At 40.7% G+C, this 144,179-nt stretch overlaps 1 protein-coding gene, 1 long non-coding RNA gene and 1 pseudogene across 4 annotated transcripts; 1 reads left to right on the top strand and 2 right to left on the bottom strand.

The window, feature by feature from the left end:
- Positions 1-1,957: 1,957 nt before the first annotated feature.
- IPO5 (importin 5) lies at positions 1,958-43,617 on the bottom strand. Of its 2 annotated transcripts, none has more exons than XM_045869624.3 (26): positions 43,451-43,615; positions 37,295-37,375; positions 34,647-34,839; positions 31,563-31,665; positions 30,348-30,444; positions 29,995-30,099; positions 27,335-27,457; positions 27,124-27,244; positions 25,469-25,556; positions 23,334-23,440; positions 19,495-19,619; positions 19,314-19,403; positions 19,023-19,196; positions 16,527-16,745; positions 15,367-15,450; positions 13,884-14,016; positions 13,675-13,796; positions 10,663-10,759; positions 9,312-9,484; positions 8,005-8,116; positions 7,863-7,918; positions 6,721-6,843; positions 5,639-5,858; positions 4,633-4,861; positions 2,954-3,095; positions 1,958-2,103 (listed from the first exon to the last, which is right to left on the bottom strand). In XM_045869624.3, exons 1-26 carry the CDS (start codon positions 43,538-43,540, stop codon positions 2,017-2,019), a joined length of 3,294 nt encoding a protein of 1,097 aa, XP_045725580.1. In that variant the 5' UTR covers positions 43,541-43,615; the 3' UTR covers positions 1,958-2,016. The 2 variants fall into 2 exon arrangements, with proteins under 2 accessions (XP_045725580.1, XP_064442012.1); XM_064585942.1 differs by lacking the exon at positions 1,958-2,103 and adding an exon at positions 2,520-2,787 and having other exon boundaries at positions 43,451-43,617.
- Positions 43,618-43,753: 136 nt separating this feature from the next.
- On the top strand, positions 43,754-81,329 carry LOC123838768 (uncharacterized). 2 transcript variants are annotated; one of them, XR_010409938.1, is made up of 5 exons: positions 43,754-46,755; positions 59,450-59,545; positions 62,043-62,150; positions 62,243-62,395; positions 73,366-81,329. It is a non-coding gene; the product is annotated as an uncharacterized LOC123838768 (long non-coding RNA). The 2 variants fall into 2 exon arrangements; XR_006789503.3 differs by lacking the exon at positions 59,450-59,545 and having other exon boundaries at positions 43,758-46,755.
- Positions 50,751-51,779, bottom strand: LOC123838769 (NAD(P)H pyrophosphatase NUDT13, mitochondrial-like; annotated as a pseudogene).
- Positions 81,330-144,179: the final 62,850 nt, after the last annotated feature.

Below are 144,179 nucleotides of genomic sequence, written 5' to 3' on the forward strand. Positions count from 1 at the left end.
AATGAGCTATGAGTCCTGGACTTCAGGATCACGTCACATTAACAGCCTTTAATACCAACATTCCCCGATGAATTTGATTCAATTTCAATGACATGTCTCTTTCTCTACGTCTATCCGGAGGATGGATTTGCACCCCTTTACTTCCTTCAGGGATCTTACCGACTCTTCACTTGTCCATTAATGTTTAAACCAGAAGCTACGAAGAGTCGTACCTGAAAGTGCTTAGAACAAAGCTCCGCAGACACTAGATTCTCCAAAAACATGCAGCCATCCTCCGACCACACGTCCATCTCATTTGTAACATGTTTTCTTTCAAGTGTAAGTGATAATTTAAATTAAAAACAAAAGCGAAATCTGCAGTTGGCATCAGTACAGAAACTGGCTTTTCAAACTCTATTCTACGTAAGAAAGCACAAAGGAGTTGTCTTGACACGTTTTACTCCAACAGGAACACAGGCTTATTTATCAAGGAGCTCCAAACACTGCCCCCCTCACATCACAAAACAGTCCCCATGTCGGTACCCACTGAAAGCAATTGCCTTGTGCTGGTGAAGGCATTCAGTGCTGTTCTGCCAGAGACTGAATGAAGCTGCTGGGCTAACAATGTTGTGCTGAAAGCGGAAACTATATTTGAAGGCTATCTGCTACCAACGGAACCATCTTAAGATAATTCATTCTTTCTATTCCATTTCAGATTTAATTTTAATAAAGTAATGCAAATCACTTAAAGAAAAAATCTTTAATTTTAAATTCTGATCTATGCATAAAATTCATTTTTTTATCACGGTTCAATTTAGTACAAACTATAAAAATGTTAACACTGAAGCTTCAACAGAAATCTATTAAGATCCCTTAGAAAAATTATGTAAAGAAACAACAGCAAGTCATTTACTGGTATGAGGTTAACACACAAAGGAAAAAAATTCACACATTTTACTGAATTTACCAGTAAATAATTTTAGGCAGAATATTTATCATAAAATTAAAAGTTTGAAAGTTGTGTGTGGCTCCGTGTCAATTACAATTTGCAGTGAAAATTCTAAGCCAAATCTTTTTTAATCTACCAGAACAATCTTAATTTAAAAAAACTATTGGTTGAAATTTGCAAACCTTAAAAGGATACCAGTTGTGAAGGACTAGGTATATAACTTAGCTTAAATTAAAGTGGAAGATGGTAAAAACTAGATGCTTTTAATGTTCAAACTGCACAAGGAAAATATTAGGGGAAAAAGAAAACATTCAAAGCCACAATTACTAACGCTAAAAAAATATTAGCTTATTCTTATATTAAAAACATTAAATGAATCAAAGCCAGACGGTACTGAATTTTTACACGAACTTCTTTTGTATTTCAATGTTGTTTATTGAGGAGTGAATGAGAGACTACTGCCGGACATGCCAACGACACTTCACATTCAAGGGCTGGAAGCTGAGCAGCTTTCCAGATTGAGTCACTGCATAAGCCTTCTGGGAAAAAACCGAAAGTGACATCAAATATGACATCTTCATGCTTGTTTTTGTCTTCAGCTTTTTTTTTTCTTTTTTCAAATTTTGGATCTACTAGTTTGTTGGGTAGAAGGTTTCTTTCTACCCTACAAAAAGACTCACACTCCAATTAATAAAATTAACACTAGGTGTATAGCAAATTGTTTTCACACACATCTACGCTGAATAACTGATCTTAAAGCTGTTTTGTCTTAGATTTCCTTATGTCTAATGAGGAAACTTAATTTCACTTCCCTTTCACTTTCACGTGGGTGGCTTATACCAATAGAAAAATACTCTTCAGTGCTAGCGCAGGGCTTACGGGGAACCTCTTCTGTGGTGCGAGGGAATCCTTTCAAACACCACTCTGAAACCCAGTGCTTCTCTTCTCGCCGCTGTGGCTTTGCAGGAGAACGGCCTACACGACACAACTCTACCGCTTTCTTGTGCTCAAAAACAAAACAGAGAAACCTAAACAAAAGGGTAAACGTTTATTTGGAGTTAGCTTTCTGGTGGAGATATTAAGGCCCTTCAAGCAGAGTTCAGGAGCTCCTGCATGGCCGCCTGCTGCTCGGGACTCAGCTGTGCCACGCACTCGGCCCACAGTCCTCCAGAAGTCTAGGAAGAAACAGTTTCAGGCATTTAGATTCAGTGCAGCGGTCATTTAGACGCACCGTGCTACTCAGCCTTCGGTAGACTCTAAGAACGCCCAATTCTTTCTTTTGAGGTAGTTTCATGAGTATCATTATAAAAGCAAGAAATCTGTTCATATCTTTAAAGTTCATTTCATTTACACTAAGTTTTCTTCATTCAGTCTGACTTGATAAAACTGTACCAGGTAGAGGACACAGTCAAGGAAACAACATGTGAAGAATTCAGGGAGCATAAGTCACTTAAAAAACTTCGGCAGCTGACAGCTTATTTACTATTAAAATCTCATCTTTATTTTTCTTTAGACAATGAAAAAAAAAAAAAACCTACACGAGTATATGTTATGCACCAAGTGGAAGGTTCAAAATGTGTCAAGTTTAGGACAAATGTTTTAGCGCTAAAAAAAAAAAAAGACCATATGGACAGATTATATGTTAAGTAATTTGAGCCTTGGAGACGAGAGAATATAAAAATGAAATTGGGTATCTATTTCTTTTTTCTATGGGGTGCCTGGGTGGCTCAGTTTGTTAAGCGTCTGCCTTCGGCTCAGGTCATGATCCTGGGGTCCTCAGATCGAGTCCTGCATCAGGCTCTCTGCTCAGTGGGGAGCCTGCTTCTCCCTCTGCCACTCCCCCTGCTTGGGTTCTCTCTCTGACAAATAAATAAATAAAAATCTTAAAAAAAAAAAAAAGTGTGGCTTTCTTTCTTCTAATGTAGAAAAAAAGAAAAAAAAAAAAAACCCAAAAAACAAAACCAAAACACCTCCCAAAAAACTTATTTTTATTTCCCCTGCCCCAATTTAGGCAGAACAGCTTACCTGTACTTGACGAACTACATTAGCCAGACGTTTGGCACAAGGATCTTCATGTTTAATTGCCTCATGCATTTCTCCTTCTGCAATTATACTGAATATTTTGGGCAGATTGGTATTGTTTGGGCCAAGAACGATGGGGTGATTACTGACCAAAAAGAAGAAAGCCATTATAAATGAAAATTATAAGGAGAAATTACTCAAGCACTCATACTTTCCTACATCCTTCCTCCAACATAGAATTTTGTTACAGAATTTTATGATTATGCATTCACTAAAATAAAATTCAGTGGAAGGAAAACAAGCTAATTGTATTAATTAGCTCTTCAGGGTCTTCCCATGTAAATGAGGAAAAATACTTGGCTCATCTCTCATGTTTAAGGGCCAAGGAAAGAATGTTCTAAGTGCTTTATAATTTATGACTTATTTAAAGAAAAAAAAGAGCTATTACTAAGAATTTATATATGGCAAAATGGTTTCCAAATAAATTTGAAGTTCAAAAGGATTTAGGGGCATTTCAAGAGTAAGCTGGGAAATAAACTTTAGGCAAGTTTCATGGAAAGAAACGTAACAGTGAATTTAACTAGAATTCTAGTCTTTCATTAAGAGACTTTCGGAATACTCATTTTCAAGGGAGATGATCAAATAGCATGATGGAGAAGTCGTGGCTTCAGAGGCAGGAGAAGATAAGGAGTGTATAGTCTCCAAGACGGCCATCACATCCCTAAATGATAGTTCTCTGTGGGAACACTCGAACACAACATTTGTGTGAACCTGAACTTAAACAGGCATGAAGGAATATGCCCACTGGCCTATTTCTACAAATTCCAGGAAAGGAGTGGTGGTAGCCCTTAGAGTTATTCATGAATAAAAGCAATAATTAAGAGCGACAGAGCCTAGATCTGATTAATATTTAGGAGAACTTGGATTTAGAAAAACAGACACCAAAGAACACGCCTTGGGATTTGATAGCTTCTATAGCCTCCAGTTGTTGCAATTCTTAGATACACTCATGGACACAAAATAGCATTAATAATGCCAGGGCCCAGGGCCAGATCTTGATTATCTGTCTGGAATACTTTCCTTATACCACTGATTCCTGAATCCAAAGAAAAACACCAGAATTCTAGAGGGTCAAATAATGGCACTACCAACATTCTTCAATCTCATTCTACTAGTAAGTGATACATGTCAATTACATGTCAGTAAAGCTGAAATTAAAAAAAAAAAAAAAAATCTAAAGTGGGGCGCCTCGGTGGCATCTGCTTCCAGCTCAGGTCATGATCCCAGGGTCCTGGGATCGAGCCCCGCATCGGGCTCCTTGCTCAGCGGGGAGCCTGCTTCTCCCTCTGCTTGTGCTCTCTCTGTCAAATAAATATCTTAAAAAAAAAAAAAAAATCTAAAGCCAAATAAACAAAAAACAGATAAATGGGGTGGGTGACAATATTAAAAGGGAACCTTCTTAAAACATTATGTTCTACAATCCCTCAACTGTTGAATCTAATTCCATAAAGGATAAGTCAAATTTAGATCTAATTGTAAGGCAGCATTAACTGTGATATGGTTTAGCATGATTTATAAAGACAACATTATTAGAAACCTACACTGTATCTGAGGGCTGTGCACAGGAAACGCTGTTTTACAGAAAGAGGAAGAAATAAGGTCTATTTGTCCTTTTTTCTTACCTTTCAATCAAGTCACACAGATAATTGAAGGTCTGAACAGCTTCTTCTTTATCTTCATGTAGTGGAAGCCAAGACAACCAGTGTGGCAGGACTTCTTCAACGTTCACACAGTCGGGCTTGAACTTCATAATTTTCCCTACTGCTGAGATGCAGTTCTCTGTAGCATTGACATTTTCTTTGGTCTTAGAATCGGCTGACTGAATAACTCTTACCAGCAGTGGAAGTGCTTCTAAAATAGGCAATTGCAAGAAGGTCAGTTAAAACCTCACATTTTCATGGCAATATTCCTTTTTTTATCTTTGGCCCAGTTATCAATTACAGTGAAGAATTAGTAAGGTCTAAGGCATGTTTTGTCTTCTTGGCTGCAGAACCAGAAGTAAGAAAGGCAGGCTGCCCCAACGTGGCCAGGAGCACCAGCACTCACTCTACCGAGACCCCATGATGTCAAGGTCAGGAGCCTCCAGATTTATACTCCTGACCACCTCAGGGTATTTCAGCTTATTTTAAAAGCCCCCAGCTGCATTCCTGTGCTAACCCTACAGGGACCCCAGTATGTTTGAAAAGTTCTATGCTAGGGGCGCCTGGGTGGCTCGGTCAGTTAACTGTCTGACTTTGGCTCAGATCATGATCTCAGGGTCCTGGGATTGAGCCCCCTCATTGGGCTCTGCGCTCAGTGGGGTGTCTGCTTCTCCCTCTCCCTCTGCCCCTCCCCCTGCTCGTGTGTGCTCTCACTCTCTCAAAAGAATCTTAAAAAAAAAAAAAAAAAAAAAAAAAGGTCCTTTGCTACAGCCAGGGTGTAACTCCCAAACCCAAAAGAACTGTACTCTGGAGGACGGGGTGGGGAGGCTATGCGCTCCCCTACAGGTATGCGCTATAGGCGAGATGTTTAAGAAGGGGAAGGTGAATACAGCAGAAATAGCTATATAATGTTTGGGGGCTTGGGGGTGTGGAAAAGATAACAAGGAAGCGATAAAAGGAATGCCTGGAACCAAACAAACGGAAGTACCTGTACAAAAAGGACGATAGTTATCTCCACCATACTGTGCCATGACTCCCAAGCCATATGCAGCTGCTTGCCTGACTTCTGGGCTGTTGTCACATACATATTGGAGCATTGGCCTTAAGAAATATTCTGCATATTTAAATGAGGCTGGACTACAGTGTTCTATGACATCATCAAAGATGCACAATCCCCATTGTCTGTCTGGCCATGGTCTATGTGGACACTATAAAAGAAGAGAATCTTTTAAGCTTTGAATACTGGAGTACATTAAGAATGTAAAAAAAAAAACAAACTTCACAATAGACTATCAGCTTACATGGATATTCCTGAAACAAGCAATGAAAAACAACACAGTAATAATTACTTCTTATGAATAACAATCTTCAACTTACAACAGAGATTTAATAAACTACAAGTTTAAAAGACTTTGCATGATTTTCTATAGAATCCCACAATCTGACATTACCATATACCAGGAAGAACCAGCTGCAGCAGCAACATATGTACATTTGCTTCAAAAAAAGATAATAATGCTGTCTTTAAGAAACAACAAGAAAAGCTGTGAACAGGTTTTAGCTTTATATATCCACTCAACAGGCTAAGTCACATGGGCCTAAACGTTTTAAAAAATGTGCTGTGCAAAATTAAAAGACAAAGCAAGACAAACTTCTATTGATTGCTTTTCATGCATATTTTAAAAACTGAATACATAAGGCCATCATCCACAATGTATGACTGCTGGTTGTACGTAACAAGGATTTTAACTGAATCCTCTAGGGTCCACCAAAAAAAGTAATCATTTTGTTAATTTAGCAGGGCACACATAACCTCAAATAATGAAAAGTCATTTGTAGGTCTCTGGAACGCATTGTAATTTAATTGAACTATGGAAAACCTAATTAGCAAACCTTAAATGAGAAAATATCAAGGGCAATGCAATAAACTTGATAAAATTAAAGATGTACTCTGGAAGGTCTTTATGATTTCTAAGATCCATTTTAACCTGAAAGTGTGTTTTCAAGTGCTGCACTGAAACCATTCTAGGCAACTATCTAAAATAACTGTCAAAGAGAGGCAACACTTACAATTAGGTTGACAATTAACGGAAGCAGCTGTTCAAACCATGGTAACACCTTTTCCTTGTAGCTACTGAATATTGAGTGTAAAATGTCTGACACTTTGGTCAGAATATAAACATCATTATCATCCTAAAAACAAAAACAAAAAAACACACACAACACCCTTATGTATTAAAAAGTATCTCCACTATGACGAACAGTTACATTTACTTAAAAAAATCTCAAGAAATATAGAAAATTAAATTTCTCATCATTTTCTTAGGGGCATAGCAAGCATCTGGAGACTGTGGTTACCTCGATGATTGGGGGTGGCATCTCCTACCTGCCTATAGACAGATAAAGGTGTGGGCAAGTATTGTACTTATTCCAAAGAGTTTTCTTGAAAGTTTCGAAATTCTGAGACAGAAGTGTTTTTACTTTAGTACCATTTTTTGTTTTCTGCAAGAATGTTTCTAATCTTGGAGCAGACTGGTGGAGACGTGGGGTCAGTTACTCATAATCCGCGCCTGTCAGCATGTGAGCAACCCGCACAGAAATGGGCTGACCTGGGTCCACCAGGATGGCTACATGCCACACTTTGGACCCTGAACACACAGCGGAAATAGAATTGATGGCGTCAAGTGATTCGATGAGGAGAAAACTGAGTAACAAGGTAAAGAAGACTTACATCAGCCACTCTATGTGTATTATTTATAAGGAAATCTGTATTATATTCTGTGGTCCGGGAGAAAAACAGCTGATGTTGCAAAAAGATCTGGCCTTAAGCCCCAGATTGTCAACAGTGTGTGGCATTAGACAGTCATTCAACATCTGAATTAGAGTTCACTTATCTTTAAAATGCTGAAAGCACCACCAAATAAAAAGTTGTTCAGAGCACTATGTAAAAGAAATACTAGGTGAACTTACAAGCGCTGTTATACGTGAGGTACTGCAACAAGAACTCACACACAGCATTCAAACCACAAATCAGCTAATTTCAGTTACTTATTCTCTAAATTTGTAAATGCAACACATGTCAGATTCTTCTGCTAAAACTTACTGATCATTACCATCAGAATGACAAGTCAGATGAATTAGAAACTTAAGCATTTAAAAATCTTCCAAATGCAAATGATCATATAAATTAAGTTCTGAAGGGAATAATTTACCTCATCTTGTAGTGACTCTTCCACCTGCTCATCATAGTCTTCATCTTGTCTTTTAACTAAAACACACCCAAATAAATGTCTTTTTAAATGTCGCCAAAATGGTCAAGGATTACTTTCAGAAAGAAAAGCGTGGAAAACTTACCTTGCCGCAATTCTTGATTTTTAAAATGTTCTTCGAGTTTAGCTTTCAATATTCCTCCCAATTCTTCAAAATGTTCATTATTAAGACATCCATCTCCCATAACTTCAATGCACTGCAATGAAATTGAGGAAAGAAAGCAAGCCATGGGATTTAAGGGTTTTAGAGTCCAAAAGTTAAATTCCATTAAGAATCACATGGAAGCATGAGAAAAATTCACTAAGCCGGTACCCTGGAAGACTAATGATTGAATGAGTAGATAATGCTTGCTGTGTGTTACAATGACAGTACTTCAAAGAAAAAAATTTAAGCAACATTTTTATATGAAACAGATCCTGAGCCTATCTTAAATGCCAGGCATTACTGCTAGGTGCTGAGGTCTCAAAGATGGAGCAGAGCACCCAGCCTCTAGGGAGCTCAATCACCACACACAGACTTCTACACGAACCCAGCTGGAGAAAGGGCAAGCGTGTGCTGGGAGGGCACTTGCAGCTGGGGGAGATGGTATGTGCAAAGGCCCAGCAGCAGGCATTCTTTGGAAAAACAGAAGAAAATTCAAACTGCAGGGGTGTAAATAGGGACAAATAAAGGTGATGAAGAACTTTTAAAACGAACTAGGGGCACGCCACGGAGCTGAACAAGAATACGGGAAGAGGAGTGACAAGTAACAAGCAAATTCACGCCTCAGAAAAGGAGAATGAACTGAGAGGGAGAGTAAGGACAGAGACTTCTGGAACAGACCAAGAAAGGCTAGCTCAGCACAAAGAAGACAAAGGCAATGTGAAGAGCAGAGGGATATAGGAGAGAATAGGACAAACTAGGTGTGGGCTGGAAATGAGCCAAGATTCTGAAGCTGGATTGTTAGGGAAATGATGGTGGAAACTAATCAAGACTGGACTATAAGAGCAGCGACTCTGGAAAAAAACAAACACAAAACAAAAAGAATGACAACACCAAAACATTAAACTAAAAAAGAATTAAACAATTACAGTAAATAAGAAAATCATCTGGGGCGCCTGGGTGGCTCAGTCGGTTAAGCGACTGCCTTCGGCTCAGGTCATGATCCTGGAGTCCCAGGATCGAGTCCCGCATCGGGCTCCCTGCTCGGCAGGGAGTCTGCTTCTCCCTCTGACCCTCCTCCCTCTCGTGCTCTCTGTCTCTCATTCTCTCTCACAAATAAATAAATAAAATCTTTAAAAAAAAAAAAAAAAGAAAATCATCTGTTATAGCACAAAAAGATTCAATTTATTTAGCAAGACTAATAAATGAACACATAACCTTATACATATTTTTAAGAGAAAAATATTTACCTTCGCAAAAGAATGCATTATTTCTGAGAGGACATCTGAATCTGGTTCTGTGCCAATGGCCTTGATTAGAGCATCACACATAAAATGCCACATCTGTGTAAGATACTCAGGACCACGAACTCTCGCACATTCCAGGAGGAGAGGCATGGATTCTGCTGCTGCCACTCGAACACGTTTTATTGTTAAGGAAACATAATCACTATTCTTAGATACACTTAGTGTAATCACTATCCTCAGATACACTTAGTGTACTCACTATCCTCAAAAGATCATACTATCACTTTCTTTGCTTATGTAAACATTAAAGTGCTCACTGAGCACCAGGAACGTCTGTTTATCCGAGATTGCTACCCAGGAGCTTGCAGTAAGTAGAATATGGGTACAAAAACAGACATCTCCCTACCCATGTGACTTATCTCCTGTCTTTTCTGTCACCTATAATACAGCAGCAATGAGTCTGAAATGTGAAAGGATCTGGGATCCTTAGAGCATATCTCAAGATGTTCCTATCCCAAAACTTTAGGCAATATAGGTTTCTAATAAATGCAACCAAAGCTATGATTCTCCTGGGAAAACTAATGAGGATCTTCTCCTGTCAGAGCCTTTCCGGTTTTCACTGAAGATCAAGTTGCCCCTCCCTATCTAATATCATTTGTAAAATAAGGTCCTGAGACTAGCTCGTCCTCTGGCATCATGGTAAGTTTCTGTTGGGCAAAAGCTGTCTTTTGTTAAGGATGCCACTACAGAATACTGCATGAAGAACTACAACAAAGGGGCTGTGGAGTCAGGAAGATCTCGGTTTGGGTCTGGACTCCAACACTGTTGGGCTGTCCTTTTTTCAAAATCCATCTATGAAATTGCGTGCTTGTGTGTGTGTGTGTGTAAAGGCATAAAAATGTTTCTGTATGTATTAACTACTATTATCATGTTGAGAAGAAAACCTTTAACATGCAGATTTATCAAGAAATATTTCTCCCCAATGTAGAACCACAGAAAATTATCGGTGGGTCTCTAACCTATTAAGAAAGATCTTAGTTTCTTAACATTACCAAAAAATACTTGAGAAAAATAGCAATTATATATAACTGCAAACGTACGCTAATAAAATATCAATCCTTAAAATCCTTCAGAGGTTCACAGAAAAAGCTGTCAACTAGTAGTTCGGTAACATTTTCATTTTCATGTTTTTGGCACAAGCAAAAACCTATGAAACTAAAGCACATGCAAAAAATGAAGCTTCGTGCAAACAGTAACGGTGATGTAGGCTTCAGTTAACACAAAGTCTAATACTTGAACAAGCTATAATTTAACTAATTCTAGAAACGTCTTGCGTTCAAAAGTTGTAGGATATCATCGTGGAAGTAAAATTTCAGTAGAGGGACCATCAGTTTGACAACTTGCTCGGTATATTCTACAAAGCCTTCCTTCAACTCTTTAGCATAGCAAACCTGAAAACAAAATATTGGAAAAGACATCAAGATCCACGTTAGTTTTAAGATATTAATATCTGTTAACAAATAGCAGAATCATAAGGACCACATAATGCTGCATCCTGACTAGAAATACATTTAAAGCTGCATACAGGGGGGTGCGTGGGTGGCTCAGTTCATTAAGCATCCCACCCATGATTTCTGCTCAGGTCATGATCTCAGGGTTGTGAGATCAGGCCCTGTGTTGGGCTCTGTGTTCAGCACGGAGTCTCCTTGAGAGTCCCTCTGCCCCTCCCCGGGCTTGCACACACTCTGTCTCTCAAATTAAGGGGAAAAAAAGCTGCATGCAGTACTGTGAAAGGTGTTTGGGAAACACAAATATAAACGTAAAAAGAACTGTAAAATGGGAAAGGGCCATGGCGTGACTGCAGTATACACTGTTGTTTAAAGGCTCACACACGAAACATTTTAATTCTTCTGCATGGGAGAATTTTGCAAGTTTTGGCACTCTGAGAAACCTTAAACAAAATGTACCAATTAAGGAAAATAATTTAAAAAGATAAGGGGCACCTGGGTGGCTCAGTTGGTTAAACAGCTGCTTTCAGCTTAGGTCATGATCTCAGGGGCCTAGAATCGAGCCCCACATTGGGCAACCTGCTTGGTGGGGAGTCTGCTTCTCCCTCTCTCACTGCCCCTCCCCCTGCTTGTGCACACACACACTCTCTCAAATAAATAAATAAAATCTTCAATAAATAAAAAAAAGATATAGGGGCTCCTGGGTGGCTCAGTTGGTTAAGCGTCTAACTCTTGATTTTGGCTCATGTCGTGATCTCAGGGTCGTGAGATCGATCCCTGTGTCAGGCTATGCTCTGAGCAAGGAGCCTCTCCCTCCACGCTCATCCTCTCGCTTTCAAAAAAAAAAAAAAAAATCTAAATATGTAATTGTAGCGTATCACTTCCTCTGTAAAACTGCAAATAGGCTTACGTTATCTTGTATTTTTTTTTTTTTTAAATCATTTCTGGGGTGACTGGGTGACTCATTCAGTTGAGCTTCCAGCTCTTGGTTTCAGCTCAGGTCATAATCTCAGGATCTTGGGATCTAGCCCCACTTCGGGCTCCGTGCTCAGTGGGGAGTCTGCTTGAGTATTCTCTCTCCCCCTCAAATAAATAAATTTTTTTTTTTTTAAAGATTTTATTTATTTATTTGACAGGGAGAGACACAGCAAGAGAGGGAACACAAGCAGGGGGAGTGGGAGAGGGAGAAGCAGGCTTCCTGCTGAGCAGGGAGCCCGATGTGGGGCTCGATCCCAGGACCCTGGGACCATGACTTGAGCCGAAGGCAGACGCTTAACGACTGAGCCACCCAGGTGCCCCTCAAACAAATCTTAAAAAAGAAATAATTTTGGCAATGAAACAGAGAAAACAGTGCTATTTGTTTACTTATTTATTTTGAGAGAGAGAGCCCCTGTGAACAGGGGTTGCAGGCTCCATGCTCAGTGCAGAGTCTGATGCAGCTCAATCTCACGACCCCCAGACCATGACCTGAGCTGAAACCAAGAGTTGGATGCCCAAATGACCAAGCCACCCAGGTGCTCCAAACAGTGCGGTTTTAAAAATAATTGTTTCTTTACTTTCTTCCACTACATTAAAAGATTTGATAGTTTTGTTAAGAGATGTGACATTTATAATTGCTCTCTAGTTGAGATACCACAAAAATCCAAAATGTTTATAAATTAAAGATAAATATTTATAAAATATAGCAAGTACTGATGATAAGCATAAGTTTAAGAAATAAAGTTTAAATGAATTCGAGAACATAACAGTGCTTTATTAATACAAGATAATATGTAAGCAATTAACTTTTACTTAGGCTTACTTAACTGCTAAATTTGTAACCCAAAGCCGTAATTTTTAAATTCTTTTTTTTTTAATATTTTATTTATTTATTTGACAGAGAGGGACACAGCGAGAGAGGGAACACAAGCAGGGGGAGTGGGAGAGGGAGAAGCAGGCTTCCCACTGAGTAGGGAGCCCGATGTGGGGCTCGATCCCAGGACCCTGGGATCATGACCTGAGCCGAAGGCAGACGCCTGACGACTGAGCCACCCAGGCGCCCCTTAAATTCTTTTAAAAAATATATTGTCCCTGTCTGTAACAATATGCTCATAAAGGGGAAAAAAACAACTCAAAGAGAACTTACACGCAAGACCCCATAATACTGTAAGAGATAATCATTGCAAACATTTTGCTGTCCCTACCATGTTTATGTATTTTTTTTTTTTTTAACAAGTGAAACCATACAGTTTTATTTTCAGTATCATGAGCACATTTCTGTTCGTTCATTCAAAAACGTACTTCTTGGTCATCTTGTCTACTATACACTAAGCACAAAACAGACAAAAGTCCTTGCCCGCACGGAGCTTTGTATCAGCTGTGCCACAGTCCAGGGCACATTATTATCATCTTCCTAGTAACAGGCATTCAAGCTGCTTGTTTTTTGTTGTTCTTGTTAGAAACAGCACTGACAATGAAGCTTACCTACATGATTCCCTTTTTTAAAAAGATTTCTTTATTTTAGAAAGAGAGAGAGGGCGAACAGGAGAGGGGCAGAGGGAGAGAATCCTCAAGCAGACTCCCTGCCGAGCATGGCGGAGCCCGATGTGGGGCTTGATCCCAGGGCCCTGAGATCATGACCCGAGCCGAAATCAAGAGGAGGCTGTTTAGCTGACTGAGCCACCCAGATGCTCCACCTACAAGATTTCTTTATCCAGAAGTAGAAATGTTGGGTCAGAAGGTTTCTACATTTTAAAGAATATATTCCTGCTCTTTAAAATAATTTCTTTAGCATCTACGAAAAGAACTCCTCTGGAATGTGTACGTATGTGTTACAGGAGGTTGTCAACTGATGTTTGGTAAACATTGTACACACTCACCAGCATCTGACAAGCAGTAGACTTTTCCTCCAGTCCTGCAGTTTTAATACCAAAACTTTGCTGATCCCCAAGGTTCACAAACTCCCAACCATCATCATCACTCATATTCTCCATGTCTTGGGCTATTAACAGGAAAGAAAACAAATTTATGTTAAAAATAATTACAGAGAAGAACTTTACAACTGCTATATCTTTATGAAGATACCTACTATCTAAAAGGGCTACTTCAGGCTTAATCGAAGCAGTCTTCATTAAAGGCCCCATAACCACTGGAAGGTACTGCTGAAATTCTTTTCCAAGAATTTTGCACATTCTGGCCCATGCTGAGATCATGTAAGAGATCTGGGGGGGGAAATTAAAATTGATTTTAAAACAATGGATAAAAAGAGATCACAAAGAAAGCCATTTCCCTATTTCATAAAAACAATGTTTTATTTTACATTCACTCTCTTTAAGAGGTAAGTACAGTTTCTAAGGTCATATACTTAAAACATTCAGAAACAACAAAATCATTGTGAACCTTTACCTTCTGATACAGACAGCAGGTGAGACAAAAGAGAAAGACCAGGACTATGTCTTATTGTTTCTTACTTTCAAGAAGCAATACATAGTTTTTCTCTAATAGCATCTGGACCACATAAATAAAACCCAGTTAACCATAGCAACTCCTAGGCACTAATTTTTTGAAGATAGGAACCTATTTCATCTGACCGTATCCCTACTGCCTTGCATTCCATTCGTTAAACATTTATTAACACCCAAGAAACAAAACATCCCTTTCTCGTAGCTGTTTTAATTTTCTAAGCGGCTGGGTATGCTGAAGACACCTCTTCTACTGTGGTCACGTACTTAGTCACCTGCAAATTCCTACAGAAAATCTAGTTTGTAATTCATCATCCCGGTAACCCAGAAAGTGGTTTTTTACTACTCCCCAACATATCTATGTCGCATATATTGACGCAAATGACCCACTCCTACTCTAAAACCAAACCAAACCAATTTTAAGTTTACGGGAAACAATTACAGCGTGGCTGTATGAAGTCAAAATGTGACTCAACACTTAGAGTGCCTGTTACACGTCAGGCACAGTGACTACAACTGGGATTACGACACACACGTACAATTTACAACACGGTGCCATAAGGACCCACTTTCGAGACTTACACCAGACGTGAAATATGAGCAGGAAAGAGGCCGAATGGGGGGCAGGTTCTAAGTGAAACGAATGTTTGTTCGCAGGCAGAAAGAGAAAAGCAGAGCATGTTCTAAGATTGTTAGGTTTCTGTATTTCTTTGACAGGGGAAGGAAGTCATGTGGCACTGAGAAGGCTGGGAGACATCCAAATGGAGATGTCTAGTAAGTTGTTGGATAAATGAACCTTTAATTCAGAGAAAGACCTGGAAGTCACAGCATACAGAGGGAAACTGAAGCCACGGTGTAGATGACACTGCTCAGGAGATAAGAGGGCCCAGGACAGAACCCTAAGAGCACCAAAAATAAATTGAGAGTCAGGGCAGAGGGGGCAGACTGAGAAAAAGGTGGGAGGAGAAGTGAAGGAAAACCAGTGAAGACGGTCTCTGACACCAGGGGTTATCTTAAGAAGCCTATTACTGTTTCTTTTTTGAGTACATTAACCCTGCACTAGCTACAACTCCCAAATGGATCAAGGTGAATGTGTGCAAGCTGCTTTACCTGAGGATCATCATCTTCCATATCGCTGAAGTCTGTCTGGGTCTTCAATAAGAGCTGCATCACATCTGATGCATCCTGCATGAACTAGAAGAAAATATTTGGGAAAATCAACACTTGTGGTACTTGTGGCTACCAGATCAGAGAGGTGCTTCTTGCTACCCAATTTTGTTTCTTGTATAGTAACAAAACTTTCCAAAAGAAAATCTATTACATTTCCCACATGGGTCATAACCCCTGACAAAAATTACACTGACAAATTTTCATCTATATATTGCACAGACTTAGTGCTCTTTCTAGAAAAATATATTCTCCAGTAAAAGTCAGGGTGAACTGCGGAATAGAGGTATTTCTAATAACATCAAGTTTTGGTCTATGGTTTATGCATTTCCAGCAGTAAAAAGATAATCCGAATCCAGAAATAAAATTTTGGATTGCTCCCTAGAACCATATGATTTTCATTTAACTCTGTAGTTCTGGCAATCTCCACTGTGTAAACAGGCAGTGTTTCAAAGACAGTTTGAAGGCCAGATACAGAGAATATGGGACATAAATTATTGGTTAGGTTCTCAGTATCCCACAGAAAGCAATTTATAGGGTAAGTTAATACTGATGCTGGTTTCGGAGAAACCCACCAGAGAGGTTCTAATGTTGATAGTTCTGAGAATTGGAACCTGAGGGGTCAGTGACAGAGGAACTTCTTTGGATCAGCTTTGACAACTCTGAGATGCTGGCGGGGGAAGAAAAATACATTGGCGAATGGTCCTTACTAATTATTTTCTGAAGAGCTACATGCGTGTAGGTTTCTCTCTTGGGACACCTGATGCTTTTGGATTAACAAGAAAGCAAGTGGAATGTACATGTTAAAATGGATGAAACTAAACATATGGTATGGATCTTGAACTCCACATGCCTCCCAGGAGATAGATTGTACATGGGGTAGGAAAAGGAGGAAGTTTCAAGACCATAATTAAGAAAAAGCCTTAATGTTAACACTGATAAAATGAATTTATATACAAAGTAGGAGTGAAAGGAGAGTAAGATGATGGGAAAAAATCAAGCATCCAGAAAACCGTTTATCCGAAGAAAAAGCCCTCTAGTACCCTCAGTGCCTCCACAGCCAAATTACTTACAGTAAATTCAACCTTCGAAAAATCACTTACTTTTTCCTTCCCAACGGCCAGACCAATGAGGCTGATGCACTCAATAGTTTTTCCTCTGAGAAGTCTGAGTTCCTTTTGAACTGCATTCTCGACAATGTGCTTTAGTGATGGCATAAATAAATCATAGTAGGGGACAAATTTTTCCTCTGCAGTATCTGCAACTGATGCGATAGATGTCACAACTTGTTCCAATACTAACTTGGTGCCTTTCTGAATCAACTAGGAGAAAGAAGACACACAAATTAAGTCGTGGAAATGAGGAACTGGAAGAAACACCCCCTGCGCGTTCTCAAACGCTTCTCTGCAACAGCAAGCTGAGACCACCATCCAGCAGCCAGAGTGCAGAGCGCAGGTTCCAGAGCAGATGAAAGGACCCCTGTGGAACTACTGAGGGTCTCCTCGCTCCCCTGTTGACGCAGCGCTCCTTTCTCATGTCTGCTTCATCTCCGAGCAGCTCGTGCTCAAGCACGAATCTGATTCCTCTTCCAATTTTTGTATCCACAGCTTAGTGCCTGTGTGTCTTAGTCCTCCCACTACTTACTGTACACTTGGTGCTGTGCGGGCACATGTGGGGAGAATTCCCTTTGTCTTCTAACCTGCCTCTCCCCGGAAGGTCCCACCAGCAGTACCATCGGTGCCAAAGCCCTCTCACAAATGGTCCCACTGTCTGGTGAGACTGATGAGCTCACACTGTTCCTACACCAAAGACCGGTGGTGTTCTCTGACCTGGCCGGTAACAAGCAGTGGGTATTTGCAGCTGGGCTGACGCTGTCACCTGGTAATACTATTTTATAATCCCTGTGGCTTCATATGAATACTTGGCCCAGCGAGTACTCCAGATTTTTTTCATTCCGCTCATCAACTCCTGCCACTCTCCACAGAGCTCTTCAACTTGGACTACCACTTCCTCCGCCCCTCTCAGAGGGTACCCTACTACCTTCTGCATCTGCTCCACATTTCAGGTCTTGAGCCTACCTCTGATCTCAGAGGAATGCCGTTCTTCCTCGGCTCCCCTCTCTTTGTACAGCTCTTGACCACATACCTTATCCTCTTCCCCATCCCATCTTAGCAATTCCTTCTTTTAGTCTTTAAAAATCTGACATGTTGCCCATCTGGGGTTAGGGGATGCAACAGAAACTTTCTTTACACTTCAACCCTCTACCCAAACCTACTTGTAAAGTCACGTTTGATCCATCTATTCCTGAATAACCAACTCATCTGCCTTCAACTTGGGTCTACTTCTTTTGTCTTCAGATTAACTCAAGTTCCTTTTTCATGTTCTTAGTCTGCTGTCATTGACACTGAACACCCATCCTGTTTCAAACCCCTTTCTTTGCCTTCTGAGACACTGTATCTGTCTTCCACCCTGTTCTCCTTTAGAACAGGGCTAGGCAAACTGTCACTGGTTCACAATGAATTAATGTACAAGAATTGAGATTCTAGGGGTGCCTGGGTGGCTCAGTTGATTGAGTGTCTGACTCCTGGTTTTGGCTCAAGTCACGATCTCAGGGTCCTGGGATGGAGCCCAGCGTTGGGCTCCGCACTCAGTGGAGAGTCTGCTTGAGATTTTCTCTCTCCTTCTGCCCCTCCCCCATCTCAAATAAATCTTAAAAAAAAAAAAAAGAAAAGAAAAAGAACCGAGTTTCTAATATCAGGCTTCACTTTTACAGCAACTTGACAGTGACTTTATGACTGTTAAATATAACAGCTAAAAAAAGGCTTTTATTTGTCCTTTTTATTCCTGTCATTTTTATAGCATTTTCATTGTATTTGACAACAAACTAAGCCTAAATCTTTACCTTTCTCACCTGCAACCTCTTTCTCACACACTGCTGTACTAAACATCATTCAGCCAATAGTTTTTAGGCTGCACCTCTTATTTAAGCTATAACTATAAACTTTCTTCTATCTGGATAGCCAGGCCTTGTTTGAAATCCAAAATATTTAAAGCAAAAAAGGTATTTTTTCTCATCTCTATACTTCGGTCATCCAGGTGAGAAGAATAGTCAACATTTTTTACTACTTATTTTTAAATTCAAACCAGCAGAAAGGAGAAATGACTTTTAGAATCCTCTTCCCCAATTTCCACCTAAGCTCTCTGAACAATAATCTTCTGAGTCTTGACTTAAACCTTCTCCCTTTTTGTTTACGCCTCACAATGCTACCATGCTAATTTCCTGCCATCACATTATCATGATTTCTTGCAGCAGTTAAGAACAAAATGGTTCTTCCAATTTACATAAATCAGAATTCAAAATAATTGCCTTGATTTCAAGGCACTTCAAATACTGATTTTACCTAACCTTTAGGCTCTATCATCTTCCCCAATTCCAATATTGGCCTATTCTCTCATCAAGACTGAATTACTTCAAATAGCTGAACCTAACTTTCTATTCTTTATGGCCATGCCAAAAAGTTTCTCTTTCTCCAGGTCTTACCCAACAAATTAACCTACGTTAATCTCTAGACAAGGAGCTGGAAGACCTAGAAACTTACCTCTTGAAGCTTAAGTACCATGATGGAATGCAGATGTTTCACCAGATTGTCTAAATATGGGATAAGTAGTGATTTGGGACAGTCCTCAGTGAAGTTAATAAGAGCGGCAGCGGCGTGGGCCTGCACTCGCTGATTGCCTTGGTCTTCCATTGTCTGCAGCAGGGCTGCAATCACCTGTGAAATGAAACAGATAAGCACACATTTTGAAATGCCACATTTCAAAGGATACACACAAAATGCCACCCCTCTTCTTAAAAGTCTGATTTGAGTGTTTGGGGCCTTGTTACTTACCTTCTCATGAAATTTCTTTTGGAAACCAGGTGCAAAATCTGTAGCCATCTGTCCCACGGCATTACAGGCTGCATACCTTACTCTTGGATGCTGGAATAGGTTACTTTGTATAAGTAAAGGCAATGGGTTCCCATGTGAAACTATGGTAATAACTATGAGTCAGATATTTACTGGTACTTACAGGATCCTGAAGAAAAAGCAAAACAAAATTTACTATCTCATTTAAAATTCCTTCCATTTGCTGGTGGCATCCTTCACCAATGGCAGATAAGGCCATTAATCCTGCATGCCGGTATTTCCAGTCAGCTACAGAAAATAATTACACATGAACAATTACACAAGAGCAATTAACCAGTACAAACATGCACTCTGGTAGTCAGAAGCATAAAACAAAGTTTTCTTTATTTGGAAAAGACTATCAAAATATTTTTATACACTAATTAGAAAAATGAACAGAAAAAAGTGCCTGACAGGGACTATTTCATTAAAGTGACGACGGTTACATTACATGAGCATTTCTATTCTAAAAGTAGTTAAAAGGCAATATGGAAGCAAAGAGCTTATTAGTATTTATACCAACTACTGGAAATAAGGCCTTCCCCCTAAGATTCACCGTAAGCAACAAATATCTGGATTTTGTGTCACACGCTGCTATTTACTGAATAAAGATTCACTGATCTCCATCCACAGTCACATTTTATTATTTTATTTACTTAAAGCAATTTCCACACCCAACATGGGGCTTGAACTCATAACCCCAAGATCAAGAGTTGCATGCTCTACTGGCTGAGCCAGCCAGGTGCCCCAGTCACATTTCTTTAAAGAGAAAAAAAAAAAAGCCATGGAGGAAAGATGCTTTTAAAGAATTTTTATTTAACAATATGGTAAATGACGACAGTTGAACTTTATTTGTATTCTATTACTAAAGGCTATGTGATTTTAGACTAACAGAATATTAGCTAAGCAATATTTATTTTACTGAACCTTCCCATCATATTCTAACATATAATTCCCTCTCATTTCTAAATATTTATATTTACTACATTATTGTTCCCTCTAAGGTGTTTCACCTAACTTGTGGCATGAAACAAGAGATATATAAATATAGAAAGCTAGTATCTGTGTAAAGCAATAGTTCTCAAAGTGGGGCCCAAGAACCCTGGGATTCTCTGAATCAAAATTATTCGCCTGATAATATTCTTTCACTCTCATTCTGAGGCTCCAGTGGAGTACTCCAAGGATTACAACACGTGTAAAATCCCACGAGACTGAATGAAGAAGCAGAAATAGGAGCTCAGCTAAGATATCTAAAAAAATGCGTAAGACATTCTTCTCACTAAACATGTTTTTGTTTTGGAGGAGTCATTCTTCATGAAAAATGTTATTTTTGTTAATGTGTAATGGGTTTATTATTGTTATCTTTAAGTGCATATTTTAAATGTTTGTTTTCATTTCTAATGGTATAAACATTAATATAACCCACATAAACAAAAGCACTCTGGGGTCTTCAGTAGTTTTAAGAGTGTAAAGGGGTCTTGAGAACAGAATGTTTGAGAACCGCTGGCATAAGGGTTAAGTTGTAGGAAAGGCTGAACTTAATTGTTCACTTTGGGGAGTCCAAAACCCACATAAAGATGAACTCTGTTGTGACTAATTCTACTTGAAAGAATTTCTGAAAAATTCCTAAATTTGCTGTTAATTATTAAAACCTTACTAAAATATTTACTTCTAATGTGTTTCAATTACTCAACAGACCAGTAAGCCAAAAATTTTCAACTGAGGAATAATCATCCTAGGAAACCGGTAAATAAGATGCTCATCTCGGGCGCCTGGGTGGCTCAGTCGTTACGCATCTACTTCGGCTCAGGTCATGGTCCCAGGGTCCTGGGATCGAGTCCCACATCGGGCTCCCTGCTCGGTGGGAATCCTGCTTCTCCCTCTCCCACTCCCCTTGCTTCTGTTCCTGCTCTCACTATCTCTCTCTCTGTCAAATAAATAAATAAAATCTTAAAAAAAAAAAAAAAAATGCTCATCTCTGCACACTGAATTTACTAATTTAAAGAAGAGATGCAATAAATACTAAAGATGTTCATATTTGGTTCAGGGAATAAAAAAAAGATATGCCTACATAACTCCCAACAGGCAGAGTTCCTGAAAGTATGTTCAGCAGAATGTGATGCTTTGGTATGGGGATTTGGAAATGGTTTTTCTCCTTTAAAATTTGCTTTTTATTATTTAAAGCAAAACCAGTAAAACTATCTTCAAAAATAAAGTGGGGCGCACGTTAAGTTACTAGGAGATACATAGTGTTTGCTGTTGCTGAAGCACTTTTTGCACACATGAAATACATCTCTGCATCATTTTTTCCTCTTTTACAGACGAGGAAATTAAGGTGCAAAAGGCTTGCTCAAAGCCATACAGTTAACAGTAACAAATCTTATTAAGAGTTCATTGCCATATATATAAAGCCTTAGGCATCCAGCTAGTAAGCTGTAGCAGAAATTTAAAAGCCAAATTCTTGAACTACAAATCATAATCACATCCACACTGATTTGAAGAATAGCGTGAGCCAAGGGTGAAACAGCAGCAGCTGGGTGACCTTGTGCAATCTTTTATGGTCTCTGGGCCACTTTCTTCATTTTAAAAATGGAAAAGCTAAATACGTTCTAGCAGCTCTTATAACTTAAGCAATCTTTGATGCTGTCTCCATCCCTTTGAGGGGGGAAAAAAAAAAGTCAAGAAATTTAGGAGGGAAAAAAAGGGGAAGACAATTATTCAAGACCCAGATATACAATCACATCATTAAAAAGGGATAGTGGTTTTGGGCCATGCCTCTTCAGGAGAAGAATCTTATATAGAGTAAGAAAGAATTAGGTAAATTGCATAAGGCCTGTAGTTCTCAACGGTTCACTTCATTTGAAGCTGGTATTTTGTTACAACTCCGTTTTACTACTTAAAGATGCTGAATCAATGGTCTGACCCTCAAGTGTGTCTCTTGTATGTAATGTACCCTTATAGATATAAATTATCTATACAAATAGGCCAGGATTTCTGTAGGAGAGTGTATGCCTTAGCATTATTTGTAATCAACAAAAACTATTAACATTTAATGGGGTATTGTAGAAGGCTCCGTGGTTGTTAAAAAAAATGAGGGGGAGCTATTATATGGTGATACGATACATCCTGGGGTAAAAGCTTAAAGTAAGTATGGTGTGTCCATATGGTATGTTCACGTTTTTTTTTTTAAAAACTGCATGTATGCACAAAGGAGGTCAGAGAACAGTCTCAGAGACCTATGAACGGTGGCCATCTCTAAATCTTAAGTTAGAGGACTTTTAGTTTTTACATTTCTGTATTTGAATTTTTTAAAAAAAAAGACGAAAATAAGGGGCTCCACTCAGTTGGTGGAGCATGTGACTCTTGATCTTGAGATTGCGAGCTGGCACTCCACACTGGGTGTAGAGATTACTTAAAAATAACATCTTAAAAAAAAAGGCAAAAATATAACATCTATACAACAATTTTCGATATTGATATAAATTACAGGTACAGAGACTGACAAATGACCAAATATTTGCTATGGAAACAATAGCAGAAATAGAGAAGTGGCTTTTCTTCTGATTATACATTTTTAAAAACAAAAGGTAGTAGATAAAGGAAGACGATATGACTCAAATATGCTAATATTTTATAAACATTAAATAAAGATGTCTTATTTAAAAATTAAAACCTAGATATTTCTGGCTAGGGAGAAAATCTATAGTTTTTCCTTGGAATTACAATTTTTTCCTATGCATCAAAGCCCATTCCAAAGAGGGAATCGAACATTTGCAGGAGTGAGGAAAAACATTCTTTAGCCTAAGACTGAATGGTTCCAAAAGAGGACTAAATAGGATTTTATCAGTAGAATATAAAAATTGGGCTCAACACAGGACACAAAAGGCGAAGAAAGATTAAGTCTAAGCGCCTGTCAGAGTTTGGGATTTAGAAAGCCACGCATTTGAGGGAGATCCGGCTTACGATTTTGGAGCATCTGCATGATGTGTTCCTTGATCATTGGCAGCACCAGCTTCCCACCAAGTCCACATGCCATTCGGTCCAGGGCGCTCTCCCCAGCAACCGCATTGCTGCACACAGACCAGAGAATGCATTCACCTCGGTCAACAGACGCAAGAACGGTGCACTGTACACATGTACATCTAAACACAGTATCACATTAAACTAAGGCTGAGAAAGACCAACTCAAGCAGTCTTCCGAATGTATGAAGTTATGGGTTAAAAGTCCAGAGTTAAAGGGGGAAGGCACGTAACATTTTCATGACTCATTCACCCCGGTGTAAGAAGTCCTATGTCTCAATCTTAATTTTCAAGACTTTGTTCTTTCTCTTCCTCTCCCTGCACACACCCCTCACTGGCTAACACTCAAGCTTTGATGCTTTCAAGACTCAGAGATACGAGCAGAGTGTTTGGGAGAGCCGTGTTATCTAATTTCCTGGACATACACCCTTCAAACTCAATGGACAAAACACAGAAAATTGAAAGCCATGCTGAGACCCTGGAGGATGTCTTCCTTGCTGTGGGCTTATTTACTTTTAAAGGGGTGCAAACTGCGTTGCCACAAATTATGTACAGGTGAAACTCGATTCCAGTGTTTTCACTGAAAACGGAAGAGACCTGGCCATAAGAGCCTTTTGCACTGTCTTGGAACCGCAACATTAGTAGCGAGTGTCTCACGTGCATGTGCATCATCTCAAACTGCCAGGAGGAGACTATAAAGAGGAAGCTGTAAATGATCTTTAGAATATATTCAAACGCATCTTGAAAATATACTTAAGACCTATTTACTCACAGATAAGAAAATTTTATTCATCTAGCCCAGAGAAAAATAGCTTCCTAAGTCATAAAAATTAAGTGCCTTGTACAGGGAAAATTGAAAGCCAGGGAGCAGCACATTATAGTAAGTGAACCAGGGAAAGGAAACCCAATCTGTGCGTGGTCTTCCCTTCAGCCCCATCAAGTAACTTCCAGTGAAGGATTACTTTCATATACTTCAAAATGGCATTTAAGCCAGAGTAGTCATTTTTAATAATGGGACTAAGCTGCAAAACACACTGTATATTCTGTAAGTCAAATGTCTTTAATTTTACCTAATACCTGTTATAGTAGCTTATACTGACTACCAGTCTTTCAGGGGAATACTTTTGGTTCTTTAAGAAAGGCAGTAGTATAATGCACTGGGAAGAGTAAGAGAAATGGCATTAAACCTCAGTCTATAAAACCTGGACAAATCACTCAAACCCCCTCTCCACTCCTGAATCTACCTAAGAATATACCTTCAGGACCACTGAAAGAATCCACGAAGATAAAAGAGCTCTGAAGTGCTGCGTCTCATACGCATGTAAGATAGAGGCCATCAACACCACTGGACAGTGATTTAGATTCTGGTGGAGTCTGCAATAGGAATCTCTGTACATGAGGGCCTCCCGAGTCTAAGTTAAAAAGTAGCTCCAGTGTCACCCTACCCTAGAGTACAAAGCTTGCCACCACTGTCTCCTCTCTAGTCTAAGGTTAACTTTTGCGAAATTGGGAATACAGGGCATTTTGCAGGGAACTGTGTGGAAACAACTATTATAAGTGAGGTCTATGCATATAAAGAAATTTTTCACAATAAAGCTTTTTTATACATATTTTAAGATACTCATACTAAAAAAATCTTGAAAATTTAGAGTAAAATGGAGTAGAAAAGGTATCTATTTTATTAAAAATAAATTATTTACAAAATTTGACACAGAAAGCCAAAGTGTCAGGTGTCTGGGTGGCTCAGTCAGTTAAGCGTCTGCTTTCAGCTCAGGTCGTGATCCCGGAGTCCCAGGATAGAGTCCTGCATTGGGCTCCCTGCTCATTGGAGAGTTTGCTTCTCCCTCTGACCCTCCCCTCTCTTGTGCTCTCTCTCTCAAATAAATAAAATCTTAAAAAACAAAAAAACAATGAAAGAAAGCTAAGGTGTCCCAGTTTCCAAACTTAGAAGTCTAACTTTAGATTACAGAATACAGTGGTGAGAGACAGGCCCTAGAATCCCAAACTCTCGCTGCCACCCGAGCTCATGTCATTCCGCCAAGGGAGCCTCCAACAAAGTGTCTGGCATGCGCGATTACCTGTCAAAGTCATCATCTTCCAGCTCATCTGCATTTGCCCAGTCCTCATCCTCTTCAAGGTCAACCATCATTGCTAACATCTGAGGAACTAAAGCAAATCATCACTTCATACCTGCATACTGTGGCTTTTTAATTTTTATCAATATCACCATTTATTAACAAGAATTTTAAGAAGTAAAAAACAAAGGATTTACTTTGCCTCTAAGACAAAAATTATTTGCCTGTTCCCCCAACATCTGGTTTGTTAAATTTTAACCTTTTTGCCATATTTGCTTTAGATCTTGTTCTGTTTAAGAAGTAACATTAAAGATAAAAGTCAAACTCCCCAGATCCTATTATATGCTCTCCTTTACTCACCAGAGGTGAGCACTGCATAAAATCGATGCTTTTTATTCCCAAGTGTTTTTACACTTGAACTATAGATTTCTCTGTATACAAAACATAGTAATATATTAAGATTTTAATTTTTACACAATAAATGGTACCATACTACACATGTATCCTTTGGCAATTTGCTTTCTTCTCCACACACATGGATTTCAACTTAATTACTCCACAGCATTCTATTACATAAACACACTACCCTACGGATGGGACATTTTAGTTGTTTCTAATTTTCTCCCTATTACAAAATTTCCTTTGATGAGATTCCTAACCACATATCCTTGACAAGTTTGAGTTCAGGGCATGAAATTGTTATAGGTATCTTCAATATTACTAAGAAAGACTAACTGTTCTGCACAGTGGATGCATAAACGTGCACTGCTCCAGGAAGTTTGAAGACAGACCTGTCTTACTTCTCGACCATGTGTGAAATGCCCTGAAGCTATAGGAGGCCTCTGCTTCACACCTTCCACCAACACTTGATAACTGTTGAACTTTATGGCAACTCGATTCCACAACTGCACTGGTGTTTACTGACGCTGAGCAGCCCTCATTAGCTCCTTCTGATTCCTCCCTTGTGAATTCACTTTTAAAAATGAGGTGTTTAATCAACCCCAAATTGGTTTTTATAGGGTATCTGAGGTTGGGATATATTTTTGCCATGGAAATGACCTTTGGTCAATCATCTATCTTTTAAAGTCAGCTTTGTTTCCGTGTGAGTGGATCTGCTCATAGATCCCTCTGTTTCCTACGATCCATTTGTCTACACCTTTACCACCAACAATTTCTAAATCTTCATAGCTGAGAAGGCAAGATCTCCACTTTGCTTGTTAAAATTGTCTTCGCTACTTTGGGCCCTATGTTATTTTACATGAATTTTAGGATCAACATTATGACCAACTCTTTTGGGATTTTGACTGAAATTGTTTTTAGTTTATAGATTAATTTGAGGAGAACTGATATTTAGTTCTTCTATCAGTCTTTCAACATGTTACCCGATTTTCCCCATAAAAGTCTTCTACATCTTTTGATTTATTCCCATGTATCACAAGTCATGCCTACAACTGTGGGATTTCAGAATATCTGTGGCATAGCCACTGTGTTGGGTCCATGCACATAAATACGTAAAGAGATACATTTCTCCACATTCATCTGCCTGTAAAAGGACATTCATTATATTCTCAACAAATCTGAGCTTACACAATTCTCAGCAAGTTCATCCAACAATTTTTCCACTTTTAACACAAATTATTTAAAGACCTTTGACTTACTAGTCTGTGCAACGATGTTGGTATGTTTTCGTAACATGGCAGCTGCAGTCTCAGAGAGGGTCACAATGACTTCAAGGGCAAGCTGGCGCTGCATATTGTTGAGGCTGGTGTCTCCACACAACTACAGAGAAGATGTATTTGTATATAGTTAGTAGTGTAGATTATTCACTGAAAAGAATAAACAGAACATTTACCGAAATGCCGAATTTACCTTTAAACTTAGCTGTAAAGTAGCTTCTAAGTGAGGACGCAAATACTTTGGAACGGTATCCGCAATCTCAACAAGGGATTTTAGGACTGAATCGTCATTCTGGTAGCATGAGTCATTCACAGCCTGGAAAAAATCAAAGAGAAAAGAAAAAAGGTCTACGTTCAAGAGTCACTTTATGGATGTGATGCCTCACTGTCAAAACATTAAGAGGCAGACAACAGAATATTATTATTGAAGAGTATTTTTCACTAAATAACTTATCAATCTACAGAACGCAAAATCTCATAGCCACATGTATACCTTCCTTTTGACTAATATTCACTAGAAACATACAAAGATTTAAATCTAAGTCAGAATTATAGTAACCAGCACAACAAACTTAAGGCTATCAAGGAATTCTTTTCATAACCAGAAGGAATCCCTTTCCTCTGTCCCTCCAATATCCGTATCTTTGTCTTTTTCAGACATGCAGTAAATACTAGACCCTATGATACATTTAAAGTGTCCAGGGACACCTGGGCCGCTCAATCAGTTAAGTCTCTGCCTTTGGCTCAGGTCATGATCCCAGGGTCCTGGGATTGAGCCGCACATCAGGCTCCTTGCTCAGCGGGGAGCCTGCTTCTCCCTCTGCCTGCCGCTCACCCTGCTTGTGCTCTGACAAATAAATTAAAAAAAAAAAGTGTCCATTATTACTCAATTTATTTCTCTTTGACATCAAGTTAGCTCACTGTGGTATTTAAGTGTACATTTTGCATCTACCATTGCCTATTTCAGAGTGACAACTCCTAGAAGTTTTGGCTAACATTTTAACTTACTTTAAATTCAGGGGAAGAAAAATCTGAGATTAGACTTAAGCAGTGAGTACCTCACAAAATTTTTAGGTAATAATCTACTAAAATGATATAATGGAAAAGTTCGTGTTTGTCACTGACCTAAACCATCTTTTCAGCTTGACAGCATAGGGAGAAAAGTTTCTACTAAATCCTGCAAAATTAACCTGAAACATGCAGAATTCACACAGGACTTTTCAGTCAAATCCTCTCTAACCCAGTGGTTCTCAACGGGGACACTATTTCTCCCAGAATTTTTGGTTGTCACAATGACCGAGGAAGGGCAAAAGTCAGGGTTCCTAGATGTCCCACATCTGTGATGCAAATGCTTCTGACGAACTCATATGACCTTACCATGCATCTCATATGATCGTAAAAGTCAGATACTTCTAAAAATGAAAAACTCATTTATAATGATCTGAACCTAAAACCCAACTCACAAATTATTTTTTGTCTGGTTTTAATGTACCAGGACTCCCCCCACCCCCAAATGTATATACTGTATATGTTAAAAAAAAAAAAAAGAAGAAGATAGTAGGAAGAGAAAAATGAAGGGGGGATTCAGAGGGGGAGACGAACCATGAGAGACTATGGACTCTGAGAAACTGAGGGTTCTAGAGGGAAGGAGGGTGGGGGGATGGGTTAGCCTGGTGATGGGTATTAAAGAGGGCACGTTTTAAATGGAGCTCTGGGTGTTATACGCAAACAATGAATCATGGAACAATACATCAAAACCAATGATGTAATGTATGGTGGTTAACATAATAAAATAAAATTAAAAAAAAACAAACAAACTGCACAAAGCACGCACACATGCACACGTGCACACACACACACTCATTGGGGGTGGGGGGGGGAGGGGAGAATGAACACACACTTTGTTTTGTCCAGATCTTTACCATTTCTGGAAATCAAATCATCAATACTAACAGCATTCCTGGTGTTTGCCTTGCCAATGATATCTATCAGTCCACATGTTTAGCTACCGTGTTTGTATAAGTCACTTAAAAATCACCTAGTCTATGTCTTTCGTTGTAGTCATGCCCTACCATTTATAAATTGAAAAGCATGCCATTTTACGGTTTAGTTCTTTCTTTTTATTTCTTCTTTGTGTTAACTTAGGGCAATATATTTTTATTTTTAAAACTTGTATGTGTACATAAGCATGTTACCCACGCACTTCAAAATAGAATATGCAGTTATTACAAAATAGGGGTCTAACAAGTTGCTCTAACTTACCCAATCTTATTTTACTTTCTGAATGAGGCAGAAGGTAACCTTAAAATAATAACACCCTTTGGATTCAATAGTGACAATTAACCAAAAACTAGTCACTTCATAGTATAAACCATTACAAGACCTGGGTTTAAGAGTAAGGACTGCTGTCCAATTTGGGTTTGAATCATGTATCCATCACTTACCAACACTGTGATCTTGGGCAAGTTTCTTATCCCACCCTCTTTAGTTTCTCCTTATGTAAAATGGGCATTACATTTTATAGGTTATTTGGTTGATTCTAAGGCAACAACCTATGTGATTACATATTCAATAATAGCCATAAATTGCTTTCATCATTTATGTTATAGAAAAATTTTGAAACCCTAAATATTTTAAGAGACTAAGAGTCTATGAAGGGCAAGAGATCTAAGTTCAATGGGGACAGAGATTTGCATGTTTTGGGCACTGCTGAATCCCTGGCATCCAATGCCAGCACACAGTAAGCAACAGATATACTGAATAAATGAATGCACTGGAAAACTCTGATGAGCCTTTAAACTATAGAAAACCAATAAACATATAATTATCACTTATTTTATACTGTTTCCTTACCTGTAAGAATCCGGGTAACAAGTCTGCAAAATGTTTGAATAGAGCAACGTTATGCTCATTTGCAAGTATAAATGCAGCTGTTGCTCTAGCAGATAATGTCCTGATCTAAAATGAAGACAGTAAAATAAGTCAAATATGAGAAATTTCTCCCATCCAAGTACTAATCAGGCCCAATTTCTGATGGATGCAGGTTCAAGATTTCTTAAGATGAAAATTTTCTTCATCAGTAAAACTAGTATTTATATTTTAAAGTATTAAAACTAAAGACAATCTCCAAAATACATATACTTCTTTCACAAGTTAAATGTTATATTAAATTAGGTGTTAATATTAATGGCATTAAAATTATTTACCGATGGATGTTCCTGATCTTGCATACACTGAACTAACATCCGTTTGATAACGTCTAAATAGTGCTGCTGTTGGTTCCCAAAAATTCCAGGAAAATTCCTAAAAAAGATCCAAAATGACATCATATTTTAGTAAAGCGTCAGCTAGAACATCTAATGCTCTAATCTAACCTTAAACATCAGCCTGACCCAAGTGTGCATTAACCTTGAAGGCTGAACATCATCTACCCATCCTCCAAGCAATCCTCTTTTGGGGTTGGGCAAATGCAACAAACAGAGCAGAGAGGATTAGGCTGGGAGCAGGGGCAATCCAGGTGCGCGCACACATTACTCAGCAGCCAATCCCAGCCCCATGCTTTATCCTTATCACTCTGTCTCCTTAGGAAGGTGACCTGGAGTGCAAGATGGGACAAAAGCAAGTACAAGGTTTCAGATGGTAGCTGCAGTAACCGTACTGCCTGACAATCTGCTCCTAGGCTCGGTCAGTGATCCAGATCGTCCAAATTCTGCTTTACTTTAAATGTGGTTAACAATTACACTGAATACTTTCAATTAATTCATTCTCTACTCTGGATTACCAATATAGGTATGATACATCTGACAACTGAAGTAGAAAATGGTGTAATATCTACCCTTATCCTCTTTTGATGCTCAAGGTAGATCTCATTTTTAAAAGTATACAATCTTGAAAAGTTATAAATCCAATTATATTTTTACTGTAGAACTGTATAACATGGACAAAATTTTTCTTAGTGCAGATAATTGTAATTCTAAACTTAGACCATTTGCTTATAAATATACAGGAGTTTATTAAAATACTGTATTTTTATAAAGTTTAGTTATAAAAGACCCAGAAAACAATGGGGATTCACCAGCCTTTTCTCTCTTCAAAATTTCATCATTCAAGTGGCTTTTTAAAAGATATATTTATATTTACTACTGTGTCAATCTCCAAATAAAGGAGAAGAAACTGTCTTTCATGGAATCATAAAAGACCAAGGAAAGAAAAAAATTGCAGAGGACCCTTGTATACAAAAAAGGATTATAAAATAAAATTAAAAGCTTTGTGTTTTTTCAATTTTACTTCCAACACAAATACAAAGCTCATCTAAAGGCCTTATTTAAGTCTAAAAAGTCAGACTAAAACAAATCAATTAAAATGTGCTTTGCACATTCATGACATTCAATTTTTCAGGAAAATAAGATCAATGAATGTACCAGAAAATGTGAAGGGCAGCTTCCCGCAGTCCCATATTTTGAGAGCTCACTGAATCAAAAAGGAACTTCAAACCTTCAGGCCACTGGTTGTTGCCATCCTCATCTAAAAGTAAAGAAATCCAGGCACAAAGTGTGTAAATCAAAACTTCAAAAAAATGAAGGGCGAATCTTTTCATTTCATAAGCCTCAAAGTAGGTAGTAGTAGGAAATGTCACATGCTCTATATTTTTAAAAAATCCTAATAAAATTAGATTCTTTACCCATAAACATGGCAATCTAATCTTGTAAAAAGGAACTGTGCTTTTGGATTACATAAGCACAGATTATTGGCAGTGGTTATTTCTAAGGAATAGCATTTGGAGAAAAGGCAGCACTATGACTATTTGATTGGTTAAATCTTTTATTTATACTATTGCTATTAAAGAGTTTTTTAAGATTTTATTTATTTTTGCGAGAGAGTGGGGGGGGGGGCAGAGGGAGAAGCAGACACCCTGCTGAGCAGGGAGCCCAATGTGGGACTTGATCCCAGAATCCTGGGATCATGACCTGAGCCGCAGGCAGACGCTTAACCAACTGAGCCACCCAGGCGCCCTTGTGGGTTTTTTTGTTTTAAGATTTTATTTATTTATATATACTATTGCTATTAAAGAGTTTAAAAAGTAGGCAAAGTTAATGTTTGGTATCAAGGTCTTGAAGCCAAAACACTGTAAATATGCCTTCAAACTGGAGAAGACCCAGGAGTGGGAATCCTAGGACCCAGAGCAGTACTCATGCTACTAAGGTGTTTATTTTTAAACAAGATTTTAAAATAAAGAATTTTTGTGGTACTTTGTAATAAAAATGAGCGACCACACAAATTTGTACCAGTTAAAAGACTCAACAATCATATTGGCACAATTTTAAGAGTTGTAGAAATTACAGATGAGTTATGTATGCACTTTTTCTTTTAAAAAAATTTCCCTCCATATTTGCTGAACTTTTCTGAAATGACAAATGTGCTACTCAGCTGACATTAAAAAAAAAATACCCTAATCAGTCCCTTTAAACATAAAGATCGTGCTTGGGGGGTCAAGGGGAATGAAAGCTCTATTAAAAAAAAAAAAAAATCTATGGAGAGAGCACTTTGAAACATTTTGGAAACCTTTCCATTATTATGATTTTGAACTAGATGTCACCTATAAAAACCTTATCTGCACACTTAAAAAAACGTGAAAAGAGATTTTCTAGGCTACCTAAAAATTCAAATTTAAAGGCTTCAGTGGGTTTTGAACTTAAAGTAAAAAATTTAACGTACAGGAATATTTTTAAGAATTGGTGGATATCAGTCAACTGACTTGAACAAGAATTTTGGCATTATTGGTAGTGGAGATTAAAAAATTAGGGTCATACCCTAATACCCAACAATTGCACTACTAGGTATTTATCCAAAGGATACAAAAAAGTGGATTCAAAGGGGCATGTGCACCCCAACATTTATAGCAGCACTATCAACAGTAGCCAAATTATGGAAAGAGCCCAAATATCCACTGACTGATGAATGGATAAAGATGTGGTACACACACACACTGTAGTATTACTCAGCCATCAAAAAGAACAAAATCTTGCCACTTGCAATGAAATGGATGGAGCTACAGTGTATTATGCTAAGTGAAGTAAGTCAGAGAGAGAAATACCGTATGATTTCACTCATATGTGGAATTTAAGAAATAAAACAGATGAACACAAGAGAAAGGAAGGAAAAATTAGATAAAAACAGAGAAGGAGGCAAACCATAGAGACTCTTAGCTATAGAGAACAAACCGAGGGTTGCTGGAGGGGAGGTGGGCTGGGTATAGGCTAGATGGGTGATGGGTATTAAGGAGAGCACTTGTTGTGATGAGCACTAGGTGTTGTATTTAAGTGATGAATCACTAAATTTACTCCTGAAACCAATACTACATTATATGTTAACTAAGTATTAAATTAAAAAAAAAATTAGTGTCATGATTAACTAATAAGCACACCAACAATATTCTCCCATTTAGCCCTTATCTTAGTGAGCCATCCTTTTCAACCTTTAAAAATGCTGCCTAATATGAACTCAGTTAAAAATCATATCTATGAATGGGGTGGCTGGGTGGTGCAGTCGGTTAAGCATCTCTTGGTTTCAGCTCAGGTTGTGAAATTGAGCCCTGTGCTGGGCATGTCCATGCTCAGCGCGGAGTCTGCTTAAGATTCTCTCTCCCCTCTCCCTTTGCCCCCCCCTCCCCAACTCTCTAATAAATAAATCTTTTTTTTTTTTTTTAAGATTTTATTTATTTATTTGAGAGAGAGAGATACAGCAAGAAGGAACACAAGCAGGGGGAGTGGGAGAGGGAGAAGCAGGCTTCCTGCGGAGCGGGGAGCCTGATGCGGGGCTCGATCCCAGGACTCTGGGATCATGACCTGAGCCGAAGGCAGACGCTTAACGGCTGAGCCCCCAGGTGCCCCTAAATAAATCTTTTTTTAAAAAAAAAAAATCATATCTGAATCTGTCAAAAAAAATAACAAAGCATATTCAATTACTTAGTATTTTTTAGTGTGACCAAAAAGGGTTTTGATGGTTGGTAAAATGCATTTTTAGTAATTTTCCTTTTATTTCATTGTTTAAAAATATTTTGGGGGTATTTCATAAAGTATATCGTATAGTGGTATAATAGCCTATGTGCATAATTTACTAATACACAAATGTAACAGCAAGAGCTCCTGGAGTCCACTGATTTTTACTTCTGTTGGCAAGTTTAATCTACAAGGTAGGTTGTAAATTACACTGGGCCTTCAAAACTTTACAGATTAAGGAGGAAATAACACTGGCAATTTTTAAGCAAACTACAAAATTATTTCTCCATACAGATGTTCTGAAGACCAACAGGTAGGTGTTATGACTATACTCCACAAACATCTGTCATTTTTGGCTCTAAATGCAGAATCCATAATCACTCTCAATTCGAACAGAATAAATGGTACTCAGGTACTTGCGAATCTTCCTTTGAGAAGACTCCACTTAAAAAAAGGATATACTCATTTTCTTCTATAACATAATAATGAACGTATCTGCATACACACCTATTAAATTCCTGGCCAGCTCTGCAGCAATATCACAAATTTTTTTCCTCATGCTAGACTGGGTTTCCATTTGAATAATCATCAGTAGTTCACTCTTGATGGCCGTCTGAACATCAGAAGGAAGAGTTGGATAGACTTCATCAAATGCAGAGGACAAAAGACGTCTTAGGAGAACAGCAGCCATTTGTCTAGCCTATAAATGGATAACGTGGTTAATAACTTGGTGTCTTACAAGAGAAAAAAATTTCCAACAAACTACATTCACTCTACCATTGATGTATTTTACTATTCTATTTTTACAATTCATTTCAAAAGCACTTAGATTTTTTTTTAAATAGGTAAAATACAGAAAACTCTACCACATTAGCCTACTGTATAGAAAATGCTACCCCAAAGCTATTTTTTGTTCACAGCTAAGGAAAAACCTCTGAACACATCAGATTACAAATAGGAAACATCTTAGCAATGATGAAACTGTCTTTAATTTCTATTTTTAATACATTCTTTAAAGAAAAAGAAATTAATATAAACTGCAACCCTTAGAATGCTCTTTTCCTACTCCTCCATCTGGCTCTCATTCTAGTGTACCTAATCTTACTCCCAGCCTGGCCTATCTCGCTGTATCACAGCCCTTTCATTAGCCTCTTAGATAACATGCTATCAAATCCATTTATCTTTATGCTTCATTCGAGCAAACAAATATTACAAGTTTCTAATGCCTAAAAGTGCTAATCAATCTCAATGTGTATACTTATCCCATTTAAAAATCTGTACAATATATTTAAGTTTGGCATTTTCTGTATAATATTCCCTTAGATTACCCAAAGACAAATACCGTTCTAAAATTTTATCATATTAAATCAATAGGCCATTGAAACTATTAAACCCAATTTTTCATGTTTTCTTTCATTTCCGGGCTGCAGCAACTCATTATCACTATAATCAGTATGGGACTGTGACCAAAAAAAAGGAGTTAAGCTACACAAATAAAACGTGCCAATTTTTTCTCAAGTCACTTTTCAATGAATCTTTTTATTTGAATTACTTTTGGCAAAGAGCAAACTTTTAAAGAAATCTTTAATGCTCTAGAAAGGATTCAAAATGGTTAAAATCCCTGTAAAAGTAGTTCAAGTTTATGCAGTTCTCACACTTACATTGACAACTATGAAGCCACAATCAAGATCCTGAGGCTAGTTCACAATCATCTAATTCCTAAATCAAATCAAGATTTAAAAAGGGTTCAATATAGGTTTTTTAAAATAAAATTCGATAGTTTTTAGTAGTATTTATTCTTGGCTTTAAAATTTGTTTCATAGTGGGTGTGCCTGGGTGGCTAAGTTGGTTAAGTGTCTGCCTTCGGCTCAGGTGTGATCCCAGGGTCCTGGGATCGAACCCCATATTGGGCTCAGTGGGGAGTCTGCTTCTTCCTCTCCCTCTGCCCCTTTCCCCTGCTCATTCCCTCTCTCTCGTGAGTTCTCTCTCTCTCTCAAATAAATAATACCTTAAAAAAAAATCTGTGTCATAACTAACTTGATTCAATCTTCCATAATTAAAATAGCCAACTGTTTTTAGAGATTTAACTTATGTTTGTTCTTCATATTTGACTCATTTTGAATTAAAGAATACAAAGGTGAAGAAGCGCCTTCTGTCATCTATTTTTAAAAACTGGGGCACTTTTATACTGTTTTTTAAGCATTACCAAAGAATTTCAAATTGCCAATTTAAACTAATTGACCACAAGAAGTCAAGCGTAATACTATGTGGAAGTTTAGTGTGACTCCATTTCCATCATGTTTTAATATTAGTAAAGAAGTCTCACTATACAAATCCCCCCCCCTTTTAAATTATCCTTATGCCCAATGTGGGGCTTGAACTCATGATCCCAAGAACAATAGTTGTATGCTCTATCAACTGAGCCGGCCAGGCTTCCCTCACTTTACAAATTCTCAATTCCATGTTTCGGAGGTGGGATTGGTTTTCTAGACTTGGGATATTTTGACAAATTTTCCAAAATAAAGAAAACATTCACTTAACATTTAATATATATAAGGATATTACTTTTGGGAAGAAATAAAATCCACTAAATGCATAGAAAAGCGATAAGAAACAATAAATGTGAATTTGGCATAGTAACAAGGTCATTTGCTAAAAACCATGATTTATAAAGGATTCAACAAAGGATTCTCTTTGTTCCTAAACATCTTTAGCATATATTCTTCACTACTTAGAGACGACTATAAAGCATAAAAATTTTAAAGACAGAATACATATTTTCTCAGAAACATTTGGCAACACATTACAACACGGAATGAATTAATTTCCTCCCTTAGAATGAATTGTTTCAAGGAAGAAAATTTTTTTTATAGCTACAGAAATCACTTAAATTTAATAAAATTTTATGTAATTATTTGAAAACCATTAACTTAAATATCCTGGACACATCACCTGACACAGAAAAAAGAAATTTCATTCTTAATACAGGGTACTCAAAAAAACTGCAACTGCAAAATAGCTTTTAGCAAATACTAAGTTCAAAGTTCTGGTAACGTCTATGCAGTAAATAACAGTTCTCATTACCCACACGGACCACCATCTAATACCCAACTTGTTTTGTAATAATGTCATATTCTCAAATACTAAATTAGTACCTCCTCAGCAGCTGTTGTATTTCTGATGGCTTGTAAGAGAAATGTGATCTTTGACTGGCCTGGGATATTCTCATAGGTTTCCTATAGGAGAAAGAAAAACGTTTAAGGTTAGAATATATTAAAAAAACGTCATGAGCACATGAGTGAAAAGAAATGAAACGAAGACTGGGCAAGGTCCATGCATGAGAAATCATGTAATCTAGGTCTGTTGGTAAAATTTCCCCCTGTGACACAAAATACACTTCAGCTGGTTAGGAAAGTATGTCCAGAGAGTGACTTTCAAGCTCCCTTCCACCTTTAGCTCTCATGTTTTTCTAATGTATGTGCACATTTTCCCAACTTTTGCTTCTTTTATGAACAAAACTCAAGGTGAAAGAGGGCCAAAAAATTCTTAAATGTGACCTGAGCTACCATGCTGTAAAGTAAGTGCTCACCTAATATCCCTTTACATCATGGAAAACTACTTATCTTGTCAACATTTTCTAGATCAGATGATGTAGAATTGGTTCAAGTTACCACTACTTACAACCACCACAGACATATCTCAGATGAAGTAAATCCAAGAAAGGGAAAGAAAGTATTCAAATTCTTTATGCTACTTTTTCTTTCAAGCACGGATTATACTAAAACTTATATACATAAATAAATGAATATGGCCAGGAGACTTAAATCTAGGTTTTGTGAGTCAGGGCACTTCTTTCCTTCTCCATGAATAATGTAAAATGAGAACAAATTGGTTAACAATAAAAAGTTGACACTAATCCAAATATGGATTGTCAGGTGCACTTATACCAATTCTAACAAGAGTAGTCTTTTACTGTGGAAAATACATCATTCTTTGAAATACACTTGGAATTGTTTTCCCCAAGAAGACATTTACCTTGTCTGCTAAGAGCTACCACCCCTGTAACTACTTGGTTTCTCTGGACAGGAGCGACAAGGACAAGGGAGGGAACAAAGGGTCTCCCTGAATCCACATCTACCTTATTATAACTTTTATTAAGTGCTCTGTGGCATCCCTGAAATATTGACAGATAAGGAAATAAAGGCTCAGAAGTGAAATGACCTGCCCAAGGTCACATACAATAAGCAGTAGAAAGAACTCTGGTTTTCTGAGGCCAGCTGTACTCAAAATCTCCTTAGCACTGAACGCTCTTTCTGGGTTTCACTCCTGGGATCTGTCTGACTCCACCAACCAACCAGTTCTATTTATACAGTGCTACACAGTTCTCAAACTTCTCAAACATATCTCAATCCGAATACATGTGGGGGAAAGGAGAATTCAAAATCTTCCGACAACCTCAAGTTCTTCTCAAGTACATAAGCACACAGGAACACAATGATGCAGAAAACTGTGACAAGCATTTACAGCTGAGGAGAGAAGATGGTCTGGATTCATGTAGACAGAAATGAGGTAATTTATGTAGAGAGATTCATAAGATGATTGCAAAAATGGATATGTACCTTGAGGTTTCTCACTTAATCTTTATGAATGCGACTGAAAGATGGGTTATGGCCTTTTCATTTAAACAGTCTCTCACAGGACATAAAAATGCCTTTTTATTCTTTGTACCTATCTTAGATGCTATAAATGTTTAACACTTTCATTTCCAGTGGTCTAAATCAAGTTTCAGAAAAAAAATTCCTTACTAGGATATCACTCTCAGAAAACCTTGCCCAGCTGGGACTGTAAGTTTGACAGTTCTACTATGCTAATTCTAGTAGACACTTACAAACATTAAGTCAAATACTGAACTCTATTCCATAAAGAATTAAAAGTCAATGGAGAAAGAGTTTAGTTATGAGTGACATCTGATTCCTGAGAGAGGGTTCTCCCCATTTGTTATGTTCCACTGTGGCAATCCAGATATTGTATTACATTTACACCGTAACACTGGTCAAGGATAATAGTTTGGCAAAAAGAACAGCCTTAAAATCAAGTTATTAGCCTAAATAGACTGAGTTCCACCAAAACAGGGATGGTATCTCTTTCTCCTCGTATTCCCAGCACATTGGAGTGCAGCAAATACAAAGAACACATATATAAAGACTATATAAAAATATAAAGACTCTTTCTAAGAATATTCCTAGCACCAGGCCAGGCAGGTTCAGTGAATGTTGCCAGTGTCAAGGCAAATAGAATTTCAACTCCATTTGATTTCACCATGCACAATCACACAATGTAAAGCAGATTTCACCTCCCCCTTTCCTGCCCACAAAGAAGAAATGCTAATAAGTACTTACTTCACTCATTTCATAAATATTTATCATGAGCCTACCTTGCATATGAAGAGGGGACAAGTTTTACCTAGTAAACACCCTGGTTCCTCAAAAATCAAGTACATTTTTCAATGTTACCTTCCTCCAATTAAAATCTCATTAATGAAGTTCTGTATTAGAATCAATGAAAAACAAAGTCAATGGAAAAAATAAGAATGTAAAATCCATGCATATGATTAATAAAATACTTAAGCTTATATCATAAAAATGTCTAGTCATGAATGCCATGGACATTCAACTTTGTATTACCTGTCAACTACTTACTCAATTGTTTATTCATGTTATTGTATTTTGAGACTTAGGGAATTGAAATCATTTCTTCAAGCATCAGAAACATTTTTTGTAAAGTTAAAGAGAAAAAATCCTTGAAGATTTAACAGAAATAAAATATAAAGCCCACCACATTGTTTATACAATGGAAGTTTTAAAAACTTTTAAAAGTTTTGAAGAACTTTAATGTTTTCAATATATTACAATAAAAGTCTTCTACTGTACTTGATTTCACATGTGAATATAAAAGAAGTCACCTTACTCGACAGTTTGGTATCTGTGTCAATTAAGTATTTTTTAAATTTTTTTTTTTAAGATTTTTTTTTTTTATTTATCTGACAGAGAGAGACACAGCGAGAGAGGGAACACAAGCAGGGGGAGCGGGAGAGGGAGAAGCAGGCTCCCCGCAGAGCAGGGAGCGGGATGTGGGGCTCTATCCCAGGACCCTGGGATCATGCCCTGAGCCGAAGGCAGATGCTTAACGCCTGAGCCAGGCGCCCTCAATTAAGTATTTTTATTTTGACGGAGTAAATTACAAAGATATTTACTGACCTTTTGCCAATTCTTTAGTTAAAAAAAATTTATTTGCTATTTCAGACAGTAATACTCCATTTAATTTAGTTTGATTACTTATAAACAGCTCATTTCATAAGGCAAAAAAAGGGGTATTAAAATATCATTATATGCAGCTATTTATTTTTCAAATAATATTTTGCTTTCTTAAGCAGCTCTATTTACAGTCCAGCTTTGTGTTATATGAGACCAGGAAACTTCCCCTCTAACATTTACCTTTTTTGGTGTCAAATTAAGAATATTCTGGGGCACCTGGGTGGCTCAGTCATTAAGGTCTGCCTTTGGCTCAGGTCATGTTCCCAGGGTCCTGGAATCGAGCCCCGCATCGGGCTCCCTGCTCAGCGGGAAGCCTGCTTCTCCCTCTCCCACTCCCCCGCTTGTGTTCCCTCTCTCGCTGTGTCTCTCTCTGTCAAATACATAAATAAAATCTTAAAAAAAAAAGAATATTCTATTTTATAATACCTAATTTACATATTAATATGTTTCCGATATATACAAAGAAAGTAAAAATGTACTACCTGAATGATAGGAATAGAGACTAACAGCAAAGTTGATCCTTGAGCAACATGGGTTTGAACTGTGCGGGTCCACTTATATATGGATTTTTTATGAATACAGTACAGTACTGGAATGTCTCTTCTCTGCTTTTGATTTTCTTAACATTTTTTCTCTAGCTTAGTTTGCTGTAAAAATATAGTATATAATATGCATAACATACAATATATGTGTTAATTGGCTGTTTATGTTATTGGTAAGACTTCCAGTCAACAGGAGGCTATTAGTTAAGTTTTCGGGGAGTCGGGGGTGTGGGGGCTGGTGTCCCTGACCTCTGAGTTGTTCAATGGTCAACTGTACTTTTCAATTGTTCTTTATGAGAAAATGTGCTGAATGCTCCTAACTATCCCCAAAGTGATGGAAGTGATAAAAGATTTACAACAGGCACCAATTGGAATTCAAGCTGAACCAGACACTGGTATTTAGTTCAATAGAAAAGAGATTCCCCACTAGGCTTGACAATAGAGACTTAAGCAACTGGAGGGAAGAGGGAGAATTAAACTCGCTTACTAATTACAATGCTGTTCTGCTTTGTAATACATGGCAATTTCTATTATGGGTTGGGATTAAGAACTTATTTTGGTGAAAAATTACCTCCAGAGTTAGCAAAATGCATTAAAGTGTTTTTATAGGCATCATCACATCCCTCTGACAGGAGTGCAAACTGATGCAACTAATCAATGCACATTACTTCCAAGGACAAATGCTACTTTTAAGTATTCCACAAGTAAACCCGGCAAAGTCTGAAAAGATAGGTATGCATGTATTCCCATTTTTAAGAGGACAATGGAAACCTAATGTCCATTCATAGGAAGGTTGACTGAATAAATAAAACATCCATATGATGGAATACTACATAGCTGCTTTAACAAAATCTCTTATGCGGCAATGTGAAATATGTTGAGTGAAAAATCCAAGTTGCACAACAGTATGCGTATGAAAGGCCCATTCATGTAAAAATGAATGTATACATTTGCACTAGTAAAGATATTTTCAGGGACTACTCACAAGACACTTAAAAGTAGTTGTCTTTGGGGAATGGGGAAAAAACGATTTGCGCTGTTTAAATTTTTACCCTGAACACGTATCACATGTATAATACATGAATCAAAAATCATTAGACTAAAGTTAGTAATTGTTTAAAGTGCTTTTTCATACAGAACTGAACTTCCATTGTATTTACTTTACATATTATAAAACCACTAAGCGTAGCCAGCATATCTTAATCTAGTCAAAGTAAATATTAACAACATTGTGGTTCTAAAGACATGTATAAAATTCATGACAAGAGGACTTGTCCCCCAATTTCATCAGCCACATGTAAAATAAATTTCTGCTCTGTAAAAATATCTGGCTGAACATCCTTCACTGAATCTTATAAAAATCTTTAATCTCGTGGTGGCAGAGAACTCTACATATAATCAAGTTTGAAGACAGGTTCTTATAATGCACTTAAAAAATCTAGAAAGTTTCTGCCCTTCCCTTTTAGCGTCTCCCGTATATATCGTGGTCTCGACACTGACAGCATTAACATTAGTCTTATACTGAACTACGTGTGTCTTGATGCTACTTGGTAAAGAACTTGCAGATACATCTGAAATACTGTCTCTTGAAAATATATCCACAGCTCCACAATTTGGAGGCCAGAAGCCAGAGGTGGCTTAAAAAAAAAAAGAGAGAGAGATTCAGGTTAGATTTAATGAAATTAAAGACTTAAACATATGGTGGCACTGGCCCACTTAAACAACGAAGTCCCAGGACATCGCAGTTATGTTATGAGACCACAAATCTCTAGAGATCAAAGAAAATTTGTCCGAAGGAAGAATAAAGGTGGAAGGTGCTTGGAAAGAAACCCTAAAGGCAACTCACAAAACCGTGAGCGGGTGGAGGGGAGAGGGAAATCCAGCTTCCGATGCTGGGGACTAGACAAGAAAAAGAGGACTAAATGGAAGTAAGTGGAAAAGCAAGAGAAGACACGCATTTCAAAAGGAGGGGATGGGGGAGGGAGGGAAAGACGAGGACAGGAGAGAAGCAGAGGTGATGGGTCAGGGAGCAGCCGGGGTTTGGGGCACCAGGAGGGCTGGGCTGGGTGGAGACCGAGGTTGGAAGGGCGGGGGAGGATCCCACCGGGAGAAAGCGGGAAAGGGGCGAGGGGAACCCCGGGCCCGCCCCACACCCCACATCCCTCCCCGCCGCCCGGCTTCCCCATCTGGGCGGGGGCAGCGTGTCAGGAGTGGCCGCACGTGTGTGCGAGGGGTGGCGGGGTGGTAACTGGCGCCGGGCGCCGCGGGGACAAGGGCCGGAAGGGCCCGGGGGCACGGCCAGGAGCCGCGGGCCGCCTCACACGTGGGCTGCGCGGCCGCCGCCCGGCCCGGCCTGCGCGGCCACGGCTGAGCAGCCGAGGCCCGGCGGGGCGGCGTCGGGGGAAGGGCTGCGCGCCGGCCCCGGCGCGGAGTCGGGGGTGGAGAGCTCGGTTACCTCTGCCTGTTTCCGGACCACATTGTCGGGGCTGAGCAGGTTTCCCAGGAGCAGGTAGAACTGTTGCTGCTCCGCCGCGGCCGCCGCCATTGCGCTAGGCGTGTGAGAGAGAAGGAGGGAGGGGAGACAGGAGCCGTGAGGCGCGCTGGCGGGCCGGCGGGAGGGGTGGGGGCGGGCCCAGCGCGGGGACCTGCACCAGCGGCGGCGCGGGGCTGGGGAGGGGCGGGGGGGGCCGGGCGGGAAAGGGCGGGGCAAAGGGGAAAGGGGAGGATGGGGCGGGGCCTCGCGACCCCTCACCCCGCCGCGGCCCCCTGTGCCAGCTTCTCATTGGCTCTGGGCGCGGGAGGCGGGGCCGAGGCCGCCGCCTCCGGGGCCGCGCCGATTGGCCACGCACCCTGCAGTGCCGTCACTGGCGACTCGCGGCGGGCAGCCCGGCTAGTCGCGGGCGAGGTGGGGCGGGGACTTTGCCGGCCAGCTGGGGCCTGGGGTGACGTCGGGAAGGTGGCGGGAGGGGCTGGCTGGCGGGCCGCGCCGCGCCGCGCCGCGCCGAGGGGCGTGTGAGGTCCGGCTGGGGAGGTGGGGCTAGCTTCAGAGCGCGGGAGATTTCGGCGCCGCGGGCTGTCCGGCCTCCTCCTCTGCCGCCTGCTAGCCCCTCCCCGCGGCCCGCGGAGTGCCCCCCAGCGCCAGCCCCCTAGGTCTCTGGAACCCTAAACCCCCACTCCCCTGGGAGGAGCTCCTGTGAAGCCCACTTCCCACTTAAATTCCACTCCCGGGTTCACAGGCTTCTTCATCTGTCAGACCCTCCGACCTCCCCCAGGACTATGACTCAAGCCGCCCCTTCCTCCCGCGGTGCTCACCAGTGACTCACACCTTCGGCTTGTCCGGCAGAGGTGTTGCTCAGCCCTGGGCTCTCCCGCCAGGCCTCCCCTCCCCTCCCCTCCCCAGCCCAGGGTCTTCGGGAGTTGTCCACGTAGCGCTTGTGTCTCCAGCCCCTCCCCACCCAGGATCCGAGACTATTCCTTGAATTCCTTGTTTTGGGGTCCCATTCTTTAAATGATCGGGAGGAGTTGGGAGAGATAACCCCTCCCTAAAGCAACACTGGTTTGCAGAGCTGATCTAAATGTTTATGGGTTCCTACCGGTACTGAGGGGCGCAGAGACCTGATTTCAATAGCATGAACAATACACCCAATCTTCCTTTACTACTGGAGCTGCCCAAATCGGAGAAATCAGTGTTTAAATCAAAGGGCACTTCTCTTGAGCCCCTACCGAGTCCAGTGTTTTGAGCTAAGGGTGATAGTGAAGAAAAGAATTCATTTTTGCCTCTAAAGGACAGTGGTAGGAAGGAGGTTCCACATTAGGTGAGAGAGTACTACACTTCGGGCAGCCCGTAGGGAATTTAATTTCCTATTGGCTATCCTGAAGTTCTGCTCTCTGGAAATTTACTTAAAACATTTGCTTTTAAGTGAATGATTTTAAGCTTTAGCTGTATGTTAGAATCCAGGCCAGTGGGTCCAGAATCTCTGGGCTGAGACCCCGGGATCGCTATGCAATTGTGATTGCCAGCCAAGATCTTTTAAAGGATTCTAACGAATTGGTGGAGAAAACTCCCTTAGAAAGTTTTAGCTGTGTCAGTGATGCGTTCTTGACAAGAGGTCTACAGACCTATCTTTGTAGAATTGATGTTTCTTAGATGTGACAATTTGTTGTTCTTATGACACATTATTTCTTTAAAGATAGACTGTTATGTAGATTAATTTGGGGTAGTTCTTTTTTTTTTTTTTGCTTGATATTTATTTATTTAGGTCAGCGGTGGTCATGTCTGGATTCTGAGGAGTCTTTTTCCTCACTCAAAATTATTAAGATTTTAGGAATTACTTACCAAAACCATTTTATGACTAGGTTACCAGGGAAATAAGATGACCTGTCTAGAGGCTTGCTTAGGTATGGCCTGATCTCCAGTTACTTTTTAAAAATCTGTGGTATGTGTTTTATTGGCAATGACTCTGTAGATTACATATATTTGTTTAATAATTATTAAATAATAGAAATTCCAACGTAAGTCTACAGATATGTCAAGGTAGGGAGCTTGTGTTTTTGGTGAGGCAAAGCATAAACTTATTATTTCAGGTTATAAATAAAACAAGTTAATGGTGACATCAACTGCTAGAATATGAAATGTCAGCCTACCCTTATTTTAATATTGTAAGTTTCCAGTCAAAAGGGAAGGAGATTTTTAAGGGTAAGGAATAAAGAGATCCCCAAATGGGAGAAATTTCTGTAAACTTGGGGTGATTATCAGCCATCCTGACAACTGAGACCAGTTCTGGTGTCCAGGAAGCCTCCAAAGTGGGAACTGCATTTTCAACAGCAGGCCTGCCAGTTTGGAGAGTTCCTAATGCTCAGCCTTTTGGGAATTTATGGCACTTAGAAACCCATTTCCCATGGAGAGAGTCCTGTTTGTTTTATGAGTATTCTCTCCCCATAAGAAAATAGCTCGGATATTGTATAATGGCAGCCCATAGGAATATAGGTTTATTTCCCAAGGAGATTAGATGTTGGAAGGTAAAGAACCTTGAACTTGAGTTGAGTGAATTTGGGTATTTGGTCTCCTACTACTTATGTACACTTGAGTGAGCACTTAATGTCTCTAAGCCTCGATTTCTCATCTATAAAATGGAATAATAATGGCTGTTAAGATATGATATTAATCACAACAGTTCTGACATTAAATTATTTGGAAATGAAATGGAGGGGTGGAAAACCTTAAGTTTTGTTCACTCCCGATTAGCTGTCATTGCTTTGGCCCAGTTAACTGTGAACAGCCAGCTCCTGATACCTTTCACTTCAGCTTATTAGACCTGACCCTACCTCTGTTAAATTCTGGGGGCATATTTGCTCAGAGCATTTACAACCCCTTGTGAAAAAGGGTGAGGTTGGGAAAATGGAAGACTTGAAGTTTCTCTCAACTAGGACATGAAATCTAGGTAATTTAGTGTTTTTTTTTTAAGATTATTTTAGAGAGAGAGGGAGTAGGGAGAGGGGCAGATGGAGAGAATCTTCAAGCAGACTTCCCGCTGAGTGCAGAGCCCCACATGGGGCTTGGGGCTCGATCTCACAAACCCTGAGGTCATGACCTGAGCCAAAATCAAGAGTTGGTGCTTAATTGACTGAGCCACCAAGGTGCTCTGGTAATTTGGGATTTTTGTTGTTCGTCAGAAGGTACTGCACAGCCTGGTCATGACCTATTTATCATAATACAGGAGGCAAGACTCCTTAACGAGAGAGCATCAGAATCTTCTTCAGGTACTGCTCTTGGTTTTATGGGTTTTCATGTTAATGGGGGTGGTTGGAGAAGTTAGGCTTTTAAAAACTCTGTGAAAGCTTCTCTCAGCTGGAGTAGAATTTGGTCTTGTCTGTCATTTCTGGTTTATTGGATGCTGAGTGTAAATAAAATAAGATTCTCCCAAATGAGCAATCTGTAAATTTTTAAAAGTTGCCCCAGGACTCCAAAAGAACCTCAACTACTTGTCCTGGTAGTTGTAAGCACATGTGCTCTCTGTATCACAACTTATTATGAGGGTCAGTTTAAATAATATAAATGAAAGTATTATAATCTATAACTGTATACAGATATGAGGTGATGGTATTCTTTACAGGTGTTTGTATTAATAGTTAACTTGGTACAATGAAAAAAGTTGGCTTTGTTTTTTCATTTGTAAAAGGGGAATAACACTTCTTCATAGGGGTATTGTAAAAGTTAGTTAGGATAATATTTGTAAATTCTCATGGCATGGTGTCTGTATAGTACTCAATAATTATCAACTATTATTAATTAGACAGATTTTAGGATTAAATAAGGAATAGACCTCAGACAGCTACATGTGATATGGATGTATGCATCACACTGTGTGTGTAGAAAGTGTATTTGTATATTTTCTGTTAGTCTCCCTCCCAATTATGCAGAATAAAATAGTACATTGATGGATTAAGGATAGTTAATAGGCATTGGACTGATAAATAAGATTTCTAACTCTTTCTAATATTGATGCTATTTGTTGCTTAGGTAAGAGCCAGCAAAAGAGATGAGAACTGTTGAGAAAAGTTGTTTGCTGAAAATAAAATGCTGAACTGTTTACATTTCTTCAGCTGCTTTTTATCAAGACTTTCAAACCCCTGTCTGAAGCTGTCTGTTACAGTCAGAGCATGCCAACCAGGGGCAAGTGAAACCTTCATATTCCCAAAGGGTACTGCACCCAATAGTCAGCAAATTGTTAAATTGAAGACAAGCAGGGGATATTTGGATTCGATTAATTTCTTTTGCTCTTTCTCTGTTTCTCTCTCTCATAGTTTTATATGTGAAAATTACTGAATTCTGCAGGTTTTTGGGTACATTTTAGGGAGGTGTAGAGTTTGGAGGCTAGGATCACAGGCTCCAAGAGCCAGCCAGAATGAGAATTCAAATAATTTTGACTTTACAACTTGCATGCTGTGATCTTGCCCAAGTTAATTAAACTTTCTCAGCCCCAGTTCCCTCTTCTATGAAATGGAGATAACAGAAGTACCTTCCACCATGTGTTAAAATACTTGGCATAGTGCCTATCACAGAGTAAATGCTTAATAAATGTTAGCTGTCATTACTGATTCAGATTGAAACCTCCAAGATTCGTAAATTTAATTCTGATTGTACATCTACTTGTTAGGTTATTATGTTTTTATACTCCTATTATATAAGCAGTCATGTTATAGCAATGTATAATAAACTGTGGTTAAGAAAAAATTATTTAAGTTTGATGTAATCAAAAGAGAGCATTTTAAGGCCATTTTCAGTTTTAAATGCTATAGTTCTTTGTCCAGAGTGGTAGCCGCTAGCCATTGTGGTTATTGATCACTTGAAATGTAGCTAGTTTGAAATTAAGTGTGCTTTAAGAGTAAGGTGCAGACTAAATTTCAGAGACCTAGTAGAAAATTAAGAATAACAATTTTATTGTTATTGTTAACAATAACAGGGTGCCTGGCTGGGTCAGTTGGTTAAGTGTCCAACTCTTGATTTCAGCTCAGGTCATGATCTCAGGGTTGTAAGATGGAGCCCTGAGTCCGGCTCCGTGCTCAGAGGGGAGTCAGCTTGAGATTCTCTCTCTCCCTCTCCCTCTGCCTCTCCCACTCCTGCTCTCTCTCTTATTTATTTGAGAGAGAGAAAGAGAGCACACATGAAGGGGGAGGGACAGAGAGAGAGGGAGAAGCAGACTCTCTGCTGAGATCCCAGGTCCCTGGGATCATGACCTGAGCCGAAGACAGATGCTTAACCGGCTGAGCCACCCAGGTGCCCTAAATAAATAAATCTTAAAAAAAGGAATAATTAACAATTTTATGTTGATCGCGTGCAGAAATGATAACATATTGGGTTAAATAAAATATGTTAATTATACTTATTAATAAGTGATAACTATTAACTACATTAACAATTTTTCCATTTTTACTTTTAAAAATATGACTATTAGAAACTTTAAAATTACATGTGTGACTTGCATTTGTGGTTCACATGTTATTTCTATTCAACAGTACTTCGCTAGAGAGTAAAATAACCAACTAGCTATACACAAGTGTCCTACATACTTTGTTAATTTAGATTTAGGAAGTGACTTGTCAACAAAGTGAAAATAAGTTACCTTATAGTGCTTTCTGTTGCTTCCAGTTTTCCGACTTGATTCTCAGGGATTTGGAGACATGGTACAGTACTTCCTGAGCAGTGTTCCTTGCTTAGGAATTTCCTTTCCCTGCTGGTTGGACATTAAAGAGATTTGTGAACCTCTAGAAAGTAAGACTCCAAATTTGATCCTCTAGAATAAATCCTTATAAGTTAAGTCAAGAACTAGTTAAGAGCTGGGGGAAAGAAGAACTCTTTTTATTTTTTATTTTTTTTTATGTTGATTTTCATTTAAATGTGGTGAATGGTTTAAAAGCCATCATTCACTGTATTGTAACACCTGAAATAAAAATATACATAGCAGAAGAATTTAGTTTTAAGTGTTTTTCTGTGGAACAAGGTAGGTTGAAAGTAAAAGGACGGAAAAAGATATCCCATGTAAACAGTATCCAAAAGAGAGCCAAAATGGCTATCCTGTATCAGACAAAATAGATTTTAAGATTAAATTATCTAAGACAAAGTAGGATATTTTATTATGATCAAAGCATCAATCAGTCAGGAAGACACAGCAGTTACATACACACGTACCTACCAACAGAGCCCCAAAATACATGAAGCAAAACTTGACAGAACTGAAGGGAGAAATTCAAAAAAATAGTTGGAGACTTCAATCTCCACTCTTTTGTGTGTGTGTGTGTGTGTGTGTGTAAATTTATTTTATTTCCTCCAGATAAATTCTCCCTTATGACAAGGTATAGAATGACATACGTGAATGATGAGCAATCCTAAATTTAGTTTATCCCATAAAACAAGAAATGGTTCGCTCTCATTAATCCCTTAGCTGAAGTTACAACACTTAACAGTATGCAAATGGCAGTGACCATTTTATATTTAGGAAATCAGACATGGCAAAGTGATCATCTTTTCCTTGGGTCACAAGCTGAGCAAGTAACAGCAAAAGACATAGCTCTCTTAAGCCCCACTGGGATGCAGTTACCCCAGCAGAACATCACTGCATCTGATTTATTACAGAGTACTCTGAGGAAGGCCTTGGCTCCCACTTTCTTCATCCCTTCAGATGCCTTAAAGAAATAAGGCTTTTACTTAAATACCATGTACAAAATACCTGTACATGAAAGTTTTAATGTTATATTGTGCCTTTTTTCTTAGTCCTATGAGGATGAAAGGTAACTCAGTAGTGGGTTGAGATTTGCTATGTATCTTCAATACTAAGATAAAATTAAAATTATACCAGGCACATTTTGGCAGTTAGTGTAAACCCAGCATTAACGAGATACATGCCAAAAGATGTTTGCTTCCAAGACAGTGAAAATGGGTGCATGGGGGCCTATATCTAAACTAATGCTTCAAACTTCCCTCTGATTTCGACAAGTGTCATTATCAGTTTGGCACTTTGATTGCCTGTGAACAAGAACTTCCTTACACTGCTATATTCATCCTCGCTCTGCCTTAGTATAAAGTTGGAGATGGCCTTTGGTCACCTCCCCTTTATCAACTGATCTCATTTATGCCCCTCCAGGATACTGATCTAGGTGGCTCAATCTGAGCTAAACGGGCAGGGTAGAGCAGGACGGCTTTTCCACCCACTCCTTAATCAGTTGGTGGGCAATGGCTAACTTAGGGGGCAACCAGAATGTCCCATACTGTTGCCGAGTATATGGATTGTTTTTCCTCAGGGCTGTGGCTACCTCATCATGACTGAACCAGCCAGCTGCCTCTAGTTCTTTCAAGTTCACCTGGATCTCTGTCTGCCCTGCTTGCACAGTTGCATGACAAGCAATCATGAGTGAGCTAGTAGGAAAGGGCCAGTGCTGGGATGCAGAGTACTGCAGTCTTTCCACCTCCAATCCCACCTCTTCTGCAACTTCTCTCCGGACAGCCTCTTCCAGACTTTCACCTATATCACAAAAACCTGCCAAGGCAGAATACATTCCCTTAAGGAACTCTGGCGGGCAAGCAGACATCGAGTCCCATCTGACACCAGAGTGATCACCCCAGGAGCCATCTGTGGATAATAGATAATCTTATTGGAAGGGCACACACGCTTGCTGCCAGCCATATTCTTCTTGGTGGGCTGCCCGCTTCTGCTACAGAACTGATGAGCATCATGCCAACAGAGAAGAGCCTGAGCCGTGGTCAGCAAGGAGGCATCCTTTGTATTCAGCTGAAAGAGCCTTCCTCAGCTCAGGAAAGAGCCCTTGAGCTCTGTCTCCATTTCTGGTTTCTGTAAGGAAGCATTTATGGAAGAGGAGCTTTTTAGACCTAGATCCAGAGCAAACCACGCTTCATGCTGTTCAGAGCATCCAGTCAGCACAGAGTCTTCTATTCTTTGTGTGTCCTGTCCAAACCTTGCCAGGAGCCTTTCCAACTCTAGTAGGCTATGCCTGGAGGCCTGGTATTGGTGTCCCGATTTCTGAAGCAAAGGAGCCAGGCTATGAAAGAGATAAAATGCTCTTGTCTGCTGGGCTTTTTTACATGCATCATCATCTTCCTTCAGTTCAAATAAATACCGGGTCTTAGTGACATAAGTTGACAGCAGCCTAAAGTACCAAAAAGATTTTCTCCTGCAAGCAATTCCACAATACAGGGACATTGTCAGGTCTTTGAATTCTGTTGGGGGAGGGTGCCTTCCTAGGCCTCAAGAATCAGCAGAAACCAGGGAACTCCTCTCAATCTCCACTCTTAATAATGGATAGGACCTCTAGGCAGAAGATGAACAACAAACAGAAGACATGAAGAACACTATACACCATCTAGACCTAACAAACATCTGTAGGACACTCCATCCAACAACAACAGGATACATATTCTTCTCAAGTGCACAGGGAACATTCTCCAGAAGAGATCACATGTTGGGCCATAAAACAAGTCTTGGTAGATTTAAAAAGACTCAAATCATACAAAGTATGTTCTCCATCTTCAGTGAAATGAAATTTGAAATCAAGAACAAAAGGAAATCTGAGGAATTCACAAATAAGTGGGCCAGCATCCCTTCTAAATAACAAATGGGTTGAAGAAGGAATCACAAGAGAAATTAGGAAATACTTTTAAGATGAATGAAAACAAAACCACAGGAGACCAAAACTTAAGGGATACAGTGAAAGCAGTGCTCTTGGGAAACTTCAGAGTTGCAAACATCTTTGGTATAAAAGAAAAGAGAGCTCAAATCAATAATGTCACCTAGTTTCTTCAAAACTAGAGAAAGGGCAAACTAAACCCAAGCAAGCAGAAGAGATAATACAACCGAGAAAGGAAATAAGTGAAATGAGAATTAAAAAACCAAGAGGAAAAAAAGCTGCTCCTTTGAAAAGATCAACAAAATTGACAAACCTTTAGCTAGATCAAGAAAAAAAAAAGACTGAATTACTAAAATTAAAAATAAAAGGGGCTATTAATACCGCACTTTCCGGAATAAAAAAATTATAATGAAATGCTATGAACAGTTGTATGCTAACAAATTAGATAACATGGATGAAATGGAAATCCCTAAAAAGTCACAACTACAAAATGAAATTGAGAAGAAATAGAAAATCTGAATAGTGGGGTGCCTGGGTGGCTCAGTTGGCTAAGTGTCCAACTCTTGATTTCGGCTCAGGTCATGATCTTAGGGTCCTGAGATGGAGTCCCACATCCAGCTCCATGCTCAGTGTGGAGTCTACTTGTCCCTCTCCCTCTGCTCCTCCCCCTGCTTGCTTGCTCCTGCTCTCTTTCTCAGATAAATAAATAGAATCTTAAAAAAAGTAAAGAAAATCTGAATAGACCCATAACAAGCAGAGAGACTGAATTAGTAATAAAATTTCCCACAAAATTCCAGGGCTAGATGGCCTTATTGGGGAATTTTACCAAACATTTAAAGAAGAATTAATACCAATCCTTTCTAAGGTCTTCCAAAAACTAGAAGCAGAGTGAATATTTATTCTATGAAGCCAGTTTTAACTTGATACCAAAACCAAAGACATCACAAGGCAACTGCATACCAACATAAATATTGATGCAAAAATTCTCAACAAAATCCTAGCATACTGCATTCAGCAACATATAAAAAGAATCATATATCATGACTAGGTGGGATTTATCCTAGGAATGTGAAGTTGGTATAACATAAGAAAATCAATCAATGTAATATACCATATTAATGGAATAAAGTATAAAGACCACATGATCATTGAAATTGATGCAGAAAAAGCTTTTGACAGAATCCAACACTCTTTCACGATAAAAACACTCAACAGACTAGGAATAGAAGGCAACTTCCTTAAATTTCCATCTATGAAAAACCCACAGCTAATATCGTACTTACTGGGGTGAAAAATGAATGCTTTCTTCCTGAGATCAAGAAAAAGACAAGAATGTCCATTGTTATCATTTCTATTCAACATTATACTGGAGAGTCACAGATGGTATGATCTTGTATAGAGAAAATCCTGATGAATCCACAAAAATGTTATTAAAACAAATAAATGAATTCAGCAAGGTTGCAGGATACAAGATTAATACACAGAAATCATGTATCATGTACTAGCAATGAACAATCAAAAAATGAAATAAAAAAATCTCTACGATAGCACCAAAAAATAATAAAATACTCAGAACAAGTTTAACAAACATATAAGACTTATACACCAAAAATCATAAAACATGGCTAAAGAAATTTAGAAATATCTGAATAAATGGAAAGGCATTCCATGTGCATGAATTGGAAGACTTAATATTAAGATGGCAATACTCCCCAAATTGATCTACAGATTTAAGCAATACCTATCTAAATTTCAACTGCTTTTTTTCTTCAGAAAAAGCTGATCCTAAAAGTCATATGAATTGCAAGAGACTACACATAGCCAAAATAATCTCAAACCAAACAAGAGTTGAAGGACTCACACCTTGATTTTAAAGCTTATTATAAAGCTACACTGTGATACCGGCATAATGATAGACACAAAGATCCATGAACTTGAATGAGGACTTCAGAAATAAACCTTATATTTGTGGTCAATTGATTTTTGAGAAGAGTGCCATGATGGTTGATTTTAGGTTTCAGCTTGGCTAGGCTATGGTGCCCAGTTGTTGGGTCAAACACTAGATGTTTCTGTGAAGATGTTTGTAGATGTGATTAACATTTACAATCAGTTGACTCTAAGTAGATTACCCTCCATAATGGGTGGGTCTCATCTAACCAGTGGAAAGCCTGTATAGCAAAGGCAGGTTTCCAGAGGAAGAAGCATTTCTGCCTCAGGACATAGAAACACCTTTTGGCTTGGTCTGCAAATTTCAGACTCCATACTGCAAAATCAACTCTTGCCTGAATTTACACTTGCTGTCCTGCCATGAGGATTTCAGACATGCCAGTCCCCATAATCACATGAGCTAGTTCCTTAAAATAGATCTCTTTATATATATCCTCTTGGTTCATTTTCTCTGGAGAACCCTGACAAATACAGGTGCCAAGGCCATTCATGTGAAAGCACCGTCTTCTCAACAAATGTTGCTGGTACAACTGGATGTCCACATGCAAAAGAATGAAGCTGAACTGCTGCCTTGTACCATATGCAAATCTCAAAATGGGGCATAGACCTAAATATAGGAGATAAAACTGTAAAATTCTTAGAAGAAAGCATAAGGCCTTTGATTAGGCAATGGTTTCTTAGATATGGCACCAAAATTACAAAAGACAAAAAAGAGAGGAAGGATAAATTGGACTTCATCAAAATTAAAAACTTCCGTGCTTCAAAGGAAACCATCAAGAGCGTGAAAAGACAACCCATAGAATGGGAGAGAATATTTGCTCATCCTATATCTGATAAGGGACTTGTATCCAGAATATATAATGAACTGTTACACTCAATAATGAAAAGACACCCGATTAAAAAGTAGGCAAAACAGACATTTGAATAGACCTTTCCCCACAGAAGATACATGAGTGCAAATGGCTAGAGAGTATGTTAAAAATGTTCAACGTCATTAGTCATTAGGGAAATATAAGTCAAAACCAAAAGAGGGTATACTGCTAGGATAACTATAATAAAAAAGACAATAGCAAGTACTGATGAGGATGTGGGGAAATTGGGACCCCTCATCCTGGACCCCGGGCACATTGCTGATCGGACCATAAAATGGTGCAGTCAAGCTGACAAACAGTTTGGCAGTTCTTCAAAAGTTATGCAAAAAGTTACCATATGACCCAGCAATTCTACTAAATACATGCTAATGGAAACATATGTCTACACAAAAACTTTTACATGAATGTTCATAGCAACATTATTCATGATAGCCAAAACGTGGAAATAATCCAAAATATACATAAACTGATGAATAGATAGACAAAATGTGGCATATCTATTTGGCAATAAAAGAAACAAAGTACTGATACATATTGCAACGTGGATGAACCTTAAAAATATTAGGCCAAGTGAAAGAAGCCAGACACAAAAAGTCACATATTTTTTGGTTCCATTTATGTGAAATGTCCAGAAGCAGCCAATCCATAGACACAGAAAGTAGATTCGTGTTTGCCAGGGGCCTGGAGGGGAAGGGAGGGAAGGTGGAGTGACTGCTAGTTTCTTTTTGGGGTGATGAAGATGTTCTGGAATGTGACAGTGGTGATGGATGCGAAACTCTATGAGTAAACAACTGTATATTTAAAAAGTGTGAGCTTTATGGTACGTGAATGATATCTCAAAAAAGCTGTTATTTTAAAAACTGTTTTTCCTTAGTGATCTGAAGGAAATTGATCCAGACCTCAATTACTGTTTTTTTTTCCTATTTTCACACTGTTTTTAATTCAATTCAGAATACACGGATGATAGCATTCCTCACCTTCAAACCTGAGCATTCCTAAGCCATTATTTTGGAGGAAAGGGACTAGAGAGATACTGACATGATTTAGTCTATCTATTTTCCTCTCCATGCATTTGCTATTTATAGCAAGCATCTCACAGTTTGGATACTATGATGTGCACATTTTACCTCATGCATTATGATGGCATTCACAGTGGAATATCAATTGTGACATCAATCTACAACTCAAATTTTCATGTACTGGCAGGAGAGAGTTTTAGCTGGCTGTAGTTAATGAAGTAGAAACAAAAGGAACCTCATAATATAGTTCATACTCTTTAATTCCATCCACACTATGTGTTGTACTGCTTTATGCCACGCTTTACTGTGTTAGCATTTTTTTTTTAACATTTTACTTATTCACTTATTTAGCAAATATTTATTGGGCACCTTCTCGGCAGTGGGCACTCCTTGTGGAGATTCAGTAGTGAGCAGGACTGGGTTCCCAACTTCATGGAGCTTATCTTTTAGAAGAAGCCAGACAATAAAAAAGTCAACTGAGTAGATTAGATAGCTCATACGGTGACCAGTGAAAGGAAGATAGTGGGTCAAGAATGACTGGGTGGAGTTGGGTGCTACGTTGGGGGAGATACTTGAGCAGAGACTTAAAAGATGAGACGATTAAAGAAATGGGAGAAATTCCTATTTCCAGCAGAGGACACAGCAAGTGTAAAAGTCCCAAGACAAAATGGAGTCTGGTGTATTCCAGGGAGGAAAGAAGGGTACAGCCAGAGAGGAGTAAGCCATGAGGGGAGGGCTGAGAGGCAAACAGGGGCCAGATCGCCGGGGGCATTGTAATCCTTCAGTAGTATGACTTATTCTAAGTGGAACGGGTTAAGTAAGGGATATGACGGGTTTTAACAGATCATTTAACATTTAAACAGTTATAAAAGGTGATTTTGGAGTAATATAGAAAACAGTAGGAGGGAGTGAGGAGGCTGGGGGAGCATGAGGAGGTCACTGTGGTACTCCAGGCCAGAGAATAAGGTGGCTTGGACTACAGCAATTGACAGTGTCCAGAGTGGTCTGATCGAGATAGTTTGCTTTCCGAAATAAAGCAGGATGTAGGGTGCAGAGGCAGATCCAAGTTTTGTGGGACCTGAAACCTAACACAGTTTGAGGCCCCTCTATAAGAAAAATGAAACACCGAACATAAAATGAGGTCCTCTGGAGGGGCTCTGTGCGAGCGAAAGATCTGGAAGTTTAAGCTTCTAGAGCTCCGTGGTGAATGCTCCTCTGGAGGAAGTGAGATAGAGAAGTCGAGGCTGCCTAGGATTTGGGTCTGAGCAACGACAATGCCACTAAAATGAGGATGTGTGTGGGGTAAGTTCTGGCGAGAAGAAATTGAGAGGCGAGTTTCATTCATGCTAAGTTTGAGATGCCTAGGAGACATCCAAGTGGGGGATGTCCAGCAAGCAGTTGGACAGGGGTGCCTGGAGCTCAGGAAGAGGGTGGGGCTGGAAATACCAATTGAGGCATCACATTCATGGCATTTAAGGCTGTGGAAGTGGATGGCATCACCTGGGGAAGAGACAAGAGGGTCAAGGACTCAGCCCTGAGACATCCCAACATTTAAGAGGCCAGGCAGAGGAGGTTTATTATTTTTTAAAAATTTTTTTATTATGTTATGATAATCACCATACATTACATCATTAGGTTTTGATGTAGTGTTCCATGATTCATTGTTTGCATATAACACCCAGTGCTCCATGCAGAACGTGCCCTCCTTAATACCCATCACCAGGCTAACCCATCCCCCCACCCCACCTCCCCTCTAGAACCCTCAGTTTGTTTTTCAGAGTCCATCGTCTCTCATGGTTCGTCTGCAGAGGAGGTTTATAATTCACACATAATATAAATATAATCCTAAGGGGGAACCGATGGTAGTGCATTGAACATGATTAGTCATCTTAAATTCTAATTCCCTTTTGATCTCAGGTTGGCAAGGGACTGACACCTAGGAATCCACTAATTAATGTCAAGATAGTTGGAAGAACAAGTAGGCACAGATGTTAAAGAAAAAGTCAATCCTATAACATTTTATTTGAAAGGATTATTTTTTATCTATATTTTTTTTGTACTTCAGGAGTAATAGTATTTATTTGGTGCTAAGGAAATACTATTTTCTCTAAATTTTCTTCAACTACTCAGCTCTCTTACCATCGAATCTACCTCTCTACCTCTTGCTTAGAAACAAGGCTATAACAATATGGAATTAAAATAATTATTTAAGGACATTAGTTCAAACTAATACGGAGATGTCAGATGCTGTCCTCCCATCTCAATAGAAGTGTGTATCTAATTAGCTTTATGCTGACGTTTTTGCTCTATTATCAAAGAGGTAATAGTTCCTGCCCTTTTAAAGAATGTGGGAAGGGAGTGGGGAAAAGCAGGAATGTGTTTTAAGCTCTCAGTGCCAAGTAAAATAAGAATGATACTGAAACCATGTTGTAGAAAGGCTTGTGTTACTTGGATTCAGCTGTAAGTCAAGTCTTTTCTTTTAAAACAGAACTGCATATAGAAAATCTTGACAGAGGCACAAGCTTAAAGCTGGAATATTGATTGGTACTTGTGTCTAAATACCATCATGATAAAGGGATTCCATCATTTCTTATTCAGGTTGGATTCAGGCAGAATCAGTTGCAGGGACTTCTTCCGGGGGCTCGGCCCATATGCCTTGACTGTTTAGTGGTTCTGAGCTTCAGAATCAGGGCTAAATCTCTTCCAAGGAAAGAAAACTATTTATTCTATTTAAAAACTAGAAGAAAACGACAAGACTTAAGCTGTTAACTTGAAAAGAAGCTTTAGAGGAAAGGTATCTATAAGTGATAGTTTATAGAGTATATTAAGTCAAAGTAAGGAGATAGAAAGTGATAGTGGTCCTATTTTTAACAGGGTGGTCAGGGGAGACCTTTCTGAAGAGCGGACATTTTAACATCTGAGAAGGGACTGCTTCATGGAAATTAATTTTCTGAAAGAGCAAAGTTATTTCAAATATTAATATTAAAAATGCTCCACCGTTTTATGTATCAGATTCACAATATCCTAGCCAACAAGACTTCCCTCCCTTCTGTGTCTGAGTGCTACCCTTCTGTACATTATTTCATCAACTGTCATGTTTAACCAATGAGGCTTCAACCATGTTTTCATTAAAAAAAAAAAAAGATGCACTAGGGTCAGGGGATCCCGGTTCTAGTGGGAGTTCCACCACCAACCAGCTATGATCCTGAACTTGGCCCTGAAGGCTTCTCTAGGCCTCCATTTGCTCATCTGTAAATCGGGAGTGTTGGACTCGATCCCTAGGGTTATCTTCCCAGTCCCAGCATTTGAGGGTCATTAAGTCAGTTATCACACTGTGTTCAAATAGGGTGATGAGTACAGAAGCCACTTAGGGTTGCTCATCCTGAAAATGAAATTCCTCTGGATCTCTGAGATTTGAGGTCTTATGTCACTGCCTGCTTTTCTCAAAGTTTTTTTTTTTTTTCATTTTCCTGTCAGTCATCTGCCACTTAATGTAGCTGCCAACATAAAATGATGGCTGTCTCTGCTTGTCACCTGCTCTCATCATCTGGTTTGCTGTGCTTTGGAAACCAGGTAACCTTAAAAGGCTATGAAACAGGCACAGAGGACAGAATGAGCTTTATGACAATTATTATTTGGCCGCCCAGGTATTTTTAATTTGAGGGTTCATAACTGTGTTCCAGTTGCATAAATCTCCTAAGATGCTAACACAATGCTGTCTCCCACGACTAGAGTTATGGATGTTCCAACACATATACGTATAGGCAAGCGACAGAATAGAGCAAAACTCATCAGAAAAGTCTAAATTAATCTCTGTGTAATAAAGGCATTGCCATTGACAAGTCCCCTGCATCTAATAGTTTTCTTTGTAATTTTGTCTTTTTTTTTTTTTAAGATTTTATTTATTTATTTATTTTAGAGAGAGGGCATGTGTGAGTGGAGGAAGGGGAAGAAGGAGGAGGGGGAATCCCAGAGCTTAAAGTGGGGCTTGATTTCATGACCCTGAGATCATGACCCTAAGATCATGACCTGGGCTGAAACCAAGAGTCAGACACATAACCGACTGAGCCAGCCAGGCACCCTGACTTTTTTATACGTAGTTAGGGGATTAAACTCTAGGAGAAGCAATTAAGTAAGGTAATCCATTAGGTTAGTAGTCTTTTTACTGCTTAGTGGTTGATTCAGTTTTCCCACAATGAATATGAATTATGTTTTCTCTCATTTACTTGACTAGTGAGGTGAAAATTAAGATGAAATATACTCAGCCTCTGAGAGGACACAACCATAAGATATTTAAGTATTTTTAATATTTTTAGAGGCCTAAGTTAGGACCTCTAAAGATTTTAAATAGAATTTATTTTGAGGCACTTGAGAAATTAAGAGTCTACAGGAAAGTAGGATAGAAAATCCTGGTGGATTGGATTTTGGTTAGTCGGTGAATAAATGGTGAAATGATCATGAATATCACAATTGTAGGAAAAAGTAAGACCTTTTTGTCATAAAGGAAGTAACACAATTAGCAGCGGCCAGAGACAGAACAAGGTCGGACGGTGATAGTCTTACTTAGGTACTGCAAGGACCCTGATCAGGGAGAACAGCTGTGCCCAAACATGGGTCCTGGAAAGGTTTCTCCCTGGAACCACCTAAATGAAATAAAACCTCATTTCTTACTGTTTTGGGGTGGTTACACACATAATTAAGGCAACGGTCTACATTCTTTTGGGCAACCCTAAACAAATTATGCTTTAAGTACATGAAAGCAGTTGACAGCTAATCTAAGAAGACACAGTATCAAGGAACAATGAGCAGTCATGGTATTCTCATTCTTTCATTCTTGGTTTCTGTCTAGTAAGTTCTCTGTCCTTTCCCTTCCTTGTCGATACTACCATGGGGCCTCCGGAAGGTAAGAGAGCTAACAGGGCTTCCTGGATCTCACACAGAGAGACTTCTCCATCCAAAACCACCCAAATTGGTCCCTTGGTATGGATTAGGTTCTTAAAATTTTTCATCTAAATTTGAGGTTTGGGGCTTACTTACAGTAGTCAGAGCTGTTCTCGGCACTGTGGTTGCTCCAGTCGTGGGATGTCATTAATCCCACAGTTCTGGCCTCATGGCTCAGAGAGGTCACCATGGAGACATTGACTGCAATTATGACCCGCTGTAGGCAAGCAGTGTCATGCTGTTGGCCTGTTTCAATTTGCCCACCGTACAAGCTTTATAGTCCATCCAGGCATTCAGATACTATAGGTTAACCAATCTGTTCCCAAAGCCACAGAAGGCAAAGGGAGTTCTGACCTTTGAGAACATAAAACTCATGCTGTTGAGGGCTACTCAGATTGGGTACGCATGTTGTCATGGACTTCAGCTTTGAAACTATAGGAGTGGTTTCCTTATCTATGGATTTCAATTCTATTCTAGTAATCACCACTAAAAAGAGAAACTGATTTCTAAAATAGGTAAAGATAAATTTCTATGGAAACAAGAGAAATTCCCTATTTTTTTTTTAAAGATTTTATTTATTTATTTGAGAGAGAGAGAATGAGAGACAGAGAGCACGAGAGGGAAGAGGGTCAGAGGGAGAAGCAGACTCCCTGCCGAGCAGGGAGCCCGATGCGGGACTCGATCCAGGGACTCCAGGATCATGACCTGAGCTGAAGGCAGTCGCTTAACCAACTGAGCCACCCAGGCGCCCGAGAAATTCCCTATTAAATGTGTTTTTGGCAGTTTGGTTTATAGTTCAAGTTCTTATATGATATATTCACTTACCAAGTTTGGCCTAGATTGTCCTGGTCCTCCGTGACCTAGTTTTGCTACATCTAGCATTCCATCATTCTGTTTATTTATTTTTGTAATTAATTAAAGCTAAACTTTAATTAAAACTCAACTTTTTGGTTTTTAAAATTGTTTCATAGGACATGTTCAGACCCTTCTTGATGGGTCATATTTTTTATTGGTGACATGTGAGGTCTAAGCACTTTCAAAGTCTCTGCAAATTCTGAAAGTTCCTCGGCTCCATTCCTTGCTTCTTTGTCCTCATTTCCATCACATGTTCTGATGTTTTGGCCCACAGGCAGGGGTGATGGCAGTGAGGTGTCCTCGTGGCTTTTTGCTCAAGGATCCTACCAAGAATCCCAAACCAGAACTTTTGCAGCTTAAGAATCACTGACTGAATTATAAGGTGATTATAAGATGTATGAAGAACACATTAAAAGAAAGAATTGCAGTCTTTCCTCCAACCCCTATGATACTGACAGTTGTTTTGTTTTTTAGAAGGTGCTGGCTGACCTTGGCTGCCATGGCTGAACTTCGGGCATTACAAACCTACACCAAAGACTGGATTCAGGGGAATGTCTGTTGATTTGTTCAGCAGCAGGCACAACAAGTGCAAGAATAGTTGAGTAGGAAGCATCACAGTAGATAAAGGTAGGCTGGAGAATCAGGTATGGGGAGGGCTGTGATGGGTGTTTTGCATTATGGCCCTGTTCGCCTTTTATGCCACTCAGTATCTAGCCACAGATGAGCCAGAAGAGTCTTGGGTAATCAGAAAGCTCTGTGACTTGTTTTTCTTCTCCTTTTTAAAATGTAAAATTTCTAATTATCATTTAGATATTTTGCCCTTCTTCAGTTAACAATAGTTCAGATCCTTCAAGCTGTTCATGTAACCTTCATAACATTTCCTTTAATACTACTATTTGGGATGGTGGTGTGCATGTCAGTGATGGATAATATAAGTGGCCTTTTGTCTTAAAAGAAAAAAAAGAAAAACTCCTATCCTCAATTCTTAAATATTCAATAACTCATATTGTGTTCAAGTGATCAACTGTGGTGCCTTCCGCTGCTGCAGAACTGGTCATAATTTTTTTACTCTTAACTCTTAAATCTTACATCTACCCACTCACAAGTGGGTACATCCTTATTTCCTTCCTACCATCATGAGCCTTATTTTTGGGACTGTTGAGCCTACAGACTTAAAAAAAAACTTAAAAAATATTTTTGAAATGTTCACATTTAAATGAAGCAACATGATAAATTATTATAGAGATGAAGGGAAAGGCCTGGAAGCAGAGGGCTGGGTTTGCCCATCCATGGCTGTACCTTTCATGAACATGTTCGCACTGAGCCCCTGCTGAACTGCTTATTTTGAGATGCACGTTTTCATGTTACATCATTCATTTAGGGAAACAGCTCAGCTATACTCTCAGCTGGGGTTGAAGATGGATCACCTCATAATGTAATTCAGACAAAAACCAGGTTTATCTTTTCAGGCAATAATTTCAAAGTGTCATAGAAAATGAAGCATATTTGCCCACTGGCCCCTTCTGTGTCAGTTTTTGCACCAATATAGAGAGCCTGTTTTGCAGGACTCACCGCTCAAAGGGCCTTCCTGAAATGTATCTCCATGATCCTCTACTCAAAAGTTCTTCTCTGCAGGGGCGCCTGGGTGGCTTAGTTGGTTAAGCGACTGCCTTCAGCTCAGGTCATGGTCCCGGAGTCCTGGGATCGAGTCCCACATCGGGCTCTAAGCTCAGCGGGGAGCCTGCTTCTCCCTCTGACCCTCTCTCCTCTCATGCTGTTTCTCTCTCTCTCTCTCTCAAATAAATAAATAAAATCTTAAAAAAAAAAAGTTCTCTGCAGGAAGTAGGGACATTTTGAATCATTTTATCTTCAGCTTCCATTCTATGAAAATCCGACGTGAGATATGAAAATTCTTGCAAACCATAGATTCATAGAACTAGAAAGAACTGGAATAAATCAAACTCATTTGATTAGGACTCATATAATTTATATAATGGAGGATTAGGTGTGAAGCAACCCAGAGATTAAGAATCTAGTATACAGGGGGTGCCTGGGTGGCTCAGTCGTTAAGTGTCTGCCTTTGGCTCAGGTCATGATCCCAGGGTCCTGAGATCAAGCCCCGCATCAGGCTCCCTGCTCAGCAGGAAGCCTGCTTCTCCCTCTCCCACTCGCCCTGCTTGTATTCCCTCTCACTGTCTCTTTCTCTCTGTCAAATAAATAAATAAAATCTTAAAAAAAAAAAAAAGAATCTAGTCTACACTTAACCTTTCAAAAAGAAATTTTTCTGGGCTTCTGGGTGGCTCAGTTGGCTGAGCATCCAACTCTTGGTTTTGGCTCGGGTTTTGATCTCATGGGTTGTGGGATTGAGCCCTGCATCAGGCTCCTTGCTCAGTGGGGAGTCTGCTTGAGATTCTCTCCTCTGCCCCTCCCCCCACATGCACACATGTGCACACTCACTTTCTCTCTCAAAGTAAATAAATAAATCTTAAAAAAAAATTTTTTTTTCATGGGAAAAGGATCTGAATAGACATTTCTCCAAAGAAGATATATAAGTAACCATTAGCACATGGAAAGATGTTCAGCATCATTAGTCATCAAAGAAATGCAAAGCAAAACCACAATGAGATACCACTTCACTCACTAAAATGGCTATGATAAAAAAGTCATAATAACAGTGTTGGTGAGGATGTAGAGAAGTTGGAACCCTTCTTCACTGCTGGTGGGAATACAAAATGGTGCAGCCAATTTGGAAAGCAGTCTGGCAGTTCCTTAAAAAGCTAAATAAAGAGTTACCATTTGACCCAGCTTTTCTACTTCTAGGTATATACCCAAGTGAAATAAAAGCATATGTCCACACAAGCACTTGCACATGAATATTCATAGCAGCATATTCATAAAAGCCGAAAGGTGGAAACAACCCAAATGTCTAACAACCAATGAATGAATAAGCAAAATGTGGTCTATCCATACAATGGAGTATTATTTGGCAATAAAAAGGAATAGAGTACTAATACATGGCACAAGAATGAACTTTGAAAACATTACTCTAGGGAAAGAAGACAGTCACAGAAGACTGCATGTTATATGATTCTATTTACATGTAATTTTCAGAATGGCCAATCCATAGAGACAAAGTAGATTAGTGGTTGCCTAGGGCTGGGGAAGATGGGGGTACAGAGGTTTTTTTGAGTTGATTAAAATATTCTAAAATGGGTTCCGTTTATTGTTGCACAACTATGAATATACTAAAAACCATTGTTCTATATCTATCTATCTATCTATCTATCTATCTATCTATCTATCTATCTATCTATCTATCTTTTAAGTAGGCTCCACACCCAGCATGGAGCCCAGTGCAGGGCTTGAACTCATGGCCCTGAGATCAAGACCTGAGCTGAGATCAAGAGCCAGGAGTTGGACAGTTTACCGACTGAACCACCCAGGTGCCCCAATGGTGTACTTTAAGTGGGTGAATTGTAGGTGATGTAAATTATATCTCCAGGTTTCCTAGCTCAGTTTTTGATTATACTAATTACCAGAAAATTCTTTTTTATATTCAGCCTCACTATTTTTGCTCACTGTAATCAAAACTCATTCCTTCTTGTTTTGCTAATGACAGAGAGAAGTAAAAAAAAAAAAAAATCCTTATCTTGAATCATAATTCTAATACAAAAAGGTCGTTATTAAATTATCTGTTTAGGGGAACCAATTTCAGTGTCTTTAACCTTTTCTCGTAGAATCCATTTTTACACCATTGATCGCCTTTGTGATCTTGTTGCTCTTGTTGCTTCTTAACCTCTGGGCCTCAGGGCCTTCATCTGTAAAATGAGAACATTGGCTAGATTTCAAAGACCCCTCCCAGCTCTGAAGTGAGTGCCAGTATCCTTTGAGAAAGCATGGACATATAAGATAAAGATATTTTCTTGAGCCATTGCAGGCATAACTAATCAGCTATGAAAAGAACCTGGAAATACATGGAAGTAGCAATGTTTTGAAATAAGTGAACATAGGGTGAAGTGGGCACAGCAAAAGACTAAAAGGTAGGACACTTGATATCTGCTTTTATGACTCATGGGAAGATTTTGGAGAAGTCAAATGACCTTTCATGTACACTTTCTTTTATGTAAAGTGGACATCGTAAAATCTGCATGCCTCGCTCTAAGACATGTTCCCATTGAATGATTAAATGATCAAATATTGTAATGCAAAGATTTTAACAATGGTTTATATGGAGTTCAAAACAAAAACACTGTCATTGACAGGCTTCTTTCTTTCAAAAAACTTACATCATCTAATTTTTTTTTTTTTGGTCCCATTTCACTTTGGTCTTCTCATCTCCTCTTAAACTTAATGAACAAGGCATAGTAAAACTTAAAGCAGACATGAAAATGAAATGTGAATAAAGTGAAGAACCTAAAAAAATTAATAAAATATTTTCCTTTTGAATTTGGCCTTGTAAAAGTCTATGTGAGTTGTGAAAATTGTTAAGGATATTTCTAGTTGACCCTTCCTGCACAGCTCTATTGATTTCACTGTTAAGCTGTCTTATGTTTTTGGTCAGATCGCAGACACGGGAGGTCAAGGGACTGTGTCTGATTTCTCTTTTGTAATACCTCAGTGCCTATAACAATGCATGTATCTGGTATTTGCTCAGTAAGTCCTGATGTTAGTTGTTGCCTGGTAATGGAAGAGATTCAACTGGTAAATGTAAACATAAAAATGAAAATTTTGCAGTCCAGATAGATTTTTTTTTTGTGGGCCTAATGATTTCTGAGGACCTTAAAAGCTAATTAAAAGCACCTTAGGCAATGACAAATAGGATATTCATGAGGCCAATTACATAATAACAAGACTTAGAAAACGGAATGACAGACACCAGAGTTTACACACCTAAATGAGGGCTATCTTCAAAGTAGGGAGACTATGCTTTTTCCAGTGATCACACCCTTGCTCAAAACAATATGGAAATTTCCATGTTGGGAATTGTGTTCAGTCAGATTGCCATGTTTAGGAGATGTTTAGGAGAATCAACCTCATCACTTACACTCACACAATGTGGTTAATTCTGTGTCTTTTTCCTTTCTTGTAAGCTTCTGAGTTATCAGAGAATAGGGTGCTTTGTCCAAGTGACATTGGCACTCTGCCAATTAATGTATAATTGGGGTGAGAGATGGGCCTGCCTTAGAGGGAGGAAGATGGACACCCACAGAGCTGAGATTGACGTTGTTCTGGGTGCTTTCGGGGGGGTGTTCCTGCATCCTTAAAACAACCATTAGAGATAGGTGGCACTTTACTCAAGAATCAGGGTGCATTCAGGAACATACGCACGTGTCCTCGGTCCTGGACAAGTCCGGATGGGCTGTGCAAAGTCGGAAGCTGCTGGGGGTCACCTGGCACTTTGCTCAGTGTTGCCTGGGAGGCCCCCTGAAGACAAAGCAACACCACCGCAGCTTCTTAGAGCAACAAGCAGTGCTGTTGTCCCCAGCCCGCTTTCAGTGCCTGGACGAACTAAACTCGTTCACCTGGTTAGGGCCAGGCTGTCCTGAGGCCGTTCTGCTCCTCCAGAGCTGGGGACCCACTCCCTCCCCTTCTCAACCCTTGCTGGTTTTCTCACGCTCCCCTAGGTGGTCTCAGGTCCTCCCCAGCTCTTGTTTAAGGATAAACTTCACCGGTTGCCTCTTCAGAGCTTTCCTTTCTGACTGCAAAAGAAGAAGAAAGAAAAAGAAAGAAAGGGAGAGAGAGAGAGAGGGAGGGAGGGAGGGAGGGAGGGAGGGAGGGAGGAAGGAAGGGAGAAAGAAAGAAAGAAAGAAAGAAAGAAAGAAAGAAAGAAAGAAAGAAAGAAAGAAAGAAAGAAAGAAAGAAAAAGAAAGAAAAGAAGAGAGGAAGGAAGAGAGGAAGGAAGGGAGGAAGGAAGGGAGGAAGGAAGGGAGGAAGGGAGGAAGGAAGGAAGGAAGGAAGGAAGGAAGGAAGGAAGGAAGGAAGGAAGGAAGGAAGAAAGAAAGGAAAAAAACAGGTTTTGGCTGTTTTAAAAATTGTTTTAAAACAATTGTACAGGGGCGCCTGGGTGGCTCAGTGGTTAAGCATAGGATTCTTGATTTTGGCTCAGGTCATGATCTCAGGGTCGTGAGATCGAGCCCTGAGTTGGGCTCCATTCTGGGCGTGGAGCCGGCTTAAGGTTCCCTCTCTCCCTCTCCCTCTGTCCCTCTGCTCACCCCTGTCTAAAAACAAACAATTGTATATGTTTAGGTCAATTGGAAAAAGTTTAATGTAGAAAGATACAGATCATGTACTCATTAAAATGGATTATAAGACACTCTTACAGTATAAGGCCATTTTTAGATCTAGAAGACCACACTAAGGGTCTCTGAATGGTGGAAATGTAAAAATTTTGTTATTTTTACATGTCTGTTTTTTTCAATGCACAGATATTCTTTCTACATGAATAAAACATTATTTTAAAAATGATTCCAGTAATATCATTTTTATTGTGATAAAATACACATAAAGTTTACAGTTTTCATCATTTTTTTTTTAAGATTTTATTTATTTATTTGAGACAGAGAGCACATGAGAGGGGGGAGGGTCAGAGGGAGAAGCAGGCTCCCTGCCGAGCAGGGAGCCTGATGCGGGACTCGATCCAGGGACTCCAGGATCATGACCTGAGCCGAAGGCAGTCACTTAACCAACTGAGCCACCCAGGCGCCCCATAGTTTTCATCATTTTTAAGTGTATACTTCTGTGGCATGAAGCACATTCACGTGATTGTATAACCATCACCACTATCCATCTCCAGAACTCTTTTCATCTTTCCAAACTGAAACTCCATACCCATTAAACACTAACTCCTCCTTTGCCCCTGTCCCCAGCCCCTGGCAACCACAATTCTCTTTCCTGTCTCTAGGTACCTCATATAAATGGAATCATAGAGTATTTATCCTTTTGTGACTCACTTATTTCACTGAGCACAACGTCTTCAAGGTTTCTCCTTATTGTAGCATGTGTCAGAATTTCCTTCCTTTTTATGGCTGAATTATATTCCACTGTATGTACACACCGCATTTTATTTATCCACTCATCCATCAGTAGACACTTGGGTTGTTTCCACTCTTTGGCTGTTGATTCTATTACTGATCGTCTTTTTACCTGAGGTAGTGGATGCCTTTGACTGAAAAGGGGAGTGTCACCCACACTGAGTCGGGGGAAGGAAAACGGGAAAAAGAGAAAGGACAAGCCACAGACAAACTGTTTGTATTCAGAATTTGTAAAAATTCCTACGAATCTGTAAGGAAAAGATGCACAGTAGAAAACAGGCAAAAACTTGAGCAGACACTTCACAACAGAGAAAATCCAAATGACCAATAAATGAAACAGTGCTCCAGGAAAGAATGTCCTGGAGATGCAAGTTTCAGCTACAATGAGATACAATTATGCACCCACCAGAATGGCTAAAGTCTGTCTTTTAGCAAAAAAGAGCAACAAGAACTCATCCCACAGCTGATGGGAATGAAAAGTGGTACAACCCTTTGGAAAATAGTTGACCATTCTTTTGTAAAGTCAAAAATAAACATACCCCAGGACCCAGCAGTTTCTTCCCTGGATATATTCTCTAGAAAAACACATACACATGTGCACCAGGGTATAAGTGTTCACAACAGCATTGTTCATAACAGCCCCAAACTAGAAAAACCCCCAAAAGCCAACTGCAATGAAATGGGCAAATAAATTGTGACATATTCATTTGATGGAATACAGGGCCATAGCCACCCATGTTATGGATGAAACCCACGAACATGATGTTTAGTGAAAAAAGCCAAGTTCAAAAGATTCCATATGATGGCTTCCAATGTGTCAAGTTTAAATTAGGCAAGAAATACACTATATTTTTAGGGAAGCACGTAGAGATGGTAAATATATCACACAAAGCAAGAATTGACTGGCACAGGGTCAACATGGAGGGTTCTGGGTGGGTAGGAGTGTGTGGGGCAAGAGATTTCTGGAGTGAGGGTACCGTCCTATCTTCTGACTTCGGTGGTGGCTACTTCAGAGTTAAAAAAAAATTATTTCCAAATTATTACAAATTTACAGGAAGATGCAAAAAGAGTACAGAAGGTCCTGAAGACTCTTTACCAAGTTTCTTCTAATAGTTATGACTTAAATAATTATAGCACAAATTGATGTTGGCACAATGTATGTATATAGTTCTGCAGCATTTTATCACATAGTTTCCAGTATCCACCTCCGCCAACACCATCCAGAACTGATCTGTCACCACAAAGATCTCCCTTGTTCTGTCTCTTCCTAGTCACCACCCACATCCTGTCCCCCCCATCAGTCCCCGGCAACCACGAATCTATTTTCCTCCTCTACAATGTCATCATTTTGAGAGCGTTACATAGATGGAATTGTACAATATATGATTTTTTTGAGATTGGCTTTTTTCAATCAGCATAATGCTCTTGGGATCCACCCACATTGGTGTTCTTATTAGTGGTTTGTTCCTTTTTGTTGCTCAGTAGTATTTCACTTTATGGCTCTATCACTGCTTGGTCAGCCAGTCACCTGCTCAAGGACATCTTGGTTGTGTCCAATTTTTCGCCATTGCGGAGAAGGCTGCCATATACATTTGTGTACAGGCTTTTGTGAGGACATGTTTTCCCCTTCTCTGAGATAATGCTCAGAAGTGCAATCGCTGGCTTGTATGCTGATTGCGTGTTTGGTTTTATAAGGAACTACCAAAGTGTTTTCCAAAGTGGCTGTGCCATTTTACATGCCCACAGCAACGTGGGCATCCAGTTTCTCTGCATCTTTGCCAGCATTTGGTATTGCCGTTATTTTGAATTTGAGCTGTTTTTGATGGGGCGTGTAGTGATAGGTCATGGTCCTAGTCTGCATTCCCTCAGTGGCTGGTGATGTTGAACATCACTGAAGCAGGGCAGCGTTCTTTCTTCTGACTTGGGTCGTGGTTACTTTAGAATGGCATATATCCTGGACACACAGCTCTGTGATGGCTTCCTATTTCACAAAGTAATAATTAAGAAGAAAGGAAGAGCATGGAATTTAATATTTTGAGGTATCAGTCCCCTACATCCATTTTTAAAATAGGGCAACCACGAATCAGGCATGGAAGCAGCCTGGCTAGTGGCACATAGGTTAGGGAGTCAGGAGTGCTTGGGTGTGAACACGGTGCTATTTTCACTCGGCTATCGCACCTTCTGCGTGAAATAGGCTCCCCAAAAAACAAACCTCTTTCCAAAGGGGACTGACTTGGAGTAGTTCAAACACAGAAAAAAACCATCCGTGACGCATAGGCATGGCATAGGAGTTTCATGTGCCACAAAGGGGATTGTTCATATCAGAATAATTTGAGCAAAAATGAAAAACCCGGCTGCTCGTTTCCGGGAAGTTGGGAAGGTCTTTGAAGAAGCGGCAATGTAAGAGTCCTTTAAAAGGCTCTCCCAGGGGCGCCTGGATGGCTCAGTTGGTTGGGCGTCTGCCTTTGGCTCGAGTCGTGATCCCGGGAGTCCTGAGATTGAGCCCCGCATCGGGCTCCCTGCTCAGCGGCGAGTCTGCTTCTCCCTCTTCCTCTGCCCCTCCCCCACTCGTGCTCTCGCTCTATCTCAAATAAATAAATAAAATCTATAAATAAATAAATAAATAAATAAATGGCTATTCCAGGTGCAACAGAAGGGAGGGATGGGGCAGGAAGGTGTTACTTGTCATTATAAGCACTTCAGTACTATGTCTTACTTTGTTTAGAAAAGAAAAAGACAGAAAAGAAAGAAAACATTTGGCCTAGTATCCCATACTTCTTTTCTTTTTTTTTTTTAAAGATTTTATTTATTTATTTGAGAGAGAGAGAATGAGAGAGAGAGCACATGAGAGGGGGGAGGGTCAGAGGGAGAAGCAGACCCCCTGCCGAGCAGGGAGCCTGATGCGGGACTCGATCCCGGGACTCCAGGATCATGACCTGAGCCGAAGGCAGTCGCTTAACCAAGTGAGCCACCCAGGCGCCCTCCCATACTTATTTTCTAGAGCTGCCATCAGCTGCCATCCCAGAGTACCACTGGCCGTACAGACTGGGTGGGTCAAACGACAGAAACGTATTGTCTCAGAGTTCCGGAAGCTAGAAATCCAAGATCAAAAAAAGTAAAATTCCTGTTAGAAAGCTGATGGAGCAAAAGAAAAGGAAAGAAAGGTTTCTGGAGTTAGTTTCTTAGTTGTCAGGAAATTCAGACATTCAGGTATGTTAGCTCTTCATCCCAGTTTCTTGGAATTTGCAGAGTGTACGGCAAATGGTCGTTCTTGCTCTTGCACGTTATAACATCTTTCTCTCAACCTCTTCACCTGCCTACTAGCTTGGACGTAGATGCTATTTATTGAAACGAAACAGCACTGTTATAAGCACTTTACGTGTGCTAACCCTTTGAACTAAAAGAAACCCCAATGAAATAGGAGCCAACATTCCCATTTTACAGAGGAGGAGACAAGGCGTAAAGAAGGTGACTTACTCCTCGTTTCAGAGCTAATTACCTGCAAGCTAAGCTGTGAACACAGGTGGTCTCTTTCCAGAGCCTCTGTTCCCAGGCACTCAGCTGCAGTATTTCTTAGAAAATTAATACCACAGCAGTTATAACAAGGTTTCACCGAAACGTCAGCAAGATACTTTTTGCAGCTTCTTGGCATATGGTATGAATCTTTTTTTCCAGCTTTATTGAGATATAATTGGCATATGATGCTGTTTAAGCTTAAGGTGTGCAGCGTGATTTGATATACATATATATTGTGAAGTGATTCCCACAGTAAGGTTAGTTAACACGTCCGTCAGTTCACATAGTTCCCATTTTATTTCTTGTGGTAAAAACATTTAAGCTCTGCTCTTGGCAACCTTCAAGTATGCAGTTCGGTATCGTTCACTGTGGTCACCATGCTGTACATTACATCCCTAGAACTTACTCATCTAGTAACTGGAAGTTCGTATCCTTTGACCAACGTCTCCCCATTTCCTCTACCCCCATATCCCTGGCACCAACAATGAACTTTCTGTTTCTGTGAATTCAATTGTTAAAAATTCCACATGTAAGTGAGATCGTGCAGTATTTGTCTTTCTTGTATGAGTGTTGTTTATCCTTTCTTCCCCTTTTAATATCCCTGTTCTTCCTTTGACTTATTAGTTTGCGAGACAGACATAGTTGGGAACCACAGAGTTAAAAATTACAATGTTGGTCTAGAAATTGTGTAAACCAGTGACGTTAGCCAGTTGTTGGCATTTTTCTGTTGCTAGATTGATGCATGGCCCAAAAGATAAAATTTCCTTGACTAGATACACAATTTTCTTAAAATTTTTTTTAAAGATTTTATTTATTTGAGAGAGAGAGAGAGAGAGAGCGCGAGAGCGAGCATGAATTGGGGGCAGAGGCGGAGGGAGAGGGAGAAGCAGGCTGCCCGCTGAGTAAGGAGCCCGATGCGGGGCTCGATCCCAGGACCCTGAGATCATGACCTGAGCCGAAGGCAGCCGCTTAACCGACTGAGGCACCCAGGCCCCTGTCTTTTTAAAAAATTTTTTAAATTTTTAAAATTTATTTTTATTTTGTTTTAAGTAGGCTCCACACCCAGCTTGGAACCCAACGCAGGGCTTGAACTCACAGCCGTGAGATCAAGACCTGAGCTGAGATCAAGAGTCGGAGGCTTAACTGACTGAGCCACCCAGACGCCCCAAGAATACACAATTTTCAACAATGCTGTAGTATTTCACTTGATCTGAGGCCAGGCCAGCTCTGGAGACACACAGTAACGTGAGCACAGAGTCGTCAATATGATTTGCTTCAATCGTTGAATTCTGACATAATCCTGAATTTTGAAAAAAAATTGCTGCCTCCAGTTTTATCTTTGGAAAGTGAGATTTTTTTTTGCAGGTCATGGCCAGACTTTGGTAGTGTTGAGTCAAGATGTATTGAAAGTTAAACCGAGAACGCCTTCTGGAGATGGAGACTGTAAGGTCTGGGACTCGATCCTTCCCCACTTACAAGCCAGTAAGCGAGCTTATTGCTGTTTCGAGAGTGCTGACAGTACACACAGAGTGCTGGGGCTGAGATGGAACACTTTCTATTCGTGGCAGAGCAAGCAGCTCGAGCATTAGCACATTTGCTTCGGTTCTCCTTGCCTTTAAGTCCTGGGGTCAGTGTGGTATGGCCCAGATGAACGCTCTCCATGCAGTGGGTTTCAGATGCACCTGAGAAACACAGAGCTTGGGGGACTCACCACTTTTATTATTTTTTTAAAGATTTTATTTATTTATTTGAGAGAGAGAGTGTGCGAGCGGGCAGGGGCAGGAGCATAAGGAGAAGGAGGGGGAGAACCTCAAGCAGACTTCCCGCTGAGTGCGGAGCGGGACCCGGTGCTCGATCCCACGACCCTGAGATCATGACCTGACCCAGAATCAAGAGTTGGATGCTTAACCAACTGAGCCACTCAGGCACCCACCCCTCCCCCCTTTAAAATATTTTATTTATGAACCTGCCCCTTTTAGAGCAAGCAGCAAGCAAGCCTGCTCCTTGTCCCCAGGGAGACATGACCTCATCTCTCAGGGTTACTAGCTGAATAGACAATTCTGCCCCAGAGGAAGATCAGACAGTGGGGAAAAAACTTTCGGTAAACGCTGGACGTGTGCAAAGCAACTGTTCGTGGAGACTGGAAAAGCCAGGAGGAAACCCCTCTGGCAATCTGGGTGAATGGGAGGTGGCATTATGCAGCGTGCCGCAATTTGCAAAACTGTTGTCTGTAATAACTTGGAAGACGGGACATGCTGCTAATAAACTTTTGGATTTGGCTGAAGAAATCACCCGACAGAACGTTGGAAGTGTCAGTTTGTTGGATATGTATCAAATGCATATGATAAGGTAGAGGAAGACACAGATGAGGTCCAAACGCAAACTCATTAACTTGCAAGCAAAATTTAGAGACAATATAAAGGATCCAAGAGTTGCTGGGCTGGAAACTAAAATTGCTTATCTCCCCCAGTGTCCGTAGACAATAAAAGAGTCTCAAAACGAAATGAGGCCTGGGGCCAAGGTCCAAATTAAGTGTGTGACTGTAATGTCATACTCAAGGTTACTGGAAGATTGAAGGCAGCTCCAGCTAGACTCTCTCTCAGTAGACACAAGAGCATTGTCCCACTACTGCCTGACTTAGGGCCCCAAATAGAAAGAGACTTGTCTCAAAAAGAACTGTAAATGTGACTTTTGCCCCCATGAGTAGGCCTGTATCAGAGTGACAGGAAACCCACAAAATTTTAAAAAGAATGTTGCCGGCAGAAGCGTTGCCAGGTTAGTCTAAATGGGACAGAGACATTCAAAAGGGCTCCCAACTCTCCGCAGGTAGGCGGCAGACTGAGAAAGCTACTCAGCTGCAAGATGGGCCATTTCTGATGGAAAAGAGAAGTTGTTTCAAATGGCCAAGCCAAGACCCCAGGGTGTAGAGCTAAGAGCCTCCGAGAGAAATGGACTGGATGCTTCTATACCCAGGGAGCAGCAATGGACCCGTCAAGAAACATTCCCTCCTTCTGGTGCCTGCATTTCAGAATTGCCATGCAACAGTGACTTCTATGCCTCTCCCAATTTCCCCTCTTGATTAGGAGTATCTACTGTGGTTATCTTGCTTTACTAATATTTTGGGTGCATCTGGGGGCAGAAAATTTGCCTTTTTAATTGATGTAGTTATCCAGACTGAGAGAAGCTGCACCTGAGGATAGGTACGCAGGGAGCCTCGTTTAGACCTGATGCAGATGGTGAGATCTCACACTTTGAGGATGATACCCCAATTGGATGAGACATGTGGAGTTCCTGGGGTGGGGTGAGTGTGTTTTGCATGAGGGAGGAAAATAAATAATGCATTCAGGTGGAAGATGATAGCTCGGGGAAAAAAAAAAAGGGGGCGTATTTTACTGGCTTGCCCATCAAGAAGTGGAGCTTATTGTTCTGCTCTTCAATGTGGATTGGGCTTATCATGGGCTTTGATGTATGGGATGCAGCAGAAGTGAGGTCATATGGCTTCCTAGCCTAGGGCCTGGGAGGTATTACAGCTTCAGCTCTTGTCTTTTTGGAATGTTGCCCTATGTGAAAAGCCCAAGTGTGCCTGCTGAAGATTTATGGTCAGCCAAGACTTAAGTGAGGACATTTCATCCCATCTGACCCGAGTAGTGCCACCGAATAACTAGCCACATGAATGACCTTCGCAAAAAACCTGATTGGCTTAGCCTTTGAAATGACAAGCCTACAGAATCATGAATCACAGCAAAATAGTTGTTTTAAGCCACTGCATTCTGGTGTGGTTTGTTATGACCCCAAAGTAATTGATATAAAAGCTCTTGATGCAAATTCACCCTGGGCATAAAATCCTTCCAGAAGAGCCTTGCACTTGGTACAACATGGAAAACCGGAGTTGTGTCTACTAAAAGCTGGGCATATAGAGCCTATTATTCAGCAGCTCTGCTCTCAGGTATACAAAACAGAAATGTGTGTATATGTTCACCAAAAGATATATGAAATAATGTATATTAGCAGCATCTTTGTACTCCCGAACTGGTAACATCCAAGTTCGCGTCAGTGGTAGAATGGATAAATCAGTTGTGATAGATTCACACAACAGAATGCTATCTATATGGAAAGAAAACGAAGAAACTACTTCTTTAAACAAATACATGGATAGATCTCAAACATAATGCTAAGTAAAAAAGCCCAACCCAAAGCACATTGTATGATTACCAGTTTAGAATATTGGAGACCTCTGTGGTGAAAGAGATAGTATGGCTGGACAGGGGCCCATGTAGGGCTTCTGGGGGGCCAGTCACAATCTGTTTCTTGATATGGATGGGGATTACAAATGTGTGTTCATTTTGTGATAACTCATCGAGTTGTAAACTTATGATTTACGTACTTACCTGTATGTATAATTCAATAAAAACAGTTTCTTTTGTTAAAAAAAAAAAAAAAAGGATCTCAGATTGATAAAGGAATTGGAGCTAGGGAGAAATTTTTTTTTTTAAGGGAAAAATTATTTTTTTATGCAAGATCTAGGACTTCTTGATTCATACATTCCAATGTCTCAGGGGAGAACCTGGTTTTGTTTTGTCAAATATTCTCTCTCTGACAGTTCTGATCACCCTTTAATAAGTGTTTTCTTTCTAAATCTAAATCCTGCTTCAAGTACGACTAACATCCTTTATATAAAATTTGACCTAGAGTAATCAATGGCAGTACACATCTTGTAAGGTTACTGGTCTATAAAGATGAAGCAAGAATCTTTGGCTTTTTTGGGGGGGTGAAGGAGAGGAGGACTTGAGCCACCTATAAGGGGGAAAAGATCAGGCTGGCCTCTGATTGTTCTATATCCTCTATTTATAAAATTTATATATGTTATAAATTTCAAGAGAAAACATGTTTTCCATGGATGATGTATAAAATTGTCTTGCGACCAGTACAGAAATACTGCAAGGAAGGAGCAAAGATGAGGTCCAGAAACAGGCTGGGGCCTGATTACGAAACACTGGGGATATGCAGGTTTTGCAATTTATTTTTATGCAATAATAAACAACAACAACAACAATAATCATTCTGTGTTTTATAAAGAAAATGAGATATCTGTGTTTAAAATGGCACAGTAGGAGAGTTTTTCTCCAGTCTCTTCTCTAAAAATATCTGAAAATAAAAATAAACAGAGAAGAAAACTCCATATTTGAATAGACGAGGAGACAGTTGTAATGCCGGAGCACAAGACATGAGGTAGGGTGGCCAGATTCAGGGAAGGTGAAACACAGGCTGGGGCATCAAGAGACAGGACGCCTGGAGTGCAAAGCTCCCAGAATGTTTGCAGGGCGAAACCAACCATGGCTAATTTGGAACAAAGGGAAACACACAGACCTGCTGTATTTGCCAGAAGCAGTTTACCCATAAAGAGGTGTAGAGAGACTCTGTTATGGGTAGCACAGAAGTTACCAGTCTGGATTGCCTGAGGATAAGTAGACACCGAAAAACCCGAACCCAAACAAAAACCAAACAACAACAAAACAGCAAACAAGCAAAACACCTTGCTAGCACAAAATCTGGTGTCAAAGGAACCTAACTATAAACCAGGTACTCTAGAAATTTCATCCCTCTTTTATGAAATTTCTGCAATTAGTTGGTGTAAAAAGAACTGATTATCCAACAATGACTAATACCAAGCATCAGTAATTTATAATTGGCAACCTATGACAAATTGTAACAAATTATAATTGTAATTATACAAGGAACCTGGAAGAAGAATAAAGAAAGAGGGAAAACAAATGGCAGACAAAAAAAAAATACTCATCAGAAAAGGATTACCTCAGAACAGTTGAAAATTGTGGCCAAACATGAGCACCATTATACAACTAAAAATCACAGCGAAGTAATGCTCCATTTGATGGTGTCTATAAAACAAGAGCTCAGAGAAGAAATATACAAAATTCGGGAAAAATATAGCAGGGCAACAGAAGGAGATGAAACATAAACTAACAGACTTCGGAGAAGAGGAAAATAAATTTTTACTATTATAGAAATAAAAGCTTCATTACAGTAGCTCCAAGTAGCATATGGATAACACTGAGAAAAGCAAACAAAATGTAATACAAATGAGCATACTTAAGAAGCCTTAGAAAGAAATTGAGAGCAATGGAAGACAAAGGATAGTTAACACAATGCGTAAGTGATTGTGTGAAAAAGAGAACTGAAATCAGGGGACTGGAGAAATATTTAAAGGAATGTTTAAGAAACATTTCCAGGAGTAAAAGAGGATTTGAATGTTCAGGAGTCACAGAAAAGAAACAAAACATTCCAGATATTTATTTATTTAGTAGTAGTAGAAGACTTGAATCTGGACCCATTTATCTAAGAAAAATTTGACATGGACTAATCAACAGCAGTACATACCCTGGTAGGGTTACTGTTCCACAAAGATGAAGCAAGATTCTTTGGCATGTTTTGGGGGAGGGAGGGTAGGACTTACGCCACCTGTAAGGAGGAAAAGATCAGACTGGCCTCTGTTCTACAGAACCTTCAGTGTTAGAAGACAATGGAGCTTTGTTCACAAAAGCCCTAGAGAAAGAAAAGTGTGACTCAAGCATTTTTTTTTTTAAATATACAAGCAACATACAAATCTTTTGAATAATCAAGAAGGTAGGAACTTTAACTTTAATGAGCATTTCTCTAAGAAAGTACTCTAGAACAAACTTCAGCCCAGTGGAAGCTCAATGGAAAAATAACAGCATGAACGTGAATCCTACTCAGAGAATTATGACTAGTACAGGTCTCGTGTAATGATTGAGGAGTGAAAAATGCAAACTATAAACTCTGACTATGTAAAAATGATGTAACTATCGAAATCTGGGATGGTGAGGTAGTAAGAGGGTAGGAGGTGATCTCAGTACTGGAATTGCAACGCTTGATGTTAAAGGTACAAGAAATCATTGAAATCTGGCATGTCAACACACGTAAAATATATTTAAAGGATAAGGATAAACACTAAGAGAAATGTTCAATTAACAAAAATAAGGCAATGGTGGGGATGTGGAAGAAAAAAAAAGTCTATTAATTTTATAGTTGCTCATAATGGGAGTAATTGATACTGTCTAAAAACAAATGATTAAGTAAACTGTATGGAATTATAGCTATAAAGAATTCTGTAACAATAATCGCCTCTAGGATTAAGAAATGGGTGCTGGGAAGACAGCAGAAGGAGGCATTTTTTACTCTACACTCTTACATCTTTTGAATTTTATGCTATGTTCATTGCTTAGCTACTATAAAAAGAAAGAATAGAAAAATACAAAATAATGAAAAAAGCAAAATTATAGTTATGGATGTGCCCATTAGAACAAAAACATGAAGTTTTCCAACTATTAAGAAAACACATATACTAAAACTAAAGAAATTGCAGCCCATAGAATGAGAGTATTTTTAAAGGCAATGAAAACATTAGTAATATAACAAAATAGCTGGACAGAACCAAGACCACACATATGGCTCATATTCATAAATGTTGGTGGGTTAGTCTCACCTAATAACAACAATAAAAAAGACTGATTGAATGGCTATGCAAAATACGACTACCTACTGTCTGAAGGAAACTTATCTAAAACAAAGTGAAGCAGAAAATTGGGAATATAAAGATGGACAATTGCATCAACCTAATACCAATTGATAAGAGACTACGTCTGTGTAATAAAAAGCATAAGCTACTATTTGTATCAAAAGGTAAGAAAACAATATATATAAATATATATATGTAAATAATATAAATATGTATTGTTATATATAAAATATAAATACTTTATATGCATAGTTACCTGCTTTACATTTTGGGTTTTTGTACCAAATGCATATATTACCCATTGTAAAGAACAAGCAAATAACTTATTTTATTTAAAATTAAAAAAAAAATTTATTTATTTATTTGGGGGGGAGGGGCAGAGGGAGAGGTGGAGAGAGAATCTCAAGCAGATTCCTCACTGAGTGCAGCACCCAATGTGGGGCTCAGTGTGGGGCTCGATCCCACAACCCTGAGATCATGACCTGGGCCGAAACCAAGAGTTGGCTGCTTAACTGACTGAGCCCCCCAGGTGCTCCTGCAAATAACTTATTTTAAAAAGAAAATAATGTTGGTAGCAATGGGGACTATGGATTTGAGGATATAGCTGAAGCTTGAGATAGGAAGACCAGCTATACCTAGTTGGACCAGCTTAAATTTGAAAGGATTAAGGTAGAGGATGGGGCAGTAGTAAGAATTGGACCTTGCCCTAATATACTGTAAGATGTAACTTAAAAAAAAAATATATATATATATGGGGGCGCCTGGGTGGCTCAGTTGTTAAGCGTCTGCCTTTGGCTCAGGTCATGATCCCAGGGTCCTGGGATCGAGCCCCGAATCGGGCTCCCTGCTCGGCAGGAAGCCTGCTTCTCCCTCTCCCACTCCCCTTGCTTGTGTTCCCTCTCTCGTTGTGTCTCTCTCTGTCAAATAAATAAATAAAATCTTTAAAAAAAATATGGTGTTGTCTTATTTTAAACCTTATTTTATTTTGTGCTTTTGGTTTAAGGTAAAGGAGAATTTGACAGAAGTCTTAAGAATCAGAAGATGCTTCTAAAAACAATTTTTTTCTGCATTTCCATTATTAGGAAATAAATACTCACAGCAGAAAACTTGAAAAACATGCAGAAAAAGTTAGAGAAGAAAAATTCCTTTAATTCTAATACTGTAGGATAGCCAGGGTTATTATTTTGTGTATGTCCCACCATTATGTTCTCCCCCTTACAAACACATGCATGTTTTTAGAAGGATCATAGTATACACAATTTTATGGCTTAAAAAAAAACCTTTGTTATATTGTATATATTTCTCAATGTTATTATAAAATACTCTTCTACAACATTTTTAATGACTACATATTATTAAAATTCTTTATTGTTAGACATCTGGATTATTTATAATTTTTTTAATTTATATACAACATTGCAATGAATAACAGTGTACATACAAATATACTTAAATCTCTGATTATTTCCTTATTATATGGTTTTGGAAATGGAATTGCTGGGAGAAAGGGTATGCATATTTTAAATTTTGATACCTCCTGCCAAATTCCCTTCCAAAAAGTTTGTCCCACTGTTATAGCTCTAGCAAAATGCTGTGGTTGTGAAAGTAGGAAAATGCCAAGACCTACTTTTCCTATTTGAAAGTTCCCTCACGTAGCATTACCATTCGTTTTCATCTTTGTAAATTTACTTGGGTGACAAAGATGCTTCATTATTGTTTTAGTTTGGATTTCCTCAATCACGAGGGACCCGGGAATTTTTTATATGTTTATTGGTCATTTGCAACTCTTGCTTTGTTAGCTATTCATTCTCTTCAGGCTAATTTGCTTCAATCCATTATATTGTAAAGAAATATATCTAAGTACTGAAGATCAATGAACTCGGCAAGCATCAAAAAAAAAAAAAAAAAGCTAGATTCTCTTTAATTATAATCTCAACTTTGGAAGGGCATAGTGTCCTAAGGAAAACTGCAGAAGCTTGCCGTTCATTCAGATTTTTTTTTCCTAAAGAGATTCTGAAAATAGCAAAGAACAGATGTGATTCCTTTCAGTTTCCATGGACCTAATGGAGACATCCTAAGTCATCTAGGAAAAGGAGAGGGACTAAGGAGGGTGCTGGTCTGCCCTGCACACTGTTTGTATTATGAGTGTGGGGACCAGGTTGTCTGGATAACTAAATCCTGTCACACTGTGAAAGCAAGAACAATTAAATAATGATAGGACAGTGTTTCATACTCCCCCATAATGTATTTGTTGAGTGAATGAAGGCATGAGGACATTGCCCCTTTCAGAGAAGTAAGATTGCTGGCTTTCAGTTTAGTATGAGTAGAATTGCCCAGCCAGACATGACTTTCAGAGAACAATGTCAAAAGCAAGGAGCTTAGCAGTGGCTTATTGAATGGGTTCATGTTCTTACCATCATTTATTCTTATTTTTTTATTATATTATTACATTTTCTTGCAGGTGTTTAACAAATTCTTGATAAAAACAGATTGAATGATAAAGAGTATCATTTTCACTACAATTCTCATAACGGTATATTTGAAATTGCTCATTATTATTCTCATTTTACTGATAAGGAATTATGGCCCTGAGGTGTTAAGAGACCTAGCAGTCAAAGCTCATACAGTTAACATGCAGCAGAACCAGGCTTAGAAACGATGACTTCAAATCCAATGCCCTTATCTCAATACTACAATCGTTATTTCCCCTAGGTCGCTTTCTTGCTCCCTATTAATTATGTTAAACTCAAATTCCTCAGTCTGTGACTGTTCTTCACAATCTGGGCTAACCCTCATGCTCCAGGCTTGACCCTCCCATTACCCTAGTGGATATTACGGTTTCCTCTCCAAAAGCTGCTCTTAACCTTTGAGTAGCCACAGTGCATCTGGGGAGATAGTTTTAGTTCAGCTGTGTGCCTGACTGCTACAAGAATAAGTGAATCCTCCCGACCAGGGGATGGGTTCATGAACAGACGAGTGACCCAACTCCGGCCAAAGAGATACAGAGAGAGTGTTGCTTTTAGGAAAGTTCTCTTTTTCTAAGACAATAAAAGCAAACCCCTCACTTTCTCTTATTGGATGGGAGCAAGGGGGTGCATTGTCTGTCTTTTTTCACTAAGTATAATATTTTTGAAATCCATCCATGTTGTTGTGTGTATCCATAGTTCATTTCTTTCTATTGCTGACTAGTATTCCATTGCACGGATGTGCTATAATTCATTTTTCCATTTTTGTGTGGATGGGCATTTGGGAAGTTTGTAGTTTGAGGCTATTAAGAATAAGGCTATTATGAATATTCTTGTATACATCTTTTTGTGGATATATTTTTTTTGGGAAAATTCACAGGAGTGAGACATTGAGCATTATACTCATTTTTAAGTTCCAGATTATTGGGGTAAGAAAAAGTGGTATAACTACTTAGCTTAGAAACTTCACTAGATTATCTTGAACTCATTTTAGTTTTTTGTTTTAGTTTTTTTTTCTTGGAGAGGAAAATTAATCATTATCAAAATATCAGAGAATGTCATTAATATGTACCTAATATGCACTCTAGGCAACTTACATCATATATTATTGCCTAATGCTGTTATTTACTAGCTGTTTGACCTCGGATGAATTGCTTAACCTCCCTGGTCTTCAGTTTCCTCATTTGGGGTTAAAAATAGCACTTACTTCATAGGGTTTTTGTGAGAAGTAAATAACATATATAAAGTCATCACATTGCCTGGCATATAAAGGCGCTCAAAAATATTAACTATTATAATTGTCATGATGTAGCATCTTATAACAACCCATGAAATAAGAATTCATACCCCATTTTCAGAGGCAATAAGCAACTTGTCCTAGTTACAGAACCGGGAGTGGGATTCAAATTTGAGTCTACTTTGGTACCAGAGCCCGAGAACATTCCGTTACACTATTTCCCCCCGGGGTTACATTTTTCACGAAGTATCTCATTGAAATCTTTACTACAATCTTGTTAGATGACTTCTCTCAATATGAAAAGAACAAGAAACTGTAAAGGAAAGAAAATAATGAACTAGGAAAAAAAAGGGTCTGAGACAAAGTCTCAGAGAAACTTGGAATACAATCTGGTTTATGTTTTTCTTTTTTTTCATATAGTAAACTATAGTTACTCAGAGTACTTTTCAAGCTTTTTAGCTGCCATAAGAGTATTTGGCAAGTAAAGATTGGATTTAGGAGGTTTTTTTGTTTTTGTTTTTGTTTGTTTCTACTTTTCGAACATGTAACCATATATTCCAGTTCTTTTCCTGTTTTTTTCTTTTTTCTCCCTCTTTAGTGTTTTTGTCTCCTATTCTAATCAGGCAAGATTACAGGTGGCACACTCAAATGGGTTTATGGGAAATTTTAATAAAGGGATTATTTATGAAAGTGTGGGCAGAGTTGAGGAGAACCAACAAAGGATACTGAAAGGCTGTGAGGATGGAGAGAGTAGGAAACCAACATGGCCCCTGTATTGAAAGAGGCAAGGGAAGGTTGTGGTTACTAGACTAGGGTGTAAATGGCTCTATCTGAAGGAAGGGACTGCCCAGCAGGAGTTTCGGCCTTTGATGGAGGGACCCAAGGCATTTCTGATAACCTGTTGGGGTAATAGGGCAGGAAAAGAAATACCCTGACCTCTGTGTGTGGAGGTCTGATTGGTGAAGGGGATGGGAATGGTGGGGACACACTCTGAACACCACTATTTTTTTTTTTTAAGATTTTATTTATTTGAGAGAGAGAGCGTGCATGAGCGGGGATAGGGCAGAGGGAAAGGGCGAGAGAGAATCTCAAGCAGACTCCCCACTGAGCTCAAAGCCCGACACAGGGCTCGATCTTGACCAGAGCTGAAATCTAGAGTCAGACCCTTAACCGACTGAGCCACTCAGGTGCCCCTCTGAATGTCACTATTACAATTAGACATTTTCATCCACATCTTACAGACGCGGTAATAGTGGGAACTCTAGTAACTTGCCCAGGGTCCTAGAGCTAGGAAGTGGAAGAGTTGAGATTTAAACCTCGGTTTAGCTCAGTGGTTCTTCATCACCGAGGGAAGGTTTTAGAAAATACTGAAGTCTGTGCCCCATCCTCTGAGATCCTGATATAATTGGTCTGGCTTGGGGCCCAGGCAGCGTATTAAAAGCTCCCCAGGCGATTCTAATGTGGAGTGGGTGTTGGAAAATACTGGTTTGGTTGAACTCCAATATGTTTTCACTGTAATATGAACCGCTATGGGCACAGGGCTAATGACAAAGAAATCACTGAGCGGAGGGAACCCACTGTGTAATGCTAAGCAAACCATCACAGTACAGTGAGGCGAGGTGCTGGAGCCAGTTGAGGAGTGGGCGGGATCCTCAGAGGAGATCAGGCTGGACAGGAGCTGTTACTATGGCCATCCCTAGTGCCCACCATTGCTTCAAGCACTTAATGGTTTTAGCTAATCGAATCCTTATCACCATCCTAGGACTACGTGCTGCTATTATTATTTTTAATCGATTAGTCATCAATTAAATTAACATTTTATTAACCCATCATTATCTCAGTTTTACAGATAAGGACAGTAAAACAAAGAGAGCTTCAATGTCTTGCTCAAGGCCCAGCAGAGGTAGAAGTGGGCTCAAACCCAAGCAGTCTGACCTGAGAGCCCAGGTGAGCTAACACTACGTGAGTTAGCAACAGAGGCTGGGGTCACGGAGAGGAGTGGGAAGACAGAAGGCAGAGGAGCTGGTATTTCAGGCAGAATCAATAGCATGGGGGAAATGGAGGGCTGTTAGACAGCAGAGTGCATTTAGAGGAATCTGTGCTGGTTGGAGCTTGGGGTGCGTGCGGTGGGCATGCACCCCATACCACATTCCCGGGATGGGGCTGCATCGTGCTTGTTATTCTAAAGGCAGTCGGTAGCCACGAGAAAGTGACTTGGTCACACTGGCATTTCAGAGAGAACCAGAGAAAGGATGGGACCAGAGCCCAGCAGGAAATGGAGGCCAGTGAGGGGCCATAGGGAAGGTGGAAGGAGAAACAGGCTTGGGGCTGGGCGTAGAGGGTAGGGAAAGGTTGAAATAATATTGCAGCAAAGATGTGGTTGAATTGAGTTCTTTGTGGTGTCCATCAGACACGCTACAAATTATTTACGTTTATAATAAAGCACTGACATTTGAGAATGAATTCTTTATTTTTTCTTTATTTTTTATTTTTTTAAAAAGATTTTATTTATCAGAGAGCAAGAGAGAGAGAGCACAAGCAGGGGGAACAGCAAACAGAGGGAGAGGGAGAAGCAGGGTCTCTGCTGAGCAGGGAGCCCGATGCGGGACTCGATCCCAGGACCCTGGGATCATGACCTGAGCCGAAGGCAGCCGCTTAACCGACTGAGCCACCCAGGCACCCTGAGAATGAATTCTTTAAATAATTAATACAACCCAGTATACTCCAGCATGGTCTCGTAACTGTGGCACTCTTATTTGTTTGGGGGAGACGAGTGTGGGATGATGGGCATGGTTGGGAGTTGCAGTCATAAAAAGGGAGAAGGACCGGGATAGATATGAACATGTCAAAATCTGCAAAATATATCCTCTTATTTAAAAAATTAGATTTATTTATGCATACACTTTAACCTTTTGTGTCTGTTTCACTTATCACCATTGGTGTGGAAGTCTTGAAAAAAGAGAAAAGACATTTAAACATTAAAGTTCAATTTTGGGGTATAATTTGGTCATGCACATTTATTTCATTTTTCCCTTAGTCTCAGAGAGGATGAGAAACAGAAGCTCTCCCCCTCGCCCTGGCAGGAATAGAAAGGTAGAAGACGAGGAGTTTGAATTTGGATGGCAGCCTGGTCCTTGAGAAACACATCTCAGGATTCTTTCCTGGAGGAATGTACCTGTTGGCACATTTAAAAATGGTCATCCCTTGGGGCGCCTGGGTGGCTCAGTTGGTTAAGTGACTGCCTTCAGCTCAGGTCATGATCCTGGAGTCCCTGGATCGAGTCCCGCATCGGGCTCCCTGCTCGGCGGGGAGTCTGCTTCTCCCTCTGACCCTCCTCCCTCTCATGCTCTCTGTCTCTCATTCTCTCTGTCTCAAATAAATAAATAAAATCTTAAAAAAAAAAAAGGTCATCCCAGCGGATAGCTTGTGGATGGCCGAGGCCAGCAGTGGAGAGGGGCTCGGGGGCTGGGGGATCCTGGGCGCCACAGGGTGGGCTGCCGAGAGACCCTGGCTTCTGGGAGCCCAGAGGGAGCCCCAGCAATGAAGCAAAAGCCCCGGACCAGCCCCTCTCCTGGTTTTCTGGCCTTGGGATTCTTACATAATCCTCTGAAAACTGAGAGACATCCTCTCCTAACCAGGCTCGCCAGGCTCACTTAGGGAGAGGGCTGGATGGGACTCCAAGTGATCCACTTGAATTAGAAGAGAGAAATGTCAAGTTTCTCATATTTGAGGGTTGAAGAGTAAGCGTCTCATTTGCCACAGAAAAGAGGAGGCAAAACTTTTTTGTTTGCCTGAGACTGAAAGATGGGTTTGAGGGGTGGGGGGGTGGTGGATGGATGCAGGCTCAGGGGTTGAAATTTTAGCTTAAAGAAACTTAAGATCTGGGAGAAAGATGCCTGAGGGGAGCCAAAGGAACGTGAGGGCCCATTTGTAACATCAGGAGAAGGTGAAGTTATGTCAGCTTTCAGGAGGCTCTGCAAAGCCAGGTGCCTGTTCTGAGGAAGACTGGGATCCCACTCCTCCCCATGCCTCTCCCTCAGGCACCAGGAGGAGGTACTTGCTGATTGCTTTGTGGTGAAAAGGTAATTAAGTTTGTTTATTTATTTCTAGTCTTACAACCAATGAGACAAGACGAGTTTTGATGGAGGCCCCCTCGATGAATGAAATCAGTGGATGAAAAGCTTAAATCTTTATTTTGGTTCAAACTTTCTCTCAGCCCACGGCATGTGTCAGTCCTTGGACCTCATCCCAGGGACGGGGAGGAGGGTTTTTTTTTTTCTTTTCTTTTAAATTAATTGATCGGATGTAGGTTTAAGGACTGTGTGAACAGACCTCTTCACATAAAGTGATGAAAGCGCCTTTCACCCTGGGTCTGAGGCTGCTGGAAAGCCTTCACAGGAGGAAAGTGCAAAGACCTGAAGCTGCAGAAGCCGCGTGTGGGTTATAAGAGGCCTACTTTACCCACCCAAAGGCTGGAAAACATTTTATCTTCTTGAGTCCAAAAAAGGTATCTGATTTTATCTGCTCAAGGCAAAATAATCTCATATGGCCATAAGTACGCAAAATGACTTTCCTTTTGCTCCAGCTACTTGTTACGGAATAGCTGAGCTATTTCTTACATAGATAGAAAGGTAGAAAAAGGTAATATAAGAAGCACACGTTTCTTACTACCTGGAGTTTAACATAGAATGTTTTCGTTACTTTTGTCTTTTTGTTTTTGCAAGAAAATGAAATATTGCAGATGAACCTTAAGTGACATTTGGCCTCATGTCCCAGTCTTGTTCCCACCACCACTGTCATGAGTTTATGATAGGTATCCATTCAGTGAATTCTTTATTTTCTTTTCATATATTTAAGTATCTACTGGTTTGTGAATGGATTTTTGCTTTTAATTTACATAAATGATGCTATTCATACTGATTTACATGTTCATTTTTCCACTTAACATTGTTTCTCAAGCATATCCATGTTCACGTAGCTAGATCTAGTTCATTCTTTTTAATAGCTCTGGAGGGAATGTACCTTATTTTATTCATCAATTTTTCCCTGTTACTTCAACGGTCTTGCCATTATACAATATTGCAACGAACATCCTCATATGTGTTTCCTTATGCAAATGTGTGGTGGCTTCTCCATGTTATATCCTGGAAATAAATTTGCCAGGTTGTAGAGTACACACATTTTTTAATAGCTTACCAAAGACTATCAATTTACCCTCCTACCAGAGATATCTTAGACAGGTAGACACCCGTTTCTTCCATGTACAAAAGTTAGGAAATCTGGAATCATCTGAACTCAAACTCCCTACAGCCTTTCATCATGCTCAAAACCCAAACCCTTAACGATGGCCAACGAAGCTCTACAGTCAAGCCCTTCCCCATCTCTCCTACCTCACTCTCATGCCTCACTGTTCACTCTGCTCTAGCTCTGCTCATTTTCTAGGTATTTCTTGACGTTCCAAGTTCGTTCCTGCCCCAGACTTTCTGCACTTGCGTTTTCATCAGACTAGAATGTTCTTCGGTCAGATTTTCTTATGGTTTGCTTTGTGATTTCTTTCAGACCTCTGCTAAAATATTCCACTAGTAGAGATGCCTTCTTGGACCACCCACCCCTCCTCCCAAGACCATTCTGTCCTTCACTATCTTCTTACTTCATTTTATTTTTATTCATAGCACTTCTCACTATCTGACATTACAATATGTATTTTTGTTTGTTTGTTTATTGCCCCTGTCACTAAAATGTGACTTTCCCGAGGCTTTGTTTCTTTTGTTTCTTGCTATAATTCCACAACCACAATTGTGTCGGAATAGTAAATGCTTCCTAAATGTTGAGTGAATAAGCATAATTCTGGGGAGTCAAGGCTGGAGGGATGATTGGTGGGTAGTGAGGGGATGGTAAGCATCTTCTGCTCCCCCTCTTCTTGCCCCACACCCTTGTTTTGGAATACGTTTCTGTAGATGACAGTGCAGACAACATTCAGAAAGAACTGGAGAGAAGATATTGGAATATTAGAATCTGATAGCTGCATGAACATTTTCTTTTTTTGAGTTGGGTTTAAACTAGGATGTTGCCTGCCTAGCATGGTGGGGTAGCGGCTGGGTTTCCATAAACTATCCTAAATTTGGGTGAGTCACACTGGTCTCTGTTTTTATTTAAGTTATCCGCAAAAGGCTTTCACCAGGGGTGCCTGGGTGGCTCAGTCAGTTAAGTGTCTGCCATCGGCTCAGGTCATGATCTCAGGATCCTGGGATCAAATCCCACAATGGGCTCCCTGCTCAGCGGAGAGCCTGCTTCTCCCTCTCCCTCTGCCCCTCCCCTTTCTTGTGTGCTCTCTCCCTCTCAGGTACAGCGATAAAATCTTAAAAAAAAAAAAAAAGGTTTTGACCAATGATGAAAGAGCCAAGGAAGATATATTAGTTAATAATTGCTGCATAACAAATTATTCCACAGTGTAGTTATTTAACACACACTTACTCTTCACAAAATCTGTGGCTCAGGAATCTTGGAAGCCTTGGTCAGCTCCTCTCCTTCAGGATCTCTTACAGGCTGCAGGCAAAGTATTGGTTGGGGCTGTCTGTCATTCTCTCGAGGCTCAACTGGGGAAAGATCCCCTTTCAAGCTCACTCATGTGATTGCTGGCAGGATTCGGTTCCTCGTGGGTTGTTGGCAGGAAGCATCGGTTTCTTACTAGCTGTTGGCCAGAGGCTACCCTCAGCTCCTTGCCACTCGGGCCTCTCTAACACAGCAACTTGCTTCACTGAAACAAACAAGCCAAGAAAGCAAGAAAGAATATAAGCAAGATGGTGGTCATAGGCTTTTATAATCTCACCTTGGAACTGATATCCCATCACTTTTGCCATGTTCTCCTTGCTAGGAGCAAGTCACTAGTTATACAAGGAGAAGGAACTACACAAGGGAGTGAACACCATGAAGTGGGGATCTTGGGAGCCATTTTAGAAGCTGCTTCCCACAGAAGGATCACAAGAGAAGGGAATATATGGAAAGAGTGAATGAAAGTGGCTGAGGCATAAATGTTCATTCCTCTTCCTAAAATCATCCGTCAGATACTCTACTCCTATACCCTCGTACATACGTGAATAGTATGTAAGAAAGACAAAAGAGGCCAGAGGTATTCTTCCCGTATTTTTTGCCTCCAGGGGAACAGAAAGGTGGGGAACCCATGCTCCTTGCTATGCTGGAGCCTGCAGTACTTCTGGGGACTCGGCAACGCCAGGACCCAAGGCTTCCATGTACACTTAGGCCAACCCAAAGTCCAATGGTATTTGAGTGTGGCAAGTAGGTACGAGGAATGTGAAGTTCAAAGTGAAATGTGAGGCAGGTCATATTCTGTAGTCACTTGCCCTTTGAATTGGACTCCACCATTAATCTGCCATGTTGAGTGTCCTACTAAACAATAGACTTTAAAAATGATGCACACACAGCCCTAAATTTGCTGAGCTATTCTCATACTCAGCCGAGCTCATTTCAGAGCATTCAGACTGTACCACAATTAGCTGCTGACACTATCCTAAAATAATATAAAGCCAGGCCAGTAATTATACACTGGAAGAAACTATGTATAGAAAAGCTCATTAACTTGTGGGGTGATACAAGTGTCTGAAGTGGGAACATTTCAAACAGGATATAGTGCTCATGTTGGGATGGGTGAAAATCCAATCGCAAGTCCTCAGCTTAATATTTAACAACATCCTGCTCAGAAAGCATCAAACAGGTCTTCAGGATTTGTGGGTCCATCAAAAGGGTCAGGACTTTCTCAAGCTTCCCGGTAGAGGGAACACCCACGCTGAACGTGGGGCCTTAAAAATTGACTATTCGTGAGGGTCACCATCAGGGTCACCACTGCCACCACCACCATCATTGTCATCCTTATTGCAGTCATTATCAGCATTGTTCATTTATGAACGAATTGCATGAAGTGTAGTTTCTGATCACATTTTTCTCTGTTCTGTAACCACCAAGTTCGACGGCAAGGGAGGCTAATCTCACAGGTGCGTGAGCTTTGGAATTCTCACCTCTGGACTTTTGCTCCTGTGGCGTCCCTTGGCTGGGCTGTCGTGCCATGCTCCTTCCTGCTTTGTTTTGAAGGGGTGTCCTGCCTGAGTCACCACCACCCCGCTCAGCTTCCCGAGATACAGTTCAGGGAGGGCTTCTGTCAACCACACAGTCTTGGCCTAAAGAAGTTTTGTCCTGCTTCCTTGCCACTTTCTCATCCTAGTAAAGGTTTTTGCTTCTCCCTTCTAATGTTGGAGTCTAAGTCTTAAGCAACTATCTCCTGGGCTTCCTTTTGTTTGCAACCAATGCCCACCCAGCTCTCCAGAGTGGAAGGTAGCTCCCGACCACTTTCTTTATTGTCCAACTGCAAACACCTGCCCCTCCTCTTTGGGTCACTCTCTCAACATCACTTGTGAGCTCCTAGAATTCAGGGACTCTGTCTGATTTTTTGTTATATTCCCAAAGTTGGACGCAAGTTCTCAACAAATATTTGTTGACTGAATGAGTCAAGGAAGAAGATTAAGTAAAAAAGCCCCATAATACCCTCTCTTAAAGGTAGGGGTGCAGAGAGGGAGAGAAATTTCCAATCTTCTCACTGGAAGTTTTACCTTGACTTTGGGGATCTCTCTCTCTCTCTCTCTCTCGGGGGAAGAAGGGAGAAGCTATGAGAAAGCCTATCTTTTGAGAAAAGAGTGTTACATTATTCTCTCTTGAGATGAGCATGTTGGATGTTAACCCTCAGAAAATTTCACCCTTTATTGACAGAGCCCTGAGTTTATGGCTCCCCCCCCCCCAAGTCTTGGAGGACAATTGTGATGGTGATGGATTTAAGTGACAGTGTAATTACATTGCTAGGGAATAGTTTAGGCCTGAATTCTGGCTGATGAGATCTGAGGGTATTTTTTTTGGAGAGTTTAGTCTTCACTAAAATAAAGAAAACTATGGAGGCAAAACCCTCTTATTCTTGACTACATGTTGTTGGGTTGGTGTGTGACACCTGGAACATGTGCAGCCATCTTGTGGCCCAGAAAAGAGACTTTGTTTTGATGCGAGTGACATGGAGAGTCCCTTGCTTTTAATGACATGGTGGAATCATGGATTTACCTAGCTTTGAAACTACCTCCCCTCTGGACTTTCTGTAAAATAATAAATCCCTTCTATAAACTTCTAGAATCTGGGTCTACTCTTTTTTATGGCCAAGACTATCACAACTGACACACCTCACAATCTTCTGTGGTGTTTTCCTTGTGGAATGTGCTGGATAGCTTCCCTTTGCCCTAGCTGTTGGCCAGAGGCTACCACCTTTCCCAACCAACCAGAGGTTGCCCACCTTCCACCTTTCCCGTCCTGCTCTCTGCTCTGAAAGGCTGACCTATATTGACTATCTCTGTCTTCTCATCTTACCAAGAAGGGTAATAACCAGCACCTTTTTTTTTTAAAGATTTTATTTATTTATTTGAGAGAGAGAATGAGATAGAGAGAGCATGAGAGGGGGGAGGGTCAGAGGGAGAAGCAGACGCCCTGCTGAGCAGAGAACCCGATGTGGGACTCGATCCCGGGACTCCAGGATCATGACCTGAGCCGAAGGCAGTCACCTAACCAACTGAGCCACCCAGGCGTCCCAGCCAGCACCTTTTTGAATTTGCAAATTGTATGTCAACACATTATTTTCTCCCACTCTTCTTATCAAGTATCATGTGATCTGTGATTGCGTTTTTAATTTTGTCCAAGGCTGACTCCAAATCTGGTGGCTTATAACTTGATTCCATGTGTCAGTCAGGGTCCCAACAAGACACAGGTGGCTCAATCAAATTTGGGTAATTCAGGGAAGTTTACTTACAAAGGTGGGGGCAGAGTGGTGGGCCACTGTCAGGTTAGTCAGAGTTAGTGAACCAGCTCTCTGCTTGAATCCAACTCAAGCAGAGTCAAATCCAAAATCCGTTAGAAGCCTAGTTCTTCCTAGAGTGTTGTTGGATCAAATGTCGCCCACACTTCCTCTCAGCCAAATTCTTGTCTTTCTTCTAGAAGGACTTCGAGTTATGTTTTTTCTGGAAAGTTTCCCTGTTCTTCACTAACCACTTCCTGAGCCTTTACTTAGAGTTACACTACATTGTTATTAATGCTCAATATATATCAGAGTTTCTGGGGAATAGAGAACACACTTGTTACTTATAAAACCCATTATTTCTGAGTAATATCACCTCTATAACATATACCATACTTTACTGTTACTTTTATTGTGGTAAAATATAAAGTTTAGCATTTTAACCATTTTAAGAGTACAGTTCAGTGGCATTAAGTATTCATATTACTGTGCAACCATCACCACCATCCATCTCCAGAACCTCTTCATCCTCCCAAACTGAACCTCTGTACGACAAAACACTGACTTCTCATTTCCACTCTCCCTCCGAGCCCCCAGGCTACTATTTTACTACTGTCTATTTTACTTCCTGTCTACTTTCTATGTTTCTGAATTTGACTATTCTAGGTATCTCATATAAATGGAATCAAACAATATTTGTCCTTTTGTGTCTGGCTGATGTCACTGAGCATAATGTCCTCAAGTTTTACCTATGCTCTAGCAGGTAACCAGAAACCAGAGTTTCTGTCCTTTTTAAGGCTGAATGATATCCCATTATATATGTGTACCATATTTTTGCTTATCCAGTCATCCACTGATGGACATTTTATTATGATTATTTTTTAAAACAACTTTCCTTGTTGAAGTACAACAAACATACAGAAAAGTGACCCAATTTGGTAAACCTGGTAAATTTTCATAAAGTGAAAAATTCATGTCATCACTGCTCAGATTAAGAAAAGGAACATTATCAGGGTGCCTGGGTGGCTCCATCACCACCTGAATCTTGATTTTGGCTCAGGTCACAATCTCAGGGTTATGAAATTGAGTCCCACATAGGGTTCCACACTGATGGAGGAGCCTGCTTAAGATTCTCTCTTTTCCTCTCCCTCTGCCCCTCCCCACTCCCTCTCACATGCTCTAAAAACAAACAAACAAAACCCAGAACATTATCATCAGCCTAGAAACCCCCTTTGAGCCCCTCTCAGTCACTACTGAAATGTAGCCACTGTCCTTAACTCTGTCACCTTGGATTAGTTTTGCCTGTTTTGAATTACTGGAATTACAGTGTGAAGTGACTTCTGTTACTCAACATTACATTTATGAGAATCTTCCGTGTTGTGTGAGTAGCCGGAGTTTGTTCATTTTTATAGCTTCGTAGTACTTCATGGCCATATGCCCTTATTTGCATACCGTACAATTTTATTCATCTATTCTACTGTTGATGTACTTTTGGGTAATTTCCACTTTTGTAGACCGAATATGTTTACAAACACTCTGTATCTACCTTGTGGTGCACACGTGTTTGTATTTTGCTGAGTATATACGTATAAGCAAATATACCCACGCACACACACAGGAGTGGAATTACAGAGTCATAGGGGAGGTGTAGGTTCAGCCTTCATAAATATTGACAGAGTTTTCCAAAGTGGTTGCACCATTTTGTACTCTCATCAGCAGTGTATAAGAATTCTAATTTCTCCATATCTTCATCAACATTTGGAATTGACAGTCTTTTAAATTTTTACCATTTGGGTGGGTGATACTTCACTGTGGTTTATTTTGCATTTCCTGATGACTTATAGGATTGAATACATTTATATATATATATTTTTAAAGATTTTTAAATTTTACTTGAGAGAGAGAGAGCATGAGCAGGGAGAGAGGGAGAGGGAGAAGCAGACTCCCTGCTGAGCTGGGAGCCCGATGTGGGGCTCAAACCCAGTACCCTGGGATCATGAGCTGAGTTGAAGGCAGACGCTTAACTGACTGAGCCACCCAGGAGCCCCCATTTTTATATTTTTAGTGGCTATTTTAGATATGTTCTTTTGTGATATGCCTCTTAAAGTTAATTTTTTAGCCATTTATTTAGTAGCAGGCACTTGAAAAAATGAAAAGACTTTACTTTTTAGAATGGTTTAGATTTACAGACAATTTGAACAAATAGAGTTCCCATCTCCTTGTGCCCTATTATTAACACCTTAAATTTGTATGGTTACATCTATTATAATTAATGAACCGATGTTGATAAATTAACTGAAGTCCATACCTCAGGTTTTATCTAATGATTTTTTCTTGCTCTAGGATCACATGCAGGATACCACATTCATTTGTCTTGTCTCTTTAGGTACCTATTGGTTGTGACCAAGATTACTTTTATTTTTCATGACCTTGACAGTTTTGAAGTCATTTAAGAGTACAGTTTCCATATTTTGTAGGATGCCCCTTTATTGGAATGTGTCTAACATTTTTTTCTCATGACTAGAAATAATCTAAGGAAGGAGATCACCAACATAAAGCACAATTTTCATCACATCGTATTAAGGGTCCCTACTAATCAACATTATTTATGACCATCAGTGTTTACCTTGGTCATCAGGCTGGAGGAGTAGTGTTTGTCAGGTTTTTCTTTTGTCAAGTTACTCTTTTTTCCTCTCCTTTTCTGTACTGTACTTTTGGGAAGAGAGTTAAGGAATGGGGAGTCACAGAGTTAATTTTTAAATTATTGCAGGAGACACTTTCTGTGGCATCTGCCCAGCTTATATGATTCCCCATTCCTTGGTAACTTCCCTCCCCTAAATCCTTAAAGGCAACCTTTCCTTCCCAATACCATTCCTTCAACACTTCCTCTCTTAAGCAGCCAGATTCGTTCTATGAAACCCTATCTTTTGGCTGCAGCTGTTTCGAGAATGTTGAGTCAACAGGGTCCCTTCCACAGGTGCTTGGGATTCTAGGGCAAGTCAATCTCTCTGCTTGCCCAAGCTTAATACATAGCTACTAAATTAATGACTATTTAATAATACCCTTTCTTTGACTATTGATCATGCAAATAGTCTAGCTTAAATGCTTCCAGCATTGTTGATCGCCTATCAAACATCCACCCCTCCCTCCCTCCTTGACCACATAAACCTAATTTTATTTCTCATAGACTATTTCTTCTGTGCAACCCATGTATCCCAAGAATGGAACCCCACCCCCAGCTCCTGGAGTAGGCTGAATTGCTCCAAGAGTAATCCCTTCTTCCTGGCCTGTGACAGGTTCAGGAACAGGAATGTGCCTCAGCTAAGGACAATGAAATGTGTGGAAAACTTCCCCAGGGGATTCCTGGAAGAGTTCTTCTTTGTTTTTTTTGGGCATACCTTTGAAGGGACCTGTCTTCCATAGACTGGAACCATGGCATACAGCTCCATACCTCCCAGCGCCCACAGGCAGCTGGAACACAGAGGAGGGCAGCCTAGAGAGTGTCAGAAGATGGAGCATGGATCACTGATACCTATCCTATGTCTAGACCAGAGCTACTCTGTTGTCACCTTTCTGTGCTGCTATGAGCATGGAAACAAAGAGTGGTCTTGAGAAGCTTTTGTAGTGATTTGACATGGTGGAGACATGTAAGTGTATGACCAGCGGACCTGTGTAGTTAAATAGGCTACAGGCCGGTTTGAGTGCTGTCCAACAAAGGTATGAGTTGCAAGTAGTGCAAACTGTGTACACGTCTTGTGCATTAGAACCACGGAGCAAACTGCTTTGGATCGAAACAATCAACAACTCTCCTGCACCACGGTTTGTGAAGCCCTGCTCTAGATTTGAAATGGCACGAGTCAGTTAATTTCTCTGTGTAGGACAATATGGATTCTGTTTTCTTCAAATCACATGCAAAAGCATCTGAGCTGACACGGAGGGTGGAGCCAGTAAAAGGACAAGAGTCCACATAGGCATTTTCTGTAGGGTATACCTGTTGTTAAGTGTGGTGCGTGTGTGCGTGTGCGAGTGTGCATGTGTTTACCTAGCTCTGATTCTGGGTAACCATTTCCCAGTTTTAGTGATTGCAAAAACTGCAAGAAGAGGATAACTTCTTTCTGGTGCCTTTGCCAGCTGCTGGCATTTTTCAGCCCTTGCTCTTTGATTTGAATGGGATGCCATCACAAAACACCTGGAAGAAATTCTGGAAGAAAAATGCCATTTATATCTCTAGGGGGAACTAAGAAGAGAAAACAGAGTTGACTGCGTGCCATTCTCTGATTATGTGTCTACCTTTGTATTTCAAAATTTTCTAATATTAGGAGAACATCAATGTGATTTTTATGACTTTTTTTTTTTGGTCACAGCCTTTAAGGAGTTAGCATTATAAGTTATATAAACATTACTTATAAGTTACAAAAATAGAGCTTCACCATTCTTTTTTATTTTCTAGTGAAGTGAATTAAGGGTTACAAGGAAATGATTATTGTGTGCATAGAAATGGAATAAATGCATTTGTTAATAGATATAAAACTTATTTTTGTGGCTCTTCTCTTTTGATATTAGTTTGATCCCAAAGAGATGTTTTTAGAGAATGAGATTTTTTTTTTTTATTTTGCTTGGGAAATAACAATTTCCACTTACCATCCCAACGATGGTCTTTCAGCGAGTGATCGGAGGAAAATGGCTGTGTGAAATTAAAAAATTTAAGTATTCTTGCAACTGTGATGAAGTAGGCACATCTTTTTAGCCTCGATGGAATGAAGCCACATGACAATTGATTTATAGTATTTGCTGCCACAGCCATTAAGAGCTCTGGAAGTAGTCCTGGTGTTGAAGGATGAGGCAGATGGGGTGTTCTGAAGAACAACTAGAGAGTTTATTTTGGCTTCAAAGCTGGTTACTATTATAAGAGACAGAAAACTGGGCAATAGCAAGCTGCAGCAGAAGGGACGGCCTCAACAGATGAGCCTGATATATTATTTTAAGAACTTTTTTCCAAAGCCAAGTCACAATACCTCATTGCTTTGCATGAAGTAGAAAGCACATTTTCTTTATAGGACGTGCTTTCCTTCAAAATGGAGACAATCAGTTACATAAATATGGATCTTATTGTAATGTGAAAGTGGTGAAGCTCTTGACTCGGTGATACGGTAAAACATGACACCATTGTCACGGACCTTGTTGGCACAGACAGCTCTCCATACAAGTGGCCTTCCGTAACTCATCCCCTGGTTCCATTTGGTAAAAAATTCAGTTGCATGGGAGAGATAGCAATACTCACCAAATACCCATGGACTCCTCTAGTTCGCAGCCTTCTTGTACTTGAATGGGGGCCATGGGTCTACATTAGGCCAACGGACCATGAGCGAAAGGGATTTTTGTCACTCTTGCCCTAAGGCAGTTAAAAACAAGCATAGGTTTCATAATCTTCTTCCCTTTGGTGCTGACCATTTCAACATGGAAGAGCCACAGATGGAAGCGCCTCTATTATTAAGTCACCACGCCAAGAACACCTATATTAGACATCTTATACATAGGATGTATGTCTTGTAAGGTGATGAAATTTTGGCATCTGTTGCCATAGCATAGCTAATGTGTGCTGACTCTTATAAGTAGTCCTACAACCATGGTAGATTGAAACTACCAACCCATTCACCACTTGTAGGTAATTCCAGAAGCAGGGAGATTGATATCTGCTCTGGCTGCGGGCACATGGTGGAGTTCCTGGGGGCTGTAGTTTGGCATTGCTTGTTGCCTCCGAACTATTATTGTGTGAGCAGAATTGTCCTAGGAACTTTGATGCTATGAACAACAAAAAATTGATCTTAGCCCTAAATCAATTCAGGCCAAGGATGAGTAACAGACACTTTCTCCCCTCAATAAACTTGCAGTCTGGTTGGAGAGATAGGACAGCCATCAAGTAACTAAAGCACAAGGTAGGGTGATGGAGAATGTTTCATAAACTTGGGGAGATTACAAGTTGTAGACTGTAACTTGGCTAGAGAAGACGGGTCACCCACATTAATTAACAAAACAACAAGCAGCCATAAGTATTCACGCATGAGCTTGCATATTCTAGACATAGTACTGTGTGAATTTGGAGAGTGAAGAGATCGCTAGGAGACTGAAGTTTTTTGAAGGATAATTTCTATTTTTATGTACAGAATGGTTAACACTGTACTTTTATCCCAGTTTGGTGGGCAGAGATCTTTAGGCTTTGCATTTCCAGCTTGGCAATAGCAGCCTTAGATTTTTCTGGAATTCTGATGTTCCCTCCCACTGATGGGGGATCTTGTCATATCTGTCATCATAATTGGCCCCTACGGCTTCTACACAGTTTAGCCAGCGGTCTGTCGTTTTCCAGGTTGACCTGTGGGAAGGCTTCGCCAGGGACGAGACACATCCTGGTCTGTCCGTCCCCCTCGTAAACGGACAAGGGACCTCCCATCTTACAGCACAAGACAGGCAGGAGGACAGCTAGCTCGATGGGAGGAACACATGTGCCATACCGTTCGGTGAGCCCTTCTGTTCTCCGCAAGGCGGTGACAGCATCGCTGTGTGCTCAGAGGAGAGGTGGGGACGCTGGGGACATTCTTTGTTGGCAGCTTTTCCTAGCCTGGGACACCGGCTTCTGCTTGTCTTGCTTTGTCTCTGGGCTGCGCTGTGGGCCAGCTGAAGCAGCTGAGCTGCGGTTTGACCCCTCCAAGGCCTGGGCGACCTGGTGACCGGAAGTGGGCTGCTTTGGACGGTTACAGAGGACAAAGCAGGTGACAGGGGTGGTTATGCAGGCCGACCTGGAAATGACAATTTGCTTTGAACACTTCTTCTTTTTAAAGATTTTATTTATTTATTTGAGAGAGAGAGAATGAGAGACAGAGAGCATGCGAGGGGGGAGGGTCAGAGGGAGAAGCAGACTCCCCGCCGAGCAGGGAGCCCGACGCGGGACTCGATCCCAGGACTCCAGGACCATGACCTGAGCCGAAGGCAGTCGCTTAACCGACTGAGCCACCCAGGCGCCCTTGCTTTGAACATTTTTTCTTTTTAAAGATTTTATTTATTTATTTGAGAGGAAAATGAGATAGAGCATGAGAGGGAGGAGGGTCAGAGGGAGAAGCAGACTCCCTGCCGAGCAGGGAGCCCGATGTGGGCCTCGATCCTGGGACTCCAGGATCATGACCTGAGCCGAAGACAGTGGCTTAACCGACTGAGCCACCCAGGCGCCCTTGCTTTGAACATTTTTAAAACATTTTGCTAGCATTTAAAGTTTTGGTCAAAATAATACAGGTACCTACGTAAAATTAACAGGCTTGTGTCAGGCCTGTTGCCACCCCAGGTCCCGTGATAGGGGTTTTCCAGATTATTCTCATAGAAATAAATCTGACCACTCAAGGACCGTCTAAATCTGTACTTTCAGATTTCAACATACGTAAATATGACTATTTTGAGTTCTTTCCCCATTGTAGAGATTTGTTTTTTTTTAAATTAAAAAGACTGTATCAAATCAATTTTTATCACTTTTCCGGTAAGAAAAAAATGCATTTTTCATATAAAGATGTATATTATCAGATCTTTTTGTCCCCTCTTGCATAAAGGCATGAAACTCATGATACTATGAAATTTATCCTCAGGGTTCTGGCAAATAATTATACTAAAAGACATGTGGTTTTTGTCTGTGAGCTGTATTAGTCTCTCTTACTTGATATTTTATTAATCTACTAATAAGGAGATCAAAGAATAAAAATTGGGGTACTAGATTAATATCATTTATATGCATATTTTTAGAAAAACCTAGGCCTGATACAATTTTCAGAAGAAACTATTATTCTAGGATTGTTTTAACTGTCCATTATATATCCCCTGAACCAAATTCTCTAGTTTTTATTACATTTTCTCCTGGGAAAGATAAATGAGGCACCCCACAGTGGAATAGAAAATAGATTTGGCTTTTGGGAGTTGGGAAAGTTCTGGTCAAATGCCAAGTGCTGAGCTGCAGGTTTTCAAAATTGTTTATTTTCAAGCCTACAGATGTTGAAAAAAATACCACATCTGAGCTCATGTCCTTGTTTCCGACAGTGAAATAGGTCAGCTGCCCAAATGGTGTGTAAGGAAGAGCCCACTGAAAGAGGTGATGTATACATCTCTTTTTCAGCCCAGACTCTTTTAGCTGTGTAAGAGGCTCTGCGGGGTTGAAAACTCATCAGTACCATTCTTTGATTAGTCTCTTAGTCTAGCCATCTGACTTTGATGGTTGTGGTCATAGTTACTGTAAGATTTGATTATTTTTTTAACTTTGGAAATTCTAAATTAATGTAGTACTAATACATTCATGGCAACCTATAAAAGCAATTCTTGTTCCCAAGGGGCATAGGCCTAGATCCTTTTTAATGTCAAATCGGTATGGAATTCTAAATACCATTATACAGACTCCAGTTCAGTGGTGAAGTAACAGATGCACATAATGTGGGAAGCAGTAGCAGTGAGCACAGAGGGAGGGGCAGGGAGATTTCCAGACCTGACAGATGCCAGGCAAAAAAGTATGGGTGGAAGGCTGGGGAGCATCAGCCCCCCAGAGGTAGAGGAAAAGCTTCCTTGGACTTCTTGTCCCCAAGGGGGAAAACATATTTCATTAGAAGAACTGGTTAGTAACTCCTCTGTGTTGGATGATGTGATGTAAGTTGAATTTACCAAAGAAATGGGAATGACACCACTTTGGAACCATTCCAATTTGTCATAAACTGTAACGAGGAGTCACTGCAGGCCGGATGTGCCCCAACCATCAGACATCTGCCGAGGACAGCTTCCCTACTCTTCCTCTCCCTGGAGTGGAGGGGGTCAGGGAGGTGGTGGTGGCAGTTTCTGAAGGAGATTCTGGGATCCAAGAATATTTGGGGTTGATCATGAAAAGGCAAGTCCTAAGCACAGAGAGAAGGGATTTCTGCAGACAAGCCTCTTGCCACATCTACCAAGCACCTTAAGCTGCCCAGATAAGCTACAATTCGAGGATCAGTGTGTCTCTTTGGAACTCCATTCTACATAAATTTTACTCTTGGAGAGACAGAGCTCAAGAGACTACTAAAGACGTATCAGTGACTTGAACTAAATTACCAGAAACTTTAATTTAAAGGATTTATACTCAAAAGATAGAAGTTAAATAAGGGGAAATGTTTGCAATGAAAAAGATCTCATTAACCATAAAAGCAGCTACAAACACATCTAGTGCATAGGGTAGCCTAAGCTGGAATACTATGTCAAACATTTTAAATATTCCTCAAAATACCCAAATGTTTTTGAAAGCTAGCAGGATCTTGTTCATAAATTCTTACGGCCCAAATGAAGCGCAGAAAATTCTCAACCTGCAAACTACAGCTCAGAAGTATCTGGAAAAGAAAAGATGGTCCAACGTTATAAAGTAAAATGGAAAAAAAAAAAAAGATCAAAAATAGATTTAACTGCATTATGCTTTGGTTTTAAAATGGCCAACTGTTTTTGTTTCAGAAATGTATTCCCACTGAGTACATCAGGTAATTCTCCAAACTAAAAAAAAAAAAAAAAAAAAGGGAAAGAGATAAGATAAAATCTGCTTGACTCTTTCTCCTACATTTTTGTCTGATTGAAATTTTTAAATCATTTAATAGTAATAATCTGTTTTTTATATTGAGGTGTAACTTATGTACCTTGAGATTTTTTAGATGTCCTGGTGGGGTATAATGGGATCTCGTTGTGCCTTTAATTTGCATTTCCCTAATGACTAACGATGTTGAGCACCATAATGGACTTACCAAAAAAATCCATAATTTTAGTACTCTATTTTCCTTTTTTCCGTGTGTCTTTTCTGTGCAGCCCATATATTTACATAATCAGAGTACATCTAGAATTTTGTGTTTTTATTTTTTTTTTAATTTTTTTAATTTTTTTTTTAAAGGTTCTATTAATTTGACAGAGAGAAAGACAGCCAGAGAGGGAACACAAGCAGGGGGAGTGGGAGAGGGAGAAGCAGGCTTCCTGCCGAGCAAGGAGCCCGATGTGGGGCTCGATCCCAGGACCCTGGGATCATGACCTGAGCCGAAGGCAGACGCTCAACTGACTGAGCCACCCAGGCGCCCCTAGAATTTTGTGTTTTTAAACTAATTATTTTTAAGTTTTTTATGGACCTCATACCTAACTTTGAAAGTGGCTTCATATCCCACTGAGTTTGTGTAGTAGGATTTACTTCACCATTTCCTCTTGTTGCACCCTCTGGCTCACGGTTGTCGGTGAGGAAGAACACAGATGCGTTGCCCCGGGTCGTGTTTCAATAGGATGGAAGCTATCATTTTCCACACAGTGGGGTGTGCTGGCTAGGTGCTTCAAATATGGTTTTCATTTCGTTCCCAGTACAACCCACATAAGTAAGTGTTATCTCTATTTTACAGACAAGGTATCTAATGCTAGGCTATATCATTTGCCATCATCATGCCCAGTAGGTGAAAGAGCAGGATTTCCTGAGATTTATTTTTATTGTGGTGATAGTGGGGGAGTGGAGAAATTTTATCTATATTCTATTTCTGTTATTTGGATGTATCGTTTCCCTTTATTAACAGTGCCAACGTGCTGGTCAGAGGTATGATGAAACATACTCTGCTTTCCAGTATTGTGTTTGTGGTCCATGTTGATAGATCAGGTCACATTAAAGTCTTTTTTTGGTATCAGTCAGCTACTGCAGCATACCAACCTCAAAATCTCAGTGTCATATAGCGATAAACATTATGAATGTACGAGTCAGCTGAGACAACTTTGTTTCCTATTGCAGGTTGACAGGGGTGGCTCTGCTCCACGGGGTTCTCATCCTTCTGGTATCAGCAGGCCAGCGAGAGCCTGTTGTTTCCTGGTGATGGAGGAATCAAGAACCAGCTTCAATAGAGCCACATGCCAAGTCCCTGCTAACAGCTCTTTGGTCTAAGCAAGTCATGTGGCCAAAGAGAATGGCGGGGGTGGGGGGCGGTGGGGAAGTTCACACAATCTTGTGTAGACGGTAACTGTGACGTCACGTGACAAAGGGCACGGCCACAGAGAAGAGTGAAGAGTTGGGATCACTAATTTAATCCTTTACAGTCTTGTATCTTGAAACTTTCAGATGAAATATATGTGGTATATACCAAAATCCAGAGTAGCTTGTGCCAAGTTCCAGTAAGAACTGCGGTGTAGGCTCTTTCAGTTTTGTTTCTTCAAAATAAATTGAAGAAGTATGTGTAACAGGGTCACAGATTTTGCTCACGCTGTCCTCAGATGTCAGAGCAAATGCTCTTCTTTAGCTATCCTCCTCTTCCTCCCAAACGTTGCCCAAGGAGAAGTGGGGAAAATTATTGTCTTATCTAGTAAATGTAAGCAGTTTCTTTAGTATGTGAGTCTTTTACAAGGGTTGCTTGGTTTCTCTTGTATTTATTCTATTCTCTCTCACCTGCCTGAGATGGTTTCTGCATGCATGGAGTATGGGGTGATTTACAGAATCTTGTTAGGAGCTGCTTTCCCTGGTAGCTCTGGTTACCACATTTGGATCTGTAATCTTGGTGGTTAATAATGTGTTCTGTTCTGGGGCGCCTGGGTGGTGCAGTCAGTTAAGCACCTGACTCTTGGTTCGGCTCAGGTCATGATCTCAGGGTCGTGAGATCAAGCCCTGTGTTGGGCTCTGCGCTGAGTCTGCTTGAGATTCTCTCTCTCCCTCTCCTGCTGCCCCTCCCACTCACGCTATCTCTCTCTCTCAAATAAATAAATAAATCTTTTAAAAAAATGTGTTCTCACAGCTGCCTAGAGACTAGTAGCCCGCCCAGGTGACCTGCCTTCCCTTGGTTCTTGCTGGCGTTCTAGAAACCCTGAGTTTCTACATTAGTCTCCACCTGACTCCTGGTCAGGGAGTCTACCCCAGGCTTCTGCTGCTGCTTGTCTCTCCCCTCACCATGGTAGCACCAATACTTCTTCCAGCTTAGCTAGCTGCCTTCTGAGTCCTCACTTAGGGGCTCTGGTAACTTCTCAGTTCCACCTATGCCTTGCGAGGCATAAACAGCCTGGGAACACAAAATACTAGGTGCTCTTCTGCTGAACCATTGTATTAGAATTCTGCCAAAAGGAAGATTAGGAGAAACTGGTTCACATGATTCTGGAGGATGAGGAGGCCCACAGGCTGCTACCTGCAAGCTGGAGACCCAGGAAAGCCAATGGTATAATTTAGGGGCACCTGGGTGGCTCAGTTGGTTAAGGGTCTGACTCTGGATTTCAGCTTGGGTCATGAGATTGAGTCCTGCATCAGGCTCCGAGCTGAGGGTGGAGCCTGCTTAAGATTCTCTCTCTCTCCCTCTGCACTCCACTCCCCCACCCCTGGGTTCATATGCGCTGCCGCGCGCTCTCTCTCTCTCTCAAAAAACAACAACAAAAAAACTGAGTCCAAAGGCCTGAAAACCAGGGGAGCCAATGGTGTAAATCTAAGTCCAAGGGCAGAAGATGAGATGGGATGTCCCAACCCAAGCAGTAAGGCAGAGAAAAAAGGGGGATGTGCAAATTCCTATTTTCTCCAACTTTTATTACATTTGGGCTCTCAATGGATTGCATGATGCCCACCTACATTGGGGAGGGCAATTTACTGAGTCCACCGATTCAAATGGTAACCTCTTCTGAAAACAGACACAACAGCAGGAATGCTTAATCTGGGTGCCCCATGGTGCAATCAAGTTGACATAGAATTAGCCATCACAACCATGTTGTGCTTTCAGATTTACTTTGTTGTGTTCACATCCCAGGCTAAGGCAGGGCAACCTGTGAGGGTGGCCACTATCTAGGGTTTAAAATGAGGAAAAGGGACAACCCTCCTAGTTTCTGTTACCTCTGTGGGAGTCCCCCAGGCCACCGGCACACCTTGGTGAGCGGTGTCCTGATTTGGAGAGGACCCCCACTCTCCCTATACCTTGCAGGGAGGTGTATCACAGCCCTGGCCATCAATTCTAGGCAAAGACAACTGGAGACTCCACTTAGGTCTCAGTTATGCCCTTCTTCTGGTCCATTTTTCCCCGAGAGCCTTGTTTGGGGGATATTGTTAGGCATTTTTCCAAACCATTCACAAAATGGATACTTTGACTATTGGTCCTATAACCTAGGTTGAATTACATGAATGCCAACACTGGACCATTTTTAACTTAAGAACGACACCACTTTCATACAGTTCAATTCATATGTTAGCTGGTGGAACCCCAGGAGGAGAGGGAGGGTAAGTCGAAGTCTCCCCTATCATACCTCACATTGAGAAGATCTGGGAAACTGCTAGCCAAGAATGTTCTGCACAGGCCTGGAGGAAAATGGGCCAGCCAGGGGCTGTCAGAATTGCTGATACACACTGGGCAGTAGCTGTAGAGTTTTTGTACTGACTAGGGTGTCCGTGAACTGCATGGCCTCTTCCTCCCCTGGGACTCCTGGGTCTGGGAGTCGGTGCTCGCAGGCCTGTGGGCACCCAGGTGGGAAAGAGGACTTGCTGCTCTAGCTTCACCCCGCATTCTGGCTTCCGCTCCAGGTGGGGTGACACACTTGGGCTTTCCATGTTTGGAGGTCACTGCAGACTGCACTGTGAAATGTGGCCCAGTGCATGTGCGTGCGTGCGTGCGTGTGTGCACGCGTGTGCGTGTGGGGTGGATAGTGGGGGTAGGCAAGCCTGAACAGCAAAAACCACACCCCTCGGTCCTTAGCGCCTGGTGGTTTGCTCCAGGCTTTTGAGGACACGCAGGCCCCAGTGTAGACCCAGTTTCAAAGATAGCTCAGGGAGGTCAGGGAGGGAAGGTAGGTCAGGGCACGTCTGTACTCACAAAAGGAGCTGAAATAGTTCTTGTCCCTGCAAAGGGATGACGCAGAGAGAAGCAGAGCAGACATACTAGCCTTTTAATTTTTTTAGTATTTTCTCAAGTTTTCAGGTTTGGGAATTACGATTTCTAAAAGCAACAGGACGGTGGCTCCTTGCCATCTGATAGCACGACAGAGGAGTGTTTCTGTTTGGTCTCACCACGTGCTTGATCCGTAGCTCCTCATGGGACAGAGCAGGCCAGCTGGGGAAGGGCCAGTTAGATTTTGTGGAAATTCTGAACAATAGACTGTCTTAAAAGATGGGGCATTATGTTATAGCTTATCTTTCAGGGATAGATAGCGAGGGAAGCTGTTTACAGAGTTGTCCCTTGAGGGCCTGTCGTGCCTCCCCGTCCCCTCCCCCCCATCCCACCTCCCTGCTACTCAGCTGCCACAAAGCTACTCTTTACCCTTCCCTCATGCCCTCTTCCATGGCAGGCTGACCTTTGCAGATAGCATCACCTGGAGTCCCTTGACTTCTGGCTTCCGGTGGAAGGTGGAAGGTGGAAGGTAGCAGGGGAGGGGGGAGGGGAGGGGAGGGAAGTTGGAGGGCGGGGAAGAGAGGAGGGGCAGAGGGAAGGGAGGGGCAGGGAGAGGAGAGTGGGGAGACGGCAGATGGGGAGACAGGGGGTGGGGGGATAGGTAGGGAAGAAGGGGAGGTGGGGGAGATGAAGAGTAGTGGGGAGGGAACGGGGAGGGCAGGACGGGAAAGAGGAGAGCTAGTCAGCAGCACTGATTCCCCACCTGTCTCTGAAGGGCTGGGCTTGGCAGTGGCTGCCTCCTCCTCTCCTGAGGAGACGCCCCTCCCCGGTCCCCCTTCCCCCAGCTCCTGTGCGAAGGGCCCCTCCTGCAGTTGCAGCTCCTACAGGGTCCTGGAGAACCTGTTCCCCGGTCGCTTTTAAGCCTACGGGTGGGCGTGGCTTCCTGCCATTTTCAGCCCCGGGCACTTTATCTTAGCCGTTTCCCCAGGAGTCTGCCCACAGCCTTGGAAGTGGTCTCTTAGCAGACCCTCTCTGGAACTGCCAATTGCTTTCCGCTGGAACCCTGACCACGTTCTCCAAGGACCCCCGGTCTCCGAATCAGCTGGGCAAATTTCAGTTCTTATCTTCAGCACCTGACTGTGGACACTTGGGCACTTTTTTTTTTTTTTTTTTTAAGGTTTATTTGACAGAGAGAGACACAGCGAGAGAGGGAACACAAGCAGGGGGAGTGGGAGAGGGAGAAGCAGGCTTCCCACTGAGCAGGGAGCCTGATGCGGGGCTCGATTCCAGGACCCCGGGATCATGACCTGAGGCAGACATTTAACTGACTGAGCCACCCAGGCGCCCTGACACGTCTGCATTTCTAAATCTCCCTTCCCCTTGTCCTTCTCATGGGGCAGGGTGGGGAGGGCAGCCACCTCCTTGAAGTTCCTCCTGGGTCATTGTGATGACCTTGCGCACGCCATCCAGTTCTAGGCCCTCCTCTTTTTACTCTTTATTATTTCCCTTCATGATCTCAGGGACACCTAAGGCTTTAACTTAGAGAACCAACCCTCACTGAGTACTTCTGAGTGAATATCAGGTGCTCTGTCCCATTATTCATTTAAATATTCAATGTGGCAGGATTATTCTGAGGCTGGGGATTTATTATCTCTTGGGCTCTTCACAACAACGTAGGTAGTATTGTCCCTGTTTTACAGATGAAATTCTGAGCCTCAGAAAAGTGAAGTAATGCGCCCAAGGTGGCCTTGGTATTGAAGTCCTTTCCCGCCTCCAGAGCCTGAACTCCTGAGCTTCCCCGCACCGCCCCCCCCCCACTTGCAACAACTGAGTATGCCTCTTCTTTTACACCACTGAACTTGAGTTGAACTTAGCAGAACATTTACATATTCTAAAAACAGCATAGTCTGACTTCAGGGGTGTGAACTGAAGTGGAATAAATCTTTTTGCTAACTCATTCATCAGAGACACTGGCCTTACTCTGACTTTGAGCCTCTGTTTGCTCTGTAATTCACTGTGATGCTAAAATTACCCCTGGCTCCCTAAGTGCTCTATTTTAGAGTCTGGTATCCTGACAATACGAGATTAATTTAAAGTCAGAGCAGTAGGATTTATTCGAGAGATTTCTGCTCATAATAGAAATTCGAAGTAGGAGTGACCGTTTGCATCTTCTGCCCTAAAAGAAGATGCAGATAAGCCTTGTCCTGGGTGTCAGGCCAGGGCCACCCTAAACGGTAGCCTAGGAAGCTCACTCATCATTATTAGTCAATTACTGCCGCCAGGCTAAAGGAAAAAGGAGGGGTGCTTAGAGTATGGAGCCTCCTTGTGGACCAAGCATGAGTTTTGGAACCCAACTGACCTGGTTTTAAAGCCTCACTGGGTGATCTTGGGGTATGTCCGTCACTTCTCGGAGCTTCTGCTTCCTCAGCTGCAACATGGGGATGATGGAGATGAGTCAACAGGATGTGTGTAGTTCTCAGTGCTTAGTGATTCAGGCCCTAAAACCTTGGCCAGCTCTTGGTAGAGACTGCAAATGTCACTTTGGAGGAGACTTGACTTACTACAGAGAGTGGGGCTGGGGTGGGGGTTGGGAGCAATCCCCTGGCCTCTCCCATCCCTTACCCTGTGGAAAGCAGAGAGCTGGATAGAACCTTTAATGACTTGCATAAAGAGCATTGGACCTTAGGGACCAAGATCCTAACCCCTTGTCCCCAAGAATCAAAATTCAGAACACTCTTCCAGAAGGTTCAGGAGGACTCTAGCAGGGACAAGGTGATAAACACCCGGAACTAGAATTACCAATTGGATAGAAAGGAGTGTGACCTGTGGGGGCTGGTGGGAGCTGCCTGCAGCCTTGAGTCAGTGAAGAGCACAGGGTTCAGGTATCTCTTGGTCTCTCAGGAGGCTGTCCTGTATTCTAAGCGTCCCGATCCAGCCCTCCTGAGGGCAGAGTTGGACCTTAGAGGAAGCAGCTTAGGGGAATAACCTGGAAGAGGATCCTGTCTAGCTTGGGATGAAGTGCCTTTGACGGAGTTTCAGTGGGAGGAGGTGGGAGCAGGCAGGACTGGTGGGAAGCCCTTCCCCCACTAGTGAGCCTCAGAGTTCCTGGAGGGGGCGGGGTCGGGGTGGTGGGTAACACTTTGGTGGATGGAGGGGTGGGGATTGGACTTCCCTGCTGGTTAAGGGAACTGGGCTGCGAGCATTATATTTTGGTGGTATACTAGTGACGATGTCAGGTAGCAGTTACAAATGTAAAGGTCTAAGTACAGAGCCTGACACGTAGTAGGTTAAGAAATGGTCCTGGGTGGCAATGAGTGGTGTTATGTTATTACTAAGAGATCTTGCTGAGGAAAAGAATGAACTGCTTCAGCTGAGGAAATAAGGGCGCAGGGAGGGACACTATTGCATTCTATCACCCTTGCTAGGTATCTACAGTGGCTGTCACCCTGTTTCATTGCCCAGAAGCTCAGTCTTGCCCAATTCCTCAAAGTGTAATATTCAGTCTTAGAATCTTGGAAGGGACCTAGAAGCCATCTACCAGTGGTTATCAAACATTTTAAAGCAGTAAAGCCTCTTTTCTTCTTGAATAAAATTTTACCTTCTCCTGCTCTCTTGCTCTCTCTCTCAAATAAATAAATAAATAAATAAATAAATAAATAAATAAAATCATTTGAAATATAAAAAGGGGGCACCTGGCTGTCTCAGTTGCCTGAGCATCCGACTCTTGATTTGGGCTGAAGTCATGATCTCAGGGTCCTGGGTTCGAGCCCCGCCTTGGGCTCTAAAAAATTTTTTTATAGGACACTGACATATAAAACAAATAAAGTAGAATTTTGCTAATAAAACATCCCATTAAGTTGAGATGTATTCTACTGACTTAGCATCAATCAAAGAGAATATCAAGGTATTTTGAAAAATCCCAAAACTCATAATTGGGGCTCTGGAAGCTGGTTTCATTCTTCTACTGGATTTAATTAGCATCCATAAAATTCAAGTCAAAATGCAAATCGAACCTCAGAAGTACCCCATGATATTCACATGCCTCTGATCCAGCTCACTGTATTAGTCATGGATGGCCCCGGCAGGAAACAGTGTGCACTCTCAAAGGAGGGTGCTTGCAGGGCGGTTAAACTTAATGAAAGCATTTACAAAAGCACAAGCAGGGCTAGGGAGCCACACAGGATGGTGGAACCCCTCTGGGCTAGTAACAGTGGTGTGGTTACCCCAGCAGACCAGCATCTGGGAGAAGACTGGACAGAGGGCTGCCCTGAGAGAGAAGTGACCTTTGGGAGACCCCACAGGAAAGAGAAGGTGGTAAATACCCAGGTCTCACTATCTTCCTTCTGACCTCCTGCTGGGGCTGCAGGGCCCCAACCAGAAGGTAGAGGGAATGGAATTTCTACAAGCCAGGCTCCCAAGACAGAAGGCAGGATAGGGAAGGATGGAGAGGGAAGCTAGAGGAGCCAGGGGACACCATCCAGGACACTCACGCTCCTATTTTTAAAGATTCCAAGAATGAAGGCTCAAAGGGTCTAGATGACCTGCCCAAGGCCACGAAGATAGGGGCAACAATGATACAAAGCCCTCCAATTCCAGTTTAGCACTCCTTCCACCATGCTATTTCATCCCAATAGTCCAAGGACAATTCTAGGTTTAGAAGTGCTAATGTCATCCATGGAATTTTTGGATCTAGAGTTAAGGGGGCCAGCTTAGCCTAGTCCAGTAATTTCCGTTACTAGGATCAACTGTGATCTGCTATTGCTGTGTAGTTCCGTGCAAGTCTCAAGACAAACCACAGCTATTTAGGGAAATAGCACAGCATGGAGCGCTTTGGAACTTCTGTCCCACACTCAGGTCAGCCACTTTCTCAGAAAGGGCAGGAAGAATGTCAGCCAAACAACGTAAGGGAACACACAGAACATGGGTACTAACGCTGCCTCAGAAATATCCAAGAGGACTCGTGTCTATGAAAGCTGAACAGCTGCACAGAGCTCTTGGATCCCTGGTGACATCTGCTATATTCAGCATGTCTCCCAAAGGTTCTACCCTTGGCCTGCTTCTCATAGAACATTTGACTTTAGAAGAATCTCTTCTAAAAAAAATGTTCTCATCAAAGCGGCAGATACCAACTATTGCTTAGTACTCTTTGTTATGGTTTTGCGGCATTCATTCAGTGGCGTGGATCCCTAAACCATGAACTCCAAGGCATTCACAGTTTGAAATAGGTTATGCGTGGTTGGGGTCTTATAATTTCTTTGACTTAGTTGGACACTGTGGACAAACAAGCTTTGTGGTGACTCAATTCCCAAATTGACTTATTGTTGGTTCAGCATGTAGCAGTCAACTCACAAAGAAACCACGCGAGCCAGAGCCTTTGCAAACCCTAAGCATCTTGGGTATTCCCTCACCATATGTAACCATTACATGGCTGCTCCCAGCCAACTCCACCCAGCCTTTCCTGGATGCATTCCCATCTCAACGGCCAGGTGCACCCCTTCTCCATGGTTGCCTCCCCTCCCCGTGTCACTGGTTGCCTACAGTTTACTGACACGTTATTCACTCAGTCATGGTTGACCAGGGTATGTAGACATAAACTGCATTTTTCTTTCATGGAATGTTTAAGCATTTTGGCAACTCTTTTATCGTAGACAATTAAAGAGTCATTCCGACCTTCTCTCCTCTTCTCTTCTGGGAAGATAGCTTAGCTTCTTTTTCACAGTTTTTCAGATTACACAACACCAAGTCATGGCTTGGGTGAGGCTGGTTCTTTTCCGTGCAGTTAACTCTACTCATCTGCAGCTGTGCATGGTTCTAGTAAGATGAGGACATCCAGGGACCTTGTTTTAACCTAGGACACTGTGTAACTTCCCTCATTGTCTAGGATTATAATGCAGTAAGCCATTTAAATTTGAATGGCTTGACCACCAAACTATGCTCCGTAGAGAACAATTTGGCACTGTATAAGTAGGTCTCTGCGATACAATCCGAGATAGTTCTGAAAGATGTCCTTATACAAGGCATTCCAATAAGCTATTCCACAGGTGAACCTCCAAGGACATCATCATTCCACTGCTGCAGTCCTATCCACCATGTAGCCTAAAACAAAGTCAAACAGAGCAATGGCAAAACAAAAGGCCAGCAGTGTTTCTTTGTCACGGTAGGACTATCAGCACAATCAGGGTCTTGTGCATATTTCTGTGGCTGAGGTAGGCTATTTGACCTTATTTACATATGCCAGGCAAGGAAAAAGGGTGACTAAGTCTGGGTCCCTGCTATAAAATACACATACATTCCCTCACTTGATTTAAACAAACCAACCCTTAATACAATTAACATGGGGTTCTTGCTGATTCATTAGTCACTTTTCATTGCTATCTATGACATTTAAAGTCTTACGTGATTCTGATGAATGAATATAAACGACCCACTCTATACTATAATTACATCCATATTTTAAGTCTTTTGTTTATTTTCTTTTGCTAACATTCTTAAGTAAGGCATACACTTTCTTTCTCATCTTTTCCAAATTAGCAAATGTTACATAGCACATTGTTAACAGAGGTTTGTCCTATGTATTTAGCCAAGTTGTAATTTTATTAGTAGGATTAAGATTGAGGAATAGATGTTTAATTGGTATATAGTAATAGTTCAGTAATATTTTTTCTTAAAAAGGAAGGTTTCCTGGCTAGTGAGAGACCTCTTTAGCCCATCTGACTTAAAAAAAAACTTAAGAAAATACGCCTATTTTGGGCGCCTGGGTGGCTCAGTTGGTTAAGCGACTGCCTTCGGCTCAGGTCATGATCCTGGAGTCCCTGGATCGAGTCCCGCATCGGGCTCCCTGCTCGGCAGGGAGTCTGCTTCTCCCTCTCCCACTCCCCGTTTGTGTTCCCTCTCTCGCTGTGTCTTTCTCTGTCAAATAAATAAATAAAATCTTAAAAAAAAAAAAAGAAAAGAAGCCTATTTTAAATTCATTTTAGATTTATAGAAAAATTATGAAAGTGGCACATAGAGTTCCCATATATTCTACTCTCAATTTCCCCTATTATTATGATCTTACATCAGTGGGATATATTTGTTACAATTGGCAAACTGATATTGATGCATTATGAACTAAAATCCATACTTCATTCAGATTTTTTTAGTTTTTACCTAATGTCTCTCGCGCTCTCTCTCTCTCACTTTTTGCAGGTCCCATCCAGAACACCACATTACATTTAGTCATCGTGTCTCCTTAGGCTTCTCTTAGCTGTGACAGGTTTTCCTCATGTTTGATGACCTTGATGGTCTTGAGGAGTACTTGTCAGATATTTTATAGACTTGAAATTCTGATCTTGTCCTCATGATTACACTGGGGTTATAGGTTTAAGGGGGAAAACCACAGAGGTAAAGGGCCATTCTTGTCACATCAAGGGTACCTATTATCAATGCGATTTAGGAATGTTGATATTGACCTTGACCACCTGCCTGGGGTAGTGTTTATTGGGGGTCTCTTCCATAAAGTTACTCTTTCTCCCCTCTCCATCCTGTGTTCTGTGGAAGGAAATCACTGTGCACAGCCCACACCTAAGGAGTAGGAGTTATATTCCCATTGTATCTCCAAAAATTATTTGGAATTCTTCTGCATGGGAGATTTGTCTCGTCATTCATTATTCATATCAGCACGGACTCCTAAATATTTATTTTAGATTTTGGGTTATACTTAAAAACTACTTTATTTATATTGTTGCTCAAATTATTCCAGCTTTGGGCATCGAGAGCTCTTTCTGTGGCTCCCATGTCCCTTTGATATGCCCCCAACATTGTGGGGTTTTTAAAAGTACTTTCTTACCTTTTGGCACTGTAAGATGCTCTAGAATCCTTGTGTATAACTCCTGGCCTAGTCCTGGAATCAGTCATTTTTCCAAGAAGTCCTGGTTCCTTTTATTGCGAGATGGTAGTAGAAACCAAGAGCTGGGCACTGGGTGTCATCGCTTCTAGGTCCTCTCAGCTAACAGATCAAGAAAATAGATGTTTGCATACTAACCTGTGAATATGCGCATTTCTATAAATATTGCTGTATGTAGCCGTCTGTTTCTACATTAAGCTAAACATGACTTGATGCTGATGTCTCCAATGCTACAGCATTACAGCATGGATCAGTCGAGTCTCCTCCCCCTGCTTAGCTGCAACTGCCCAGCCCAAAAGCAAGGAACCTGGCTCCCACCACCCACTTACTTAATTGTTCTATTCCTGTGCCCCATGTAAAGATTTATTTTTATTTTTTATTTATTTTTAAAATTTATTTGACACACACGGAGAGCGAGAGAGAACAGCAGGGGGAGCAGCAAGCAGAGGGAGAGGGAGAAGCAGGCTCTCTGCTGAGCAGGGAGCCCGATGCGGGGCTCGATTCCAGGACGCTGGGATCATGACCCAAGCCAAAGGCAGATGCTTAACGACTGAGCCACTCAGGCGTCTGTACCCCAGGTATAGTGGTTCAGAACTGCTAACCCATATCCCCATGTAAAATAAATTTTTCAACTAAAGTACAGGATTTGTGTACAGTTCCTTTTGCCTTAGACTCTACTCCTTTCCAAATTTATTTAAAGACCTTTTCCTTCCACCCCTTTCAGGGAGGTTGTTTTATACATTTATAACAGAATCTTTTGTCACGTTCCCCATTCCTTCCTAGAGTACTCTGACCACCGTGATAACGTTTAAAATTTATGTACGTTAAGGTTTACTCTTTGTGTTGTAAAGTTCTATAGAGTTTTGGTGAATACCAAAATATTTTTGGTGAATGTCAAGTATCATGTATCTACCATGACAGTGTCCTATAGAATAGTTTTACTGCCCTAAGAAATTCCCTATACTTCACCTCTTTAATGCTCCCTACTCCCTTCAAACCCTTGGAAACCACAGTTCTGTTTACAATCTACAGTTTTTGGCTTTTCCAGGATTTCATATAAATGTGATTACATAGCCTATTCAGACTGGCTTCTTTCACTTAGCACTAGGCATTTAAGATGCTTTCATGTCAGCCTGGATTGATAGCTCACTCCTTTTTATTGCTGTATTGTATGAATACATTGAAAAGACCAATGGTAGTACATCCATCTAGTCATTTGTTGAAGGACATTGGTTGCCTCCAGTTTTTGGTAATAAATAAGGCTGCTTAAACATTTCAAGTGCAGATTTTTTTTTTTTTATGGGCATGAACTTTCAAGTCAGTTGGGTAAATACATAGAAGTGTCATGATGGATCTATGGTAAGACTAGGTTTGGCTTTCTAAGAAATTGCCAAACTGTATTCCAAAGTGGCTTTACCATTTTGTGTTCCCAGAAGCAATGAATGAGAGCTTCTGTTGCTCACAAAAGAAACTGCCATTGCCAGTGTTCTGGACTTCAGTCATTCTAATAGATGTGTAATGTCTGTGGGTGTTTTGTTTTTGTTTTTGTTTTTTGGTATATATAACAGAAGCTCTCTTAACTGGTCCTCCTTTAATGCTCTTGAGTTCCACTTAGGAGTCTCGAGAATTAACCGACATTCTCTACTTACCTTTTAAAGCATATGGCTCCGAGAGTCTGTTCCCTGGTGAGGTACTCTCTTGCTCATCTGTGCACTTAAGGCCCCACCTGTAGACGTTCGTGCTCAGCAAGAATCAGTTTTGTTTCTGTACATGTTATAATTTATTGAAATATTATATAAATTGATAAGATGTGAGGGCAAAATGAAAGCATTGTCTTTCTTTTGATGACAACTTTATGAATGCTTTGGGAAAGACTTGAAGGCAAGTGACTAAAAAATGCTGTTGAACTGGGTGTGAGGCAACTAATGATGAAAATTGGGGGAAATTGTAAACATCTGCACTCAGATTTTCTACCCGGATTTGTGTGTGTGTGGTTTTTTTTTTTCAAAGTTTTTATTTAAATTCTAATTAGTTAACGTATAGTGTGATATTGGTTTCAGGGGTTAGATTTAGTGATTCATCACTTACATATAACATCCAGTGCTCATCACAAGTGCACTCCTGAATCCCCAACCCTCATTTAGCCCATCCTCCACCCATCTCCCTCTTCTTGTGGTTCTTAAAATTACTCAGACTAGAAAACAGATGAGGATCAGAGATTTGGTTTAAAAACAAGGGAGGGGAGGGGCGCCTGGGTGGCTCAGTTGGTTAAACGACTGCCTTCAGCTCAGGTCATGATCCTGGAGTCCCAGGATCGAGTCCCACGTTGGACTCCCTGCTCAGCAGGGAGTCTGCTTCTCCCTCTGACCCTCCTCCCTCTCATGCTCTCTGTCTCTCATTAAAAAAAACAAAACAAAACAAGGGAGGGGTGAAGAAAAAAAAAATTAAGTCATAGGCCCTAAACTCAAAGAAAAGGACTATGACCTGAACGTCAGGATTTGCAGGGTCAGGATTTTACACTAAGTGATGAATGCCTTGTGTGCTGGAAAAAATGAGATGCATCCAAGTTTTATGTGTTACTCATGTGGAGAAATTATCTACCAATCAGACTCCTGCTCAGAAAGATGTAAAATATGAATGTATTTTAAAAGCATTATTTGCACTTACAAAAAATTCTCCAAGCAACTACTGGTCTCCACTGTATTGGAAAATAGGGTTTTTATAGCAAATGAATTTTTTAAAAAAGATTATTTTTAAAGATTTTATTTTTTATTTGTCAGAGAGAGAGAGAGCACGCACACAAGCAGGGGGAGTGGTAGTAAGAGAGAGAAGCAGGCTCCCGCTGAGCAAGGAGCCCGATATGGTACTCCATCCCAGGACCCCAGGATCATGACCTGAGCTGAACACAGACACTTAACCCACTGAGCCACCCAGGTGTCCCTATTTATTTATGTAGCGAGTGCAAGCAGGGGGAGGGGCAGAGGGAGAGAGAGAGAGAGAGAATGAGAGAGAGAGAGAGAGAGAATCCCAAGCAGACTCTGAGCTGAGTGCTGAGCCCCACTCGGAGCTTGATCTCACGAGCCTGAGATCATGACTTTGAGCTGAAATCAAGAGTCGGACTCTCAGCTGACTGAGCTGCCCAGGCACCCCCAAAATGAATTTTTGAATCTGTAAGTGGGGTTCTGGGATGAGCATAGGTATATAATGTAAAATTTAGATGTCAGTACTTAAAGACCAGAGCTCTCGAGGAGATCTGTCCAACTGAAAACTCTAACGTGTCTGAGACCTAGAAGCATTTTTTCGTTGTAGGCATGACTCTATAATAGAAATAAATGTTGTCTTTTTAATCACAAGCTCATCTGGCTGGAATAGGGGGTTTGAGTGGCCCCTGTGCATGAATGCAGGATGACAGAGAGGGCTTTCCTCCTTTGGGCTGCTTTGATCTGATTTTTGGCTTTCCAGATACCCAGATCACTTTGGTACATCGGCTATTGGTCATTTTGCTATAAAGCTACCAGAATTGACAGTAATAATCTAACTTGAGTTCTATCATGTTCGTTTGATTTTTAACCTTTCTGTAGGTTCAAACATTTCCAAAGGGGGAATTATGGTTTTAGTAATCAGGAAATAAAATTAAAATAACCTGTATAGATTTAGAAGCGCTTTGCTGTTTGCAAAGTGCTTTTAAAACTGCCATCTCCAGTGACCGCCACAACCACCTGTCTGCTCTCTGTGATTTGTCTGCTTTCTGGTACTTTGGTCTCCAGTTTCCAGTCTCTTTGTTAGTGAGCCTGCTTGCTCAACTCTAGACACCAACAGTTAAAATCAGAAATAGAGAAGATGGCTTAACTTGTGTTCTGACTGAAACCCATTGTTCTTATTCCTTATCATACCTTCTGGAGGCATTGGCGAAGGGGTTTTGCAATGACCCAGAACATACCAACCATCAGGCCAGAAAAGCCCAGATAGCAATGGAATGCCTAGAAGACCACACCCCACACGTTCGTTCCCTTCTCTGATGTTGATCACGGGCTGACTGTACTGACCCCCACCCGTGGTCACACGCTCCCTGCCTGCTGTCTTGCAGGCACCTGCCTGAACCTTTCCATAAAACTCTAGGTGTCCATCTTGCGGGCTGAGAGCTGGGTTATCAAGGCTTGAATCTGCCACCTCCCTTGGCTGCTGGCACCTGAAATAAATCTCTCCCTTTCTTGAGTCTAAACCCTTCTCTCGAGTTATTGGCTTCTCTTGTGACGATTTCATCCCAGTTTGTTCATCCACAGTGTTGGCGAACAGAGCCAGGAGTAGGCTTTTGATTTGTCCAGCGCCCCCCTGTGGGGTTCCCTGGGTTGGAGCTCACCTGTTCTTTTCCTGAGTTAGTGGCTGTGACAGATGGTTCGGTAACATTTTCTCCCCATGTCCTGCTCCATGGTTCTCGGACCTCCTCAAACCCATTACCTCCACTCCAGTTCACCACCCTCTTCTGCCATCAACTCTTAATCAGTTATGGGTCAGAAAGTCTTTTGGAATTTAGATGAAAGCTGTGAGTGGTCTCTCAGGGAAATTTCTTCTGGAGAGCACATGATATTTTGTATTGTTTCAAGGGGTTCTCGGAGCCATTCATCCTGCCCTCGCCTGGAACTTCTCTAACTCTGAGATTTCATTGGCTGACCTAACCCTCTGAAGCCACAACTTATGGTTACGACCCTCCCTCCATTACTACCACCACACATTTATACACTGTCGTCGAGACTTCCAGATTCTTGCTCCTGGCTTTTCAATCAGGGCTCTTAATGTCCTTCCCCAAGTAGTTTAGACACAACTTAAAGAATATTCTGCACATCCAATTCCAGTGTGTGGGGCGGCGAGGGTGTGGTTTCCCTTGCACCAACAACAAGCAATTCTGACACCAAGCAAGTGTCCTACAAGTCAACTCAATTCTGACACTATCCAGAGAGGTCACCAGATCCCACAGGTGAAGGGTTCAGTCCTACCAGGCTGCGCTGCGCCCCCCTGCCCTTCATGTGCCAATTGCCAGCCTGCATTATCACTTGTGGTTCTGACCAGTGGACTCCAGAGTGGAGGTTCCCATGACCCCCTCTTGGGTTTAATTTGTAAGAGTGGCTCACAGAACTCAGGAAACTCCTCCCACTTTTTTTTTTTTTTAAAGATTTTATTTATTTGTCAGAGAGTGAAAGTGCAAGCGCACAAGCGCGAGGAGCAGCAGAGGGAGAGGGAGAAGCAGGCTCCCCCTGAGCAAGAAGCCTGATGCAGGACTGGATCCCAGGACCCTGAGATCATGACCTGAGCCGAAGGCAGACACGTAGCAGACTGAGCCACCAAGGCATCCCTCAGGAAACCCTTTTACTCACTAGATTACTAGTTTATTACAAAGGATATTAAAAATTATGAATCAACAGCCAGATCAAGAGATACATAGGGTGAGGTCCTGAACAAAGGAGCTTCTGTCCTGGGGTCCAGCATAGAAGTTTTGGTTCCCCAACCTGGAAGCTCTTGGACCCCCTCATGTTGGGTTTTTAGGAAGACTTTATTACATAGGTATGATTAACTCATTGGCCATTGATGATTGATTCAAACTCCAACCTCTCTCCCCGTCAGGAAATCAGGAGGGTGGGACTGAAAGCTCCAATCCTCTATTCAGGATTGGTTTCTCTCTCTCTCTCTCTCTCTCTTTTAATAAGTTCTACACCCAACCTGGGGCTCAAACTCATAATCCTGAGACCTAGAGCGGCGTGCTCCATTGACTGAGCCAGCTAGGTGTCCCCAGGGTTGGTTTATCTACCAGCCCTCATCCTTAGAAGATTTCCAAAAGTCCCCTCATTAACATAAACCCAGTTTTAGTGGGAAGGGACTTGTTATGAATAACAAGATACACATTTTACTTTTATGGCTCTGGAGTTTCTCAGGAACTGAGGACAGGAGACCAAATATTATAAAAAATAGGCTCTTACTGCTCAAGAAATTCCAAGGATTTGGGGAGCTGTGAGTAAGGAACCACGGACAAAAACCAGGTACCTCTGAGAAATATACTTTGGTCATCTGAGTGATCTATTATATATTTCTTATAAATCACAATAGCCTATCACTGTCCAGCATTTCACCTCCTTTTCTTTCTTCCCCACCCCCCTTCTTTTTATTTGACCATCAGGAAAACTCTAGTCCTGGACCAAAACCCCTGTTTCTCATTCTCTGTTATGCCTGCACTTCCTCGTCCTGCTAGGGAAAGTCAGACAACTGATAACATTTTGCCATTGCAAAGGTATCAGCTCCAATCTCATCCATGCCTTTAAAATAACCAGCCATGCGCCTATGAACCCGTAGTCTGGGTTTTCTCTTCATTTCCACAACTATTTAAAAATGTCTTCTCTCAAGGGCCCGCACACCCTCCTGACTATCAGTCACAACCTTGCCCTCTGCAGGCACAAAGCACTGTTCAAGGTGGCAACAACATACCGCCAGAAGCCTTCCACCTCTTTGCATTTGCAAGGCATTGAAGGTAACATAGAAACATCTAAGAGCAGCGATTTTCAAAAGCCAGGTTCCCTGGACCAATAGCATCAGCATCTCCTGGGATCTCGTTAGACACGTCATTCTCATGCCCCACCCCAGATCCCTTAAATCAGAAACCCTGGGGGTGGGCCGCAGGGCTCAAGAAGCCTGCCAGGTGAAGCAGATGTATGCTAAATAATTGTGAGAACCATGGTCTTAAAATAAGAGGCAGCTTCTGCTTCCTTCTTTAGCCTTATTTCTTGCCACATTGCCAGCTCCATTTTGTTGGACCTTCTAACCTTGCAGAACTGTGGAACTAACCATTGCCCAATCTGACCAAGCTTTCTCTTGGCTCAGGACAGCTGCTACCTCAGCTTGGAAGACCCTGCTATTTATTCTCCATTACCCCCTGTCTCTCAGCATGAGGAACTTTAGGGACTTCCCACATCCTAGAGCTAATCTAGATGCGTGTGTCTTTTCATTATTGTTTTGCAATAAAGGAAAGTCACATGACAACACAGTGTGCCTTTCGAGTATCATCCTGTGCAATTCTTGCACATTGATTTGGCTCTTGTTGGGTGGGTGGGTGATGAGCTTGGTTGGAAGCAGGAGAACTTCACATTGAGGTAGGGGGAGGGAGGGCAAGGCAAACTTTGTTCAGGTGACCTCGTAGCCCCTGCATTTCCAGCTTATGATTTCAGAGAATAGCTCTCACAAATGTATCAGGCCTTCCTGGGCTAGACGGCACACTTGTTGTCATTCAAATCAATTCTAGGAGGCAGAGGTCTGGAAGGAAGAAATTAATTTGAGATAAATTACTCTTTTGGGTAATTTGCCCCTTTTATGAAGCCAAGCAATCCGCTAGAGCTAAGAAAATAACTTCCATGTGAATACTTGGCTTTGGAATGATGACTTATCCTCTGTAGGGAATGCGTTTCACCTGGCTGCACTGTGAAACCAAGTTCATCCCTTTTCAATGGTCATTTGCCAGGAATTTTTAATTTGTTTAATTTCCTTGTGGTTTCTACCCAACAACATGCTGGCCCAAGTTTGTTTGTTTGTTTGGTCTCTTGAAAATGTCTTTAAGCATAATCTCATAATTTCCTAAAGCCGAGTAAATGAAGTGCAATGGGTTCTACTTGTTCAGTTAAAGTTGTCATTGTGTGTTTAGATCTTCTACATCCTAACTACTTTTTGTCTGCTTAATCTATCAGTTATTGAGGGTTTCTTAAATTTGCAATTCCTCTCAGTAATTCTATTATTTGTGCTTTGCCTATATTAAGGCAATGTCATTCAAGGACATCCAGGTGCAGAATGGGGGTTGCGGTAACCAGTTTATCCTTAATAATTCAGTTGGATACAGTGTATTTTACTTTATATTAATGTAGTTGTATTAGTTTTGTATTGGCTGTTGCAACAAATCATTACAAATTTAGTGGCTTAACACAACTTATTATCTTACAGTTCTGTATATGACCAGTCTGACCTGGGTCTCCCAGCGCTAAGATTGAAGTGTGGACAGGGCTATATTCCTTTTTGGAGGCCCTAGGAGTGAATCTACTTTCTTGCCTTTGCTGGCTTCTGAAGGTCACCTCCATTCCATGGCTCACATTCCCCCTTCCTCCACCTTCAAAACTAGTAATGTTACATTTCTCTGGGCGGTACTTTCAGAGCCACATCTTTCTCTGATGGTCCCTCTTCTGCTTTTCAGGTCCCCTGTGATTACATCGGGCCCACTTGAATAATCTGGGATAATCTCCCTATTTAAGGGGTAGGAGATTAGCAACCTTAATTCCATTTGCAACCTATTTTTCCTTTGCCATGTAACCTAACATATTCACAGGTCCTAGAGATTAAGACATGGATATGTTTGAGCGGGGGGCGGGGGGGGGGGGGTCATCATTCCACTTGCCACTAATCGTTGTGACAGTTTCTTTTTAGTATGTGTATAGTAAATCTCTTTAGTTTTAATCATTAAGAGTCCTTGTGTTGTAGGTGTGTCTCTTGAAAATAGCATATAACTGGATGGATTTCCTCTTTCTCTGCTTAAATAACAGATTTATTGTCTCACAGCTCTGGAGGCTAGAAGTCCAAGATCAAGGCAGGATTGGTTCCCTCTAGGGGCTGTGAGAGAATCTTTTCCATGCTTCTCGCCAGCTTCTGGTGGCTTTCTGCCAACCTTTGGCATTCCTTGGTTTGCAGAGGCATCATCCCTGTCTCTGCCTTCATCTTCACATGGTCTTCTCCCTGCTTGCATGTCTCTGTGTCCATATTCCCCCTTTCTACAAGGACACTAGTCATTTTGAATCAGGGTCTACTGTAATGACCTCATTTTAGCCTAACAAATTCCATCTGCAATGACTCTATTTCCAAATAGGCCACATTCTGAGGTATTGAGAGTTGGGACTTCAACATATGAAATTTGGGGAGATAAAATTCAATCTGTCACAGCTCTCTTTCTTATTTTTGCACATTTGAAAATTCGTTATGACATTAGGTTTACTTATTTAGTTACCCAGTATTTTGCTCTCCTTTGCATTTTGTAGCTTACTGCTCTTTACTTCTGTGTTCAATTTTCTTCTTCTTCAAGTATACTTAATCTTGACTTGTTTGAAAATGTCTTTATTATGTCCTCACTCTCTTTTCTTTTTTTAAATGTCCTTACTCTTGGATGACATTTTAGTTGGGTCTAGAATTCCAGGTTGACACTTAACCTTCTTCCAGTAATTTGAAGATATCATTTCAGTGTCTTATAGTTTCTTTGTTACCATTGTGAAGTCTGCAATCAATCTCACTGTGGTTTCTTTGTAGATGATATTTCTTTTTTCTTGCTGGTTGCTTTAAAGATCTCTCTGCTGTTTACTATACTATGTCCGGGTATGGATTTATTTTTACTCATTCTGCTTGAGATCCATTGTTGTCCTGAGTCTGCACAGATATGCTTTTTGTCACTTCTAGAAAAATGTCAGTCTTTATATCCAAGAATATTGCTTTTGCACATTTTCTCTATTCTATCACAAGGTTTTCTTTTTCCTACAAATGTAAATTTTTGAGGTATAAGATACATGGAAAATGCACACGTCATAAGTGTTTGATGAGTATTCACAAGCTGATCACCCCTGTTTCACCAGCACCCTGATCAAGAAATAGAACAGGGACATCTGGATGACTCAGTCGGTTAAGTGACTAACTCTTGATTTCGGCTCAAGTCACAATCTCGGGGTTGTGAGATCAAGCCCCACATTCGGCTCTGCACTGAATGTGGAGCCTGCTTGGGATTCTCTCCTCTGCCCCTCCCCACCCTCTCCCTCCCTCTCTCTATCTCAAAGAAAGAAAGAAAGAAAGAGGAAATAGAATAATACTAGGACATCAAATGCCTTCTTTCCAGTCATTGTCTACTTTTTCCATCAAGAATAAGCTCCATCTTGACTTCTATCTGTATAGATTAGTTTTTCCTCTCTTCCGAGCTTTATAAAAATGGAACCATGTGATATGTACACTTTGTCTCTTTCACTCAACATTATGTTTATGAAATTCATCCATATTTTTGTATGTAGTTGTCATTTATTCATTCTTGTCACAGTATATAGTATTCCATTGTATGAGTTCCAATCAAAATTTTTATTAGAAACATGTTGGACCATCTTTTCCATCCTTCATATCTTTTAACCTCTTTCTTACATTTTCCATCTTTTTAATTCTTTCTGTTTCATGCTGTGTAAATTCCTCAGATTTCTCTTCATGTTCACTAAGTATCTATTCAGCTATATTGAATTAGATGCTTAGCCCAATGACTGAATTTTGTATTTCAATGACAGACTTTTTAAAAAAAGATTTTATTTATTTACTTATTTTAGAGAGAGGGAGTGTGCGCACATGCACTTGCAAGTGAGCATGAATTGGGGGGAGGAGTAGAGGAGGAGGGAGATGGAGAAAATCTCAAGCAGACTCCCTGCTGAGTGTGGAGCCCAATGCGGGACTTGATCTCATAACCCTGAGATCATGACCCGAGCCAAAACCAAGAGTCGGATGCTTAACCGACTGAGCCATCCAGGTGCCCCTCAATGAGAGTCTTTTTCATAATTTTAAAAGCTCTGTTTGGCCCTTTCAAAAATATGCTTGTTCTGTTTTTTCAGAGTGTTTATGTGTTTAATTTTTCTTTTGTGTTTTATTAATCTTAAACATAATTATTTAAATTCAGATGGCTCTTAAATGAAACTTCAGAAAATGTAATGTTGGTATTTGTTGCATATGCTTACTTTTGATTTGGTACATTTTTTCCTTATCAATAATTTGGAATTGAGAGCTGATTGTTCAGGGGTTTCTTACATTTGGGACTATAGTGTAGTTGGAGGATTTGCTCTTCAGAATGGTTTCATGTGTTTCTGCCTGGAGTCTCAGAGGTATCATTAAGGTTGGGGCTAGCTTTCATATTAATTTCTGGGCTTGGAGGTTTCTGAATTATAAAGGTAATATATATTAGAATATATATATTGGGCTTGAGTAAGGTCCAAACTGTGGTTCTGAATTCTCAGGTGAGATTCTTTTCCTGCTGAGTCCAATACTGAGACAGACAACAACCTTTGCCCAATAAACTATTTGTGATTGAGGGAAGTTTACAAAATAATGCAGCCAGCACTGTGAGTTACAGCTGGGTCACTGACTCCAGGACAGAAGTGGACTTGGAATCCAAGAATGAGTCCCAAGACTGGGGTTTCAGTGAACCTTGGTGCAGAAATAGGGTAGGAGAGAATCTGGAAATTAAGCAAGGAATGGTAATGGGATATCAGAGAGGCAGAACAATATAGGAGCAGGTGCAATGAGCAGGTGGAGTGGTCCTGGGGCTAATTTTCAGTACTCTGATCTTAGTCCTGGTATTACATTTAAACCATCTTTTTGCTTAGCTTGAGCCCTTCTCTGGACTGAGGTGGGTTCTTAATGGCACAGTGGTTGGCCAGTCTCATTTTCAAAAGTTTGAATTATGGGAAATTGTCTTTAGTACTGTCCTATTGTTCTGTCTGACTTTTCCCATCCTACCTGCTGGAGCCACTCTCCTTCCTTTCCCAGTTCAAAGCCTCTAGGACCAGGTTCTCAACGTCCACAAATGTCTATGGGGAGTGGACGATGAGGCAGCTAACTAGAGCTCATAAAATGATGGAATGGTGACTGAGGAGAAGGAAAGAGGCAGGGGCACATGGCTTCTCAGCTCCAGCTTATTGTTTTTAAGTGGAAATGCATAGTCTGGGCTGGAAATTTGGATTTTATTTTTAAAGAAAACATTAAAAAATGTCAGCAACTCGTTCACTTATAAAAATGTGCAGGCTAGGGGCACCTGGGTGGCTCAGTTGGTTAAGCGACTGCCTTCGGCTCAGGTCATGATCCTGGAGTCCCGGGATCGAGTCCCGCATCGGGCTCCCTGCTCGGCGGGGAGTCTGCTTCTCCCTCAGACCCTCCCCCCTCTCCTGCTCTCTCTCTCTCAAATAAATAAATAAATAAATAAAATCTTTAAAAAAATGTGCAGGCTAACCAAAAATACATCTATGGGCCATTGGTTTGCAACTGCTACTCTGAGCTGCCTTCCAGAATCTTCCCAAGTGCCTGAATTCCCTCATTCCATGGCAGCCCCTATTCTCCCTCAGGATTACTTATCAAATATTATGTCTTTCCAAATCATCTGCATTCTCAGTTCTCCACCAAATACCACATTCCTTGAATGACCATATATGAACAAATTCTCACTAGTGTGTGAATGATGGATTGTTCCTCCCAAAGTATGTTGGACCAAATCAGAGTGTGAACCCCTGGCAGGCAAGCTCAAGGAACAGCATCTTGTGTGCATGACTGATACAGGAATGTGGGGTATCAACGAGTATGGGCTTTGCAGCCAGATGTTCATGCCTTCTGGCTCTCCACTTGGAAGTGGAGAGATCCTGTCTAAGAGGGCTCACCCCTCTAGACCTTGATTTTCTTATCTGTACAGTCAGGATAATAATACTTGGCAGTGTTGTTGTGAGGCGGTTTTAATTTCTGTTTTATACTCAAGGCTTATTTTTGTTCAGATTCTGGGAATTCTGCAGTTGCGAGAGCCTTAAATCAAGCCCCTCAGTGTGCAGATTTTGCAGACATGGAAGATTGTGGTTCAAGGGATCTGCTCAATGTCCCAGCTGGCCAAATTCATTTGCAATATTTATTTTTAATGATTATTTTTATGGTGCAATTGACTGTAATATCCCATAGTTCATCTGTGAGGCAATATGAATTAATTATTAAAGCAAAACTGTGGCTCCCAAACCTATCAGATTAAAGTATTGGGGAAATGACGTGGGTACTTCCAGCCCTTTCTTTGCATGTTACAGTTCACTTATGTAATCTCCTTTCTATGTAACAGTTACATAATCTCTTTAAGCCTCAGTTTGTCATCAGGAGGCCGCAGTAGCTGCTTTGCCCATTGGAGTATTATTCTGAGTGTTAATGGTATGACTTACTTCCCAAACTGGGGACGCAAACATGGTCTTGTCTCTTTAAAGAATTAAAACTAACCCAAGATCGTATATTTTTGACTGGCAGAAAGGTCAGTATCTCCTTCTTGGGCCCACCCTCTCCCCAGACTGTTCAGGAACCTGAGGGTTATAGAGTCCTAAGGTGGGGAGGGGTAGGTGGTTGCGTGTCAAAACCAAAGTTCCATCAGTTTTCTATCGCCACTGCTCCTTCTTGCTGCACATAGTCACTGTCAGACCCACACCCTCCAGAGACTTTTTTCTTAAAGATTTATTTATTTCGGGGGGGGGGGAAAGGGGCAGACAGAGAGAGGGAGAGAGAATCTCAGGCAGACTCTGAGCCAAGTGTGGAGGCTGTTGCCATGAGATCATGACCTGAGCTGAAACTAAGAGTAGGATGCGCTTAAATGACTGAGCCACCCAGGTGCCCCAGAATCCTACAATCGAGGAAAGGATGCTTCCTCTGGGAAGGCACAGCCCTGTGAACCCTTCAGCCTCACTGGCATTCACATGGTGGCCCTGGTCAGTGAGGACACCTGGTCCTGTACCTCCTGAGAGAGGGACACTGGGGTGATGCTGACTGAGGTCTGGCCCCAGCTGAGGGAGGCTGGCCCTGCCTTGCTCGGGCTCACCGGGACATGGGTCTCACTGCCCGGCTGTTTCAGCTCTCCCGGCTGCCGTTTCAGGAGGCACCTCGGGAGCACTTGTGTGATCCCCCTCCTCCCGGGACAGCCACATACTTCGAATGCAGAGGGTCTGAGATCTGCCCCTTTTGTGAACCCCAGGGCAATCTGTCCCACATTCCTCCCCTTATTTTAGAGCCCCACTGGTGATTTATTCCCCTAAAGTTGAATCAGGTGACTTCTGGAACATGGTATGACTAAGCAAAGCAAAACAAAACAAAAACCCAGTGCAAGTTGATGGGAAAAAGTCTCTTCAACAAATGACATTGGGAAAACTGGAAAACTGGACAGCTACATGCAAGGCAAGGAAAGAGGACCACTTTCTCACACCTACACAAAAATAAACTCAGAATGGATTAAAGACCTAAATATGAGCCCTGAAACCATGAAATTCATAGAAGAAAACATAGGTGGTAATCTCTTTGATATTAGCCATAGAGATATTTTTCTAGATATGTCTCCTTTGGCAAGGGAAACAAGAGCAAAATTAAACTCTTGGGAATACATCAAAATAATAACCTTTTGCACAGCATAGGAAACCATCAACAAAACAAAAAGATAACCCACTGAATGAGAGAAGAGATTTGCAAATGATATATCCAACAAGGGGTTAAAATCCAAAATATATAAAGAACTTAAACAACTCAATGCCAGAAAACCAAATAACCCAATTAAAAAATGGGCAGAAGACATGAACATTTTCCCAAAGAAGACATACAGATGGCCAATAGACACATGAAAAGATGCTCAATCACTCATCATCAGAGAAGTGCAAATTAAAACCACAAAGAGATATCACCTCATACCTGTCGGAATGGCTAAAATAAAAAACACAAGAAACAACAAATGTTGGTGAGGATATGGAGAAAAAGGAAATCTTGTGCAGTGTTGGTGGGAATGCAAACTGGTGCAGCCACTGTGGAAAACAATACGGAGGTTCCTCAAAGAATTAAAAATAGAATTACCATATGATCCATTAATTCCACTACTAGATATTTATTCAAAGAATATGAAAACACTACTTTGGAAAGATATATGCACCCCTGTATTTATTGCAGCATTATTTACAATAGCCAAGATATGGAAGCGACCCAAGTGTCCATTGATAGATGAATGGATAAGGAAGATGTGGGTGTATATATACAATGGAATATTAGCCATAAAAGAGAACGAAATCTTGCCATTTGCAACAACATGGGTGGCTCTAGAGGGTATAATGCTAAATGAAGTAAGGCAGTCAGAGAAAGACAAATACCATATGATTTCACTCATATGTGGAATTTAAGAAACAAAACAAATGAACAAAGAAGCAAGGAGACAAACCAAAAACAGGCTCTTTAATTGTGGAGAACAAACAGATGGTTACCAGAAGGGAGGTGAGTGGGGGGATGGGTGAAATAGGTGAAGAGGATTAAGAGCACACTTAACCATGATGAGCACTGAGTAATGCACAGAACTGTTGAATGACTATACTGTACGCCTGAAACGAATATAACGCTGTATGTTAATTACACTGGAATTTAAAAAAATGCAAGTTAGATTTTCCTTGAGACGTCCTGATACATGTGAGCATCACATTGCATTATGATTTTTTTCTTTAATTTGCAGTTATGCTATAAATCAAATTGATTGTGAAATAATCTGGTGATTAAGTGGATTAAGGATTAAGTGAAATAAACTGATGGCCACATAATCTTTAGCAAAAGCCTCCAGAGGTCTGGACCTTTCAGGAAACTCAACAAGGCTTTTTTTTTCTTGGTAGATTAGCTGTAACTATCATTTGCATATGAACTTGAGGTGCTGACTCACCCTCCTAGTCTCTGGTGGCAGGAACTGGTTGCTGTAACTCTCAAGCGACCTCCCCTGTGACATATGACTTAGGCAAACAGAAGCTGAGATGTAGGGCCCAGCCTGAGGTCACAGACTAGAATTGCTTCACCTGCTGGTCTTTCCCTCCTTGGCATTACTGCTTCTCCTCTGAACTAGTGCCCCTCCTAGGATCCACAGAGCCACTGGCCCCACAGTAGATAATTATAAACAGGGAGCCTTATTTTTCTTTGTTTAGAATTCTAGCAGGACTGACCAGTTGTTTTTTTTTTAAACTACCGAAGCTCAGTTAAATCAAAACCCAAGGATTAAGTGAAAACATCAGCCAACAAGATCAATAAATCATTAACTTGAGCAGACCTTAGAGGCCTGTTGCCTGGTTTGCTTTGCCACGTGACAGAAGGTTCAGCGACTTCTGAAGTGGAAGGAAAAGTTGGTAATGATTTAGCCAAGCGTGAATTCATTTATTTTCCCTGTGCGCTGGGAGGGAAGGGCTGAGCATGATGCTGTACCACCACCTAGTGATAAATACATGCACATCACCTACAACGCAACCAGCATGCTCCAAGATGCTCAGGACATCCTCCGGATAAAATAATGCACTTTGATGAAACCTCAGTGCCACAAATCACATTATTCCTCACTCATGGTGTTTGCTGATTACTTCTGGGATTTCTGTGTCATGGCTGAGGCGCAAAAAGCTTTAGGACTTTACGGGCGCTTTGGCAGGTCGTTGGCTTACCCGGCCCGGCCTGCGATATCACTGGTAACAGGTCATTTTTAGGAAGTGTCCCTGGTTCATGCTGCTGAGGCCACTGTGGGAGCTGGCTTCTCAGTGGTCCCGGAGGTGACACAATCCACAGTGTGAGGGTCTAGTGTGCCACAGGATGAAATTTGACCAGTGAAAAACAGGAGATGAGAAGGAGCTGGTGGGTGAGTGATTCTCCCTGTGTCCTCCCTGATGGACTGTTGTGACACACGGTGTCCGTGTTGTCTCTGGAGATGCCCTCTAGGACAACCAGAGTTTTGGTGGTGCGGTAACCAGCTCAGTACTACACCACCTGATTTTTGCTTTTCATCCTTTCCATTCTTATTCCCTTTTGTTTCCTCCTCTTGGTCTTTGGAGATTGCATTCTTCATCAGTGGGTTTACATCTGAGTTTGCCTCAGGTGAGCTAAGACAGTTCACGTGCCCATCTTGGAACTAGTTACTGGGTCCAGGTATCTAGGTGTCCATTCATACATGGGGAGTGAGGTGCTGTGATTGAAGTTTCCACCAGGATCAGATGGAAAGGGGGTGAAGGTCCCCAGAGGAGCAAGCAGAAGGATTTCCATGGATGGAAATACACCCCCTTGGTGTTTGTGAAGCAGCCAAGTAATTTTTAAGTCATTAAAGACGTACGTTGGCCATGAGATCCAAGTTAATGTCACCATAGAGGGGCCACCTGACATCATGTGTCTTCGATGTCATACCATGTGAGGCACATAGAAGCCCACGAAATAGTCTCAACAAAACTCTTTGATATAAATGCAATCAAGCCTTTGGATGTAACTTTCAAGTTACAGGAACTATGGGAGGAAGAGGAGCAAGTTAAGCAACAGCACCAAGAAAACACTTTCAAATCTAGAATATGGACTATTCTACAAGACAACTGGCTGGTGTATTAGTGTCCCAGGGCTGTAGTAACAGGCACGCCAGATGTGATGGTTGAAATGACAGAAATGTGTTGTCTCACAGTGAGTACTAATCTGATTTCAGAATTCTGTTATTTTTAAACAATTTATAACAGAGCCAATCTCAGTTATGCATTTTGATACAATATGTTGCAGGAAGAATATTTAATTTATGACACAGAGGAGGTGTGAAATGTGTTCTATGAATAAATTGGAAACTTGTCTGCTTGATCTGAAGACAGATTGGGACATCTATCGATAACACTGGAGAAAAATTTCTCCCTGGCTTTGTAATCAAATGAAAGGTTTTTTTTTTCTTTATTAAAGTCTTTTATTTGATTCTTTTTTTAAAATTTAAGTCTTGTTAGTTAACATACAGTGCAGTATTGGTTTCCAGAGTAGAAGTCAGTGATTCATCACATACATATAACACCCAGTGCTCATCACAAGTGCCTTCCTGAATACCCATCCCCCATCTAGCCCATCCCCAACCCACCTTCCTCAAAGTTTTCTAATTTGTATCTCCAGGATGTGGAGGCTGTCAATTCTGACAGATTTTTTTTTTAAAGATTATTTATTTATTTATTCACGAGAAACAGAGACAGAGAGAGAGAGAAGCAGAGGGAGAAACAGGCTCCCAAGGAGCAGGGAGCCCGATGTGGGACTCGATCCCAGGACCCTGGGATCACGACCCGAGCCGAAGGCAGACGCCCAACCATCTGAGCCACCCAGGCGCCCAATTCTGACAGATTTTTAAAAATCAATATTTCATATAGAGTTTGAATTGAAGTTCTGAAGTGATTATGTTTTCAAATTTTGAGAGCCATTAGGATTATGACAGTGTTAAAAATAGGTTGAGGCAGGGGCGCCTGGGTGGCTCAGTTGGTTAAGCGACTGCCTTCGGCTCAGGTCATGATCCTGGAGTCCCTGGATCGAGTCCTGCATCGGGCTCCCTGCTCGGCAGGGAGTCTGCTTCTCCCTCTGACCCTCCTCCCTCTCATGCTCTCTGTCTCTCATTCTCTCTCTCTCAAATAAATAAATAAAATCTTTAAAAAAAAAAAAAAAAAGAAAAAAAAATAGGTTGAGGCATAATTTAAACATGTGTTGAAGGGAGATTAAATTTACATGTAAAATATTCTCAAAGACCAAAGCATCTCTGGATCCTGGTGCATAAATTACTTAGATCTCACTTCAACAGCCTTTTTTATTTTCCAACAACTGAAAAGTAACTCATTACTTTCTTTAATATCATGCAATTACTGTGGGATGGAACATAGTTAAACTAATAGCCCCTCAAAAACTTTGATGACAGGTCTACAAAAAGTTTATGAGCCCAGAAGTCACATTTCAAGTCGTGTTAATCACAGTGTTTGAATAAAAACACCCAGACAATTAAGACATCATTTGGTCTGCCTTTGTTTTGGAGTGCCTTAAAAGAAAACTTCTGTCACAGCTTTATCTCATTAATCATCCTGGGGTTAGGTTGACACGAAACACATCAATCATTTTCTTTCTCCAAATTCTTGTAGAATGGATGCTAAACTCTACATGGTCCTGGTGTCTTTCAGAAACATTTTAACTGCATTTCTCCAACTCTTGGGTAGGTTGGATGGGTGTCCTATGGACCATTTTTCTCTTACTCCCTGTAAACTCACATGGTACCAGGTATAATTTCACTCACTTATGTCAGAAACATTTAGTGGGCACCTGTGGAGCAGAACACTGTCTGAAATCTCAGGGAGCTCACAGTTCAATGGAAAGACAGACAAATGAACTTCCAATGACAGCCCAGCTTCAAGAGTATTCCACTGTGTAAAAAAGCCATATTGAGAACCAGCTAGTGCCGGGCTTCAAAGCTCAAAAACCTCTTCAAGCCTCAGTTTTGCCATCGGTAACATGGGAATAATTACCCCTTCATAGAACTGTGGCACAGATGAACCTGCAGATTGTGATCATCCACTGTCTCTGAGTTTATCTTACAGTTTTGGTTACATGAAAACAGTGAATCAATCGATCATCAATCAATCAATCAATATCTATCACTGTCTTTCTGCTAATTTTAAATTCCTGGTGAAGGAATTTGATTAGCTCAATGAGTCAGGTGGCCACTCCTGGTTCTGTGATCGGTGGCTGTTTCTGCCAGAAGCCCACCCCTATGACTTGGAGGATTGAAAGCAAATCCAAACCTTGTATACTGCACTTTACATAAAGATTTTGTTGTGATTAGTAAAGTGCAAATCACTTTAAATGTTGTATTAGATTAATAGTTTATTTTTGCATGTGTCAACGGCATGGCTCTTATCCTGCAGGGTTCTATGAACTTTTTTGATATTAAGAAAATGCTTTTGAATTTGAAAAATCTAGACACTCCTGTTCTAGGGAAGAGGCATTTACAGAAGTATTTCTAGTGCTCCAGGCTTACTACAAAAATGAGAAGACATAAGAGTTCTGGAGATTAGTTGCATAGCAATGTAAATGTACTTAACATTACTGAACTATACACTTAAAGATGGTTAAAATGGTAAGTATTATGTTATGTGTATTCGACCACCATAAAAAATCTAAGAAAAAAAATGAGAAAATACAGATACCGGATAGACTCACTGAAACATTTCAAATTCCCTAAAGTTCCTTATTTAATAGCCATAGTCATTAATAAACAGGCATTAATAAATGTCATCAGTCCAAACAAAATGTGGCTCCATCAGGCTAGATAATATGTATATTTAATTTATATCTGTAAATTAAAGAACATAAGAACAGTACACACTCTTGTACATAGTGTTAAACCCATAAAGAAGGAAACCACCCGAGACATTTAAAGTGTAGAGTACAGGAAATTATCATTGGCAGAGCATCACCATGAGGGACAATTTTTAGAATATTCATTCATTTTATAATTAGCAGTAGAGACCTAACAGTTGCCAGGTACCAGGCTAGGAGTGGGATATGGCAGTAAATCAGATATCTAGGATCCCTGTCCCCATTGAGTTTATACTATAGCAAAGGAGCCCATTAGATCTGAAATGACCAGTTGGTGTAATAAGTGTTATGGTAGCTGTGGGAACACATAGGACAGATTCTAGGACTTTCTGGAGGAAGTAACTCGTAAGCCCAGGTGTGAAGAATAAGTATGAATTAGCTGGACAAGGAGGGGGAGAAAAGAGTGACTCAGGCAGAGGTTAATATGGTGCTCAGAGTCCCAAAGGTGAGAAGGAAGATGGTGAATTCATAGAACTGAAGGAAATCCAAAATGTTTGGGGAGTGGGGTTTGACATTAGTCCAGATGTTTTCAGGGTTGAGATCTGCTGAGCAGTTGATGTGGAACAAAAGCAAAGGATTTAGGAGGTCAGTGAGAGATTGAGGTGAAGAACCATGACATGGAAGTTGAATTGGAGAGGAAGAGAGGATCCCAGAGGTGAGGAGCTGGAGAATTGACCAGTAACAAAGGATTTGTTGAAAAATGGGAAATTAAGGACATGTCTCGAAGACATAAAGCTGCAAGATGGGAAACAGTGTAGTATATTGGTTAAAGAATGAGATCTGAAAGGCAACAGACCTGGTTTGAGCCCTGCTTTTCATCATAAAGTTGACCTCATTTTCCTTATCTGTACAAAAGGGTTGTTATGATACCTATTTATAGGGTTGTTACAAAGTGAACATTTTTGAATGTATATAACCAACTTTACAAACCCTTACCTGTAGGAGCCATCAGTGCATATGAAACACTAACTGCCATACCCTCAGCTCTGTAAGGGATGGCTCAGTCCTGGGTGCAGAGGGAGAATGTTCTTGTAGATGGCTGGATGGAAAGGAAGCTTCAAGTCTGCCTTTTTTTACTATTATTCACAGCATCCAGATAGCGCCTGCACAGAGTAGATGTTCAATAAAAATTTGTTAAAGGAATTAATGACCAAATAACACATACGTGGTTGAAATAAGTATGGTTTTTTTGGAGAACATTTTGGAAACACAGAGCTTAGAACTGTCGATACTCTTTGACTGGTTTAATTTAATAAATACATCTAAATATGTAAAAATATGTAAATAAATACATCTAAATATGTAAAAAGCTAAAAGCACTAGGATGTTCATTGCAGTGCTAGTGATAATAGTGAAAAACTGGAAATAACTGAAATGCTCAATAACAGGGACTAGATGAAGTCAGCTTTGGCATATGCATTTTAAGGAATGCAAAATGTACAAAACAAATTCATTTGTGATGCATATCTTCTATTATGGAAAATGCTTAAGAAACAGTGTTAAGTGAAAAAGGCAGATTTAACTGTGGTATTGTCATACAATGGAAATATATGATATTCCCTGGGAATATAAAAATCTATGCATAGGAAAATGTTAGAAAACATACCAAAACGTTGGTCGTAGGACTATAGATAAGTTTTTCCTTTTTTCCTTTCCTCTTTCCTCTTTCTTTTTTTTAAAATTCAAAATTATATAATTCTCCATATGAAATTGTGCAAGTAGCTTCATGTAAATGAGAAAGAGGGTCCGGGTGGAGAGGTGTCATCTGTTTTAGTGACTATAGCATTTTAGATCCTAGATGTCAGGGGCAGTGGGAAGTGTTGCTGAAGACAGTGGGGGGAGAAGAAAGGGAAAAGGAAATGAGGGTGGTTAGGGAAGAGGAAAAGTAAAGAAAAGGGGTCCATAGCATGATGGTGGGGACAAGGGGTGCTGTTGCCTTCTGACTTTGGTGACAAACTTCTTAACACAGCTGGAAGGACAGTTACGTGGAGAGGACACTGCTGTCATGGCAGATGTCGAGAACATTGTTAGTTGGGTTTCCTTCTTGGTAGGTGGAGTTGAGGTGTCAAGAGCTGGATTGGTCATGCCCCATGTGGCCCTACTCCACACAAATGTGACAGTCTTCCCTTTCCTACCAACTCCCCAGTATCATCAGAATCGATCATTTCTGAATGTCCTGTATATTCTGTGTCTTGTAAATGCAAAGATCACATGGAATAGGGTATGGGAAATTGAAATAGCATGGAAGAATTAAGGGATAATTTTAATCTAAGCCCTTCAAGTCATAGATGAGGAAGTTTGAGAACTGGAGAAGTAAAATGACTGTACAAAGTGACATTGAATGTTTGCAGCAAATCTGGGTTGATTCTCCATGTACAGTCTTGACAAGCTGGTCCTTGCTCTGCTCTGTTCTAAGAGACCTGCTGGCTGGCTTCTTAAGGCTACTCAGAAAGTATTTCTTTCTAGGGGATCTCAAATTTGTACTTAACACCTGGGAGTGATCAGAACAGAAGCTGAGTGCAAGAGCAATGCAGGAAAGTTGAAGGGCTTCTCCCTTTCCACCCTTCCAGGGGAGTCAATGTTTCTCACTTAGATGATGGTGATGATGATGATATTGATGATGATGATGATGATGATGATGATGATGGTAGCTAATCCTCACGGAGAATTTACTAAGTGCCAGGGCTTAATTTAAAGGTTTTTATATATTAACTTATTTAATTCTCTTAACATTCTTATGAGGTAAGAACAATTATTATCCTCACTTTTACAGATGAGGACACTGAGGCACAGAGAAGTGGAGAAATTAAGTGGCTGAAGTCACTTTACTAAAAAGTGACAAAGTGAGATTTTGAGCCAGTCAGATCAAGAGTCCATGCTCCTAACTACTGTTCTATTTAAGAAGAGAGAGAGAGAAGGAGAGAGAGAGAGAGAAAGCAGTGACAGAGAGAAAGGAGAGGGGGCAGGGGGACAGAAGTGTGAGAGGAATAAGGAATTGAGAAGGACAAGAGAGATTGAAGCTTACTAGAGATGTGTACAATGGAAAATACATGTCTTCTTACAGAAATTAGCTGGTCTAGATTAAACTGTTCTTTGGCTAAACTTCTTGGCAAACATATTTTTGCAGAAAAATGACCCCAAGACTTTTTACTTACGATGACTCCTTTATGCCCCAAATTCTCGGTAATATGTTATGATGTCATCAAGATTTAGGAACATTAATCCTTAAGCCTAGAACCTATGGCTCCTGGAAGTCTTGCCAAAACTGTGGAACTGGTAGGTTTCCAATCGCTTCCTGTTCTGTGTGTTGGAGTCCAGACAGATGGAAGAGTGGGAGTGGGTAAGAGGCATGGGAAGAGAGGGGGAGGCTTTATATTTATTGGGTTTCTTTGCAAATTCTTATGATTTATAACCAAAAGAATTTATTTTAAAACTTCCTGATGAATAAACAATCCTGGTTATAGGATGATGTTTGGTAAAATTTCCTTTATTTTTAACTTTGTTCTATTTCTATTATAAATTTGATCTGGTCCCTGAAAAAGTAAGAGGCCTATGCGACATTATAAATAAAAGCTGAAAAATGAAAAGAGGATACACATTCAATTAACTATTTGTTTAGTCAATGTGGTAACAACGATGGCTTGACTGCTTTTTGGAATTAGCTGATTTTCGAACTAACTAGTTTTATCCATAATGAAGCTATGATCTGATATTCTCTTCACCTTAACTGATTCTTTTGTCTTTTAAGTGCATAGATTAATGCTTGGAATGTACAGTCTAGCATTTTCAATCTGACAGTCAGGTGGGAAAACTGATGGGAATTCTCAAACCATTAGTCTTTGGCTAGGATTACCTTCTCAAAAGTTTAAAACAGGTAATGTCTCTTTCCTCCTGTTTATCTCTTGATGCTGTGTTTATTCACCTAGAACTGTCAAGTTTTCTTCCCCATTTTCATCAAAATTTGTTCAGGTGCTTCATTCTGAAAAAAAAATTTAGCAAGTTAAACCACCAATATATTCAAGGGATAATGTGTCATGACCAAGTGGGGTTTATCCCAGGAATGTAACGTTGGTTTCACATTTGAAGATCAATTTACCATTTTAACAGAATAAAAAGAATATGGGGAATCTGTGTATCTTCTACTCAATTTTGCTGTGAACCTAAAATTGCTCTTAAAAAATAAAATCTATTAAAAAAAAAGGAATCATGGGGGCACCTGGGTGGCGCAGTTGTTAAGTGTCTGCCTTCGGCTCAGGTCATGATCTCAGGGTCCTGGGATCGAGCCCCGCATCGGGCTCCCTGCTCCACGGGAAGCCTGCTTCTCCCTCTCCCACTCCCCCTGCTTGTGTTCCCTCTCTCACTGTCTCTCTATCTCTGTCAAATAAATAAATAAAATCTTTAAAAAAAAAAAATAAAAAAAAAAAAAATAAATAAATAAAAAAAAAGGAATCATATCATCATCTCAATAGGTAGAGAGAAGGCATGTGACAAGATGCAATATTTATTCATGATAAAAACTCTAAGAAACTAGGAATTGAAGCAAATTTTTCATCCTGATAGAGGACATTATGAAAAACCTATAGTTAACATAATACTTAATGGTGAAAGGGTGAATGCTTCCTCCCTCAGATGAGGAACACGGCAATGAGGGCCTCTCTCACCACTTTTATTCAGCACTGTATTGGAGGTTCTCTAGTGAGTAAAACAAAGCAAGGAAAAGAAATCAAAGGTCAACAGATGGAAAAAGGAAGAGATAAAATCATATTTTATCCAAACACTGAAAACAACAGAGTTGGCAAGGATTTGGAGCAACTGAAACTCATACATCGCTGGTGGGATGCAAAATGATACCACCATTTGGAAAACAGGCCATTATACAAATACCAACCACATAAACTGTAATTTCATTCCTGGGAATCTAGCTAAGAGAAATGAAAGTAAGTGTCTGCACGAAGACTTATACACATACATTTGCAGCAGCTTTATTTGTTAAAACCTATACCAGAAATAATCCAAATATCCATCAAAAGGTGAATGGATCAACAGATTGTGGCATGTCCCTGTAATGGAACAGTACTTATCAATAAAGAGCAAAAAAATACTGATTCATGTAACAACATGGGAAAATTTCAAGATCACTAGGCTGAGGGAAAAAGCTAGACAAGAATACATACTATATGATTTCATTTTTATAAGATTCTAGAAAATGCCAACCAATCTGTAATGATAGAAAGCAGGGCAGTGGTTACCTGCTGATGAGCAGGGGAGGAGAAGATGAGAGAGAGAGAGATTTCCAAGGGGCACAATGACAATCTGGGGGGTAATGAACAATTTTGTGGGTAATGAAATACTCATTATTTTTATTGGGGTGATAGTTTTTGGTATGTGCATATGCTGAAACTCATGGACTTGCACAGTTTATTAAATATATGCAGATTATGCTGTGTCAATTACGTCCCAATAGAGCTGCTATGAAATTAGCAAGCATGAAGCAGAAGGTGGAGGAAGCTATTTGGGGACCTTCCCTGATGCTCCTGGAATTTCAGCAAGTAGACTGTTACCTGCATGCCTATATCCAAGTTTGACCCTATTTTGGTGTAGGAAAAGAGCTAATTATATTCCAGGTTTCCTGTTTAGGAGGCTTCTGAACATGTAATGTATTTATCTCAAATGCACCAACTGTTTCTGTGTTACCTTGCTGTCCCTGGTCCCCAAGAAGGAACTGGCAGTAACCATGGAGCTAAGTTCCTTGTTCCAAATACCAGGGAATCAGGTATGAGGCAGCTTAAAGAGCTCTTATTTTTAATCTTATTTCTCCCCAAAATGAAATATATACCCTGTGTTGATGCTTCGGAACATTGAGAATGAACACAGATGGTAAATCAAATTTAGGGAGGAGGGATGTTCTATGTAACTCCTAAATGCCAACTTTGAAACGCTAGATGGCTCCCCTAATGTATTTTAGATTGGAGTTAAAAATAAGGCTCCTCATCAGTATTATTGCAAAAGATGACAATCGTTTTTCAAGCAACGGACAGTTGCATCTATGTGGGCTCTAGCCGGTGAAGAAAAGGAAAACGCAGTGCAGACTGAATAAAGCACTTTTAGAGATTGGAACTTTTGGCTGTTTCTTATGCTTTGGGGCTAATACACACCACGGGGGACCAGCCTAATGAGCTGTTGCTATTGATGGATTCAGGAAAACATTATGCAAAACGGTCACGTATTATTTTGGAAAAGAAATAGTAAGTGTTTTTAAAAACTAATTTAAAAACATGTACTTGACAGTTAGTGTTGGAGAGTTGCAGAATGTGACCCCCCAAATATGCCCAGAGGAGCTCAGGACATGCCTCCCCAGAACATACCCCTCTGGTCTAGTGTTTATTCTGAGCTGTCGGCTCTTGATAAACAGCAGGGAGAGGCTTCAGCTCCTCCAAACAGAGATCAATTGTCATAGATGGGCTTTCTGGGAGTTTCCCCAACCAAGGAAGACTGACTTGTCACAGTAAAGCAGACTAGAGGTCCACCCCACACCCAGACAGACTTTGTCACAAACTACCGTACCTCCCATCCGTTCTTCTAAGGTCCCATTCATCTTTCCTAAAAATCATTTCCTCTCCCTGAAGAGGCCTACATCCCTCTCCCCTTTCCCTATTAAGATTGTATTTAAGCCTGAATTCTAAGCCACCTTAAGGAGCTAACTCATTTTCCCCTGACTCTCTCCCATATTTATATGATGTTAAGTGTTAATAAACTTCTGGGGTTTTTTTGCCCTTGTTAATCTGTCTTTTATTACAGGGTCTCAAATAAGAACTTGGAAGGCTAGAAGGAGAATTATTTTTCTCCCCTACAGTGTGATAATACTGTTAACAGCAGTAAAAGACCAAATGACCAACCTCAACTCATGCTGAGCCCCAGAGGACGTTTTGGAAGCAGGAATACAGTGCTGAATTTTCTGAAAGGCTGGACATATGCATTGGCTGAAAGGTCAGAGAAATTGATGAAGAAGAAAAAAATGCAGGCTCTGGAATTAGTCATTCTCAAATACTCCTAGATGTGGGGATTTACTTCATTTTTTTATTCTGTAAAATGGATATTCAGTGAATGTTAGTTTGCCATCCCTGCTAATGAATAGACTTCATTCTCTTTGTGTGTATCTAGTAGAAAAATCTATATCTATATTTGCATAGTACCTTATGGTTTGGAAAATGTTTTAATATTTATGAGTGATTTGCAAACTTTTCTTTTTATTTATTTATTTATTTATTTATTTATTTATTTATTTATTTTTAAGATTTTATTTATTTATTTGACAGAGAGAGAGACAGCGAGAGAGGGAACACAAGCAGGGGGAGTGGGAGAGGGAGAAGCAGGCTTCCTGCGGAGTAGGGAGCCCGATGCGGGGCTCGATCCCAGCACCCTGGGATCATGACCTGAGCCGAAGGCAGATGCTTAACGACTGAGCCACCCAGGTGCCCCATAAACTTTTCTTTTTAAGGGAATGCGTTTTTTCTTGAAATGAGCCACTACACAGATACAGAAGATGTAAGAAAATATAAAGGTGGGTTTGCTCTGGTTGAACAAGGGGCGAAGTTTCAACCTTTGCAACGCCCCCACCCATTCCTATACCTTCTTTCCCTCTATATGGGTCTTCTCTATGCAGCACGGTTGAAAACCTCTGCTATTCATTATATCATTTGATCGGATACAGGACTTAAATGGACATTGATCTGATGGAGAATCTTAGAAGCCAAAGGATTATGTTTACACTAAGATCAAATATTTACTTCTAGGAGCTTTTTTCTAAGAGACAGTGTGGTCTGATTGCAGGGAAGGTGCTATGCTGTTGGGCGAAGAGATATTTTCTCCAGCTTGGTCTATATGTCCACTGACGAGACCATGTCTCTGTTTCCATTTTCTTGTCTCTAAAATGGTTATACTAATTAATAGCAACCTCCCTTCTGTTTTCAAGGATACTAAGAAAGGGATCCAAGTTCACTGAATGAATCATTATGCAAAGCTTGAGAGAAATAATGAACCAATTTGAAAATGGATATGGGTAAAGAACTTTCCTTTTATTTTTGACAAGCCAACATTTTCCATGATGCCAGTTTTAATATAAAACTTGGCTAATGACTAACTAATAGCCAAAAGTCTTGGCTAGTGACTAATAAAATTGAGTTATTTTACTTTTGGGATTGCAAAAAAAGGCAATTGCTAGTGGGGTAGCCCACAGGATATTCTTCTGAAGCCAATGAGCCCTTGTTTTCCAAGTAGGGGTAATGTTCTCCCCTCCAGCCCTGTGGGATGGTCTTCCTGGAAAATGGTCTCAGCTCAAGCTTCCTTAAAGCTCTACAAGGATAAGCAGATCTTGCATAAGCTATGATGTTTAAAGCCACATGAAGCCTACAGGTTGCTATGCTATGAGAAGTAGGTTATTCCTATGGCAGACCTTTAGTGATTTGGCCCCGACACCTGCTCCCATTAACTGGAAGATTCGATTTAGTATTTCGGGGCCTGGTTTGTTAGGTCTTGACTGGGCACCGAATCTGAGTGTGAGGATCCAGATTGTTATGGATCAGGAGAATTCCAAAAAAACCTTTTGGGATCAACAGAGGCTTACCGGCCTCCTATTTAGCCAAATGAGGCCTTTTAAAAAAATGACTTTTGTCTTCTATCATCGTCATTTCATTAACAAACTGACATTTAGCTACCCTTACCTCTCCCTGCATGGAGGGAGAATTTAATCTACAGCAAAAGGCAAACTTTACATTTAAAGTTGGCTTTGTGAAAATACTCATGACACGATCTTTGTTTCTCTTGTTTTGTGTCTAATTTTAAGAGCCTTGCCACAGACCAGCGCTTGGGAACGCTAGTGCCAGAGAACCGTGGCATGTTATGGCAGATTCCTAAGGGGTCTATTTCATGTCGAATCAGTGATCCCATTGGGAAAAACAGTTTCAAGGCCTTTGAAGTGGCTAACTATGAAGTTATTAAGACATTAGACCTTCCATGTGTTTGGTGGTGTTCTTGGTGATTGGGAGATCAGAGATAGGAGGAGGCAGAAGGCGTAATCTCCCTCTCCGATCATTG

This window comes from Mirounga angustirostris, unplaced genomic scaffold (genome assembly GCF_029215605.1).
Source record: "Mirounga angustirostris isolate CCGP_5_RB_7025 unplaced genomic scaffold, mMirAng1.0.hap1 SCAF_3, whole genome shotgun sequence".
Lineage (NCBI taxonomy): Eukaryota > Metazoa > Chordata > Mammalia > Carnivora > Phocidae > Mirounga > Mirounga angustirostris.

What these genes read in the sequence shown, in the direction of transcription:
- IPO5 (XM_045869624.3), bottom strand. Translation starts at nt 43,540, where the DNA reads ATGGCGGCGGCCGCGGCGGAGCAGCAACAGTTCTACCTGCTCCTGGGA. An exon ending in CATGCAGATGCTCCAAAATC is followed by an intron (nt 19,620 to 23,333) that starts GTAAGCCGGATC and finishes TATTTTCTGTAG; the next exon opens with CTGACTGGAAATACCGGCAT. An exon ending in AAAAGAAATTTCATGAGAAG is followed by an intron (nt 19,197 to 19,313) that starts GTAAGTAACAAG and finishes TTCATTTCACAG; the next exon opens with GTGATTGCAGCCCTGCTGCA.